This window comes from Octopus bimaculoides, chromosome 2 (genome assembly GCF_046866305.1).
Source record: "Octopus bimaculoides isolate indiv1 chromosome 2, ASM4686630v1, whole genome shotgun sequence".
NCBI classification, from domain to species: domain Eukaryota; kingdom Metazoa; phylum Mollusca; class Cephalopoda; order Octopoda; family Octopodidae; genus Octopus; species Octopus bimaculoides.
Genome location: NC_142929.1, coordinates 131156272 through 131287021, shown reverse-complemented (window position 1 = coordinate 131287021; position 130750 = coordinate 131156272). Strand labels below are relative to the sequence as shown.

At 34.9% G+C, this 130750-nt stretch overlaps 3 protein-coding genes across 10 annotated transcripts in view; all 3 read left to right on the top strand.

Annotated features, from left to right (window-relative positions):
- Positions 1–14514: 14514 nt before the first annotated feature.
- Positions 14515–60619, top strand: LOC106875944 (uncharacterized). 8 transcript variants are annotated; one of them, XM_089347689.1, is made up of 12 exons: positions 14515–14646; positions 22338–22362; positions 23278–23327; positions 30859–31062; positions 31418–31560; positions 34730–34894; positions 37279–38756; positions 43149–43277; positions 51235–51357; positions 58115–58290; positions 58912–59037; positions 59721–60619. In XM_089347689.1, exons 1-12 carry the CDS (start codon positions 14542–14544, stop codon positions 60045–60047), a joined length of 3051 nt encoding a protein of 1016 aa, XP_089203815.1. In that variant the 5' UTR covers positions 14515–14541; the 3' UTR covers positions 60048–60619. The 8 variants fall into 8 exon arrangements, with proteins under 8 accessions (XP_089203815.1, XP_014779755.2, XP_052821563.1 ...); XM_014924269.3 differs by having other exon boundaries at positions 58091–58290; XM_052965603.2 differs by having other exon boundaries at positions 30856–31062.
- Positions 60620–65492: 4873 nt separating this feature from the next.
- LOC106875933 (NADH dehydrogenase [ubiquinone] 1 beta subcomplex subunit 3) lies at positions 65493–71729 on the top strand. The gene is made up of 2 exons (XM_014924250.3): positions 65493–65705; positions 71429–71729. The coding sequence occupies exons 1-2, from the start codon at positions 65587–65589 to the stop codon at positions 71595–71597; spliced, it is 288 nt and encodes a 95-aa protein (XP_014779736.1). The 5' UTR covers positions 65493–65586; the 3' UTR covers positions 71598–71729.
- A 21232-nt stretch (positions 71730–92961) lies between these two features.
- Positions 92962–130750, top strand: part of LOC106875941 (ATP-binding cassette sub-family A member 2) — a 146709-nt gene continuing 108920 nt past the window's right edge. The window contains exon 1 of the mRNA XM_014924268.3: positions 92962–93947. Within this exon, the coding sequence (XP_014779754.1) occupies positions 93882–93947 (66 nt within the window). The 5' untranslated portion in view covers positions 92962–93881. The remainder of the gene's footprint in view (positions 93948–130750) is intronic.

The following is a 130750-nucleotide window of genomic DNA, read 5'->3' as shown; positions in this document are numbered from 1 at the left end:
TATTACCAATTGGTTGATAACTGATGAAGAATTAAGGACCTTCTGTGTTTGTCTCCCGTCCAGTTGTACACTCAGTATAAGTTATGGGAGACAAACACAGAAGGTCCATAATTCTTCATCAGTTATCAACCAACTGGTAATACTCAGTTTCACACCATTAATACACACACACACACACACACATACATATATATATATATATATATATATATATATATATATATATATATATATATATGTATGTATGTATATGTATGTATTTGTACGTCTGTGTTTGTTCCCCACCATCACTTGACAACCAATGTCAGTGTGTTTACATCCCTGTAACTTAGCAGTTCAGCTGATAGAATAGAATAAGTACTAGGCTTACAAAGAATAAGTCCGAGGGTTGATTTGTTCGACTAAAGGTGGTGCTCCAGCATGGCCACAGTTAAATGATTGAAACAAATAAAAGAAAAAAGAATAAAAGAATATACATATATATATGTTTATGTATGTATGTATGTATGTATGTAAATATACACAATGGGCTTCTTTCAGTTTCCACCTACCAAATCCACTTACAAGGCTTCGGTTGGTCCAAAGTTATAATAGAAAAGACCTGCCCAAGGTGACATGCAGTAGGACTGAACCCAGAACCATGTGGTTTGGAAGCAATCTTTCTGACCATACAGTCATGCATGCTTATGTCTTCTTGTCTTTGATTTGTATGTTAGTTGTAAATGAGTGTCACTGCCATACAAATGGTGTCATTCGTTTCCAATTTTCTATGAAAATATTTCTGGCCATGAGGAAATATTAATTTGCTTGGAAACAGGTGAAGATTGACAACATGCAGGGCATCTGGCTGTAGAAAATCTGCCTCAACAAATTCTGTGTGACCCACGCAAGCATGGAAAATTGGGCAGTAAAATGATGATGATGATGATGATGATGATGATGATGATACACACACACACACATGCAACAACAAACACATTGTTCTTTTCTTATTGTAAACAAATGTTTAGAATTCAAAGTATCTTGCAGTGTTTGAGAGAGTATTTAGTATTTGAATGTTTTTCTTTTCAAAACATAAAATTTTCATTGTTACTTTCATAAAAAAAAAAGTCAGTTCTAAAATATTTACTGAAATCTTAGTAAAATATTTAACAATCTACCTTAAGCTTTTCATTTTTTTTTTTTTCGTTTGAAGTAAGAAAAACCTGAGAATATGGACAATGTTGTTTTCATGGAAGCCATATTGACATACTAGAAAATTGCTGTGTGCACTAATATGCTACTGTTTTATTATTCTGAGAATATTAGCAGAATAAAACATTGGAACAAATGTCCACTTTAGCTTTGCTTCAATGAATAATGCCTTTCAATTCTGTAACAAAAAAAATGGTTAATTCTACAGTCAGCCAACTGAATCACTTATGTTGCAATATTCATCAAGTGATTTCATTTGTACTTTATTATTTGTCTTATTTTTCCCAAAATGAACTTATGCCAAGGTTAGCACAGAGTTAAAACTACTCCTGTTATTTTTCAACTACTCTTGGGAAGGTAAAATATGTATTCCACACAGTCTCTTATTCCTTTCCACCTCTACTACGTCATTTCAAAACTACATTTCTATGTTTAAAAAGAAAATGTTATTTTGAAACCAAATATTTCTGTAAATATTAGGTGCAGGCTGTGGTTAAAAAGTTTGCTTTCCAACTCCATGGCTTCAGGTTCAGTCCCCCTGCATGGAACCTTGATCAAGTGCCTTCTGCTATAATCTGGACCAACCATTTAAAAATGATTAGATAATTAATTACATAAATACCTGTAATCCAACAAATTCTGATACCTATCAAATTTCAAGGATGATGTTAGAATTTGAAAGTGTATGACACCAAAAAAAGTTAATTTAGTGTTACCCTGATGGATTCTCCATGTCCCCAAAACAAGTGTTTATTTCTTTAATCAACAAAATCTCTGACCTGTGAAATTCACATGTAAATGACTGAGTATTCCAGCCATACTTCATAAGCAGAGTCAGCACAAAAATGTGATAAAGCTGGACTTGAATTACAGAAATAATTCATCTGAGAGGGCTTCTACACAGTTTTGATCTACCAAAATTTACTCATAAGTTCAAGTCAACTAATGGTGATGCTGAAGACATTTACCCAAGGTGCTCCACAACTCCCAGGAATTGAAACCAGGGTCAAAGCAAACTTCTTAATCTCTTTGCCATGCCAGTTAAATATTTATAGTACTAACAGAATATTTAAAATTACAAATGTGGTGAACGAAAAACAGTAAGTCAATAACTAATATTATTTTGGGTATTAGTGTCAATCTTATTGTCAAATTTCAAGCCTTTGACCTATGTAAGTAATCAATATTATTTTGTTCATTTATTTTACAGGAACTGGGGGAAGATAACTATGTACATATTTCCTTCTTATTCTGACTATTAGAAAAGACTAGATTTTATTATACTTGCTGAAGAAATAACATAAATTTTAGAGTAAATGCACAAGCGGTCAGTTTGAAAAAATAAATTGTTTAGAAATAAATAATTCAGAAGCATTGTTATTCACATACAAAACAGTAGTTTAATCAACACTGACATATTTGATGCAGGGGGCATAAAAAAAATCTATTCATATAAAAATATAACTGGCACTCCATCGGTTATGATGATGAGGGTTTCAATTGATCCAATCAACAAAACAGCCAGCTCTTGAAATTAACATGCATGTGGCTGAGCACTCCACAGACACGTGTACCCTTAACATAGTTCTCAGGGAGATTTAGTGTGACACAGAGTGACAAGATTGGTCTTTTCAAATACAGGTACTACTCATTTTTGCCACCTGAGTGGATTGGAATGATATGAAATTAAGCGTCTTGCTCAAGGACACAATGTGTCACCGGGAACTGAACTCACAATCTTATGATCATGAGCCAAATACCATAACCACTAAGCCATGTGCCTTCACTATATAAATATATGAATGGGAAAAAACAATATAAGCGAATGAGTAATATTATTCTTTTCTTTTTTTCAGCATGTACATGTTTCAGTTTTAGTCATTCTTTCCACATCTGGGAATGCAGTACCTATTCTTAACCCTTTGTGCATCACATATTATACACAGGATGTATTTTCCTGGTATCCATGTATCATATATGACACACATTCCCAATTTTTTTCAACTCCCAGAGCATCTTGGAAAGCTTTATATTACTGTTATGTCTCAAGCTACTGCTATCTAGCACCTTCGGATGATCTCTACTCAACCGCTACACAACTGCCACTCAACTGCTACTCAACACACTACCACGGCCAGACTACCTCTATTTATATGTCTTGGGAGATCCTACTTCTTCGCCTGGGGCCGTCGACACAATACCTCCCCCTTTTGAGTTTTTCTTTTTTCACAAAAAAAAAAAAAACAATTTATCAATTTTATTTCCTCAGTGAGAAACTGGCATATCTTTTTCTCTTATCATTTATTTCCATTATTTCTGTCGGTTTTCTCTTCTTACTCGACCTATGTGTCGGTTCCGCTTTCGCTTGTGGTTCTGGGACCTTGAACAAATCATACCATATATCCATCTCATCCTCGTCGCCACTGTTATGTCTCAAGCTACTGCTATCTAACACTTTCGGATGATCTCTACTCAACCGCTACACAACTGCTACTCGACTGCTATTCAACTGTTACTCAGCACTCTACCATGGCCAGACTACCTCTATTTATATGTCTTGGGAGATCCTACTTCTTTGCCTGGGGGCATCGACACAACAATTATACGGAAGGTATAAAACAAGGGCTAACTAAAATTCTGAAAACAAGCATGGACATTTAGGTCAAACTTTTGAAAATGATTTAGACAGGCAAGGGGTTAAACTGGAAATACATTCATTAACAAATAATATTTTTAAGAAAACACACAATTTTAGGAAATAATATTTTTAAGAAAACACACAATTTTAGGAAATAATATTTTTAAGAAAACACACAATTTTAGGAATACTATAAAATATCAATAAAAAGTAAGGACATGAAAAGTCACAAAAACAACATTCTCAGTTTGCATAACATCAAACTGACCTGTGATGTCATAAAATATAGATTGCTGAATAAATAAATTTGTTGAGTCATCATCAAATGATTTATGTAAACAACAAATTGTGGCTCAAGAATTTGGGAGAATAAGGCGGCGAGCTGGCAGAAACGTTAGCATGCCAGGTGAAATGCTTAGCGGTATTTTGTCTGTCTTTACATTCTGAGTTCAAATTCCGCCGAGATCAACTTTGCCTTTCTTCCTTTCAGAATTGACAAATTAAGTACCAGTTATGCACTGGGGTCGATGTAATTGACTTAATCCTTTTGTGTGTCTTTGTTTGTCCCCTCTATGTTTAGCCCCTTATGGGCAATAAAGAAATAAGAATTTGGGAGAATATGAGAATGATAAGGCATGAAGAAAAATATAAACCTTTCTAAAATTTCACTTTAGACTGCTGATGATTATTTAAATAGTGCCTGCTGCTGCTACTGCTGCTGCTACTGCTGCTGCTGAGGATAATAATGATATTGATGATGATTATGACGATGATAATGGGGATGAGGATGATGATGATCATCATCATCATGATCGTCATCATCATCATCATCATCATCACCACCACCATCATCATCAACACCATTGTCATCATCATCATCACCATCATCATCATCATTGCCATTATCATCATAAGTTGACAAAGATTCTAAGATCGATTATTGCAAAATAATTTCCCTAAACTCTATAATGTTGTAAAAGAAAGTTTGTGTTTCTAAGATTAAAAATAATTCACCCACAAGACATTCAATTCTACACAAACCATACACACAAATGAGATGATAATGAATCTTGTATAAGTTTTAATTCCGAATGTCCCAGTTGTTCACTCAAGGATACTTCCTATTCATCATTATAGTGAAAGTTGCTTAATATTTTGCAAACACTTGTACCATTAGTGTAATTCTCAAGCAGAATCAGCATGAGATTCTTTGAATTATAGTTACAGTCCATCCAAGGGGCCTCCTCATTATTTCTGTCTTTCCAATTTTGCTCTTAAGGTTGTGTTGACACTTGGCCCATGCTGCTGCACAATGGAAGAAAACAACTAGGATTTTTTTTAATTACAAAGATATCATCATCATCATCATTGTTTAACGTCCGCTTTCCGAGCTATTTGGCCATATATATCCATATACACATATAGATGATGCTTACATGTAGATATTTGGTCATATATCCATATATAGATGATGCTTACATGTAGATATTTGGTCATATATCCATATATACATATACATATATAGATGATGCTTACATGTAGCAAAAAAGCAGTAGTCAATTATCTTATGTTCCCAGAGTGTAAATCTGAGCTGTATTGTCCTCACTATGTCCTCAGAGCTTCAAACTGTGAACTATATAGTCACTCCATTTCATATGATGTAAAAAAACTAACTGCCAACATCATGTGATCCATGTTATAATTTGCATAACATCTAAGAAGAGCTTCTTAACTCTAATTACTAATCTCTGAAGTGAAACCAATATTAACTTTCATTTAGCTTAAATTATTTCCATTTCAGAAACAACATATGAATACATAACTCATGCAAAGCTCTGTGTTTTTGGCAAAAGTGGGTTGTTGTAACATGCATGCCTTTCCCCAGATCATTAAAGACACAAATGAATTGGCTTCAACTAACAATGAAAAGTATATCACTAACTTGTTTTACCAAAAGCTTACTTCTTGAGAGATCATACCTCAATTGACACAGAGCCAGAAATTTGTAAGAGCAAAAAAATCAAAAGAAATATAATGAACTCAGACTATCAAAACGATAGGTCAGTACATTAATATATCTACCTCTCTACTTCTCAACCCCCATCCCTAGCCATGCTCCAGTTATGTACCTTATGAAGTGGATGTATTTATATACTGAATTTATGGATTTTAAATAAATTACTTTACATAGTTATTACTTTTTTAAATGTTGGGCATTTAGAATAGTTTAGGGTTACCTCCCTTGCAGTTGAAATCTCAATTTTCATTCAAATTTTTTTTTGACTTGGCAGGCATCAAGCCAACAATTTTCAAAAGTCAATATTGAGTATTATTGAAGTGATTGAATAAACACCTGAATATTATTAGTTCTTATTTTATTAACTCTTAAGCAATGAGAGGCCCAGACAATTCCTGAACATATCTAGAGACATGAAATTAAATGCTGTAATGCATTTAGTTTATCACTCAACCATATCTATTTGCTATTTCCTTATAATATATTAAAGCTGATCAAATACTTGAACGTGTTTGTTTTCCAGTTTGAGTATGAAACTTCCAACATTAAGGTCAGTATTGTATCTCTGGATGTGTTGCTTATCTGTACTGTACTTTCTATAGAAAGTGCACAAGTAATGTTAAATGGATTGCTGGAAAATAAACTTATGAGGTTAGGTCTTACATTTTGTTTAATACTTGATCATTTCTGAACAGTAAAATGCAATGGATAAGTGTATCAGGGCTCAGCTTGTAAGTAACTTCATATCAAGTCACAAGTTGCAAGTATTGCATTATATATTTGAGTAAGGAAATTCTAGTTTTTACAATTTAAGCAACACATAAGTTTATTTTTAACTGTATTCTGCCCCAATACAAAGTTTGTTGCTCATCTTAATATTTAAAAGCAGCAGAAGACAGATTACATGCTAGTGGACAAAAGAACTGGTGGGGATTATGATAAGATTTGAAAAAAAAATTAATCCGAATAAAACTATTAAAGGAAATAGGTTCATGAAAAAAAAGAGCCAGTTTTTGCAAGCAAGTATGACCTGGATGCATGTACTGTGCTTTTGCCAGTTGTTTTGGATACCTATGTAGTTGCAAGCAATCACAAGCCCACTTGATACCATGAATATTGTGGATATGACAGCTGAGGGGAGATAGCTGGTATACCTTTTCAGTTGTGTAGCCTTGGCCAATGTGAAATGAAGTGCATTGCACAAGGGTACAAACTGTTACACATTTCAGGAATCAAACCTATGACCTTGCAATCAGGAGCCAAACATCTCAACCACAAGGCCATGTATCTTCATAATGATAGCTTTTTTTGTTGCAATTTGTGGGGTTTTTTCTCACAAGAATGTCATAGACACTGGAATAATTAGTACAACATTACATGAAAATACTTTGTAGTATTTAGTTGCATCTCTTTTATGTTCTAAATTTAAATTCTTCCAAAGCTAACTTTGTCATTCATCCTTCAAAAAATAAAATAAAATACCAATAAAGTACATGAGCTGACTTTGTTGTTAGTTCTTTTCTGCAAGATTTGTGTCCTTGTACCTAAACTATTAACCATTTGGATAGTAACCTGTTTGAGACCATGTCTGGCTCTATGATACAAACTCCATGGTTTTTAGAAATCTAGATTAAAACTTTCTTTCAAAATTTCATATTAATTTGTTCTACATATCAGGGAAACAAAGTTTTGCCCATCAGAAATATGGTAGCAAAAATGTTCATCTTTATTTCAACAAAACTACAAAGTATTGTGAAAGTTGATCTGAAATATTTGTTTAGAAATTTGAGAAAGAAATCAATAAACTTAATTTTTTTTCGTAGTTCCTTTTAAATAAGTTTTTTTTTGTTTCCGTTGTTGGGCTATGGACATACTGGAGTACCACTGTACCTGCTTAGTTGAATGAATTTACCCCAGTACTTATTTGCACTCTGGTGCTTATGCTATCATTCTCTTTTGCCAAACTGCTAGGTTATGGGACATAAATAAATCAATCTGCAGTTGTCCAGTTGTACATAAACAATCATAAATACAAACACACACACACACATAACATACTTCCACACAGTTTCAATGTACCAAATTCACTCGCAAGGCATTGGTCAGTCCAACAATGAAAGACAATTATCATGTAGTGGGATTGAACATGAAACCTTGTGGTTACAAAGTGAACTTCTTAACTACACAGCCTGATTATGATATATCTTATCATCAGGTGAAACATGCTTCGATTTTCCTGAGTTTATCACACCTCATGATTCTACATAGCAGTGAGGAAATTAGCAGGACATCGTTGCAATTACGACAAATGTCAGTCATTTCTATTTAGAGATAACAAAAGCTATTTCAAAATTGTTAAGTTGCAGTGAAACCCAACTGGTATTCAAACAGCTTTTCCTAACAACTTCCCATCAAGTTAAAAGCTGTAACTGTATGAGCTGTATGCAATCCCTGCTATAGGAGTTACATAACTAGAACATATATTTTCAGCATTATGTGGTATAATATTAGGATCACTTGTAGAAGATGACTTTCCAAAAATGAAAGGAATGTGTCTTTCTTACTCTTCTATTATAGAACAGGTACAAACTGACAAATTCATAACATCTGATTTGAAATAGAGACTAGTTTATGGCTGGAACAAGGCATTCAAATAGAAGACTCTGTTTGTTACATCTATGTAATATTTCAAATTCTTTAAGGTAGTGAACAGGTAGAATCATTAGCATGTCAGGCAAAATGCTTAGTGGCATTTCATCTGTCTTCAAGTTCTGAGTTCAAATTCTGCTGAGGTCAACTTTGCCTTTCATCCTTTCAGCGTTGAGAAAATAAGTACCAGTTGAGCACTAGGCCCTATATAACCAACTTAGCCTCTCCCCAGAAATTTCTGGCCTTGTGCCAAGAGATGAAAACAGTATTTCAAATGGAAATAATACATTTCTAAATCTCTCAGAGAGATTTATGCAGTAGTGATATGATGAAGTAGTTTTATGCTGTCAACTTAATGTGACAGTCCCCCTGAAGGGAATAATACTACTGTTGGTTAGACCTAGGAAGCTGCCCGCTTCCTGCCAGCCTTGACACATTTCCTGTGTCCTTATGTTTACAAGGGGAATATTGCAAATGCTTTTCCACAAGTATTATTAGAGTTACTGCTCTGATGATATCCTGTATCCTACTTACTGGTCATCATTGTTGGTAACCTCTTTGGCACCACAGCTACTTTCATTGTTGTCATCATCGTTATCAATACCATCATTATGAACATCATCATCACAAAAACGATGATGACGACAGCAACAATCACCACAACAATCGCTGCCATCACCACCACCACCACCATCATTTTTGTAGAGAGAAATAACATGGTATGGTGCAAGATTTATTAAGGTCTCTTACATTTCTTGATGTCACATAAAGACAGATTAGATCATTTTCCCATCCTAACATTATCATGGTTTATGATGATGATTTCTTTTTTTTTTTTTTTTTACAATGGAAGTGTTATGGCCACGAACAACTCATTTAGCTTAACCCAATTCAGCTCAGCTCACCTAGTTTGTCGTCATTGTCATCACCATCATCATTATCATTATCATTTTTTTTCACACCCACCTTTTCTTTGCTGGTAAGCATTTTAGAGTTATTCATTTCAAGATTTCTTCATTAGTAACTTGATAAGAGTGGACATTTAAAAAAAAGAAATTTAATGTAAGAGAAGAAATAAGATAATAATTGTAAGATATGAGAATGAAATTGTACAACTATTCATTCATTTGAAACATCTTAAGATATTGTTTGTCATTATGGCAACAAACCGGAGCAAGTAACTTGTTTCAGTTGAAAAAATTCATGTGTATGAAAAACATACAAGCAACTTGAGATATAGTTTCTTGGGAATATATGAAGGCATTGGGAAGTGTGATGCCTATGTCTTTCTTAAGATAATAACAAAACAAGAAAATCAATTCCAATTCAGAGATGAAACCAAATTACTGATGCAGCCTTTCTTTTTTTTTTCTCTATATTAATAATGAGAATTGGGAATTACTGCTATTTTGGTCTTTGTCAATCCTATGTAGGTAAGCTTAAGCTTACCTACATAGATGGAATTCATTGAAGCAAATTTTTTACGGCTGGATACCCCTCATGTTGTCAGCCGTCATTTGCTTTCAAGCAAGATAATATCTTCCCATAACCAGACATGTTTTCATGGAAGATTTGAAATGAACCTCATTTATATGACAGTTGTGCTCACTTACAACTATCACACACACACATGCATGCACGCACATACATACATACATGAATGCATACATACATACATACAATTTCCACCCACCAACCCCACTCATGTCATACAGTGAGACTGAACCTAAATTAATGACTTGTTAATTTTTTTCTGATTCAATGCACATCGAGTTCAAATCCAGCCAAGATCAATTTAGCGTTTCATCCTTTTGGTAAATAAAGTACCAGTTGAAAATGGAGGTCTGATGGAACTGTTAGAATGTCAATGGGATATCATGATATATCTAATCCAGCTCTTTGCATTCCAAAGGCAAAACCTGCATCAACACTTATACCAAACTATATCAGCCAAGCCTTTCTCTGAGACAACAACAGTGACATAGAAAAGGAACAACTGCTAGTTTTCCACAAAAATCCTTGTGCAAGCCATCACATTAGCAAGGAACTTTGCAGATGAAGATACTCAAACTGACTATAACAGACAAACACATGTCACTGATGTATACAACAGTAATTTCTTAAGCAGATATGAAACCTTAAACAAGTCGATCAATGTTTTTTTCATTTTTTGACATAAAATAATACTTGTTGTAAATTGTTAGTTTATGAATGGAAGAATTGCATTCAGATGGAAGATTCCATTTGTCTGTATCTGTTTGTTATGCCTACATGATATACTGCTGTAATATTTTAAATGACTTTCATTCAGCTGTGAGTGTTACTGTTCTCAATGATATCTTAAGTTTCACTTGCCAGTTGTCCTCCTGCTTCTCTACCACCTATCTTCTTCTTCCCCTCCTCTTCCTCTTCCTCATCATCCTCATCAACATCATCTTTATAAATCTGTTTAAGGTTTCACATATCTTCAGTCTTCACAGATCATTCACATATAACATCAGTGTTTTGCTTCCACACAGCATTACACTTCTTAGACATGCTACATATATTCTTCTTTTCACATAGCAATAAAAATTAATTCTTTGTTACAACCAGGAGCAACAGATCATCAAAGTTCTTCCACTCTTTTCATACTCCAGTCATTATATTTTCTTTATAACTTTCTCCAATAACATAAATTATTAACATCTGGTGAGCTATCAGGATAGTTTATGGTTTTTGTTTAACGTGGATACGCTGTCATGCTCTCAATCATTCACTACTAAACAATTACAAGTTGTATTATCTTTTGTATTCTTTCTTTTCAATGTAACTATTGAACCTGCCAAAATTAATGTTTATAATAGTCAAGCAGTCCTGTATCAAGAATATAGTTGATCAAATGCTAAAGGACAACTCTCAGATGATCACACTGAAAAGAAACTGATCAATATTCAAAAAATTCTAATAATAAGTCACTAACTTGAATGAAGTACTGCATTTTGAATCAATGGCAGAGCCTCTGCATGGTGGCTCACCTTGCTGGTAATAGCAGGCAAATCTCCTCTCAAATCACACCTTACTATTTCAAAATGCAAAAAGACATATGGGATAATATAGTGGTAAATACCACACAAAAAGTCAATGATTGCAGTTGGAATGTTTTTGAATCTAGGTATGCTCAAAGTTCTCTTTGGGTTAAACAATGACTAGCAAACATGGTCTAATATTTAATGAGCAATAATATTTTAACATAAAAATCTATTATTCTTGAAGTTATGTAACCAGAATATAGAAGCGGTTATTTCATTTCTCCTCTTATAGTTCAACTTTAAAAGCAATATATAAAAATAATCATGACTCTAAAATTGAAACATGCAGTCTCATATACATGTAATATAGTGAGTTAAAAAAAAATGTGAATGATTGGTATTATCCAAGCAATTAGTAGTCAGAATCTCCTAGGGGGTGTTCAAAATCTAAAAACAACAAAATAAGGGAGGTAACTTCAATAAGATCAGTTAATCAAAATTCTTTGGCTGTAACATGATACAGGTTGGAGTGCACCGCATCTTTAAAGGCAACTGATGAAAGTGATGGGCATGTTTCAGTTTTATTATACTTCCTCAGTGAAACATACTCTACTCAGTTTGCACGAGTGTGTGTGTGAGCATTTTTATATCACTTTGTAAGACAAGTATTTTGTTGTGACATTGAGCTTACTCTGTGAATGCCAAGGAAAAAGCTAATGAAATTAAACATGACAGGAAATCTGGAGTAGAGCTTAGACCATGAATGGCTGGACTATATGTCTTTCTTCTGATACAGTTAATATAGTGACAAATGTTATACCACATTTTCCCTTGAACTGAGGTTAGGGAAGGAATTCCAACATGTATTTGGACAGTCTATTACTTTCATGTTATCAAAAGTCAATTATTACCTCCGCTTTAGCGAAGGCAGAGGTATTGTTTTCAGTCATGTTTGTTTGTTTGTTTGTTTGTGGACAAGATACCTCAAGAACCACTGGATGGATTCGGATAAAACTTTCAGGGATATTTGGCCTCATGAATGGCACAAACTGATTCGATTTGGGGATTGATCCAGTACCAGACAAGGATTCTGGATTATTTTTCCTGTGTTTTTCATTTAACTTTTGAGAGCAGTCAGATTCATTTTTAGTATTCTCGTTTATGAGAGCAATAATTTATTTCAAATATTCTCATTTTAAAAATCATCTCTGGCTAAACATTGGTATTGCCTTGGCAGAAGTTTGCACACTCTAAGTGCTCTTATTTTCATGTTATGACCACTTTAATACCCTGAACACTTCTCCAGCCCTGCAAATCTTATAAGACATCTTACATTCATAAAATAGCTGGAAGACAACTGACAAAGTGAAAACACAATTAATTATCTAAACAGCAGTCTAATTGTTGATAAAAAAAATCTATCAGGGATTTCCAAACAATATATGAGGTCCATCAGTTTTAATACTGAGAATAAAATTTCTCTTTTCTACACTGTAACAAATTCCATACTTAACAAATCAATGTCTCTACACCATAACAATTTACACACACCCACTGATTACAATATTCAAAATATAATTGAAAGATTAGCTTGAGACATGTTTACAATGTTTATTCCATGTGCAGACTCATTCTGCAAGTACAAATACTTACAAATGCATACATGCACTAACAACATTCCATCATTCTGCAAACACCTTCCAGAAATCACAATCTTCTTCTGTCTGATTTAGATAAACATAAACCACAGACATATGCATACTCACACTAACTTGTCTCCAGTATCATTGCCAAAAACTGTGTTAGGTTGCCATGCACCTGTAATAAATTCTTAAAGACCTCAGTTCTCTCCCACTGACCAAATCTAGCTTGCCTCTCTCTGTTGCAGTCATCATAAAAAATTTTGTATGTATAGACTGAATAGTAAACTGAATGTGAGAGGTCTTGACAGTCATACTGCATCTAAAAATACTTTTTACATGATGGAGTTGTCTGACCAGACTCAAGTACTGTATATCTAGTGTTACATTGGTGAGCTGGTGATCTTACTTAGTCAATAAACTGTCTGTAGTATCAGTGTATTTGAAAAGAACTGACTGGAAATAGTAGCAACAACTATAACCAGAAAAATTAGTATCTATGAAGTTTTATAAGAATCACTTACAATGGATCGTAGTGTTTTCAAACAGACAGTTTAAATTTTAGGATTTAATAAAATAAATTAGGTCAACTGATGTATGCAATAAATGTGATAACTGTAGTAGAGACTGAAGATAATTCATTTCAGTTAAATTTATATTTGTTGAACTCAAATTGATCTGATCAATAAGCTGAATGGGTATACATACATTTTTTTTTTATATTTAAGGGATTGATTTTATAAAGGTCACACAACAACAAAACAGTAATTGTTAATCCTTATTCAACAAATCTTCAAAATTATCCAACCTATATTAACTTGTAAAAAAAAAAAATTAGAAACTTTTTTGTTAAGTTGGATATGAACATTTTTATTTTAGTTTCTTATAAAATTTGTGTAAAATTCCTGAGAGTTAATAGACATATCTTATGAACATATTACAAGACTGGCAGAATTGTATGAATGCCAAATCAGAACTGTATTAAGAAAATTTCTGAAATTTTCTTGGGAATTCTTCAAATACAAATTTTCAGTTTACTTTACAAACTCTAATAGCACCTCAAAAATATGTTCTGCTAATGATTACAAAGTTGTTGGTTTCTTGCGTGACTTTCAAACTGAATAATGCAGTTATGCTTTAATGTATTTCCATAATTATTCTTAAAGTAAAAAACCAAAGTATTTTTTATCATTATGGATATTGTTGTTCTTTTTCTGCCGTTAGAATTTCTGCTAAGAGAATGTAAAACTAGTTCTGCCCTGATCAAAATGGATGTCAGGTTATCCTTATCTCATAGGCCGGAATACAAGTTATCACTGAAATATAAGTCTCGCGTGATCAAACGGTAACAATCGAGGTTGGTGTGGCATTAGGTAAAAATCGTCAGCTAAAATGGCGGAAAGACGTCGACGTAGGAGACTATCTGAGGAGGAGAGTGGTGAAGAGGTATCAGAGGATTCTAAAGAAGTTAAGACGCGTGATTGTCCTTCCGAATGCGTATGTACATTATTTTCACCTCTTTTTATTGATATTAAAATGTGTAATATCGATGTTAATGCACCGAAACCTCGTCGCCTGTTGCTCGAGAGATCGGTTGCGTTAAAATACTGATTAGCTTCTGTTAGTTCTGCTTATTTTCATGGATCGTAACAACCTACAGAAGGACTTTTACTTTCTTAATAAAACCAAGACGACATCGAGAAATCAATTAAGATTTAATTAACAGCAACTGTGCCTCCTCTGTGTTGTTTATTTCTCTCCGGCTTTCCCCTCAGTTTACGTGTGTATATGGTACATGTAGATTTCTACTCCTAAAAACTATCCCGGGTAATAAAGCAAAGCTTGTTCTCGCTAAATGTTGGGGTAAGGAAGAAATTGTTGCCTGCTTGTGTACTAACTACTTACTGGAATTTCATTTATACGAAATATGGTGGTAATGATTGTGTATTAGGAGTAAAACATTACAGTGATTTTTTCTGTTATTTCAATACGATGAAAGCGAGCGTAAATTATAGGATTCTACAAACAACACGGGACGTATTCAAGTAGGTTTCTCGGACAAACTCTTTCTTGCAACACCATAGAAGCACCAATATAAAATAAATGCGTTTCTCTGGCGTTTTTGTTTTGATTGTTCTTTTTATGTTATCTCATCATTGTTCAAAAGAGAAAAAAATGAAAATAAATAGCTCTTTTATGAACACTTGCAAGAATGGAGTCATCGGTGTCAATAACCCATTGGCACTAGTAATTTCTTGTGGGCATTTTTAAAAGCTTTTAGTTTATAAAGTTAAACTTTTATTTTGATATGATTGAGCTTTTGATATTCGTTTTTAAATTAAAACAAAGATCAGATACTAAACTACAAAAACAGTTATTACAATTTAAGCTAGACATTTTTCTCAAATTCTTTCAGGCTGACTAACAACTTGCAGGTTTCAGTTGTATCTCAGACAATTCTCAAATAGTGTTCCACAATGAGGAACAACTATTTACTTATATAGAATAAAGAATTTACTCATTTTGTAATTTGTTTAATCTACATTCTAAAAACCACGTGCATATAAAATATAAACTTCTTCTATTCAGTTCATTTAACCCAATTTAAATATTCGTCGATCGATAATGATAAAGTTTATATTTATATTCACTCATTTTCGTTTCTTTTGATGTTGAAACTATGAAGTACTGTGTCTGATAGAAACTGTCCCACCAATCATCTCTTGTAAAACATTATGAAGAACTCCATCCCTACAGATGCTTAACATTTTAGCTATCTATATATTTACTGTGGAGTTATTTTGTTCATTTTCCAGTTAGTAGTGCTTGTTGTTTGAAGAAATCTTAGTATTTTAGGTTAAGAGCTCTTTATTTTAATTACGTGATGTTTTCCTTATGTAATTACGGCGATATAGTTATATGGTATGACTTTAAAATAGGTTGATGAATATTTTCGTGCAAATTTACTCTGTGATATTTGTAAGTCTTCATATTTGATCTCTTCTATATTATATCTTTTATATGTCGATATTTATCGTGTTCGAATCATTTCTAGTTTTAATGTTGAGTGTTGTGTTGACGTTTTATTTCAATTTGTATTTTCAAACTTCTTATTTTAAAGTATTTAGAGATATATGAGCTCGGATTTTATGAGTAACAAATCTAAATCAACTTGGAATTTTTTTTTCCCTCCAATATACTCCACATTACTGTTAATGTCTTCTTATTTTTTCAATTTGAACGGTTTAAAGTCTTGGATTTCTCAATTTTCTATTCATTTTGCCTGGAATAATTTACATTGATTTAGTTAACAGGAGTCCGGAAACCTTTTGAATTAGCGATCAATAGGTAGCCTAATTCTTTGATCCCCAATAATAACGGAATGCTCACCCATTCTAGGGGAGTCACCTTGGTATCAGAAAGGCACGAGTAAAGAACTGCTTGAACATTGTAACTCTGAATATATATACAGAGACGGATTTTTCTCAAACCTCTTTAGGAAACCTTATTTTCGAGCCAACGAGGGAACGTCTTCGGAGTCACTGCACTGGCTAGAAATAACAGTAAAATCTCTCTTCACTCACAATCTACAAATGTTGGATAATGGGTTCCTGCATATTTGAAAAGACAGGGTGGTCATAGCTGGAATAGGTTTTTGAACATAGTTCTGCTCTGTCAGAACTGACCTGGGACTTAACATTAACCTCTTATTTTGGGTTACCACTTTGTATAATTATATTTTCATATACAAAAACGTTTTTTTTTTCTTCTTTCTTTCTTTATATCATAGAATTTGTCTAAGAACATTTTCTCAACCTTTTCAATACCAGTGATGACTAGCTTGCAAACCATAAATGTATTTGGCTTGCATTTGTAATTACATTTACTTCCTTTAAAAATTACATAAGCATTTTCCGATGTTCAGAAAACGAAACACAGTGCAATACTAAATACTTTCATTTTGTCAAGTATTCTTATTTGCGAAAAAGAGTTAGTCACTGATCAGTAATTTGTATTTTTAAAATCATTCTTTCCTTACAATATACTAGTGTGTGTTCATGTAGGCTATTTAAACTTTTAAGAGCCATTCACGTTTACTGCTTTTTAGTTTATTTATTTATTTTCAAATGAATCATTTTCTAAGATTCTAGCTTCGAAATTTGAAAAGGTTTGTTAGTTTCTGTTATATATATAATCATTGTCGTCGTTTTAACGTCCACTTTTATACATCAACAAGTTTTCTTAGAGATGACTCTCTTAACCAGTTTAAAGTTAATTTTCGTCCTTTTTTTCTGTAATTATTAGCTCTTTTAGTAATCAGACAAATTTTATTTGGGGTAAACCGAGGAACACGAGGCAAGATTAGTGTAACTCTCTATTTCAAGAAAAGATGTAGAGAATCCATTTTAATCACAGGAGCAAATAGCTTCTAGCTTATCTGATAGTTGATGAATGAACTAGTTTATGCTTTTTATATATTTTTTTTACATGCTCCCAAAAACAATTTGCTTTTTAACGGAAAATGATGTTTCAAGTTCTAGAATTTTTGTTTTATCACAATAGGTTAAATTCTACATAATTGAAAAGAATGGTTCTTATAAATGATCCACTGGAATTTTATTATATCCAAGAGTGTAAGGTATTGCGTATAGTCTGGTCAGCACAAATATTTACAGGTAATGTAGATGATGAGGAACAAAGAGTTGTACAGTATTAGTGGGATGGAGTAGAGCTAACAAGCTGAAACAACAAAGTCTGTTGTTTTAGTGGTGAAAAGGGCATTGAGTACCTTGTACAGTAATAGACCATGGTCTGAAGACTGTCAGAAAGATGACTTTCTTCTGCATGTTCATGATGTATTTAACTAAAATTGTGTCACATAGTAAGTCTGATGAGCAATATAGTATCTACAGTTGCTCATGCTAAAGTATTTTTTTACCTCTGAAGAGTAGCAAATTCTTGTAGTTGACATAAGATTAAGAAAGTGTATCTTCCATGAGAGCTATATGTTCCTGGGAAGCTTTTATGATTAATTACCTCACTCTTAATATCTTGGTCACTACAGCTAGCAAGCTGTTGAATTTAATCCCCAACAATTGTATTACACAAGCATTAGTATCATGTTAATTTAATTCTGTACTGGATCTTATAAATCCTTCACCTTTCACTGCTTAATACTTTAACAGGATCACATTACTTCAATTATTCAATTGCCTTTACAAAGCAGAATGCTTTCTACTAGAAAAAATATCCATTCCAAAAAGTCTTGGAATTTTTCTTCTTAATTTACAAGTTAGAAAAATTAGCATCAAATAAATACAAAATTGCATTTTCACAAGACTTGATCAAGTTTGAGACTTAGTTGCTACAATTATTGGCTTTTAAAATATCACCATATATATCACCAAATATCATTGATATTTTGTACTCATTAAGATTCCTATAATATCAACACATCTATTTCTTTTGTGAGGGCCTTATCAGGTTTCTGTATCTAGTTTACTCCGAGTAAACAGAATGAAGATTAATTTATTTTACTGCAGACATTTCTGTGGTTATCGCATTAAGAAGTGAAGCATTTTTAATCCTTCACACTGATACAAATAGAAATTTCCTCTTCATTGATTTTAGTTGTATTATCATGAAAATAAATTAGGCAATGTCTTTTAAGACAAAAATTTGTTTGCTTTTAGAATATATTTGATTATTGTAATTGTGTACATATCTACAATGTCTACAGCTTGTTTGCTTAATAGACAGCAAAGGTATTCTAAAATGATTAACTTTCTAACAGTTCCTTCAGTTTCTAATTTTTCCTATTTTCTTATATATATATTACCTTTATATTTTTAAACTCTTTTAATTATCTATCCTTCACTTTCATTTGCTAAATACTAAAAGTAATAATTTCATGTTTTAACAAATCAATTAGAATTACACCTTTTTTTTTTGTGGTGGAAGTAGTTAGGTTATTTTTAGCTCATATTGACTAACACATTGTTCTGATCATTTTTCACTTTCTTGTTTTAACATGTTTCCAGGATACTCTATTGGGGTGAAAAGATACTGGACGAAAGATTTAATGACTTAAAGGCAACAATAGAAATAAACTGTTATGAAGTTCTCTGATCTTATTCTTTGCTATTAATTTATAATATTTAGTATCTTGTCTATCAGGAGCTTAATCTTTAAACATTGTGTAATTTACTGATGTTATCCTAAATCAGAATTAGGATTAAGACTTAGATAATTAAAACAGAATTTATTTGATTATCACAACTATCAATATTGAAAACTGAATTTTATATTACTTTCATTTCACATGTAGGTGTCTGTAACAGAAGATATGAGGCTGAAATTTCTCACAATCCTAACAGACAACTTTGAGAATATTTAATTGGACAAAGATTAGCTGAACTTCATGTCTACAGAGAAATTGTAGATCAATGGCTTGTAGTTGCCACTTGCAGTTATGGTCATTAAAATATTTCAATGATTTTTCTGTTTTATAGTCTCTTGTCTCTGACCTAAATTGTACTTAAGAATTTCTACATTCAAAGGTCATAGTTTCCGTTTCATACAAAGTTTTAAACTTGTAAAAAGCTGAAAGCAATAATTAAGAGAGCAAAGCCTTTAATTGAGTAACAAACTAACAGTAGCAGTAAATTGGTTTTGTTCACTGTTTGAACAATAAAAAAAATTCAGTATATTAAAGGCATTCTCACTCCCTGTGCTGATAAAGTTGAAGAAATCGGTAAACTTATGTGAATTCTTAGTCACTACAGTTGCATAGTCTTTAAGTAAATATGACAAAATCCCTTTCTTTATATTTTGCGTAATTTTCAGAATTTGCTCTTTTTTTATTTGAAAAACCCTCAATCATTTTGTTGCTATACTCTGCTTCTGTTTCAATTAATTTAAAAAAATATGAATAATTTAGTAATATAACTTTGTCGTTATTAAGCTGGTATTTGACTCATTTAACAGGAAACTTTGATGGAAGGTTTTAATTTAAATCACTTAAACATTTCATTCAGTCATATCCAACCCAAATATTGTACCTGTTTTATGTTTAAACTGGCTAGATCTGGCCTCTCATAGCTATCGTAGAATGTCATTCTAAAAATAAACAATCACATCATTGAAATCTCAATGCTACAAGATAATGTATAATAATATATAATTAATTCAAAACACTGTGAATAAATATTACATTTGACAGTAATTTGATGCTAAAGGGTTAAAGACGACAAAAATAGATGAAATCAGCTGTATCATACTTTGATACTCAATGGAATAAAAAAAATAAACACTCCTAATAAAAGCAGCATTAAAAAGTGCAATGAAAAACAGAACCAATAAAATATTGGTTATAAAAATGTTAATGCTCTAATATTAGATTATTGCCTGTGTAGACATTTGTGGACACTCTAAGTAAGTTACATACCTAGTGTACTTTCTAGTATTGTGAAAACCAGTACTTTCTTAACTATTATAATCAAAGGTTAATTTCTGACTCTAAGATTATGGGTTTGTTTCTTTCTTTCTTATAATGTCTCTCCAACAGTACTTCTTAACCTCCTAAAATTAGTCCATAAGATGTAATTTTCTATGGCTATTGTCCAAATTAACTTTTTTCCTTTTTATTATAGTCTTAAAGTTTATTTCTAGCACCTAATTACTTACAAAACGTTTTATTTTCAATACATTTAATTTTTTTCAATATACATTTTAAACTACTATTGATTTTGTTAACTGTAAACTAAAATTTTAATATTTGTAGTATTTTCACTTAAATAATGTGTAATCATATATATATATATATATATATTTTTTAATTTTGAGCTAGTTAATGCAATCTTAAATAAAAGGATTTTTACATTATTTGCATTTGATGGATATTTGTCCTCATCTTGTTTGTTGTTAACACGTTTCAGCTGATATACCCTCCAGCCTTCATCAGATGTCTTGGGGAAATTTCGAACCTGGGTTCTCATTCCTAAAATTTCCCCAAGACACCTGATGATGGTTGGAGGGTATAGCAGCTGAAATGTTGTGTTAACAACAAACAAGATGAGGACAAATATCCATCAAATCGAACTAAATTCGACAACTGGCACCCATGCCAACGTCTCCTTCACCGGACACTAAACTCGGTTTGTGAAGACCTCTTGGGGCAAGTGAAAGCGAAATCGTGATGGCACCTGTACCAGTGGAGCGCTAAGAGCACCGTCCGAGTGTAATCGTTGCCAGAGCAGCTATCTGGCTTCCGTGCCAGTGGCACGTAAATAGCACCATTTGAGCGTGATCATTACCAGCATCACCTTCCTAGCACTTGTGCCGGTGGCACATGAAAAGACATTCGAGCGAGGTCGTTGCTAGTGCTGCTAGACTGGCTCCTGTGCAAGTGGCATGTAAAAAACACCATTTTGAGCATGGCCGTTGCCAGTAGCGTGTGACTGGCCCTCGTGCCGGTGGCACGTAAAAGCACCCACAACACTCTTGGAGTGGTTGGCGTTAGGAAGGGCATCCAGCTGTAGAAAGTCTACCAAATCAGTTTGGAGTCTGGTGTAGCCATCTGGTTCACCAGTCCTCAATCAAATCGTCCAACCCATGCTAGCATGGAAAGTGGACGTTAAACGATGATGATGATGAAATGTAAATTATGTACATAATTCCTCATCTCTTGAATATAGAACTGAAAAGGATTTTTATTACTTGCAATGATAAAAATAATGTAGGATTTTATTAGTCTGTATAATATTGTATGAATGTAGGCATTGCTGGATTGTTGAATTCTTTTGTCGCTATGTGGCCTATGGTTTGATCCCATTGTGTGTTACTTTGAGGAAGTGTCTCCTACCATAGCCTTAACTTGACCAAATTCTTTTCATTGAAATTTAGTACACAAAAACTGTCTTGGAAGCTTCTCTGAGGATCCTTTCTTGTTTTCAGGTAGCAGACTGTTAACCAGTTGAACAATTTAGCAGAATACACATTCAAGCAAGATCTCTAATCTGGGGATAACTTTCTCCCACCAGTCTCATAGGTCCTTCATTTCACTATATGGGATGGGCGTGGGGTGGGGAGAAACCATTAGTTTCAGTTATTATTGTTATTTATTTAAAAATTATTATGAAAAAAATCAGTGTTGAAAATCAGTAACATTTTCACTGTAATTTTTCCAGGTTAGTGAAGATGAACATTCAGATGGTAAGTAATAAAATTTTTTTTTAAACTTAATAAATTTTTATTTACAAAAATGCTGGATATTATTAGAAAACTTGCTGGTTATCAACAAAACAATTTGGTCTTGTAACTACTTAAATGGAGAATATCAAGCCAAAATAACATGTATTCAGTTAGCTTATTGATATATATTTTTTTCATTTGTCATTAACTTTGTTGACATGATCAATCTTCTCTATATGTTTTTGTACTTAGGCTTTTGTAATATAAATCAATGAGAATCCATTTTCCTTCATGGTAAGGTATTTGTTAAAAGCAAGATTCCATTAACCAATTATAATTTCTTTCATCAATAAGTGGCAAATTGGTTGAATTGTTAGGATTGGATAGAATGCTTGTGGTATTTTGCCCAGCTCTTTGTGCTCTAGGTCCAAATCCTGCCACGGTGAACTTTGCTATTCAACCTTCAGATTTGTTAAAAAAAAAGAAAAGTACCTTTCTTGGGAACTGTAAGAACAACACAAAGGATACCTCATAGCATTTACATTCTGAGTTCAAATCTTACTATGGTCTGCTTGTATTGTAAATTTACCACACAGCCTCATTTAACACTATCATCTGGCACCTTGGGTGCCTTTTGTAGAGTCCATTCTGTTGCAAGTATTCAGACCAAACCTCAGTTTCTGAATGTCTTTCACAAGTCTCAAGCCCTGTAAAGAGTCATAGGTAATGGCTTCCCTCTTTATTCAAAAATGATATTTAAAATGCTTAAAATTTCAATCACTTCAATTTCTATTCAAATTTTCGATACAACCAATTCCTGTTTTATTTTTAGCTTCTTAATTGTAAGTTGTCTGCTAGAAATTCAGTCATGCTTACTTTAAAGAAATATCATATTGATAGTCATATCTAAGTTATTTTATTATTTCTAACTTTCAGAAGTTGAAGTGTCTGATTATGAGAGTGTTGGTGATGGAAAAAAATCTACTGTAAGTTTATTAACTTTTTAAAAGAATATATTATATTTCTCTGTTATCTTTTGAAAGAACTAACTGCTCTGGTTAATATACTTTCAATGAACAGTTAAGTCTGTAAATTACAAAAAAAAAAAAAATCTGAAGAAAAATATTCATCATCATCGTTTAACGTCCATTTTCCATGCTAGCATGGGTTGGACGGTTCGACCAGGGTCTGGGAAGCCAGGAGGCTGCACTAGGCTCCAGTCTGATCTGGCAGTGTTTCTACAGCTGGATGCCCTTCCTAAAGCCAACCACTCCATGAGTGTAGTGGGTGCTTTTTACGTGCCACCGGCACAAGGCCAAAGGGAGCTGGCAACAGCCACGATCGGTTGGTGCTTTTTATGTGCCACCGGCACAGAAGCCAGTCAAGGCAGCACTAGCATCGGCCACGTTCAGATGGTGCTTTTTACATGCCACCAGTACGGGTATCACAAATTACAATTTCCATTTGATTTTTATTTTGATTTTTATTTCTTTCGAACCTACACATATCCTCCGCAGTCACGGCCCATGTTTCACTACCGTAAAGCATGGCAGTTCGCACACATGCATTGTACAGTTTACCTTTCACTCTGAATGAGAGGCCCTTTGTCACCAGTAGGGGTAGAAGCTTTCTAAACTTTGCCCAGGCTATTCTTATTCTAGTGGTAACACTCTCTGAGCATTCATCCCCAAACAGCAGTAATGATGGCATTCTTTCATTGATGAAATTCACCAATGTGATAAAATGCATTGCTGGGCCATATTTTCCCAGTTTTCTGTGGCTTGAAGCAGACAAAGTGTACATCTGATCAGTTGATAGTCATATTATTGAGCGGCAATTTTATTTTGTTTCAATCCTAAAGCTATGAAATCATTGGTGCAAGTTAGATATTATAAATGTAATTTAAAATATGAGATAGTATCAAAAAGTTCCCAGACTAGTTCTGTAGCGCACCCAAACACAGTTGCGTGCTCAGTGAGAGCTAGCAGTGACCTTCGTGAGGCAGTACTCCAAGTGACATCGCTGTATTTACTTCACAAGTTGTGAAATTTGTGCTTTTGTGATCATGTGATAAACTTGTGAAGTTTGCTACAGAGATACTGAGCATGCTTCAGCAAGCTTACAGCGGCAAGGCAGTGGGTCAAGTAATGTTTCGATTGACACAGGTGCACAACAGAGCCACAGCTCAATCAAGAGCATGCTCATAGTCTTTTCTGACATCTGCGGTATTGTGCATCGAGAATTCGTCCTCCAGGGCCAGATTGTCAATCTGTTCTACTGCAACATTTTGAAGCATTTTAAGTAGGACATTCAGTAAAAGTAACCAGATTTGATTGGATTCTTCACAACAATGCACTCTGTCATCAAGCTCTCTTCACTCTTGAGTTTCTTACCAAAAACAACATGGTATCACTTCCACAGTCACCAGATTTAGCATCTGCAAACTTCCATGTCTTCCCCAAAATGAAAATGCAGCTGAAAGGTTGCCGCTTTAACACCATTGTCAAGATCTAGAATGAATCGCAGAAGGTCTTCAACGCATTTATGGAAAACGACTTCCAGGCCGGATTCCAAAAGTGACAGAAATGCTGGGACCGGTGTATTGCTATGCAAGGAAATGATGTTAAAACTTAGGTAAATAAGTTATTTTTTATTAAATGTAAACTAGTCCGGGAACTTTTGACACCACCTCATATAATTGCTGCAACTTGATTCACTGACCCCAAATTGTTATTTATTTGATACTCTTTTTATATCATCAAATTCTGACTGTGATATATCTTTTAAGAGCATTCGTGTTTAAACATTGTTAAGGATGGTTCACTTTTAGATCTGCTTTGTGTCTAAAATCATTTAAGTATTCGAAAAATACCTTGCTGTATTTGTTTACACTCTTCGCATTTTGAGTTCAAATCCTGCCTGGATTAACTTTACCTTTCATCCTTTCCGGGCTGATAAAATAAAGTAACTATCCAGCACCTGGGTCAATTTACTGACTAGCTCTTCCCCTCAAAATTACTGGTCTTGTGCTTAAATTAGAAATTATTTGGTGGTGAATTGGCAGAACCATTAGATCTTCAGACAAATGCCTTGCAATATTTATATTTATTCTAACTCTCTACATTGAGTTTCAATTGAACCAAGGTCAACTTTGCCTTTCATTCTTCAAGCATGAACAAAAAGTACTGAGTCAGTTTAATCAACTTATCCTTCCCACCCTCAAATCTGTAGCTTTGTACCCCTGCTAGAAATGATTATTGTTATTAGTTATTTATAGAAATACTTTTCAAATCAATAACATTTGTAACCCTTCAGCACTTAAACCAGCCATATCTGACCTTAAATGTTCTACCTGTTCTGTGTTCAAACTGACATGATCAGTCCTCTCACACCTACCCACAAATGTCATTCGAATCATAAACAATTACATCATTGAAATCTCAGAGCTATGAGATAATGTATGATTAATTTAGAGTAATATGAATAGTTGACAAAGTAATCTTAATGCTAAAGGGTTAAAGCATTGGTTGTATACCTTTTTAATGAAATATCTCCTACCAGAATAATGCTTTATTATAGCCTATCACAAAATTCCCCACAGTTGTGTTCTTCCTAATAAAACTATTTTAATTAGTTTAGTTTTTAGTTGCTGCATGTTACTGAAGTCTCCATTTACTAACTCTCTTTTTGTTGCTCTCTCATCTATCACTCACCAATATTATCCATTCAATGTACACTGTCACCTGCATGGGATGACATTTCAGATTTGTTTGTACTCAATATCTCTACTTCCTACCTTCTGTACTAGTAGTCATCACTTCCTCAATCCTAGTTCACTCATTGGCGGCCATATCTCTCTCTCTTTCTCTCTTTTTCTCTCTCTCTCTCTCTCTCTCTCTCTCTCTCTCTCACCCATCTCTAGTGCTATTTATCACATTTTATCTCTCTTACCATCACCCAGCTTCAGTTATTGTTTTCCATCTCTCTCACACATACCCTTCCCAATCACTTATTGTTAACATACATCCACTCTGTCACTTCCATTACCTCCTCTTTCATCAACTATCTCATTTCCTTTCATTTTTTTTTACCCCATTTCACTTGTACCACTCATACTGAGTTTCTATTCAATCTCCTTACCAGTTAAGAATATATAGCTGCTATTACATCCATTACTTTTTCACCTTCTCATCCTGCTTCTTTTTCTGTCTGTTGTGGATGAGAATGTTGAAAGTTGTTGACCACTTCACTTATCTCAGCAATGACATACATAGTAGCATTAGCTAAAAAGACTTGGACACGCTGATGCAGTTGCTGACTCATTGAACGAGGATGTTCGGCACTGTCGATATCTGAGCAGAAGGACAAATGTTCAGGATTCTACATATCTGGTTCACCCTGTCCTGTTCTACAGTTGTGAGACTAGAACACTTAGGATCTGCCAGAACTCCTTTGATACCAGGACACATCACAGGATTATGAGTTACCCCGTTGGTTGAATTTCATATCCAACCACTGAATCTACTCAGAAACTGGGATGCATCATGTTACTTGTTTGGTTCAGGAACACCAGCTCAGACTGTATGGCCGTGTTGCTTGATTTTCTGAGTTAGACCTTTCTTACTGTGTCCTCTTGATTGAGGATCCAGCTGGGTTGACAGGTCATGTTGGTCAACCACATGCCACATGTTCATAACAGATGAGGAAGTATCTTGCAGAGACGGGGACTGTCTGGGGCTCTGCTTGATGGGTTGCCTGAGAGGACCCAGGAATATACCTATAAATGGTGAATGCAACAGCACATGCACCCACACCTCACCTCACCTGACTCTTCTATTCATCTTCTCAGTGATGTCTTGAAAGAACAGAGACAAGATAGTGAGGACACTTGCAAGGGATAAGAAAACCTTACAGTGTACTCTGTAAAGGAGTTGATGAATAACTGGAGACAACATAGGGTCAGGAAAACTCTTTAGTTTTCTAAAGACATTACAATCTGTCTACTAATGATTCCATAATAAAATATAATCAGTACACTATAAAGTGGTTGGCATTAGACTGTGAATTATGCTTTCTTTTATAACTAAGTGTAAACTAGAATCAGGCATAACACTGTTAGCTGATATTTTGCTATCGTACTGTATTGCACATTTTTACATAAGCCTCATGCAGTTTGCTCTTTACTCAGGGAATTTCTTTGTTACCAGCATAGTTAATAGCTCTGGTTTTTGAATATCTGTTTCTGCTGCTAATTTAGTCACCATGGTAACATGCTATCTAATACCTCTTGGAAGTCTTCTGATTCTTTGGGAAAATGTTTTCCATGGGTGCTCTTAAAGCTAACTACCCCTGCATTTTCTACATACAGAATCTTTTGTCCACCTGCCCATGATTCACTACTTCTATTAATCTCAAGCATACTCTTGTTTCAGATGGCAGTAAAATTCTGTATTTTTTCTTGCTAAGTAAAATTTGTATCTTTGCTACGCTTACTTTTAGATCTCTCTAGATTTTACTTCCTTTTGGAAACTTTGGCTAATTCAATTTTGAGAAATAGATTTTTTGATATACAGGAAATCCCATCAATAGCTCGTGTTCAATTTCTCTTTTATGACCTGGGGAACTATAATAAACAGAAGGGGGCTGGAAACTCAACTCCAATGGATATCTCCCTTATGTACTGGACTCCTTACCAAGTCTCACTCTGCTGACAGCACTCCTGTACATGGCTTGCATATTTCTGACAAAGTCATTCATAACTTAGTCTATTGATTTAATGTTGCTCATTTCTAGAGCATCTTGTTTACCCTTTTTAGTCATTGACATCTAGTCCAGCCACTGACAATATAGTTATCAACTTCAATAACTGGTTCATCTCCCCAATGCGTTCTCCTTAGTACCATTTTCATTCTTCTTCTTTCTTGGCTTCAGTGAGGGTGAGTGTACCACTATTATTATAAGCATATTTTTCACCAATGATGTCTTCAATCCCACGAACACTGTTTTGCAAGTGCAACACCCCATATTACAAAACATTGGCAAACCTCTTTCATATTCTCCGTGCTAATTATATCTGACATCTAGCTTCTCTTCTAGCTACTATTGTCACTGTTGCTCCTTTTATTAAGCCTTTACAAGCCTATCTCTTAGCTTTTATAATGCTGTCTACATTACTATTCTACCACCATATCTGCTTGATTCACTCATTCTCCATCCATAGATCTGGTTTGTGGCTCACAGGTAGTTGTTTCAGAAACTTAGGTTTTCTTCTATGTCTTAAGTTTCTATCTCCTAATTACTCAGTGCATCTTTCAAGCTATATCTGGTTGAGAGATCTTTCTGCTTCCATACTTTCCTTCTCCAGAGTGTCTATGTCTCAGAATATAGACATATATTCAGAAATTTAAAAGATTTCACTTTTTTTAAGACTATTTGTTCCTCATCAGTAATTCCCAACAATTATAACACAAATGATTACAACAACAATAATGATAATAATAATATCAACAATAATAGCTGTAATATCAATAATAATAGCTGTAATAGACAAAATGTCCATCAGAGAGCTGCATCTGACTTTGTTCAGACAGATTATGCAATAGCCTAAATGCTCTCATCCACCCACAACCATTTTTGTGGCCCATTTGGTTCAGTTCTGTGAACCATACATTAACCCTTTTGATACTAGCTTGCCAGAGAGAGCCTCTAGGTCTATGATAGAAACCTCTAATTTTAAAGTGATGTAAATTAAAACCTTTCACCAAAATTTTATTTTAATTTGTTCCAAACACCAGCTTAATTAATAAAAACAAAATTATTTTCTTACATTCTTTATTCAAACTTAATTGAAATGCAGCTGGTGTATTTCGTTGGAAATATGGTAATGAAAGGGTTAATAATTTGCAAATAAATGAGATGGAAACAGACGTTTAATAGGATGATTAAATTCTCAAGAGTTAAAAGAAAGATAAAAACATTTGGTAAATAACATTTCATTGTAGATTTTATGATTGACAAGCTACTTGCTAAGTGACCTGGTATGTTATATTTGCAGTGTTAACAAAACACCAACAAAAACAGTTTAGGCTAATTAACATTCAGCCCATGTTGTTCATTTAGTTCTTTCTGATCAACCAGATGTAATACTGGCTACCCAACAATCTTTAAGTTCTCGAGTGTAACAACCATTGCAGACTAACTATAAAACAATGGACCACATTGATGATTCAGTTGATGGGTAAAATATTTTGATTATTTAACCTGAACTTATTGAAGTGGGGGGGAAATATTTAGAAAAGTTTTCTTTTGTGAACAGAAAGGATCTGTTCAAAAGTAATTTTACATTTATGAATATGTGTGTGAGGAATGGAAGTGTTTTAATTGCTAAGATAGCAGTATCAATCTGGATAATGTGTAGTATTTTCATTAGAGATGTTGAAGCACCAAATAACTTTCAACATAGGAAAAATAACTGCATTGAAACTCTTTACAAATAGTTACATTCTTTGAAAGAAAATTTTAGTTTCCAATGTAATCATTACAACTCAAAAGTGGGTTTCCTGTAACATCTCTCAACTTTGTGGTTCAAATTATGAAATTATATCTTTAAACGGTTGGTGTTTCCTAGTATTGGCACACAAATGTAACACTGAATCAAAATCAAATATTTTGTTTTCAGTATATTAACTACATGAATACCTAATAAAAATGTGTAATGCAAGGTACCCAGGTCTTTTGATCTAATCTATCCCTGAAGTGAAACAAAAGAAAATCATTTTGTAAAAAGTGTTTAAAGTTGTAAGGATACCAGAAAAACATTGAGACCATATATCAAAGAATTCCTTGAACTTACTGAGAACTACTGATTTCAACTTATATTAGTTGCCAGTACTGTGTGACTGGCCCTCGTGCCGGTGGCACGTAAAAGCACCCACTACACTCTCGAAGTGGTTGGCATTAGGAAGGGCATCCAGCTGTAGAAACTCTGCCAGATCAGATTGGAGCCTGGTGCAGCCTGCTGTCTTTCCAGTCCTCAGTCAAATCGTCCAACCCATGCTAGCATGGAAAGCGGACGTTAAATGATGATGATGATGATGATTAGTTACTTCAACCTGCCTGAAACTGCTTTTAGCTCTAGTACAAATGTCGTTTCCAAAAGTTCTGAATTAAAATCTTCCACCAAACCTTAGTCACAATTTATATTCCTGACACTAGCTTTAATGATAACTAAGTTATTTTACTAAATTCTTTGTTATATTTAAAATTAATTGAAAGAACCACAGAGCATCTCAGCAGAAGTATGGTAACAAAAGGGTTAATATTTAATTTTGAAAACCACATCAAACATATGTTCACTTTTCAATCTTAGACTGTCTCACTTTCATTGCTTTTTAGTTAAATTTCCTCTTTGTAATGATGGAATTATTCCTATCATTAGCTCTAAAACATATTTTCACCTTGAATTTTTAAACTTTATTTTTATGGTTATTTCTTTCTATTTTTTAACTATCCTAGCAGGAAGCTGAAAATGGAGAAAAGGAAGATGAGGAAGAAGGAGACGATGAAGAAGAAGATGATGATGAAGATGAGGAAGATGAGAGTGAAGAAGACAGTGAGGAAGAAAGTGAAGAAGATAGTGAAGAAGAATCTAGTGAAGTAGAGAGTGAAGGAGAATATATAGAAGATGGCATCGATGAAGAACGTCAAAGTGGTGATGGTGAGGTATGTTGCGAATACTGCATTACAAAAATAAATTGTCATGAGAAACCTGATTACTTTGTTAGTAAAATATTAAAATATTGTAAATATTAAAAATCAATGGTTTGGTTATTCATCTATCTGGTGTGTGTTCTGTAAGAACTCGAGAAAACTCTTTCCTTTTCATGGATTAATTATTTAGTGTGAATATGAATATTTGGAAAGGAGTAAACATTAATATAGTTTTGTTTGTGGTGGACATTTTTATCAAACTTAATGTCAAATTTTACTTGCTTGGAATCTACATTTTTGTCCTAAATAGATTCCTCTTTATCTGTCATTTTTTAAGTATGTAATTTCTTTCCTGTTGGTCTTTCAGGAACAACCAATTGATGATAAAGATAAAGAACTGGATGATGATGAAGATCGAAGGAACCCTGCTTATGTTCCAAGACGAGGGGCTTTTTATGAACATGATACTCGCATCACTGAAGATGCAGAGAAGGAACAGATAAGATTGATGTGGGTCTAGTGAGATTTTCTGGAAATTGTTGTAATCCTAACATGTAATAAATTAACTAATTTCACATGCATTATAAAAGGCACACTAGTCATATGATAGGACTAAGCACTTAATAATATGAATTTCTTTAAGGTTGTTGATGTTAGTTGCATAATTGTGGAACATTGCATGTTTTATACTTCGCTGACTAACTTATTGTAGACGTAGTCAGCCAATGTATGTGTTAAAGTTTTGATGGCATTTTAAGATATTGAATGAACAAATTTTTACACATATTTATTGTGTTCATTTGTTCATTCAATGTCAGCTGTCATAGTTTGGACAGGGAATTATGTGAGATAGAAATCTACAGCCAGATGCTCTTTCTGTTATCATCTCTTACCTGTTTTTCCAGTAAGGGTTGTTTTTTTTTTTTTTTTTTTTTTATTCCACTAGTCTTTAAAAGTGCAGAGCAACCAGTCACAATATCAACAAGAATTGTAAACATATTGCTGTTTCATTCAGGTGCTGACAAGTAAAGCTATAGAATATCGGCATCCCACCCCACTACCATATATATGCTTGTTCACCTTCACTCCTATTTCTGTCCATCACCTACTCCCTTCCTCACACACACCCTTGCAAACTTTACTCACTCTTTTTAATCTTTCTATCTCCATGCTCTTTTCTATATCACCTTTTTTAGACATACTAATTTGAGTGTGTAGTCAGGCACCTCATTACTATCATCTCTATCTTTTTTCTAGTACCACTCTATCCATCCTTGCACACATATATAATGTAGGGTAGCCCTGAATCTTGCTCACAACAATAACTCTGTTCCTTCCATCAACACCTCACATGACCCACCTCCCTCTCTCCTGTTCTTTCTGTCAGCCAAGAGGCATCTTTAATGTTGCAAGTCACAGGACCACTTCACTAGGGCAGTGTCTTGAAAAAAGCACCCAGTACACTGCTAGATGATTGGTATTAGGAAGAGCATTCAACTATAGAAACCATGTTTAAAGTAAGACATTGGAGCAAAGTATAGTCATGCAACCTACTGGATCCCATTGACCCATCCAACTCATGTCAACAGCAAATAATTTTAGTGTCTAATGACTATCCCTTATGACCTAACTGCTTTCTCCGCTTTCCATAGTTACACTTTTGACCATATAGTTGTCAACTTGGTTAGCTAGTCCTTCTCTCAGTTCTACTTAGGGTAGCTCCCATGTTCAGCAACTTCTCATGGTAACATTTACATCTCCTTTCTTAGCAGTAATGATTGCATGTGTGCTACAACCATTCTGCAGACCTGTTTCATGAATGATGTCTAGATTCAGTTGTCACATTGCCTTTTAATCCAGAATATCTCACACTCCCGATTGTCTCGTTGCAGAATAATGGCAAACCTCTTACCATTTTCCTCCACACTATGTACACCTGAAGTTTAGCTTCTGTTTTAGCAGCTTCATATTGTTCTTTGATACCCACTTATGTCTCTTTAATTTTATGGTTCTATTTGCTACACTGTTCCATCACCATCTCATCTTACATTTGGCCAGAACCTTACTCCATCCACCTCTCTGATCTGTAGCTTGTAGCAGGTTGTCTCATAAAAGCTTTGAGTCCCAAAGAAGCTTATCATCATTTAGTATCTATCTTCCATGGTGGCATAGATTGGATGATTCTACAAGTCAGAGGACTGCACCAAGCTCTTATGTTTTTGGTAATGTTTCTACAACTGGATGTTCTTCTTAATGCCAACCACTTCATAAAGTGTACTGGTACTTTTTTCCATTGCACCTGCACTAGTAAGGTTGCCAAGTAACTTGCAATACCAAAACATCTCCTCACCTGAGTGTAGTAGAGAGGGAGGTGACTTGATGCCTGGTGTTAAGTCTAAAGTATGATAGAGGGACAGGAACATGTATCTTGCTGTAGAGGAGTTACATGGCTATTCTACATTACTTAAGGGTTGGTAGGAGTAAGCTGGGACGAGAGATATAGGTGCTAGTGACAAGGTGTCAGGGTATAACTTCAAGGTACATGAAGGTGAGTAGAAGAGAGAATAGGGACAGAGAATCAGGAAGGGTGGTTCAGTGCATTCACAAAAAGGTGAGAGGAGAGTGACAGATGATCCTAGAGGTGAATAATGAACAAGGTTGTAGGTGAAATCAGTGTAGAAATGGAAGGAGAGATGATTAGTGGCTGTACAAAAAGGGTGGAGAGCAGCAGTATAAAACTATTGAGGAATGAGAAATAGAGAGATGGCGGGGATGGTAAATGAGAAACGTGATGGAGGGAAGAATGACATGAAAGTCAGAGATACATGGGGTATAATGTCAAAACAAAGATGGGAGCAGTCAGTGGCAGATATGAGAGGGTTCTTATAATTTTATGTCTTCACTATTTGTTTGTGTTTGTATGTGTGTATATATATAAACAAAGAGATGGCACAAGAAAAAAACATGCAATGAACTTCATTAGCTGACAGCTGTTTCTGCTATAAGATGTGGTGGACTCTTAGTGCGTACTAGGACAACATCCTATGGCTTCACCAGAGCCTTGAATATGAAGTGCACTTTATTTGAGAGTTACATTTTCATAACATACAGGCATTATGAGTGAGAAAGTTTATGTTGATGGTTATAAATTTTCTCACTCATAACGCCTGAATGTTCTGAAAATGTAACTTTCCCAAATAAAGTGCACTTCATATTCAAGGCTCTGATGAAGCTATAGGATGTTATCTTGGTACTCAACTAAGAGACCACCACATCTTATAGCAGAAGCAGCTGTAAGCTAATGAAGTTCATTACATAACGTTTTTTCCGGTGTCATCTCTTTGTTTCTATTACCACTCTATACTCATATAATATTGTGTTCTGGACCATACGTATATTGAGTTCTACACCAGGTTATTAGTCTTGCTATGCCTAAGTGAAATTGATATGTATATATTTATTTTTCTATTTTCTCTCCCTGTTTATTTCGATGTTCCTTTCTGTCGAAGAGTGTGGGGTCGAAACACAAAAGACTTTCTCCCTTCCTGAGCGTTAAACTAATACATCTGTTTGTTGTTTACACACCCGTTTTTGTCTTTTGTATTTTTGTAAATTCTCACTATATATATTTATATATATATGTATAGTTTTTTTTTTTTTTTTTTTTTCTGTTTTGTAGACCAAAGAAGAAACTATGGAAAGATGAAGGGAAATGGCAACATGACCGTTTCCGAGAAGATCAGCAGGCTCCAAAGTCTCGTGAAGAACTGATGGTTATTTATGGTTATGACATACTTGCAAGTGATCAGCCACCTGCTGCACCTCCAAGAATGAACAAACCCCAGTAAGTAGACATTTTCTTTACTGGTTTTATTCTCTTCCTTTCAGGTTAGTACTTTTAAAATTACATGATGAAACAATAATTTTTTTTAATGAGGATAAAATAGATCAGCTCATCTTTTATAATTTAATGGCTCGTAAACTAAAAACAAAACAAAACATCTTCGTTTTGCACTTCATATTAGAAATTAAATTTTGCTCTTTATATGCACAAGCATGGCTGTGTCATTAAGAAACTTGCTTTGCAACCATGTAGTTTTGGGATCGGTGCCACTGTTTGGCACTTTGGGCAAGTGTCTTCTATATCCCCAGGCTGACCAATGTTTTGTGAATGAACTTGGTGGACAGTAACTATGTAGAAGCCCATCATATGTACATATGTGTATTGTCTTAGTTTCTGTGTTTACCCCCCACCCCCACCCCCAAGCTCCCGGCAGTGTTAGTTTGTTTACATCTCTGTCACTTAGCAGCTCAGGAAAAGAGTTTTGATAGAATTAGTACCAGACTTTAAAAAAAAGAAATATTGGGGTCAATCTGTTCAACTAAAACCCTTTAAGGTGGTGTCCCAGCATAGCCACAGTCCAATGGCTGAAACAAGTAAACAAGATGAAAGATAAAGATATCCATTTTTTATTGATTTCTCATCTATTGGTAGATACTATTCCATTCTTTGGTGGCAGCTCTTCTTAATAAACAAGAGTACAACTCAGATTTGATTAGTCTTCAAATCTTTGCCATTTTACTCTAGTCTTTTTTAATTGGTTGCAAACAAGATGTGTTCTACTATTCTACATCAGGAATCTTTGTCCTTCATTAACTTTTGTAGATTTTCTAATTAGAAGCTTACTTTATCCATTAGTCTTTTTGAAAAAATGCATTAAAACTTACTCCATTTTCTCTTCCCTTACTATTTCATGTTTCATACTTATGTAAGAAACATTTCTCAGGTACATAAACATTCATGTTGTTTTTTATGCTGTAGGTTTAGTTTTGATTGCAGAAATTATACATGGAGTAACTGTAATCAGTGAATTACTTCAATTCATATCAGCTTTTACAAACTCTATTTAAATTAGCAAATTTTGTTAGTTTGTTTCTCTGTTGTATGTTCATGAAGCAACTAGAATAACTTAGTAAATTGATACAGTTGTTAGAGTGTTGGATAAGATACCTTGCAATATTTGTTCTGACTATATCTGCATTCTGAATTCAAATTTTTTTTTAGGTCAAATTAGCCCTCATCTTTTTGGGATCAGGTGCTTTTCTAGTCTCAGTTCCAACTCTACATTCTTAGTTCAATTCTGCTCCATGACCAAAAAACCATGACACTTCTGTCAGAAGTTGTGACTGCAGACTCAGCAACTGAAAAACCAATGAAAGCATAGTTTCATTGGTTTTACTTGAAGATAGACTGCTACTGTTTGCCTTGAACAAGTAATCTGAAAGCTTTTAATATAGAACTTTATAGATTTTTGAGGGGAAAAAATTGGGTTACATGCAGTTCATGTGACATCGATTGTAATCTGTGAATCTTTTACAGTAATCTACTTTATATATTTTTGATTTAATTGACATCTGATGTAGTAAGTTATTATGACTGTTTCCTGGACTGATGTAATTTGTCTGTAATGGTTAGTATGTGGATGGTAGTTATGTCTTAAGAAAAATCACTTTGATAGAATTCCTGGCTAGCTTTCTAACTGTTATTTTAAGTCATGCTTTTATTTGACAATATATTGACTAAAGCTATTAACTATGAAAATTAATTTCTGTTAGAGTTTACAAAGCTATCTATTCACCAGTAAACATAGTCATTGATGTATATTGTTATTTTGTATTTGTATATATATTAAGTGCAAACATTACTGCGGGGTTAAGAAGATCACTTCATAATCGCATGGTTTTGGGTTTGGTCCCACTGTGTGGTAGGTGTCTTTGACTATAACCCTGGGCCAGCTAATGCTTTGCGAAGGAATTTGGAGGGCAAAAACTGTAGCAAGTCTGGCTTGTACATGTGTGAGAATGCGTGTAACTTTTCATATTCTTCACATGTTGCTACTTGAGCAAAACAGTAGTAATGTTCACATTCTTTGTTGACATTATGACTGGTTGTTCTGTTCTTTCAAAGACCTGTGAAATACAAAAAAACCCTTACTTGAAAAACAGTTTGGAGTTGGAGACAGCAAAAGAATCCAGCTGTAGAAGCCTGCCTCAATTCATCATTCAGACCCATACTGACATGGAACAACAGATGTTAAATGAATGAACAAACATGTTTTAAAAGGATATCCCATTGCTTTAGATTAGGTATTTTTGTAGACAAAGTAAATTATTTTACTCCACATAAATTTTGATTTTGATAATTTTTCTAAATTTGTTTTATTCTAGGATACGCAAATCTCAACAAAGGCAACAGCTGCATGACTTCATAGATTCAAAGTGGTCTGGACAACGAAACAGCCCTGATGTTCAAAGAAAGAATTATCGTAATAAAAGAGGATCACGAGGTGGAACCCGTGGTCGACTTGGAGATTATGAAGAAAATAGGAGAGATTATTTGGAAAATAATGGACAAGGAGAGTATGTGGATAATAAGCGAGAATATCGTGAAATTCGACATGAGGTGACTGATAACCATTGGGACCAGCCTGAAACGAGGAGAACTTGTATTGACAATAGAGGAGATTCTGAAGAAATTCCTAAGCAGAACTTTGTAGAAAAAAAATTGGAAGACACTGAAACCAAGCAGGAGGTTACTGAGAAATGGCAGCCCTCTGAAGAGAGCAAACAAGAGATAGTTGAGAAACCTAAAGAGGAAGAGTGCCATTTGAAAAAGGAATCTGGTAATGACAGGAAAGAAACTGTAGAGATTAAAAAGGAACCTGTGGAGATCAAACGTGATTATGGTGATAACAGGCGAGATTACAGTGATAACAGGCGCGATTATGGTGATAATAGGCGTGATTGCAGTGATAATAGGCGAGATTATGGTGATAATAGGCGAGATCACATCGATAACAGGCGAAATCATGGTGACAATAGGAGAGACCATGGTGATAACAGGCGAGACCATGGTGACAATAGACGAGATTATGGTGATAATAGACGAGATTATGGTGATAATAGGCGAGATTATGGTGATAACAGGCGAGATTATGGTGATAACCGGCGAGATTATTGCGATAACAGAAGAGATTACGGTGATAGCAGGAGAAATTATGGAAACAATCACCGTGAAACAGTTGATAATCGACGTGATTTTAGTGACAACAGACGAGACTATGGTGACAGATCCTACAATGGTGAAACCAAACCTAACCATAGCTACCGTACAAATGCTAGAGCTGGCCCACAACGTCAGTTTACTAACCCTAGCTATAGAAATGATAACGGTGATAATCCAAAACTGGATTCTGAAAATTCAACAACTTATGGATTTAGAAAAAGTCCTGAAAACAACAATAATTTTAAAACCCATGAAAATAGAGTCTATAAAACTAACTATGAAAATGGACACAGAAACATTGTTGACAACAGAGCTTACAGGAATACAGAGAGCAACAACTACTGTCATAGGAATAATTATGAAAATAAAAAGAGGACTCCTGATCGGAACTTCTCCCATGAAGAAGTTCATGATTCCATACCAAAACAAAAAGGTGCTGTGTTGAATAATGTTGAATTCAGTGGATCAGTTGTTACTGCCAATAATAGCATGGAAAAAAAATCTTACTCTAAGGACAGGCGTATAAAAGGAATTACACGTACACGTGTGACAGCAGCACCGCTTCCTGAAAATATGGAAGACCCTGAACGGAATTCTTTCAATTTAGAAGCCATACCTGCAGATAACAAATCAGATCTGGGTAAATTATTACATTTTTTCTTTTTTCTTTTTATTTATTCATTTTGTTTTGATGTGCAGAGCAAATAATTGACAGAAAAGTGTAAATTCTATATATGATATGAATTACCACTGGCACAATTACTTGTTTTATTAATATCCTATTTAGATCCTTGTTAAATATCATTTTATTTTCATCTCAATTGTATATGCACAGTGATTTAAGAAGATTCCTGTTTAAATCCAGTTATTAAAACTCAGTGCAGTACTCATTCAAGTAAAGCCACACTCATCTATGGTTCTTCAAGAAACTTAACTGCATAACAAAGGGTCTCGCATCAAGCTGCTAGCCTTGTTAAATTATAAGGATCACACAAGCATTGGGTTGAATCACATGGCACAAGGATGTAAAAGTTGCAAATGCTACATTAACATGAATGTTATATCTCACCATTTTGTAGCTCTGACTTTTGATATACTCTTATTTTCAAATTCATTGTGATTGGGTATGGATTAGTTTTATGTCTAGACATAAATTAGCTTTCAAATTCAGTGTCTGGGTATTGTTTAAGTTTCAAGCTTTCGGTATTTGAGTATCAATTAGTTTTCAAACTTGCGTTTGAAAATGGATTACATTTCAACCTCATTGTAGAAGTCAGTTGCATCAGTTTACCTCTATTGTGACAAAATTTCTGAAAATCAAGCAAAACGAATGATGACTCACTTTCCTTGCAGATTTATAAAATCACCAATTTTTGTTGGTTTGTTTGGTTTTCTTCAAAAGTTTCTGATATAGAAATCTGCTAAAGAAAATGATTCTAGAAGCATTAAAATAACTTTAAACATAACATGAAAGAATAGCAAAAAAATGATAGTTTGAGTTGAAATTCTAGTAATTACAGATAATACATTTGCAATAAACAAGATAAAATGACCAGTAGATAAAAGCAGTAATTATGTCAAAAGTTTTGTGATATATATCATACTTTGGTAAGTGTAGAGTTGTGTCTGGTAATAGTCAAGGAATTGTGGATAGGGCAGTCATAGCATATAGATGATTCTAGCTTTGTTGTTAAAGTAGGGGGTCACATTCTTTCATGTTATGTTTAAAGTTACATTTTCCATTGTAAGATGTGGTTGTATGTCACTTGCAAACATATTCTTGTTCATGGAGTCATTAGTATTTGGAAATGTCAGCAGTATAGACAGAGATATCAGTATCTGGTAGGTCATATTCTAGCTACTTATGAAAGTGACATTTGTAACAAATATTTTTCATTCAAGTTGCTTACTGAAGACTTATTGCTGTTTATTTTCTATGTAGAATCCTTGTTTTCTTAAGTTTGCATTGGGATATTATCAAAACTTCTTAGTATAAGTTGAGTTTATTTTCTGGGTCTCAATTTAAGATTGCTACTGAATTCTAACTTTATTTCCTAACTGAAACATACAATTCATTTGTGCAACCTTAAGTTCTGCTTAACTTCACTTTACCATTTCTCAATAGATATCACTCCATTGACAATTGTAAACTTCTTGGCATTTCTTACCAAGTTCTTTCACAAATACTTTGATGAGCCCCACTTTTTAAGATATTTCTTGAATATGAGCTTTGTATGCTTGATTAGTCTCTCCTATTAATACATGGCATTTGTACAATGTTAAATTGTTTTCATATACTGTATTGAGCTAAATTTTACTTTTGTCACCATTATAAACCAGAAATGAAACCTTGCAGTAAATTATTTATTCAAGTAAAGCCATAGTTGTTGGAGGTTCTTTACTTCTGGAAACTCTATTGTATTGCATAACCCAAACTTTCACATCAATCTGTTAATCTTCTTAAATAGGTTGAATCACATGACACATGTAAGACAGGCAGCACATCATGAATGCTATATTTGTTTTCATTATTATAAACAATTTGTACAAGCCAGGCAATCTAGATTAACATATAACTTAAGATTTACATATCAATGATCATTTTTAGCTTTTAAAAGTTTTTTAAAAAAATATCTTGCCCATCTTAATTTTTTGTCTCAGACAAATTCTCTTAAAACTTGCCAAAATATATAATTTTATTATAAAATTTTCTGAGATTGCTAACAATTAAATTTAATTTTGCTGATTGAAAATATTGCAAGTCAAAAGTTTTGCAATATTTTGGTAACTTATTTGCTTTATTCATCAAAAGTAGCCTAGCATCCAAAATAGAAGCCATCATATTGAACCATCTGAAGCCACCTTTCTGCTAGTTCTTTGATCCTACACCAATACCAGTTCTTGTCCTTCAAGGTGAAGAACTCCTTCACTGAAGTTTCCACCTCCACTTGGTTGATGAAGCATCGTGAGCCATGGATCAGAACAACTAATAATCTGAGGAAGCCAGGTCCAGGCTAAATGTTGGGTGTAGCATTAGTTCAATTCCCTCAAGTTCCTGGAGTTTATTCCAGGTTGTTTGAGCAGTATAAGGCTTTGCATTGTCTTGCTGCAGAAGAGCTCGCTTTCTGTTAACCAATGCTGGGTATTTTTGCTGCATAATTGCATACATCCTCTCCACTTGTTCTGAGCACAGGTTGGCATCAATGGCTTGACTATCTGAAACAAACTCATAGTGAATTATGTGTTTGAAACACCCATGTTAGGCTATAAGTTCCAGAAGCTGGCCCTTGCTTAAAACCATTGCTTATACACATTAGGATTGCTGGAAAATATTTCCCTTGGATTATTACTTGTTTTGATCCATGACTCACTTCCTGTGCTTTCAATGCTTCATCAAAGAAGAGAGAATGGAAGCTTCAGTGCAAGAGTTCTTTGCTTTGAAGGACAAGTGCTGGTATCAGTGTGGAATCAAAGAACTGGCAGAAAGGTGGCTTCAGACAGTACAACATGATGGCTTCTACTTTAAATACTGGGTTGTTTCTGTTATAACTTGATGAATAAGTTACCAAAATATTGCTAGACTTTTGATTCAACACAGTATGATCATAAAATTTATTGAGTAAACTTTATGAAATTGTATAAAATCATTATTCATTGTTTCTTTCGCTTTTTGAGGATTTTAAATCAAACTGCATTCCCAGTTCTGTCATCAAAATTTTGAAACTAGTGAAATTTTGATCTCAAACAATCATTGGGTGAAATATATACCTTAATGTTAAGTCAGAATTGTTGCTTATCTCATGAATTAGCAGAGCATGATGTAAAACTAGAAGTCCCAGTGAGTTAGGATGGTCCCACTGAAGTTTTCATGTAGTAATTGAGTGTAGAGACACTAGAGTGGTTCCCATGATTTTCTCCAAGTACATGAGAATATTCGTATTTAATATCAAAAGCTAACAACACACATATCAATGATACACTTCTCCACAGTGGGGTATTCTAATGATATTTTTGTTATAGAATCATGTCTTTGTTATAGGCTAGAAGCAGAGCTCGTGATGAACATGAACCAAGTTGCACCACAATTTTGATGTCCATGATTGATAGCAGTAGTTATGACATAATTTTATTTCATACTGAAATATTCAAGGTTAAATCAGTGATTGAACTCTTTACTCAAGAAAATAATTATTCTAACATCACAGTATTCTGTAATTGAATAATTTTTTTCTTAGCCATTTCAATTTTAGTAGGTTATGAATATAAATATTCTAAAATGTTTGTTGTTAAAATAAATGGAAAATTGTTAAATGTAATTCATTAATTTTGTTTGATAACAAAATTGTGTACATATTTCATCTTAGACACTATAGTTCTAGCAAATTACTGAGTCACATGATATGCAAACTTTTTGTATACTGGAGCAATTTAACTTTATGATTAGAAGCTCTTTACTATACTGAACATTTATTTGTAAATATCTAACTTTCTATCCAGTTATATTCATCATCATTATTATATGTCTGTTTTTTTCACAACTGCATGGATTGGGTAGGTCTTCTTCAAGTACAATGTTGTGCCACCTGTTGTGGTCCCTTGTCATTTTCATAAGATTTGTGATCAGTCTTCACCACTTCTTCCTGTTAACTAGCAGGTTATTAATTTTATATTAGAATATTTGATTATTCTTCTTTATATGTCAACCTGTTTATTGTATAATGTGTTAAAAACATCAACATCATCATCTTGCATTCATTTTTCCATGCTGGCATGGATTGGATAGGTCTGTTCTAGCATAACATCTAACCAATTATCTGCTACACATAACAACAGAAAAACAATGCTAATTTTTGTTGTAAGGAGTTTTAAGACTGGATGCTCTTTTCCTAAACCATTTTACAGCATGAACTGGGACTAATGAGAATGTTAATCAGAATTAAAATGTCCCTTCTACTCTGTATCAGTTTATGTTTCAAATTAGTGCTGTCTTTATTGGGTTGCTTTTTTATCTGTATTCAATCATTTTTTCTAGGTGGTAATGCTTCCAAGACAGAAAATGTCTCTCGTCCTAAGAGATATTCAACACAGCGCCAAAGGAATGTACCAGAAGTAAACTACCCGGAGCAGATACCAGTTGAAGGAACTACATACTATAGCCCAAGTAAGTGTTTAACAAACGGTCTATTTATAATATTCTGTAATGTCTCATTGTTTGTATCTGAAAACGAATGCTACTAGTCATCTTAATTAGTTTGAAACTAAGTCAATTGTTTACCTTGGGAATTCATATTTTTATTCTCATAGAAATTACTTCTAAAACACCCTTATTTGAACAAAGTATGTATGATGGCTCGTTAACAAAAAAGCATTTCAGTATAGAGTGTATCCTTCTAATGTGAAACTGATTTTTCTTTTTAACTTATCTCATGTGAGAGCTTTTCATCTCTGTTTTATAAACTCATCAATATTCTGTTTACTGAGTAGCTGTTAGGTTGTTTTCATTTTATTTAAGCTACTTGAATACATTCATTTCCTTTCTCAGGATATAATATAATACTAATAGTGGGACAAACTTACGATTCTTCAATTGAGAAGCCAGTACATTATCCTTCACATTTCAATATATTTCATTACATATTCATATAGAATAGTGTGTATGTAAATATAAATATCTAGATAGATACATAAGCACATATTTTATTTAACCACCATCACTACCTCTCGTCCACAGTAATGTTATTCTCCTATTCTATGTACTCCTTGGGTGATTGAAATGAAGTCCACTCTACTTTCACAATGCATTCTAAGAATATGGCCATACAAATTCAAATATTCACACTTGATCTCTAGTATCATACTTGAAGTTTTTTTGTTTTTTTTTAAGAAGGCCCAAAAATGCAGCAGCCATTAAGAAAGGTGTTGATATATTCCATCTGCCCTTCAATATCATTTTAGTACTTAGAACAATACAGTAATACTTACTGGTTTAATATTACTATTACATCTTTATCTTTAAAGTATGCTTGTTAGATATCTAGAAGCAGCTGAGTTTTGCAGAAGCTATTCACAATTTTTGCCTAACTTTGCTTTGATACTTTTTGCATGTTATTTTTACTAATAAAACTTCCCACTCTCACGTACTTTGTGGTACTGTTAATATACATAACTTCCATGTTGGAGGTGTTGATATTAAACTCAATTGGCTTTGCAGAGTAGTTTTCTACTTTCTTGAATTCTTATTGTAGTTAGTTGTATTCAGGAGATAGCATTGCCAGATCATCTACAAAGCTTGCCTCCTCTAACTGCAATTAGAAGATCCATAAGATTCTCCCTCCTTTCTAGTATATAGAGAACAAAACACAGGCCTTCCATATGCCCAGGCTGAGATGGAGTAGGACAGTCGGACTAGTTAGCATAGACTTATGAATTTGAGGGGTTCTACTCTCTATTCTATTTATTTCTTTATATCACAGTAGGAACTTTTCCAATTTTGAATTACAATTCACTTCAAAAGTACAGTAGACTAGTTTTTTTTTTCCCTGATATTTTTATCAATATCTTTCATTTTTTCTTCAACATTTTTCATTAAGATTGTTTACAAATATTTCCACTACTATGGTGATACTTACAACTAGATCTTTTAAAATAGAAATTTGCTATATATTTAACCTTCTGGTGCTTTTCGGGGTATGCTTGATCAGAATGAAGAATCCTTTTTTTCATAAGATCTTCAAGGTGCAGGAGTGGCTGTGTGGTAAGCAGCTTGCTTACCAACCACATAGATCTGGGTTCAGTCCCACTGCATGGCATCTTGGGCAAGTGTCTTCTACTATAGCCTCGGGCCAACCAAAACCTTGTGAGACAGAAACTGAAAGAAACCCGTCATCGAGCGAGATCTTTGCCGGTGCCCCTGGACTGGCTCATGTGCGGGCGACACATGAAATCTTTCGAGCGAGATCGTTGCCAGTGCCCCTGGACTGGCTCATGTGCGGGTGACACATGAAATGCACCATTTTGGGCATGGCCGTTGCCAGTGCCGCCTGGCTGGCCTTCGTGGGATTTTCAATCAAGATCGTTGCCGGTGCCCCTGGACTGGCTCTTGTGCGGGTGACACATGAAATTTTTCGAGCGAGATCGTTGCCAGTGCCCCTGGACTGGCTCTTGTGCGGGTCCGTCGTAGGATTTTCAAGCGAGATCGTTGCCAGTGCCCCTGGACTGGCTCTTGTGCGGGTGACACATGAAATTTTTCGAGCGAGATCGTTGCCAGTGCCCCTGGACTGGCTCTTGTGTGGGTGACACATGAAATTTTTCGAGCGAGATTGTTGCCGGTGCCCCTGGACTGGCTCTTGTGCGGGTGACACATGAAATGCACCATTTTGAGCGTGACCGTTGCCAGTACCGCCTGGCTGGCCTTCATGGGATTTTCGAGCGACATCGTTGCCAGTGCCCCTGGACTGGCTCTTGTGCGGGTGGCACATGAAATGCACCATTTTGAGCGTGGTTGTTGCCAGTACCGCCTGACTGGCCTTCGTGCGGGTGACACGTAAAAGCACCCACTACACTCTCTGAGTGGTTGGCGTTAGGAAGGGCGTCCAGCTGTAGAAACTCTGCCAAATCAGATTGGAGCCTGGTGTAGCCATCTGGTTTCACCAGTCCTCAGTGAAATCGTCCAACCCATGCTAGCATGGAAAGCAGACGTTAAACGATGATGATGATGATATTTATATATGTGTGTGTGTGTCTGTTCCCCTAGCATTGCTTCACAACCGATGCTGGTGTGTTTATGTCCCCGTCACTTGGCAAAAGAAGCCAATAGAATAAGTACTGGGCTTACAAAGAATAAGTCCCGGGGTTGATTTGCTCGACTAAAGGCAGTGCTCCAGCATGGCCGCAGTCAAATGACTGAAACAAGTAAAAGAGAGTAAGTTTCCAGGTAAGCTATTTGGTCCTGTCATTCATCTGTAGGTATTGATTCCAAAGGTTATTTGTCTTTGTATCTGCATCTTAATAAAAAATTATAGTATATGCTATAAGTTATTTGTACAATATTTTTATATACCTTTTATATGAAGGTATATTCTTTTAGAATAGCAAGAACAATGCCTATTTATTCATCATTGCTATTTTGGTCTTGGAATGAAATATTTACAGCAGTTCTTTAAAAAAAAATACCGTTAAAATATTGAGCATTAAGACTACTCTTTGTGAGAATCTTTTATTCTTATTTTCCAAGGAAAGAAATGCAATGCAAGTGTGATTGGATATACTTACTATTCAGATCTTTTTGATTACTGCTCATTTTTAGAAATGATCTTTAATTATGAATATTTCAAAATAGTTTGTTTTAAAATACTTACAAATCTTAGTAAAAACATTTTAGTTGGACAGTTTACAAGCCATATTTTTCATATTTAATCTTTCATGGATGTATAGCAGAGTCTCAATTTTTTTTCCCCATTATGCAACATAATGAAGTATCTTGAAATGAGAGGCCCCCATCTGGTTTAACATCATTGCCAGGTCTCAGGGTCACTTGCAACAGGGTCTGCTCAGTTGCAAGCAAACAGGTTAGATTTCTGGCCTGAGGATAATTTCTTTCTTTCCTCCCACCTGTTTCAGAAACCCTGAAAAGGATTGTGGTCATTGTCTTTTCTACTCTGACAAACAATTAAAAAAGCAAAAGACACTGTCATGTTTATAGTTTCATTTATTCTTTGACTGTAATAATAATATTTTGAATGAAGTTGATTAACAATTAATGAGTATACATTACTCGTATATATTGTAGTTTTCTCACTAAAATTTCTAATTTGTTTTCCATCATATTTTATAACCTATTTATGTTGGTATAATATTTCATATAATTATTTAGAACAAATGATTCTGATGAATCAGATTAGTTGGATGATTAACATTTTGTGCTCTAATATATTTAAAGCATAAAGTGATTGTTGTAGCCCTTAAAATTAAAGTTGTTGGTATGGTTTCATTTTTACCTTTTATTTAATCTTAATTGATAGGATTACAACTTATTAATTTACATCAATATAGATTAAATAACTTCATAGATGTTTTTCTACATGGATTAAATAGTTGTCAGTTTTGAGATTTTACATTTGCATCATCAATTAACTTATAAACCTTCGCAATTATTATTATTTAAACTCTCTATAAAACACATGAAATAATTCAGTATATGAATATATTTATAATCTTGCTCTAAAATCATTTTGGGAGTATCACCCATGAAAGGAATATATACAGGGGTCAAAACCAATTTAGACTTAGATGGGTCTTATTCAGCAAATGCTCTAAGATGTGTTATATGATATTCCTTAACAGAAAGAATGTGGGATTTTGAGAACTCCAAAGTGAATGAGACCCAACTAATCAACATTAAGTTTCTTCTTCAGTTGTTAGATCTATCTATGTTTTCTGTGGGGGTTTAACTCCAGAATTAATTTAGGTTGAAACTAGAAATACAGTTGTATATTGAATTTGATTTACCATATCTAAAAGCTGCTAAATTCATGCATATTTCTTTGTTTATAATTGATTTTATTCATAATTTCAATAGTTTCGTCAAAACTGAATTTCTTGTATTTATTACAAATGTGAATTAAAACATGATAGTTAAATTGACATGATAATTAAATTAAAAATTTTGTATGATGTTATGAAAGTAATTATGAATTTTTTTTTTTAACTTTTATTGTTGATCTAAACGCTGTTAATGAATCTAATATACTTTTCTCTTAGCAATATTCTTTTGGTAATTGATTGATTTATTTGCTATCTTTTATGAATAAATCATGTTTTGTTGTTGTTTTGTTTTTGTTTTTTTGCATGGTTATATTTAGTTAAATTGATTTGTGTAGCCTATGGCTGATTTGTCACTACTGACAAGTTTAGTCAGTGGGTTTTGATGTTGTTTTTTTGTCTTTGGGTTGTTATCTGTGTATTTGTTTAGTAGAATAGCACATGTGTTATAATGAACACCATGTATATATCTATATTGTATCACATGTATTTTATTATTGATGGTGAAATAGGTCTTTTGAATTTTCAATTTCATTGAACTGAAAATTCCAGAACTATTGTGTTTTATAATTATTTAAGGCTATTTTTCTATTATATTGCATGCTTGTACACTTTTTGTGAATCTAGCATTTATATAACTATTGGGACATGGAGGAGGACATCTTTAGAATAAGTAATTTCAAGACACTTTTTGTGCTTCATAAACTCCATTAAAAAAATGTGCACTACAAAGACATATGCAATACTTGAAATGGAAAAAGGCAAGGTTTATAACAGTGAAAGAACTGAAGATTGATATGATAACAATAGATAAACTGAAGAGGATTGATTTCTAGTACCTGAGGTGGACCACTTTTCAGTGATATAGGCTATAGGAGGAAAAAGTAAGGGATTGTATATTTTTAGGTGTGACACAAGTTTCTTCACTCTATTACCAATGTTGGTCAAAACTTCCCACTTGCAATAATTTCGGGTACAGAAACCCATTTTTACCTGATTTGTTTGCAAGATTTAACGGTAAAATGGAGGATCTCTGAAAAATGAAACCTGGAAAAAGTTCCAAATATTATCACCATGAATATGACACGAGTGAAATCAATGATTTAATCTTCAATAGTGCTATAATACTAGTAATGATTTCTTACTTTGGCATAAGATAATATATTGGGAAGGTGGATAGTCAATTCTAGTGACCCAGCACATTCTTGAAAAGAAAGAACATTATTGATTTTCAGTTGAATAAATTAATTCCAGTACAATATTAGTTTTTATTTTATCAAACCTAGAGGGATGAAAAAGCTAGAGGGTCCCTACTGGGATCTGTATTTAAATCATAGGAATAGAACTGAAATACTGAAAGGTATTTAGTCTGACACTAAATTGTTTTTGTGACTTCATTGCATTAAAACGATAATTCCCTCCACACACACACGTCTTTCAAATTTATATCAGTTATCAATAGATTATCTAAGCTTATAAAGGACTGCAGGAAATGGGTCAGGGAAGATGAATTACCCAAGTATTAGTTAAATTCTGTAGCATCAAACTACTCAGTTAAGGGATTTATTAATATGGTAGCACTCTAAGTAGTAGTTGATGACAAGTTTATCATCTTAGAAGTCGTTGGTGATAGACCAGCATTGTTATGGAAATATATGATGGCAGAACTTTCAAACTGTGCAAGCATTGGAGATAAAATATTTAATGACTTCATGGTCACATTGCATTGAGTGAATGGACCCAACAGAAGGTAACCTCACTACTGTTGGTGTACTTGATAAAATACGCTGAATGCTATTATTACCCAATGCAGAGTAGGCTTTACTGGCCACTGCTATCTTGCTGAATAACATATATTAGATGTTATATTTTGAAGACTGTGACACCCCAGTAAAGAATGAAGACCACTCAGTTGCATTGATATTAATTAGCAGAGACACACAACATAAAATTGAGGATCTACCCAAGCTAATGGATGGGTGACAAAAAATTCCAGCACAGTTTTGTTGTTGCTTGAAGAAGCAGTTTGGTAAAAAAAGGGAGTTACTTTAAAGATTTGCTTTACATAGGATCCTTTGTTATCAGCTTGGGATGTTATAAGGGATTCTTCAAGAACTATAGCAGAAATTAATTGTTTATCATTTAAACCAAACAAATCTACTTATCATAAAGAGGGTACTGCTAGCTGACCTTGTTTAGTAGCATGAATAATACTCCTGTCAAATCTCAAGCATTTTTCATATTTTCATAACTTTTTTTTATTTTTTACTGTATCTACTTATCAAACATCATGACTATAATTACTGAAATTACGGTAAAATAGCTTATCTTCAACTTTTCTTCTTTTTTCTCTGAAAGAAAAAGAAAAAATCTCATCAGAATAGATATCTTTTAGTAAGATGTCTCAGCCAAAAATATATTTTATGTATTCAGTAGAACCAGATTTAAAAAGTGTCACTCATTTGAATTGTATTTCCCATTAACTTGAATGTATAAGTATTATTTTTAAAAAAATGATATAAAGCCTCTTACAAAAGTCAGTTATAAATATGAAACATAACTCAGGTTATGCCAAATATTAAAAGAGTTCTTTACTTCTAAGATACTTATCATTATGACAGCATTTAATTTTAGTTTTGATACAGTTATAAATGGGCACAGATATACTATAACTATTAGAAGTGAGTTTTTTATAAAGACAGACTACTACTTTGTTCTTTCTAAATATATCTACTAGATGTGCATGCCAACAGAGTGGTCTGATAATTCCATTCTTCTTTGTTATATAATTATTACAAATCTCAAATGAACCCTGATTGATTGTTGCTCTATAATTTTGTACTGAACTGATGACATACTGCATGTAAAATGACTTTCCTATGCTATTAACCCAACTAGGCATATAAGGATTTAAATTTTCATTTCAACCACATCTAGATAATTCAAATAGCTTAAGTTATGACATCATTTCTCTTTTGTTGAGAACATGTGTGCACACATGCGCGCACGCACGCACACACACACACATGTATGTATGTATGTATGTATATATATATATATATATATATATATATTTCATGTACCTACACCCGATAAATTATTAGAATAATTTGTTTATCTGTGTAATTCTATGTCTGGATTGAGATGTTTGTTGAGTTAAATTTTATTAACTGTATAGATGTGTGGGGTTTTTTTTCTTTCGTTTCATTTTTGTGCATGGTGTTGCTGTACTTTTATTTTGTTGTTTTTTTTTCTTTTTGGCTCTGGAACATGTCATTATCTGCACTAGTTCATTTCAATTTGTTTGCTTTATTTTGTATATTTTGTAAATGTTTTAGATTAGTGTATATGACCTATATCTGCACCAAATGTCATGGATTGGTTTATTCTCTTTTCTTTTGGTTTCTCTAGTTAGTTAAAAGTTCTGTCTGTTTATTATTTCAGTTCCCTTGTTTTCTGTTTCTCGTGTTTGCTTATTTTAATCTACTGTGTCTCCTCTTCTGTCTGGGATTTGTATTTTGATTGATATTTTTTTTTACTCTATTGGTTGTTTCCTATTTAAAATATTTGTGTTCCAGATTTTACCCAAGGTCCACCACACATATTTCATCCTGAACAAGGTCCACCTACTCATCAGGACGGAGCAGCGTTCCAGCCTACCATGTTACAGGCTCCTACCCCTATCCCTTACACATTACCAGGTACGACTCGAGATACTAGCTCTGTGTCAGTAGCACCCAGTCTGTATTGGTGTGATAGTTAGTTATTGTCATAGTTGTCAGTGTCAAGAAATTACAACTATTGAACAATTTACTATTGAACTATTTGCTATTGAACAAATGAGGAATTGCTGATAATTATTGGTTAGTTCTGGACTAAAAAGCTTCTTCACAAAGAATGGATAGTTTAGTTTTGCTTACTGGATTTTTGTCTTTTAATTCCTTAATTTTATTTTAAATTAGCAATACATAATTGCAAAGCTTTACTGATTTTCTGTTGATATCATTCTTATCATTTAGGTTGCTCTTTGAATTTGGAATGTATTTAATAACAACAATTTTCACGTGATTTCAAAATTAAAAAAAAAGGTTCACAGATAGTTGGTTCTTTATTAGAGATTTTGTCTGCTTGTTGGCATCTTTATTCGTGTTCATATTTTAGTAAGATGAATATCTGGTATAAATCATTCATGTATTTTCATTTCCAAGCTGTTACAACAAATGAAATTAATTAGAAGGCATTTGTTGAACTGTAAGGTAATAGTCATAATAACTGGCAACTTATATGCAGTTTCTTCTAAAAAAGGAAAAGCATATAGCATGTGTCCTTCATTCCTTTATTTTTGTAAACTACTCCTATATAAACAAACATCAGATTTGTATTGTTTCTTGCTTGTTTGTCTTTTTGTTGTTATATTTTTCCCCCCATTGTGAAGCAAACATTTTCAGTGAATGGAAATAAAATCAGGAAACATGTACAAGAATTAAGCTTTAGTAATTGTAACATTAATTTACTCCAACAAAATCTTCAGTTAGAGATGTCAAAATCCTTCTCAAAGAAACAAAATGGTATTATGTTTCTTTATAGGCATGGCATTGTAGTTTCAGATTCTGTCCTACTGTATAGCACTTTGGGCAAGTGCTGTTTGCCATAGTCCTGGACCAACTGATGCCTTATGAGTAAATTTTGCAGATAGAAACTGTATGGAAGCCTGCCAAGTGTGTCTTTGTGATTCTCCCCACCATGGGTTGACAACCCATGTTTTTGTTTATGTCCCTGTAACTTAGCCGTTTTTCAAAAGAGACTGATAAAGTAAGTACCAGATTTTAAAAATAAATACTGGATTGATTTATTCAACTAAGCTCATCAAGGCAATGCCCCAGCATGATTACAGTCCAGTGAATGATGCAAGTAAAAAATAATATATATATATATATATATATTCTTGTCCTATCAACAATATCATTATTACTGTCTGCTGCTCTCTTTCTGCTTCCTCTGCCCTTTACCTTACCCAACTCGTGAATCATTGGTTATCCACTCTTCAACTTGACCCAATCCTTACAGTTGTTGCCTACCTTCCCTCTCCCATACCCTCATGTTTTGCTCCCCCAGACACTACTGTAAACCTACCCATCCACCAACACTTAGTTCTATCGCCATTCACTTCTATTCACCTTGTACCTTGAAAAATCACCTGGGCACCACATCATCACTATTTATGGCTTTGCAGCTCCTCTGATCATTTAACCCTTTCTTCTAAATGTGTGTAGACATGTTGCTCCTCTACATCAAGAACATGCTCTCCCTACTCTTCTCTCATACTTTAACTCCTCATCTCCTCACATAAAGGCTCCTCCCCAACTTCCAGGTTCATAGTCTTACAAACTTCGTGGCAATGTCACAAGTGCCGGTGGCATGAAAAAAAGCACCCAGTACATGTTGTAAAGTGCTTGGTGTTAGGAAGGGCATCCAACTGTAGAAACCGTGCCAAAGCAAGCACTGGGACACAGTGCAGTCCTTCGCTCCATTGGGTCCTGTCAAACCCATACCAGCATGGAACATGGTTATGATACATATGCCAGTGGAATGTTAAAAGCACATCTGAGCGTGATCGTTACCAGCGTCGCTTTACCGGCATATGCGCTGGTGGCACATGAAAAACAACATTCAAACGTGGTCATTGCCACTGCTGCCGGACTGGCCCTCATACCGGTGGCACGTAAAAGCACCCCCTACACTCTCTGAGTGTTTGGCTTTAGGAAGGGCATCCAGCTGTAGAAACTTTGCCAGATCAGATTGAGCCTGATACAGCCTCTGGCTCACCAATCTTCAGTCAAACTGTCTAACCCATGCCAGCATGGAAAGCGGACGTAAAAGGATGATTATGATATATATATATATATATATATATATATATATATATATATATATATATATATATATATATATTATATCATCATCATTTGATGATTTAGTGTCCATTTTCCATGCAGGCATGGATTAAACAGTTTGACTGGAACTGATAAACTGGAGAGCTGTACCAGGCTCCAGTCTATTTTGGCTTGGCTTCTATGGCTGGATGCCCTTCCTAATGCCAACCACTCCACAGAGTGTATTGGGTGCCTTTATGTGTTACTGGCACCAGCCATGACTACAATTTCACTTAGTATGACAGGTCTTTTCAAGCACAGCAAATCTCCAAAGGACTTGATCACTTGTCATCGTGTTTCTGAGGATCAACATTTGAAGTTCGTACTTTACCACATCATCCCATGTCTTCCTCAGCCTACCTCTTCCAGTTTCCCTCTTCAAAAATATTTTGTGCATCATCTCTTTATAACTATTTATTGAGAGATTGGATTTTTTATACTATTGTTTTGTCTCATACATTCATTTGGCTTCATGTCAACAAAATTTAATCCATCTTTATTAGATATTAGTCTAATCATGCTAACCTACATATTATTACTAATGTTTAATGTAAACTGGGTTACTTTATGTATTATCTGATACCTCATATTTTTACTAATATTTTCATAGTTTTGTTATAAATTATTGTTTTTCCATTTTGAAGTACTGAATTTTCATTAATTCAGTTTCTTCTTTAAAGGGAAAAGTCTATTTTACTATTTAAATTTTGTTCCAATATTTTTGTTTTGTTTGTTTTATTTATTTATTTATTTTTGTTTGGTTTCAGGTATTTAATTTTTCTTAGCTTTAATTACAATATCTCCTTTTATATCTTGGTCTTTTCCCAACTTAGTACTAAATTATGTGAATTTTACCCTGTGATAATAAAATTCATCAGGGGTTGAGTTTCACTAAGTTTTATTGTTCTAGGGTGACACAGGTTGAAGTGAGACTGTGCTTCACCTTATTTAGTGCCCAAAGTTAACTAAACTCATATATTTCTGGCATTAACTTTTTCTTATCCCCGTTTTTCTATAAAGCAAACACCTGATTGAGCCAGTTGACTATACCTTTTCCCTTCCAAAAGGACATTGTGCTTAGTCAAAAATAATTGTTATTTTTAACCAATAATTATATTTCTTTTAAGTGATTTTTCTAGGTATAACAGTACTTTGTTAATGTTATAAAAGAAACAAAAAAAAAATACTTGTTTGCATGCTTGTTTGTGTGAATTGTTTTGTTTGTAAACTAAAAGTTCACTTTGTCTTCCTTCCAAGGTCAATAAAATGAATATTAGGGTTGTTGTAATAGACTGTAATAACCTGGAAGGTGGTGCTCTAATGCCAAAACCAGTTAAATAATAAAAGAATGTTCCATCTAAATAGAATTTTCAAAGTTGTAACATGAAAATCTTTAATGTACTTTGTCTCAGGTCAAAAAACTTAATTCAACATTGTTTTACATTTACCTAACTATTTAGAAAATAGATACTAAATTTTATGGGGAAAATTCTGTAGAACTGATTAACAAATGAGAACTATCTCTGATTCCATAAGGTTGAATAATTCCATTTATCCTACAAGTGTGTAAGATTATTAATTTTCATTATTTTATATAAAAATTAAATTTGAAAATGGAGCATTCTTTACTTTTTTAAAATGAGTGACTTACATCATAATTTTGAATGAATATTGACATGGCACCGAAGTGTGTGTTTATCAAATAGTACAGCTGCAAAGTATCAAGACATTTGTCTTATTTATGTTTATTCTTTTGACTGGATGTTTGCATTTTCTTTCTAAACTGTAAATTATGAATGTGTAATGTTTTGTTGATGTTAAACCTAAGATCAGCCTTGACTGAGCAGACATATAAACAAGGGCATTCCTGTGATGACTGTCTCCTTTTTTTCTTGGATATTGCACATCTATGAATTCATTCTTCAAAATGTCGTTCCTTTTTCAAGATAGTAGGGTGTAATTTGAGGGAGATTTCAAGCAGGTCGAACGACCACATAGAGGGTCCTATAGTGACTCTTTCGTAAACTAGTTTTAATTTTTTTTTCAATTCTATCTATGTAAAATACTGCAATACTGCTTCTTTAAAACATTTTTCAAATTTTGTTTTATAGAATTTTTTTCACTCTGAAGGTACTTGTGTAAATCTGAGTTGTTCATTGATGTATTATAACAGTTTTTTTTACATTAGTTCAGTGTAGCAAACTGCTAATTAATCTATGTAACATATAAAGTACTACATTTGTTTGAGGCTCACTGAGGTTTCCACTAAATTCAATGCTAAGTTCATGTTGCAGTCATTTCATATTGCATTGTCCATTCATTGGGAAACAATATTTTTATTATTATTTGCAATAGTTTTCAATGGTATATTAGCTTAAACTAGTTTTAATCACCTTTTATAAAATGTTGTATCAAAGTGAATCTCATTTATATTTGACTGATTTTACATAATTGCTGAAATTTGCTTAATATCAGGTAAAGAATACTGCTAGGTATTTTGATTTTTTTTTTTTCTTTTTCTTTTTTTATGCATTTCTTGATTTATAAAAAGAAAATTTATTTCAGTTAAACCACCAATTTCTCAATTTTTTTTATGATTATAATTTACCATATTGCTAATCTTCAAAATTCCACTTATATATTTCCTGATATATAATTCATTATATACAGATATATTTGTAGATATCTTTAAATTAAAATTTAGTTGTTTTTTCAGATGTGCTGTTTTAGAAATATCTGATTTTATAGCATTTTTACACCAAACACTTTTTTTTTTTTTTTTTTGCAAGTTACTATATAGATAGTTGGTCAGTTTTTGTTGGAAAGGGAAAAGAATTATGCTAATTGGGAAAAAATTTCAACCAAATTGACTTTTTATGTAGTAAATTATAAGACATTTCCTTACTGTTCTTCAACATTTCAATTCATACTACGTTCTCACATGAATGCAAGAAAAAGCGCTATTCATTTGCACTAAAATATATTCTGGCTTTACTAAGATATCTTTGATTGTTAATAATTCCCTTGCTGGTGATGTCAAAGCCTACAAATCTTTCTAATGCCATGGACAAATTTCTTAAAAACAGGGATAAGTAATAACTATATCCTGAAACAAATGGAATGGTTGGATATAGTATAAATGATCGAAGAGTGCAGAGAACAGGGATGGACTGTCGAGTACTACCATCTGGCAGTGGGGGCTAGAGGCTTCATTGAAAGAAAAATGACAACGCTATTCAAGAGAAGATTTGCGTTTTCAAACTCGGAACTGAGAAAACTGATAAGGAGGATACAGGAGGCGGTCGAAAAAGCCAGCTTCTATATATGGCTGAAGCGGGAAGACCGAATATGGCTTGAAAGTCATAACATGTCTAGGTGAGACAGGCTGACACTGAAGTGGCTTCGCGCCCTCCATTGTCAGTTAAAGTTCAGACAGTGTCATGTGACAACTTGCTGGAGCTACTTGCTGGAGCCTAGCAGTGGGAAGTTTAGACAGTGTCATGTGACAACTTGCTGGTGCTGCCTACTGGACCCTAGCAGCGGGAAATTTAGACAGTGTCACGTGACAACTAGCTGGGGCTGACTGCTGGAGCCTAGCAGCAGATATAAAAAGGGGAACTTGACATGATCAGTCGGACGCTGACACTCGTTGATGCTGCATCGAAGAGGCTAGGGAATAGAAGAAAGAAGACATACACCCAACACCAGAGCTGAAGACACCTCCGAAAGGAGGGGGCCCCGCCACGTCAAAACAGTAGAGGAGTAGGGGCCGAAACCGAACGTGGTTCCTCCTGATGATGTCTTGAGCTAACTGGATCCTATAAAGGAGCTGTTGTGGTAGCAGACCACGAAACATGGTTGAAATTCCTGAAACAAATGGAATGGTTGGATATAGTATAAATGATGCACCAGATTTTAAAAATAATTCATGCTCTCAGACTCTTGCCAATCCAATGTCAACAAAACATGCTATAAGACTACAGTAGAGTTTCATGATTTGGGCATTTATGACTGGGAGGTAGTTTATTTATTTATTTTAGAGGTACGGTATCTAGAATTACTCATCCACTATTTATCAGTTTGAGCCATAGATACCATTTTTTCTGATTAATTTGGATAAAGAAACGTTTCAAAGTATTGGATATCTATCAGTAAATGTATTGGATATCTATCAGTACATATAGATAAATATTTGTTGTTTGCAGAAAAGTCCTAATATGATGACAAAAGAAATTAATGGTGTAAAATCTTCTTATTGAACTGATGAGGTTTCTTGAGGAATTGTTTCATATATATATATATATATATATATATATATATATATATATATATTCAAGGATTGACTAAAAAGAACAAACAGAAAAATTTAAAAACATAAACAAGTATATATATATTGAAATATCATTAATTTCAGTGTACAGACTTAAAAATACTAGTATAGTTTATTTAACTCTAGATATTTTTGTTCAGCTTACACATAGCGATATATCCTTCATTTTAGTTTCTACCACTGGCATTCCTTCAGCTCCACGTATGTTTGGTCCTGCACCAGTGCCTGTGAGCATTCCTACTGCTCCTCCTGCCATGTTGCCTCCACAGTATATTGGGGCTGGGATGATATATGGAGCCCCACCACATGGTCCCTATCAAGTTCCAGTGATGCCTGGTTATCAATCACCACCACCCTCTACTCATTCACAGGTAAGTTATCTTTCTCATCTTCAATAAATAATTCTTTTTTTTTTTTTTTTGAATTGTGAATAGACAAAAAAGGCAGAATGCTACCTGCAAGGCTTGAACCATGCATTTTCTGTACCCAAACAAGCATATTTCCAAGTACAGTAAAGCAGACCCCATATCTCCTCCATCAAATTTCATCTTTAATCTTACCAATGAGAAAGTTGTTTACATTTAGAACACAAATGTTGAAGAACACAGAAATATGTAACTAAGTCTTTAATAACAATGTGTCTTAAAGCAAATTCAGTTTTAAATATATACATTGGCTTAAAAGCCCCTTGGATAAAAATTTTTAAAAAAAAGGTAGAAAGCTACCTGTGGGGCTGAAAGTGTATTATTTTCTCTTTGTGCATATACGATTTTTATAAATTGTAATACTTTATTAAAAAACATATTGACAGCTTTTCATAAATGTGTAGGGATTTGTATGTTGTATAAATTTAGCTAATGTAATGTAGTTCATTAAATAGCTATGCTGATGTCAATTTTCAACTGAATCCCTAGAATTTATGGCCTTTAAATTTATTTGTATAACTTTTTTTTTTTGTTGTTTAATTTATTTTGATATCTTGCTTCTTTTAGACTTCAGCTTTACCGGAAATGTTTAGAGGAGGCACCACCTATTATTCAACTGATTTACAGCAGCCAAGCCCCAGCCGGTCACCAGTTCGCAGGCATAAATCGGCTATCCCTATTATTGACCCTCAAGTGAGTTAAAGAATGCACTTTTTATAACCCCCCCCCCCCCCCCCGTACCATTGTGACATTAAAGGCCCACGTTTATCTCTTGAGTCCTTTAATATTAAAGACATAATAGTCAAATCATTCTTTAACGAAGGTCTTCTCAGAACCACTGCTATCTACATTTTAACTGAGTATTATGAAGTACATGTACTCTGTGTGTGTGTTGTGCATTGCTTGACATTAAAGCATTTTTTTTAGATCTTTTTGCCTTTTGTGTAAGTTAGTGATATGTACATACTAGCACCTTAAGCCAGTATCTGTTTAGCTGTGTATGTTAGGTCTTTTTTGTTAAACTTGTACATCAGCAAAATCTCTTGGCAACCATCCGTTATAAGATTTGATGTTGTGTGTATATGCTGCAATGTAAACTGAGTATAGAAATGTTTGGTGTCTGGCCAATTGAAATTATGGAATGGCCATTGAGATGCAATTGCAATCATGGTGAGACAATCTGCTGTAAACTACTATTTACATAAAATAATTAAAAATGTATTTAGAGCAACAATTCATATTTATTTATTTTGAGATATCTTTTTACTTTAATTGGATTTTATTGTTGTATTTGTTTATATTTTTAAAGAACATATTTAGTTAGCTTTTTAATCATAACATTGGTATATTGGAATTTTTTTTCTTTCTTTCTTTAGGATGTAAAAATTCAAAAATCCCAAAGTGCCAACAGCTCTACTCCAGGTGAGACCACTACATCTGCTGCAGAGAGCAACAGTTCAGAAGCTCCAGAAGCTCCCTCTAATGTTGCAGCTGAATCAAATGGTAGTCACAGCAAAGATCTAATAGTGAACTCATCCTCCACTAGTGATTCAACTTGTACTTCAACAACAGTAGCTAGTGGCGGGAAAAGTATAGAGGAAACGAATTCTACTCCATTGAACACAGCTCACAAGCAAGTTGAGCTTGCTGAAACATGTACAAATGAACAGACAACACAGCCAATATTAGAGGCTGCAGCTTAGAATTTATTACCATCATTATTATATTTTGTGAAATATTTGGACAAGATCAGCTATTGTTTTCTATCAATTGTGCTTTCAGAAAATACAGATTAGATTTATACTGGTTCTTTTCACCAGAATTGATCTTTTTTTTACAAATTCTGCTCACATATGATGTATTAAAAAAAAATAAGCATAAAAAACAAATTTCCATTGTCGGTACACTTGGTGCTTTGTGAACATTTTCTATGAATGGGATGAGAAATGTACGCCCCTCTCTGTCAACTAAAATGCTGATATTTTGCTATGTCAGCAGTGTGTTTGCACCCCAACCCCAGTTACTGATATATTGCTTGTGCTGATCGTGACTAGTTGTCATTGATCAAAAGATTGTCGTCATTGGTTACTAAATCTTAAGAACAGAAAAATATTAAAAAAATATGCAGAGCAAAATCCTTTTCCCTGCTGTTCATTTGTCTATAAAGATTGATATAAACAGATCAACAGATAAAATATTTATTAAAAAAAAATGAAAAAACACTTGCATTGTCCCTTGTTTGTTTATTTTTGTAAATAAATTTCTCTAAATTTTCGGTATAGTATTTGTTTCTCAATTGAAAAAAAACTGCATTGTGTTTTAAATTGGATTTTACTTGCTAGATAATATCTAATAGATAAAATTCATCTTCTGCATTTTGTATGACTGATATATGTAATCAAAATTGCCTTAACTCATTGCATACATACATGTACGTATGCTTTCCTAGCCTTGTGAGTGAAATTCGGTAGAAACTGTACAAGAGCCTGTCATGTATGTGTTTGTTTCTACTAGTCTTTGCATTAACACTACTTGAGTATCAATATTATCGTTTATGTCCATAAACAAAATGTCTCATGACTTAGCATTTGAACATGCAAAACCAAGAAAAACAAGGGCTGGAATCAAGCAGGGCATCTGGATATAGAATGCTGTCTCAGTTAAGTATCATACAACTCATCTTAGCATGGAAAAGGGAGGCATAAAAATAGTGACAATGATAAAGATGATGATTAGGATATCACATTTGTATTTCCACAAGATAATTTGTTAGTTACCCTTTCTCTGGTTGAGTAACTATTGGGTTGTCCGGAAAGTTCATGCCTATTTATAATAGCTTACCTTTCGACTTATTTGCCATGAAACTACCTCTGTTCTGGGAAGAGGGTATTTTCAAGTTAAAGGAAAGATGGAGATGCATTGTGCAACAAAATGGTTCGTATTTGGTTGATTAAAAATGTAATGGCAAGTATTTATTGACCTTTTTCTTTCCTTTAAAATCGGCCCAAACTTTCTGGACAACCCAATAATAAATTATCTTGTGAAAATACAATAGCTCAGAGAGTCAAAATATACATGGTCCAGTTGCTATTAGAGCACTTCATTCTCTTTTCTCTCTCTGAAAGTTGAACAATCTGGTAAATTACCTGAAAATTTGAGACTCTAGTAATTGATGGTAGACTTTATCTGTTGCCTGATGTAACACTACCTCCTGCCCTTTTGATGTCCTTTAGATCAGGTCTCTTGTTCTGAGAATATTTTTTCTCCTACCATTCCCAAATGCTCTGCAAAGAGCCATGGGCACTGACTAAATCATTTAAAAAAAAATGTATATCCTAAATACAGGTTGAACAAAAAATAAACTGTTTTCTATTATTTCTGTTATGACAATAGCTTTCTGTGGCATCTTTCAGCTTGCTTAGTTTTCTGTACATGTTGCAAATAATTTGCTTGCATCAAAATTTGATAAATACATGGTCCCTGCTATAGCCTAATAAACAGATAAGTGTTCTCCAGTATATCTTCTAAAAATCAAAGACAATAAATTCAGGATTTTTTTTTTTGTAATAGGCTTGAAATTTAAATTAATAAAGCTGGTTTCTTTGAGCTAGGCTCGGGCAGGTTGAATATTTAACTCTTTTGATACCAATCTGACAAACTGCCCTCTGTTCTATGATACAAACTTCCTGTTTCATACTGATCTGAATAAAAATCCCTCATAAAAATTTCATGTTTATGTTCCAAACATCAGTTTAATAAAGACAATTATTTTACTGAATTTTTCATTATTTGAAAGAAAGATGGTATATTTCAGCACAAATATGGTAACAAAAGGATTAATAAACTAGAAAAGCAAATGCTTATACAAAATTTCTACTCATTGAATTTTAATTCCATTTTATTAGTCTACACTCTCTGAGTGGTTGGCGTTAGGAAGGGCATCCAGCTGTAGAAACTCTGCCAAATTAGATTGTAGCCTGGTGTTGCCATTCGGTTTCACCAGTCCTCAGTCAAATCGTCCTACCCATGCTAGCATGGAAAGCGGACGTTAAACGATGATGATGATGATTAGTATGATATTTCTAAAATAAGGAAAAAGTATTTTCCCACCCTTATTTAGAACTTTGAATGTTATTTTTCTGATTATTCCTTGTTCCTGGTAAAGAAAAGCCCTTAAATTACACAGCTGTTCTTTACTGTAGTAAATTGTGTGGCTGGGTAATTAAAAAGTTCAATTCCATTGGGTGGCATCTTGAACAAATACATTCACTATAGCCTCAGGTCAACCTCAGCCTTGTGAGTAAATTTGAGTGGACAGAACCTGTTGGATGGACTGTGAAAGATCTAGCCTTGTCACACTTCATTCTGCTTGAGAATTACATTTAAGGTACATGCATCTATGGAATACTCAGCCAGTTCAAAAGCTAATTCAGAAGTGATCAAACAACTAGATGCTCATACTATGAAATGAACGTAAGAGTCTGTCTTTAGCTAATTGTACCTAATACAGGGTACCAATTTAGTAGTATGCATTCTAAACCATTTAGAGGTGTTTTGATTGGGAACTTTTTCACATCAGAAACAGAGTATGAACTAATGATACTATCAACTTACCAAGCTATGGTACTCAACTGTCATTGCCATCACTAATAAATCAAATACATTTTTTTTTCTTTTTTTACTGTCAACGAAAATATTAAAGCTACACATTGAAGAAAAAGGGAGGATTTTAGTCCAACTCCTGTACTTAACCAATAATTACATAATTATGGCATGTGTAAAGACATTCGAGCAAGATCGTTGCCAGTGCCGCCCAACTGGCTCCTGTGCAGGTGGCATGTAAAATACACCATTTTGAGCATGGCCGTTGCCAGTACTGCCTAACTGGCCTTTATGCCGGTGGCATGTAAAAGCACCCTCTACACTCTCGGAGTGGTTGGCGTTAGGAAGAGCATCCAGCTGTAGAAACTCTGCCAAATCAGATTGGAGCCTGGTGTAGCCATCTAGTTTCACCAGTCCTCAGTCAAATCGTTCAACCCATGCTAGCATGGAAAGTGGATGTTAAACGATGATGATGATGATGATTCTATTTAGACTGGAAAAATGAAAAGCATAGCAAGTTCCTACAGAATTTGAACTAAAGGCAATTTTTTTTCCATGACCATATTTATTCTACTTTGCCTCATCCACTTTCTGCCCAAATTTTAAAAGTAAAGTAGCAGTAGATATCACCAAGCAAAAACAGGAGCTGAGAAACTATTTTTCAGTCTCTGATAATATGGAAGTAGGACAGATTAATTAATGCTTAGGATCACTACTTTACTGATACGGATACATCTAATTACAAAATAAACTAACTAGGGAGCCTTTATGCTGGCACCCAACCTGCTAGAAATAGAAACCAAATCACATCCTCCCTACCATCTTGAATATAAAGGAAAGATACTGGTTAATGTAGACTTTGGTACACCATGTCAGTATTTCAAAATATGGGATGGTCGTTCTTGGAATGTGATTGTCCATAGGTCTTCTGAGGATAAGCAATAGCAACCTAATTATAAATAACTGAGTGACTCACTTCACATGTTGGCAAATGATAAAAGCTCAGTAAATAAACATGAGTATTATATGTACACTGTGTTCTGTAATGGAAATAAAAATAAACAGGAACTTGAGTTGAGGCCTAAGGAAGACACTGATACTGTAGGAGACATTTTATCAGCTGGCAACCATCAAATTACTTCCATGAAAGAAGGAAAGAAAAAGGAAGGAAGGGGGATGCTTTGCCTGAGGTTATTGGTGGGAAGAGAATGATGTGCAATTGATATATAGAAAAATCTACACTTTTTTAGTGATTTTATTCTGAACAGACACAGCTATAGAACAGTGCTTCCCAAACATTTTGGGGCTGCTGCCCACTTGACACACAGGCCACATTCCTACTGCCCCCACCCCCAACTAACCTTCACAAACAGATTTCTTTCTAAAGCAAATTCAAAGCAACTGTATTTCACAAAAAAAACTTAACCTAATGAACCCATTATTTTGTTGTTCTTACATGAATTGCTACCCCCATCATCACCCCTCATTTCTTTAACACCCCCTTGGAACTTTCCACCCCCCACCCCCCCGGGGGGGGGGGGGGGGGAATACTGCCCACTTTGAGAACCACTGCTATAGAATGTAGTGACTATAATTGTTTCTATTTTTACTGACAACCCACAGCTGAATGAACATGTGACACAATAAACCCAACTAGGACTTTCAGGTCAGGCTAGAAAGTTCAGGTAATCTTCAAGTTTAGGTGGGTAAAAAAAATAAAAATATTCAAGGGAAGTAACTGAACGTCTTACCAGTATTCTCCGTACATCTGTTTATAAATAAATCACACACGTGATTTGTTTGACGTTAGGGTTAGGGTTAGGGTGTGATTTATTTATAAACAGCTAGAAGAAAACGGATAATACTGGTAAGTCGTTCAGTTATTTCCCTTGAATATTTTTATTTACTTTTTTTTACACCCCTAAACTTGAAGATTACCGAAAGTTCATATGCCAAATGCTTAGCATATGTAAATTTAAAGATCTTTGAGCTGCACTGGTCCACCAATTAAGCCATTAAATTTGTTGGAACTTCGTTTTTACCCAGCTTCGTAAAACAATTTTTTTCGTTGGCCCTTTTGACATGATTAAATACAGCCTGCCATTCCAAATTATAAGTTGTGGAGAATTCATTTAGAAAATTGGAAGAAATTCAGATTGTTTGTTTCCCTATGATATATATGGTCATGAAACGAGCGAACCAACGCACTATCGTTGGGGTAGGAGATGTTGGCGATTCCATTCCAGTGACAGTCGCAAAGAAACATCTATCAAAATGAATGCATTATTTGAAAATAGTAAATTGAAATTAGGAAGGAGAAACAGTACATGTATTCATACAAACTCATTCGTACATGTGCATTAGAACGTACGATGTTTTCTTCTATTCATGTAGTTTCATCCAGAAATGCAAGGTAACAACGAAAAAGTGCTTGGAAAACAATATATTCGGTAAGGTTTTGTATCAAATGAATAAAAAGAAAGCTTGGTGGGTCATGTATCAAAGAGAGATAATAACGTCGACTTTAAAGAGGACTCAAGCAATTACGTCCCCTTCTTCTTTTACGAAACTAAGGCAGAAACCATCTCTGCTGTGAAAGTCACGAAACGGCGGAGGTCATAGAATACATGTCTATCAATAATGGGAGTTGAGAAATTTGAAGTTCCTGACTGGAGTCAGTATAAAGTGGAAGATGCGCCACGATTACAAATTTTAGAGAAGAGACTGGCCTCCCACGGGCTAAAAGATCCATGGATTAGGTTGGTAAAGTATTCACGAATATTTCTTTATGAAACGAACCCTTTATATTTCGTTGTTATTGAATTATACACATTCTTAAATATATAACTAAATAATATGAATTACTGAAATTGGCGAATCGTTCTTACAGTACTTATACAATATATATTATGAATGATCATTTCTTTTTTCCTTTTAGTTTTGCTTTTTTGTAACATGTTTCTTTCAAGGACATTAGCATAAATATCGTCTTTTATACATCGCGTGGGTTAAATCTGTTTGTCAAGACACAAATCTAACTTAAACCACGTCTTTTAAAAATATAATATCAAATTAACGAAACACAATTCAACACACTTCAAATTTTAAGTATATTGAACTTAGTTTCTTACTCTAAGAGCCTACACCTTTTTAATACATTGAGTGCACCTTCAGGATTCTGCTACAATATACACTTCGTACCATTGCATTCTTCTAAACAATAAATAAATCAAATATAAATGTATAGGCTCAAATCCTCCGATTTGTTGGTGAGTGTTACAAGAATTGTGGGAAAGTGCCTTTCCCAAGTGCTTACATATACCAATAACTTCAGACAATTGGATCGTTATCTAGGCTTGATAGAATTTATTACTGTCTGTCATCTCCACACTCCAAACATTTGTCTTTTGGCTGTAGGTTAGCCTTGATCGACTATGATCAAAGGCATTCCAAGCTCGACAATTGCCTTTTTCCGGGTCCAGCGTACGTACGACCCCATTACCCAATGTGTCCTGCTTTTTTAAAAAGTTGACTCGAAGTTTGGTTGGTATTTCGTGCGACCACATTTGTCCGCTTAGAGGCTACCTAGTTGCTTAGCTAAATAGTTATTTAACTCCATGTCAAGTTCTGTCAAATAGCCAATCGATCTGAGATCATTCTGTCCTTTTGAAAATCCAGGTATTTATTCTCCAACGCATCATTCCTTTTTTTAAAAAGATGGTCTGGTGTTTTTATTTATTTTCAGGAGGTGGCTGGTTATTCTAGCAGGTCAAACGACTGCTACATTGATAAAAAGGTTTTATACTATTAGAAAGGATAATGTGAAGATTCTATACCATACAGATCATCAACATATTAATCTGGTCATTGCTATATTATACAAACACACATGCCAAGTGTGGAAATATGTTCAGTTGCTGCAAGCCAACAAAGTCACAGGCCTTGACAATGCCCTATTCAAACACTGTGCCCCAGAACTTACCTTTATACCTTCCTAACTTTTTAATCCCACACACTCTACAAGGATATAGCCTGGCTTTTCAAAACGTGCTGCAGTGTATCCCATTCCAAAGAAAGGCACTCCGACCTAAACAACTATCATGTTATTGTACTTAACTGTAACATTTCTAATGTAATGTAGACAGCTAATAGTAGTGATGTTCCCTCACCTTAATACCTCTCTCTCTCTCTCTCTATTTATCTCTGTCTATCCATCCATCCACCCACCCACCCATCCATCCAATGCAGCTTCTGTAAAGCTAGATCTACTGGAAATTTACTCTCTTATGTCATTCATAAGTGAGATCTTGCTTCAGAGAAGTTTGGCAAAAGCATTTCTGTTACCCTAAACATCAGCAAAACCTTCAGTGGTGTTCAGTATGCAAATTTCCTATCAAATCTTCCTGCCTATGGACTCCACTCATCTCTCATTTTTTGGACTGGCAGTTTTCTATTAGATCACACAATTGTGGCATGTGTTAACAGAGCTCTTTCTGCCCAACACTTAATCAACTCTCTTATGCCTCTGAATTCAGTTTTATCCTCCACCCTCCTCCCTTTATATTTGTCACTACAACAACACCCATTGTGCAAATGATACAAGTCTTCATTCTTCCCCCATCTTTCCTCAACCATACATCATCCCCAAGTAACCTAGACACTAACATGTTAAACATGCATGGATTCCATGAATGAAGACCTCATAAGCATCCACCATTCGGTGTCATACCAATTTTGTCTCATGTAATAGCAAAAAACCCCAGCAATAGTCATAAAGGAAACAGCACTACACTGTACCCTATTAAACATGAGCAGCGCTAAACTTGAGCCCTCAAGGTTGCTACAAATGTAAAGTCTTACTGCTGCTGAGGCAAATGTATTTCCTTAACATTGTTAGGACTACATTTCAAAGACTGTCTCTTCTTTTTAGAGTCAGAAAATATTTCAACTCCCAACTGTTGCTGACATTCTACAAGGTTTGAATGGAGCCCACAATATAGTACTGCTCTACATTTGGATAGTGTTGCTGCTATGCACACAGATATCTTAGGCCACATCCAAAAAAGAGCCATCCAACTGACAAGCATTCAATCACTAACAGACATGCCTCAGCTTGTGCATTCTCCTTATCCTATCACTACCACAGTGGTCTCTGCTCTTAGAGCTAGCTAGTCACATACCTATTCCATTCAGTTCTGGCTCATTCATTTGTCCACCTGCCACTACCCCTGTTGTGTCCCCATCCACACTGATCACTATGCTTAGTTCTTCCTCCTTAAAACGCAATCACTCTAGAATCTTCTTCCTACTCATGTTTTCCCTGCAGATGTTTATTTTCAACAATTTAAACAAAACCTCAACAGCATCAAGATTGCTAACTTTGGAAGGCCAACAAGGTTCAACACACAGACACACACAATGGGCCTCTCTTAGTTTTTGTCTATCAAAGCCACTCACAAGACTTTGGCCAGGAGCCACTGTAGAAGAAACTTGCCCAAGGTGCTGTACAGAGAAACTGAACCCAAAACCACATGGTTGCAAAGCAGTTCATGAAATGAGTGGATCAGAGTAAAATCATGTGATTGTAGATGTTGTCAAGTGTAATCATACTTTCTTCTGTCCTTTTTGTTTTTGGCACCTTCCTTTAATCAAATTCCAATATATATATATCCATTATTTCAGGTAGTAATATTACCATGCAAAGATAGCATTTTTGTTTTAGATATTCTTTAAATACACGCACAAAACAGCGAAGGAATTGCTGTGGCCAACTGACATGCTGGAAACAACAGCCAAGTCACAGATATACTGTCTGAAAAACAAACGCGTAACGATCATGGCTGAAGCATGTTTGGATGAGGGCTAACTTCTGGCTAAACCAGTGGTTTTCAAACGGGGTCCACCCGATGCTCAAGTCTCCAGAGAACATTTTTGGTTGCTAAAGTTTATCAGCAATAAATTGCTTATACTTTAAATAATACACAAAATATTTCGACAATATGTAGCGGTAGCTAAGATGGTCGAATGATCTCCCTATTCCCACTACAAATATTTTAATACAATTCTTAATGATATAATCGGATTTTTTTTTTTTTTTTTTTTTTTTTGAACATCGAATGGATATGAAGGTCTATCTGAGTAGAATAGGAATCAAAGGGCTCCATATGTAAAAAAAAAATTTGGTTGAGATTCACTGGGCTAAACAAGTGTCATGCTCATCTCGTTGCAAAAGGTTCTGCACAACGTATAAAAGGAAGTAATTGATAACTTCGTAGAATTGTCTCCCTTGTACTGATTGGTTTCAGTCGTACGTCTGCTGTTATATTGGGACATGTAATCCCACGTCTATCGCTGGTGTTACGTTCCAAACCGCCCTCACCCCGCGATAGGTGAAAATCTGCTAAGTAAAAACAGTACTGTACTATATATATATATATATATATATATATATATATATATATTAGGGATAAAATCCAAAATTACAGGTAAAAACTCAATTAAAATCAATTTATTAAAAATTAATTAAATTAAGCTTCCTCGATGAGTTCATAGACCTTGGTTCTTTTCCCAATACTATTGATATATATATATATATATATATATATATATATATATATAATTTTTTTTATGATTTGTACATATTTATTTTATTGAGATCGTTGCCAGTGCCCCTGGACTGGCTCTTGTGCGGGTGGCACATAAAAGACACCATTTCGAGCATGGCCGTTTTCGTGCGGGTGACACGTAAAAGCACCCACTACACTCTCTGAGTGGTTGGCGTTAGGAAGGGCATCCAGCTGTAGAAACTCTGCCAAATTAGATTGGAGCCTGGTGTTGCCATCCGGTTTCACCAGTCCTCAGCCAAATCGTCCAACCCATGCTAGCATGGAAAGCGGACGTTAAACGATGATGATGATGATGATGACATTTATGTAAGGCACTTAAAACATTTTATCAAAAATCTATGTCTAAAAAGGGATTAGAAGTCAAGAGAATATTTGTATAGTTTTCATCATCATCATCATCATCATCATCATCGTCGTTTAACGTCTGCTTTCCATGCTAGCATGGGTTGGACGATTTGACTGAGGACTGGAGAAACGTGAAATGTATAATTTCTTTGGAAATTGTATTTTATTTGATTCTTTGTATGGGTAAAAGTCTACCTAGGTAGTATTGATTGTGCAGTCTTAGAAGTCAACCTCGCTGGAATTTACAGGCCTTCTCATACACTTGTCACTTCGATCTTGAGGTGTTATTTCTTATTTTTATTATACATCGAAAGGTAAACAATCTTAACTATGAAACAGAATCGAAAATATAATTCATTTATCTTATTCTACTTCTGTACAACTATGTTTGTAAAGTTTTAACAAATCTTAATTCCCTGTATTCCACTCTCAATGTCTTATCAAAGTAAAGTTTATATGGTTAAACTTGAACCTACAATTTTAATGAAGGCAGTATAATACGTTATCCAATGTATTCTAATATGGATTCTAAAACAAAGCATATCAATAATATAGAAGCAAACATAACTATGGTTAATAAGTTTGCTTCAGAATAATGTGGTTCTAGATTTCTTTCCCACTGTATTTCACCTTGGACAAGTGTCTTTTATTATCACCTCAAGTTGATTAATGATTTGTGTAAACTTTGGTAGACAGAAACAGTGTGGAAGCCCATTGCATCTACTTATCAATCCATATATATATGTATGTATATTTAAAGTTAAATGACTATTATAATTTTCCTTTTTGGTGTTACATTGCTAAACTGCTGCCTAATTTAATTATATATATATATGTATATGTATAGTGTGTCAATAGCCAGCTGGAGAAGGTGTTCTCCTGGGGCTACAAGTTACAGTAGCATTCACCCTTAGTGGTTAGCTGCATTTAAGTGGCAAATATACTTCACGTTGTCATGCAGCTACTGTTGATACTTCATTCAGAGATTTAGTATTGCTTGTTTACCCTTTTTCGAGATCAGTGACTTTTTGTCACTGGAAAAAGGATATATATGTATTTGCATCGGGACTCCTTCGCATCGAAGACCGGTGATTGTTGTGCACTGACGAAGGGTTAATGCCCAGAAACTCGGGTCCGTGCGTATCACGTCAGGTCGGATGACTTCCCTTTGCAAATACCGATAGGGCACAGAAAGTGTGTCAATAGCCAGCTGGAGGAGGTGTCCTCCTGGGGCTACAAGCTACAGTAGCATTCACCCTTAGTGGTTAGCTGCATTTAAGTGGCAAATATACTTCACGTTAGATATATATATATATATATATATATATATATATCTAAGAAGTTTTTTTTCTTTTTTTACTACAAAGTTATGGAGACTGAATCAACTTATATGAAACATCTAATGGAGTTTGTGTTAGCCCTGACCTTGAGATATTCAAAATTAGATATTTGAAAAATAAAATTACATTAGAATATGTTAAATGGAACTTACTTTTTATTCTGTTTTTCAGAAATGAAGTCTGGCGTTACCATAAAAAGAACTGGAATCCTGTTATGGTGAACTTAAGGAGTTCTGCTTTATGTGGTTTTAAGTATGCTTTTGCAGCAATGGTTGTAACAGTCTTGGCTGAAAAATTGCTATCAAAATATAGTCCCAAGAAAGATGAAGCTCACCATTAACACTAACCATTTAATAAGATCTACATTTATTGAAACAGCCAACTGTTTAGCAAAGAAGTATCCAGTCGTGTGTAGAAACTGAAATGTACTGATTTGTTTCTTGAAAATAAAACATTTCTCTTCAGATATTAATTTGGTATTTTTGTTTGTATTATTTTAACATAGGCGCATATTATGTTATTATGTTATAATAAAAACAGTTTTACAGGATTACTCAGTGCATTTAGAGCACAAATTTATTATTTTTTAACAAGAGTTGTATTGACTGTGACTTTGAAGTTTCGACCAGCTAAGCCATCATCGGACTGCCTGATGATGGCTTAACTGGTCAAAACTTCGAAGTCACTGTCAATATTCATCATCATCATCACCATCATAGCCATTATCCTTCTTCTATGCTGGCATGAGTTGGACTATTCTTGTGAAAGAACAATGTGTATGTGTGGAGGGGGGGTACATGTGTGTGTGCGGCAGGGGAAGGGGTGCATGTGTGTATCATCATCATCATCATCATTTAACGTCTGTTATCCATGCTGGAATGGGTTGAATGGCTTGACAGGAACTGGCAAGGCTAGAAACTGGTATGACTTGGGGGCCATACCAGTTTCCAGTCTGTTTTGGTTTGTTTTCTATGGCTGGATGCCTTTCCTATTTCTTTATTGCCCACAAGGTGCTAAACACAGAGGGGACAAACAAGGACAGACAAAGAGATTAAGTCGATTACATCGACCCCAGTGCGCAACTGGTACTTAATTTATCGACCCCGAAAGGATGAAAGGCTAAGTCGACCTCCGCGGAATTTGAACTCAGAATGTAACGGCAGACGAAATACCGCTAAGCATTTTGCCCGGTGTGCTAACGTTTCTGCTAGCTCGTCGCCTTTCCTAAAGGCTGGATGCCTTTCCTAATGCCAACCCCTCTTTATAGAGTGTACTGGATACTTTTTACATAGTACCATCACCAGTGGCACCAGCACCAGTGCTCTTTTTATGTGACACCTTGGTTTTAGGATCTCAATTCTGTTGTGTTGGGCAGGTCTTCTTGAGTACAGTGATGTGCCACATATCTCAATCCTCTGTCATTTTCTGTCTAAGGCTCACTATTTTGAGATCAGCCTTCAATACTACATCCCATTTCTTCCTGAGTTTCCCTCTTCCACAATTTCCCTCCACTTAAGTTAGCACTTCTTTATGCAACTGTCCTCATCCAACCACATCACATGACCAAACCAGTGCAGTCTTCTCTCTTGTACACTAAATATACTTCTTATGCCCAACTTCTCTCTCAATACACCTGTGCTTTGTTGCATATGTATACTAACATTGCACATCCAGTGGACCATACTAGCCTCATTCCTCTCCAGTTCTCACATGTCCTCTGCATTCAGAACCCATTGTGTCCCTAAAATGCAGTGTTGCAATTCATACACATGCATCATAATGCATCATACAATCTTCCCTTCACTCAAAGAGAGGGACCTCTGGTTGCTAACAGAGGTAAGAGTTCTCTGAACTTGCTCCTTCCCATTCTTATCCACAAAAGGCACTGGACCCATTGTTGTAGTCATACATAAGTTTGTGTGTGTGTGCATATATATACAGTGGTTGGACAAAATAATGAAAACACCTAGCGTCATAGCATCACAATTTTGAAACCTCTATAAAACCATCAAAAGCTTGTTTATTTTTGTTTTTTGATTTATTATTAGTGTTGCTTTATATGTTTTGCTAAAATTACTGTTTCTTTTAGATATCATCAGAAAAAGGTAATTAAAATTCATTAAAATGACAGATCTATCAGACTTTCAAAGAGGTCAAATTGTTGGTGCTCATATGGCAGGTACTAGTGTAATGAAAACAGCCAAAATGTTTGGTGTATCAAGAAGTACTGTCTCAAAAGTAATGACAACCTTTGAGAAAGGGAAAAACCTCCTCATGAAAACAAAACTCCAGAAAGAAACCAAAACTTTCAGATAGGGACCATCGGACTCTTATGCAAATTGTTAGAAAGGGTCACAAAAGTACAGCTCTCAAAATTACTGCAGAGCATAATGACCACCTTGAGAACTCAGTTTCCACAAAAAACTGTTCACCGGGAGCTGCACAAAGTTGGAGTTCATGGGAAGTCTGCAATCAGAAAATCACTACTTTCAAAAACAAACATCACAAAGCATTTAGAGTGGAGTAAAAGCCTACAGAATTGGTCCCTAGAGCTGTGGAAGAATGTTATTTTCTCAGATGAGTCATCTTTTACCTTATTTCCAACCACCGGCTGAGTACACATGTGGAGACAGCCACAAGAAGCATTTGACCCAGACTGCCGTCTTCCAACTGTTAAACATGGAGGAGGGTCTGTGATGATCGGTGGGGTGCGATATCTTGGAAATCTGCTGGCCCAATGTTTTCCCTTCATGGCAGAATTAATAGTCAAGACTGTTAAGCATTTTATTTGATCAAATTCATCTTATGGTTGTGGATCTGTTTCCAGAGGGAAACGCAATGTTTCAGGATTACAATGCACCAATTCACACAGCTAAAGTTGTTACTGAATGGCACAAGGAACATTCTAGTGAAGTTGAACATCTTATCTGGCCACTACAGTCCCTAGATCTCAATATTATTGAACATTTATGGTGCATTTTAGAAAAACAAATAAGGAGCTGATATTCTCCACTACCATCACTACAAGAACTGAAGACGGTTTTAGTTGAAGAATGGACAAAAATTCCTTTGGAAACAATTCAAACTTTGTACGAGTCCATACCTCATAGAATTCAAGCTGTAATTACTGCCAAAGGTGGTCCTACCCCATATTAAAATAAATTTTGTTTGAAATTTTAAGGCGTTTCCATTATTTTGTCCAACCCCTGTATATTTAGGCATCAGATGTGGCATGCAAGAGAACTGCACTGGTATGGTCATGGATAAGGACAACTCTGTAAAGAAGTGTTGATTTCTAACTGTAGAAGGAACCTGTGGAAGAGGTAGACTCAAGAAGACATGGGACAATGTGGTGAAGCATGATCTTTGCATGTGGAATCTCACGGAGGTTATGACCTTTGGCAATTTACTGTGCTTGAGAAGACTCATCAAGCCAAGTGAGTTGTGGCCAGTGCTGGTGTACATGTAAAAGCACCAGGGCTGGTGATATGTAAATGCACCCATGCTAGTGACACATAAAAGGCATCCATTACACTCATGGATTGGTTGGTATTAGGAAGGACATCCAGTTGTAGAAACCAAACCAAAATCAGACTGGAGCCTGGTACAGCTCTCCAGCTTATTAGTTCCAGTCAAACCGTCAAACCCATGCCAACATGAAGAGTGAATGTTAAATGATGATGATATACAATATAATTGTTGGTTATGACTGAGGTCAGGGAGTTACAATTGATTTCACACTTATAATGCTTGTAATGATAGAGGTAACTCATCAGACCTGCTGACCAGAGATACATAACCTCTCTATTATCAGAGGTAGGAAAACAGTCTTGGTCAGTCAGGGTTGTGAAAAACCCTGAAACAAAATTCTACTGAGCAACATTTCAGCTAGGTGAGATGGAGTTATCTCTCTTTGACTGGTTGCTGCTGTGTCCCAAAAGGGTTAGTACATGCATGATTTCCATTTGTTAATCAGCAAGTGGGGAATTCCATGTCTTCAACATGAATTCCCTCTCATAAGTACATCAACTAAATATCTCACCTTTGGCATTTAAGAAGGCCCCCAGGTCAAGTGAATTCTTTAGGACCCTTGCTCTCTCAGCCAAGTAAAGTTTGCATCATCTGTTCTTATTAAGGTATGGTCCAGTTGTTCCAAGAGTTACCATTTAATTTTGTATGGTATACCCTCTTCTTCTAAATGCTATATGTAGCTGGCTGTGTTTCACATAAGCCTGACCTGACACACCTATGGTTGTCAGATGTGCTTCTGTGAATGGTCTGTTTAGTAACTGCACGAAACCCAAGCAGGCATATCTACCCAGTGTAGGTCTAGGTCTACATGTAGGTCAGACTTACATGAAACCTTTAGTTATGTAATTTGTTTTGTTTATACAATCCTTATAAAGCTACATATACATTCTCTCTATTTTGTATATTGATTACTCCTATTTTTTTTTACTATGAACTGCACCTGACCACTTATACACATATAAAGAACTCAATGTAAAGTAATAGATTTATTGTACATACTGGAAAATTCAATGCCTCATGATGACAAGAAGCTTCAACATAGGCAGGCATATATTCATATACACGCATACAAACATTCATTCATACATACAAACATACTATAAACTAACAATAATAATATACAAAAATGCTAAAATAAAAATCCACCTAATCAAAAATAATAGAGGAATGAATAAAGACAAGGGAACTTGTAAGCCAACAAACGAACTATTAATAATAACTTTCAGATAAGATTACAAATATGAAAAGTGTCAACTTTATAACTCCGACTCTCATTTTGTTCATGTTAGAACACCACTCTCCAGGTAGGTCGTCATGCACTTACGACAAAGAGATATTGCAATGCACTACATTTCTTATAAAACAAAACTAGATAAGAAATCATTAGTAATTCTATACAGAATTCCCCACAGAAAATAAACAGTCAAATAATGATGGAATCAATATTAATAACATAACACAATGATAAAATTAAGACACAGCCAACGTACATTAGTCAAAATTAAAACAAAAACGGTTCATGACTGATGAAGAAGAATGCTAATGACCAAAAATCCAAATATTAGCAGACAATACAACACAAATCCTTACCATAAAGTGGTAATAAAACCTGCCTACAACAATCATTTCATTCTGAAGATGAGTCAGTGAAAGTTTAGAAACATTGATGATTGATTTCGGAATATTATTGTTCGAAACAAACTGCAGAGAAATCATACAAAAATATGCAAATAGATAAGAAAAAATAAGAAAAAGAATAGTCTTCTTTTTTATTCATGTTTAAAAGAAATTAATTTCACAATCATACAAATATATGTTAAATGAATTAATAATAAAAGTGAGAGAAAAAGATAAAGAAAATTACTTTGGTTATTCAACATCTGAGCTGTTGGATGGGAATTTCAACGAGATTATTCCTACCAAATGAAAAAGGAGGTCAATTGGTAAAAAAAAAAAGGAAAATTCTTTGTAAGGAAAACCTATTAAAGAGTTTTATTCTCACAAAAGTATATCAAAAGTGGAATTAAAGATGGTGATGTGAATACTTTGAATAATAGTTCAGTAGTTTCAGCTACACATAGGGCGTTTCATGCTACAATATCAACTATATGGAAAATTATAAAAATATATTGTTTAATGCACTGCTTAACTATATTGACTTCATTAATTCATCTTAATTTGTATAAACTGTACTTCTTGAAGACCTTCCAATAAATTTAAACACACACACACACATACATACATATTATGTATATTTAGTAAACGGACAGGACAATTCGTCAACAGACAATTGGCCGACAGACAAGACAATTGTGTGATATGGTACAGAGTCCTGTTGCCAGACATAGGATGTTCCAGCAGTCACCCTCTTGACCCAAGGCAGCACAACTTCCTCCAAGCACTTGATGTAGGCCTCCTGTGTTGAGTCTGAGGTCATGTGGGAATTGTCTGTCAGCAAATTGTCTGTCAGCGAATTGTCTGTACATGATATATTTATATATAGATAAAGGCATGGCTATATAGTTTATAAGTTTGCTTCCCAGGTGGTTTTGGGTACAGTCCCACTGTATGGGACCTTATCTTTTACATTGAATTATCTTCTATATGGATAAGTGCTTTGCACTGACAAAAGCCTTGTAAGTAGATTTGGTGGATGAAAACTGATAGGAGCTTATCATATATATGAGGTCTGATCAATAAGTATCCTGACTGGTGCTATAAAAACAAAACTACAACACGTACCAATTTGGCATTTAATCCTATTCAGAGTAGTCCTTTTCAGAAGCCACACACTTAGTCCAGTGCTGTTTCCATTGATGGAAGCTTTCCTGGAACTCGTTTTCTAAGATAATCAGCAGCTGCCTAATTGCCTTCACTTTGATTTCCTTGACATTCTGAAATCTTCTTCCTTTCAAGTGGGATTTGAATTTTAGAAAGAGGAACATGTCACAAGGAGCGAAATGTGGGGAATATGGTGGCTGTCAGACCTAGGAAATGCTGTACCTAGCCAAAAATTGCTGCACAAGCTGTGCTGAATAGGTAGGTGCATTATCATGGTGCAATTGCCACTCATCAGACTCATGCGATTGTTGCTTTTCCGAGGAATAGTATTCCGCAAACACCATAAAACGTCATGGAAGTACTCTTTGTTTACTGTCTGACCAGGTGGAACATACTCATGATAAACAATCTCCTTGTAGTTGAAGACAATGGTCAACAGTATTTCAGGGTAATAGCCATAAACTCACAATTCATCACCTGTTATGACCATTTTCAAAAAGTTTTTATCGTTCTTGACACAATCAAGGAGATCTTGCACAACTGAAACTTGTGTGTCTTTTTGGTCAGCTGAAAACAGTTTTGGCTCAAACTTGGCAGACACGCATCTCACACCCAAATCTTCAGTGATAATGCACTGAACTGAACCATAACTAATCTGCACATCCTCTAATAACTCACGGATGGTGATTCAACGATTTCCCTTCACAGCTGCACAAACATCTCTGATGTTTTTCTCAGTTCTGTTGGCTGCAGATCTCCTGGAACGTTCATCACTATTGACATTTTTTCAGCCATCTTAGAAACATCTGAACCACTTGTACACTTGTGTGCGGCTCATACACTCTTCTTCATGCACTTTCTGCAACTTTGCGTAGGCCTCTGAGCAGATACCGCCAAGCTTTTGGTAAAATTTGATGCAGGTTCTCTGCTCAACTTTCTGTCATGGTCAATGCAACGATCACATGCTATACACATTCCTTCCGAGTACTGCTGTAAACAGCAGAAGTAAGCTAAAATGTTAAGATCAATCTGTGCCAAGTGGCTTCACTATGGCAACAATCTGGATACCTATTGATCAGATCACATACATATGTGTGTGAGTGTGATTGTTATCTTGACATCACTGTATAGTCATAAATAAGCATTACCATCATACAGGCAATGTGTCTCATTTCCAAGTGAAGGTTGGTGACAGGAAGGGCAATGATAATGATGTTGATGGCGGCATGTGTATGCACAGACATATATATGTATGTATGTGTGAAAGAGAGGAGAGAGTGAAGAGATTAATAGCCATATTGGTCTTTTAAGTGCATTTTATTATGGCGAAATAAACAAGAAATATCTTTCTAATTTTTGATTGCTTTGAAAAAATGAAATATCTGTGAAGCATAAACAGGCAACTTATGACTGAAATTGCAAATTCCAAGTCAGCAACCATCACTTTCTGTAATCACATTTAAAGAACTTTCTCAGGTAAAAGAAGGTCATTATTTCTGATTTTGGTCACATGGAAAAGGCATAAAATATTCAGTTTAAAACACATGCTCCAACTATGTTTGCCTTCAAAAAATTTGCATAATTTTTTTATATTGTCATGGACAAACATATCAATTTAGAAGAAAAACAAAAAGCAATGTGGGAAGGAACTGAAAGTTTGCTTCTATTGAAAATAACTTATTGTTAACTTATATGGTGAAGGTCAGTGCAAACACTTTATTCCAAGAATAACATTACATTAATCACTTATCAGTAAAGTTAAGGTCATAAGATATGATAGCATATTATTGATATATTTTTTTACAAGGTGTGATAACACATTGAGCTTATATTTTTCTATTGCATTATTTAGTAATGATGTCATGTAATTATGTAAGTAAAGTCTATTTTGAAAAGCTATGCATGAGAGAAAAATGTGATGGCCACAGCCACAATGGCATATGTTATTTTAGTGATGAATAGGAACTAAACATCAACAGTTTATTGCATATGAAACATGTTCATGGAACTCATTAACAGGATGTTTAAGAAACCATATAAGAAAGACTCTATGTCAATAGTTCTCATCTTGTAAATGTTTGATTAATTTTTTCATAACTTGTACAAAAGTAACATCACATTTGTAAATGAAAAAAGTTTTCCAATAAATAATTTCTAGAAAATTGAATCACATACTTGTACATTATCATTGATTTCATCATTGATTAACTGTCCACTTCTTAAACTTTCATAGGTCAGACAGAATTCATTGAGGTAGACTTCCTATGATCAGATGCTCTCCTTGTCACTAACCCTCACTTGTTTCCAAGCAAAGTAATACTTTCCTATGGTTGGACTATTATCATGGAAGACTGGAAACAAAAGCCACCACTTGTATGGTGGTGACACTAATTTTACAACAATTATGTGATGTCAAGACAAGGAAACACATACATACATATATACACTTATACACATTTAAAATCCAAACAATGCAATAATACAGGCCAATGGTTTTATACAAAATTTGAATATATTTCCTTCTTCAGGAAATCTTTAGAGAAAAGGTGTTGTTAGCTTAAGTGTGTGTGCATGAAGGGCCGTTTTGTGTAAAACCACCAGCCTGTATTATTTTGATAACTTACATATTTTGGCTGAAAAAATATCATAATAATTAAAGACATTTATATATACGAGACATACACTCATATACAATAGGCTTCTTTTGGTTTCCACCTGCCAAATCCACTCACAAGATTTTGGTCAGCCAGTGCAGGAGCTATAAGAGAAAACACTTGTCTAAGGTGCCATGCAGTGGGACTGCAACTGAAACTGTGCCAACCATGGAATAACAAAATTCTTGGTATATGCAATACAACAGAGATATTTTTAAGATTTAGTAAATAATTTTATTCTGATAGTATATACTTTCTTTGTTGCACCAATGAAATGCCAACTTAGGGAGGGCTGGCACTTTCAAATCCAGACCTACTATTTTAATCAAACAAACAAATAAAAAAAGAAAAGGCATGTTAGTTTATGTAGTCCTAGATACACTATGCATGAAAAAAATGTGATGGTCAGTTAATGATGAAAAAGAACTGAACATTAACAGCTTAGTGCTAATGAAACATGGTGTTGAGGCAAAATACTACCAACATTGTCAAAAGTGGTGAAAAATTACTCAGCTTTTCTAGAAGTTCTAAAAGAATACTAATTACAAATGCTACCTGTTAGGTAAGGGAGTGTCTACATAGTTCCCAAGTACAGCACTTTCTTTATGATTTAATCAATGAAAAAATATATCATAGATATTAAAAGATAAGTAAAAAAAAATTTCATTTTACGTAATGCAACCATACTTCTAAATCAGAAGTCATCCAACCTTTTAATTTGAAAGAATCAATTTGAAAAAGTCAAACTTAGTGGAAGATGATATTTTGGAATATATGCCTGTGAGTTGTGCACATTATGCTGTCAATGGCAAAACAGATTTAGAGACATTGTAACCATTTAACATAAAACAGCCCAAATATTATGCCTGTTTTAAGTTCAAACTGACCAGGTGTGGCCTCTCACACATACCCTACAATATTGTTCTAAAAATAAACAGTCATATCATTGAAATCTTGAAGTTAGAAGATAGTGCATCATTAATAATAAAAAAAATGTGAATAAATAAGCATTACATTTAACAGAATAATATGAATGCTAAAGGGTTGACTACAGGTTTTATTTTGAGGGAGATTCTTCAGACTGAACTTTCTTGACAAGTTTGATATTGTCTACTCTTATGTTGGTAACAGAAATCGTTAAAATTTGATGCTCATCAGTAAATCTTGGTCTATCCCTGGATTTCACAAATTTCATGTCTACATCGATGTAAATATGATCAAATATTGAAAACGTTCCAGTAGCAAACTTTTTAAACTTATAAGCTAATTGGACTCATGCCTCGTGCAGCTTCTCATAACATCCATTTCTCTGTCAGTCTGCCACCTCCACCATTTAATGTAGGCAGGATGCTGATAATGCTGATATCATTATACTTTTGAAATCATGCTTAGCATGATTAGATGCTATCAAACAGGTATTAATTTATGAGGTTGCATAATTGTAATGAGAAGCCTCTAAAAGTACAACTAGCCATCATTCATGAGCAAGTATCATGCATTGGGAATTACTTTGGGTGCCTATGTAGTTATGAGCAGTCACAGGCACTCTTCCCCACCTCTCTTCATCTCAATGGAACATCCAAGATATGACAGATGAAGAGAGAGAAGGGTGCACCAGCACCTGGCTAGAATTCATTACAGCTGAGCAGACTGGAGCACTATAAAATGAAGTGAGTGAATGAGTTCAAGGACACAGTGTGCTACTCTGATCAGGAGTTGAACCCATAACCTTATGATGACTAGTCAAACATCCTAACCACTAGCCATGCACCTTCCTTGTGAAGCCCCCACTCCATACATGTTTTGAATGTTATATAATTATTGATATTGATCTCTCTATAGAAGACTTCAAAATTTTACTTGAGGGCTGCATGTTGGGGCCATTGGGCTAGATTATATGTTTCTTTCACAATATTTTCTTAACACAACTAATTCCATTTCTGATCAACGATATTTGGTGATATCTATAAGTAATTTTTATGTTTATTATTGCATGTTCCCTTTCTTCTCAATATATTCAATAAATGAAAAAATATATATAGCAATAAAAGTTTAAATTATAGATACACAACTGATCGGAAATTTAGGAGAATGCTGAGTTCTTGCTGTGCTATTCTTTGAATATAATATTCAAGTAAACATTTTACAGAGTCTCCTTTACTTCTCTTCAGTCACGATCATTAAAACTTTCAGATTACAGTTTAAGTTTCGGTACGCAGGGATCTGTTATTATAAAGGTAACTTAGATATTCCTTGCAAATCCAAAATAAAGCAAGAGAAGTTTGTTTGAAATGTAGAACAGTATTTCAAAGATTTTATTCTGAACTTTACTATGCCTAAAGAAATAGTTAATAAAAGGATTTCTAGATCCAAACAGGATTAAAAAAAAATGGGTATGCTATATATAGAGAAGGTGTGTTAGGAGTAACTCTACATTATGAATACATCGCTTTTAACAGGTTTTAAAAACAACACTTGTAGTGTTAGTATGACTGATACCATGAGCATCTATGAATTATTGCTTTGATGAAGTCACTATTAACTATGTCTAAATTAAAAAATACTTTTTGAAAATTTGTGAATTGCTTCTTTCTTTGTACAAAGTGTTGGCTTCATGATGTATATATTAGAATCATGTAGTGTACTGAGGTAAAATACAGGATCTGCAATAACAAGAAAAAAATGAGTAGAGTATGATTTACAGATAGTACAGTATAAATTTGAGAGTTCTTCTAGAGGACAGAAAATGTATCAATCAGGCAGGTACACGCTGTCAATAATTACTCAGGGTAGGCAGTTGGTGACCTTTACGTAATAAAACACACAAAAAATAAGCAAAATACAGGCACGCGACTGAGTTGAAGGCAGATTTACTTCTGCCTTTACAGCACATAAAGAAAACTAGGAAGGAATTCAGTATGAATGGAGGACTCCACCCAAGCAGGAGTAGCAAGATTATATCTACCTAGGAAGGCAGAAGAAGGTTAATATCAGTAGAAGACTGCATGGAGTTAGCTAGAGCAGATATAGACTCTTATGTACGTACTGGTGAAGAAAGTTCATTAAAAGTTGGTAGAGTCACAGCAAGACAAGGAAACCAAAAACCCAAATGAACTTAAAAATCAGAAAAAAGAACAGAAATTATCTGACTGGCAGGAGAAGGCATTGTGCGGTAGATTCCCAAAGATAGTTGCAGCAAATAGTAGTAGTGTGACATGGTTATGGTTGCAGAAAGAAAAGCTGAAGAGGGAGACAGAAAGTTTGTTAGTAGCATTACAAGATCAAGCATTAAGGACTAATTGGATAAAAGCCAAGATAGACAAAAAATAAGTAGATTCCCAATGTATATTATGCAAATCAAAGCAGAAAGTTTTATTCATATTGTTAGTAAATGTAGCATGCTGGCACAGAAAGAATACAAGAAAAGACATGACAATCTGGGGAGAGTAATCCACTGGGAGCTGTGTAGAAAGCTAGGATTTGAACATACTGATAAATGGTATGAACATGAACCTAGTAAAGTACTATAAAGTAAGAAATAGAAGATGCTGTGGGACTTTAACATTGACTGACAGAGCAATAGAAGCTAGAAGGCCTGATTTGGAAGTAGTAAATAAAGTGAATAGAAAGTGCCAGATAATTGACTTTACAGTCCCAAATGATGAAAAATTTAATGTGAAGAGTATAGAAAAAATAGCAAAGTACCAGAACCTAGCTATTGAATTACAGAGACTATGGAAAGAGCAGGTAAAAATGTATCCTAGTAGTTATAGATGCATTGGGAACTATACCTAAAGATTTGAACAAATGGACAGAGGAAATAAGCATAAAACACAGTTTAGTACAGCTCCAGAAAACAGTGTTATTAGGGACAACTTGGATACTTAGGATGGTTCTTGGTATCTAAGGTTACTTTTTGTAGCCTGATGTTAGGATTCTTTTCTTTTCCAACAGTCTAATCTGTTGAGTGTATATTCAAATGAACAAGTTAGAAAATAATAGACCAGACATAAAAATTATAGATTGGGAAAAGTGAAGTTGCTTACTTATCGACCCATCATGCCCTTTTGATTCCAGGGTTGTAAAGAAAAAGGAAGAAAAACCAAACAAAATACAATCCCTTAAAATTTGAAACGGGAAGAATTTAGAGCATATAAACAATAAAGGTTGTGGCTATAATAATTGATGTGTTGGGAACAGTAAGCAAAGATATAGACAAAGGAGTTTAGAATAGAATGCCCGGGAGAGCTCCTACAGAAAGTTTGCCTCTTAAGGACAGCAAGGTTTATCAGGAGGGTTCTAAGCATTTGAAAAACTGCTGAAAACTTGTGGTTACCTAAGGTTACAGGTAGTAACCTTCTATTCACATAAATCTTACCAGGAATAAGACTAAACCTGAGCCAAACCATAATAATGATAATAATAACTGAAGATTATTTGAGGATGATCCCTGGCTTACTGCCCATGCAGGAAGTGCAAAAGATTGTCTTAACTGGTACATCACATGTATTGAGAAGAGCATTGTCACTGTGAATTTTCTTTCCTTTTTCTCCTTTATGTTCTTTGTTTTCTTTTTTCATGTTTCTTTTTTTTCCTTCTTTCCTTTATCTCTGCCTTTCTTCCCCTTCTTTTTCTATGACATGACTTTGTAAAGGAACAATCTGGTGTGTTTATTTTAACGGCCTACCAATGTATACTGTGAGTTTCTTTGGCCTAGGTGTTGGGAAGACACTTGGCAAGAAATGAAAACAAAATTGAAAGCAGATAATAATAATAATAATAATAATAATAATAAACATGTACATGTTTTATCATAGTGTAAAAGAAGGGCTACAGCAAATATCCTGCAACATATCATCATGAAAGAAAGAGAAAAGGTTGATAAATATGGAGACCTAAGAATTGAGATCGCTATGATGTGGCAGCTACTAGAGTCAAACACAAAAGTTATTCCTATTGTCATCAGAGCATTGTGTTCAATACCACCAAATCTGGAAAAACATCTCAAAATATTAGAAGTATCCTACAATCTGGATGTATTGCAAAAGTTGGCATTACTTGGAACTGCATGCATATTGCATAAAGTACTGTCTGAGGTCCTTGTTGTGACTTGACAAACAGTACAAACCCCCGGTAGACACTACATCTTCAATCAACAACCTCATGGTATTGTATACTGTGCGACGTCTATAATAATAACAATAATAATAATAATTATAATTATAACGAGGATGATGATGATGATGATGCATGAAGTACTGTCTGCTTGAAGTCCTTGTCGTGACTTGACAGATAGTACAAATCCTCAGGACACACAGTATCTCTAATCTACAGCATCACAATACTGGATACTGCGTGTCGTCTTCAATAATGATAATAATAATAATAGAGCATCACAGCACATACCCAAGGCACACAGAGATGCGCTCGGTAGTGAAGTGAAAGCACGTTATAAAAATAAAACTACTGAACAATAATAATAATAATAATAATGTTGTAGTAGAAAACGTGGGTGTTGATGTCAAGAAAAAGAAACATAATGGGAGTGACAAAAGAAAAGATCCATGGTGGAAAAGAAGAATCCAGGCAGGGTTAGACATGCTCTCGAAGGAAATCTCTTTGTTAGACCAAAAAGGGAAAGGGAAACTTGAAAGCGAACAAAAATACAGGGTGCTGTAAAGCAAGTATAATATTTGAAAAAAAGGGCCTGAAAGTAGTAATGGAGGAACTGAAATAGCACCTTGTTGCAAAGAAAGTAAAGACGGTTAGATACGACCTAAGAATGAAGGGTTACCACCAGAATAGGTTCTTCAGAGTAGATCAGAAGAGATTCTATAAAGAAATAAATGGAGAGCGTACAGATGAAAAGTTGATACCAGAAAACATTGAATGTCAAAGGTTTTAGAGTGACATCTGGAGCAAAGACAAGGAGCACAAGAAGGATGCTAAATGGTTGCAAGAACTGAAACAAACAGTAGTCTATCCAAAACAGGCAGAACTAGTCATTTCGGTTAGGGAAGTGAAGGAAATCAGCAAAAAAATGAGCAACTGGAAGGTCCCAGTACCAGATGGAGTTCAAGGCTACTAGATCAAAAGATTTGGTGAATATCATGCACGAATAGCTGTGCAACTCCACACCTTGTTAAATGCCGACATCTAACAAGGTGTGGCTGACATTGGGTAGGACAGTGCTGTGCCTGAAAAACATCGATAAAGGCAATATGATAGACAATTACAGGCCGATATCCTGTTTGCCACTTATGTGGAAGTTATTAACTGGAATACTTGCAGAATACGAACATCTGGAAAAAAAATGGAGTCCTGCCACATGAGCAGAAGGGTTGCAAGAGTAAGTGCAGAGGTACTAAGGATCAACTCCTGATAAACAAAACTGTACTTAGAGACTGCAAGAGGAGGAAAAGTTACTTAACCATGTCATGAATCGACTATTGTAAGGCATATAATATGATACCACATTCTTGGATTATGGAGTATATGAACATATTTGGTATTGCATCAAATGTTGAGTGATTGCTTGGAAAAAGTATGGTGAATTGGAGGACGGACCTGCCAGCATAAGGAAGAAGTTTAGGGACAGTAGAAATTAGGAAGGGCATCTTCCAAGGGGACTGCCTGTACCCAGTGATCTTTGTACTGTGCTTGATACCACTAACAGTGATTCTGAGGAAAGCAAAAGCTGGGCATGTATTTAAAAGCCGCCAACAAAAAGTCAACCATTTGTTATTCATGGATGACCTCAAACTTTATGGTAAAGATGAAGCCCAAGTCAGTTCCCTCGTTGATACAGTGTATAACTTCAGTGCTGATATCAGAATGGAGTTCGGACTGAAAATGTGTGGTGTGTTAGTCTTGAAAAGAGGCAAAATCAAAAGTATTAATGGGCTAACAACACCGTTAGGGGAGGTTATGAAGCAGATAGAAGAGATGGGCTATAAGTACTTGGGGATTTTGGAAATGGATAAATTGATGGAGAAAGAAATGACAGAAAAATTTAAGGTGGAGTACTTGTGCAGACTGAAACTGATCCTTAAGTCGAAATTAAACACAGGCACTCTCAACGTCGGCACGCTGAAAGGTAGATCTGGTGAAATTGTTGAGATGCTTGAACGGAGACGCGTAGATATGTGCTGCATCCAGGAAGTAAGATGGAGAGGAGGTTCTGCGAGGTTCCTCACAGGCAAAGAACACAGGTACAAGATTTTCTGAGCAGGGAACACTGACGGGGTCGGGGGCGTAGGAATACTTCTAGCGGAGAAATGGGTGGATAAGGTAATCGAGGTCGTTAGAGTAAGTGACAGAGTACTTAAGATCAGACTAGTGCTTCATCATAGATTAGCTACTGTCATCTCAGCCTATGCACCTCAACCGGGGCTACCAGATGGTCTGAAAGACCAATTCTATGACACCCTCTTGCAAACTACCTCGTCGACGAGTGACAGGGACCTTCTCTTTGTGGCTGGAGACTTCAACGGTCATGTCGGACATCGTGCTGGAGGCTTCCATGGCATACATGGAGGCTATGGCTTCGGTTCCCGCAACGAGGAGGGAACCAGACTGCTGGAGTTCTGTGATGCAACCGATCTTATGGTCTGCAATACCAACTTCAGGAAACCTGCCAGTCACCTAGTCACCTACCGCTCCGGCAGACACTCTAGCCAAATCGACTACATCCTCGCCAGAAATAGGGAAAGAGGGCGGCTTATAAATGCCAAAACCTACCCTGGCGAAGAATGTAACCCACAACATAGATTAGTAGTTAGCGACTTTGGGATCAAGGCAAAATGGGTGCCCAGAATTAGACAGGCTTGGAGGAGAAGGGTGTGGAAGCTTAAAGACCCTGCAAACGGACAGAGACTTAGAGACAAGTTACTTGAAGCATTTAACGAAATAGAAGGGGATATAGCATCATACAACGTGGAAGACAATTGGAGATTTCTGCGGGACAACCTGTTGAAAGCCACCGACCAGATTTGTGGGTGGTGTAAGGTCCCCTCCCGACCCAGAGTAACGTGGTGGTGGAACAAGGAGGTAGACAGGGCTATTAGACAAAAGAAACAGGCTTGGAAGGACTGGAAGAACGGTGGTAGCAGGGAATTGTACCAATGTGCCAGAAGGGAGGCTAGGCGACAGGTTTATTTAGCCAGAGGGGAAGCAGATAAGGAATGATTTGCCAATGTTCTGCGCCGTGAGGACCAAAGACTCGAGGTATTTCGTGTTGCAAGACAGTGTAGGAGAGAGAATAGTGATGTTGTAGGAGAGAAATGTGTTCGCATGGATGATGGTACGCTTGCATTAAATGAGGATGCAAAGAAAGAGGTCTGGAGATGCCACTACGCTAGATTGCTTAATAAAGAGAATGAATGGGAGAAAGAGAGCCTGCCGTATGTCGACCCAATAGAGGGACCAGCTATCCGAGTTGATAGTACCAGGGTAGATAAAGCAATTAAGAGTATGAAGACGGGAAAGCCCCCGGCCCATCAGGAATCACTGCAGAGATGCTCAAAATATCTGGCAGTGTTGGCTATAGCCTAGTCACCCGTATTACGAACCAGGTGTTACACGAAGGAGTCATACCCAATGACTGGTGTAGCAGCATCATAGTCAACTGCTACAAAGGTAAAGGTGACGCTTTAGATACAAATAATTACAGAGGCATCAAGCTGTTAGATCAGGTTATGAAAGTTGCAGAGAGGGTCATAGCCCAACTAATTAGGGAGCGAATCAATTTAGATGAGATGCAGTTTGGGTTCGTGCCAGGTAAAAGCACTACTGATGCCTTATTTCTAGTGAGACAGTTGCAGGAGAAATACCTAGCTAAGGATAAACCTCTGTACCTGGCTTTCGTTGACATGGAGAAAGCCTTTGACAGGGTCCCCCGATCCCTTATCTGGTGGTCAATGAGGAAACTTGGGATAGAAGAATGGTTAGTGAGAGCTGTGCGAGCCATGTACAGAGATGCTGCCAGTAAGGTGAGGGTTGGAAATGAGTACAGCAATGAATTCCGGGTAGAGGTAGGGGTCCACCAAGGTTCCGTCCTCAGCCCCCTCTTATTTATCATAGTCCTCCAGGCAATCACAGAGGAGTTCAAGACAGGTTGCCTCTGGGAGCTCCTCTATGCTGATGACCTTGCCCTAATTGCGGAGTCACTATCAGAACTAGAGGAGAAGTTTCAGGTGTGGAAGCAAGGTCTAGAATTGAAGGGCCTTAGAGTCAACCTAGCTAAAACCAAAATCCTAATAAGTAGGAAGGTAGATAAAACACAAACCCCTTCAGGTAGATGGCCCTGCTCAGTATGTAGAAAAGGAGTAGGTAGTAACTCTATAAGATGTACCCGGTGCAAGCTATGGACACATAAGAGGTGCAGCAACATCAAAGGCAGGTTAACTAGCAAGTTAGTTTTTGTTTGTGGCAGATGTTCAGGTGCAATAAAGACTGTAAACAAACAGGAAACAACTTCTATCTCATTCCAGGGTGAAAAACTAGAGGTAGTCGATAGCTTCCGCTATCTGGGCGACCAAGTTAGTAGTGGGGGTGGGTGCGCTGAAAGTGTAGCTGCTAGAATAAGAATAGCCTGGGCAAAGTTTAGAGAGCCCTTACCCCTGCTGGCGACAAAGGGACTCTCACTCAGAGTAAAAGGCAGACTGTATGACGCATGCGTACGAACAACCATGCTACATGGCAGTGAAACATGGGCTGTAACTGCTGAGGACATACGTAAGCTCGCAAGGAATGAAGCCAGTATGCTCCGTTGGATGTGTAATGTCGATGTGAATACCCGTCAGAGTGTAAGTATCTTGAGAGAAAAGCTGAACATTAGAAGCATCAGTTGTGGCGTGCAAGAGAGACGATTGCGCTGGTATGGACATGTGGTGAGAATGGAGGAGGATAGCTGCGTGAAAAAGTGCCACACCCTAACAGTTGAGGGAACCCGTGGAAGAGGTAGGCCCAGGAAGACCTGGGCTGAGGTGGTGAGGCAAGACCGTACATTGGGCCTCACCGAGGCGATGACTACTGACCGAGACCTTTGGAAATGTGCTGTGCGTGAGAAGACCCGGCAAGCCAAGTAAGATCGTTGCCAGTGCCCCTGGACTGGTTCTTGTGCGGGTGGCACATGAGATGCACCATTTTGAGCGTGGCCGTTGCCAGTACCGCCTGACTGGCTCCTGTAGGATTTTCGAGCGAGATCGTTGCCAGTGCCCCTGGACTGGCTTGTGCGGGTGGCACATAAAAGACACCATTTCGAGCGTGGCCGTTTTCGTGCGGGTGACACGTAAAAGCACCCACTACACTCTCTGAGTGGTTGGCGTTAGGAAGGGCATCCAGCTGTAGAAACTCTGCCAAATCAGACTGGAGCCTGGTGTTGCCATCCGGTTTCACCAGTCCTCAGTCAAATCGTCCAACCCATGCTAGCATGGAAAGCGGACGTTAAACGATGATGATGATGATGATGAATAAGATTGAAGCTATCAACACCTGGGCGGTTTCACTCCTTAGATATGGAGCTGAGGTAATCACATGAACAGCAGACAAACTAAACAGCTAAGACAGAAAGACAAGGAAATTGCTCACTAGACATGGGTCACTCCACCCAAAAAGTGATACAGACAGACTGTATGTACCAAGGAAAAGAGGGGGAAGAGTACTTATTGGATGCGAACACAGCATTAGAGCGGAAGAAAACAACATAGCATGGTATGTAAAAAGTGCTACAGAACCGCTATTATTAGAAGTAAGAAGGTCAGGCTTGTGTAGGATGAAAGATTGCAAAGATAAAGCACTATATAAGAAACTTTGATTAAGTTTCACGTTAAAAAAAAATATATTGAATTGTAATGCTTGAAAACAGAAGAGAAAAAAAATATTTTTAACGCAAAGCTTAATCAAAGTTCTAGTTTTATACTTGACTTAATCAAATTACTGATTGGTGTGAATCTTAAAAATCATTTGACTTTATCATGTATATTATCATGTTAACCCTGGCACATAAATTGACAGCAAGAATTATTAGCAATAACAACTATAAAACAAATGGCTTATTCTGTAACCCAGATTTCTGGTAAGTTGTTAACTTCTTTTTCAGAGAAGGCTTTGCAGGATTGGTTTCTAAGGTTTGCAGGAATACTTGAACTGACCACTGAAAGCTAATATTGATTTTGTAGCACTGCTTTTACATACAATAAATACCTGCAATTAAAGGTTAAGTGACTTTATCAATGACACAATACAATCTTCCAGCCTCTCAGTTAATTGTTCACCACACCTATACATTGACCAGTTGATCTGTGAAAATAGTATCATCATCACCATCATCATTGTTTTAATGTTCACTTTTCCATGCTCACAAGTTTCAGATGGAATTTGTTGAGGTGGATTTTCTATGGCTGGGTACCTATTTTGTTGCTAACCTTTACCTGTTTCCAAGTAAAGTAATATTTTCCCATGATCATGTATCTTTTCATAGAAGTCTGGAAGCAAAGACACCACTAATGTGATGGCCTACATCTAATATTAAAGCTCCATAGAACCTCTACATTAGATATACTTCAACTTATGGCTCACAAACATACTGTTTCTTCACTGCTTTTTCTATAACTCAATAGTTATGAAGTTCATTTCATAATCATGAGGCTCAAGGCTTGATCCTTGAACCTCATGATTGCATGGTACCTTGGACAAATGTCTTTTACGTTAGACTTCGATCAACCCAGAACTGCATGGAAGACTCCTCAGGTGGAGTGTATCAATAGCTCAAAGGCCCAGTCTTGTCACTTACTGTATTATGCTGATTCTGCTCAAGGATTAATTTAAGGATGTGACTTTCTTTGAAATACTCAGCCACTTAACTGCCAATTCAGTGAATATGTAGTTTTGGATAATTGAACAACAGAACGTTCATTATTGAAACAGACGAAGATCCATTTTACAACATCCTCTACTCTTCTGAACAAGCAGATTGCAAGTCATTTCCACCCAAGTCTACATTACATTCACGTTTCATCTTTTTTACTCTCTAATAGCGACTCACAGGCCCTAGAATTCACACTATTGTGGTCGTTTTTGTCTCGAATCACAACTCTCTGAAATTCTCTTCCTGCTCATATTTTTCTTACAAATGTCTCATAAGTTTAGGAGAGCCTGCCAAGGTGATGCACATCGCCCTTTACACCTGACTTAACCCAAGGAAAGTAACCATGATATATAATACTAATATCTACAAAATCTGTAGTTTCAAATACAACGAACAACAAATATAATCATTCTTGAGTATGTAAACATATACGTGTACAAGTAACTATAAATAAACATGTTTAACATCAAGGATAAAATTGAGCATAAATAAACATCAAGGCCTCCGCAAGTAAATTTGATTAAACGAGTTATTGTCTTTTCTTAAATACCCTATCCTTTTGGTTTTGGGATAATCAAAACACCTGATTCTAAATATTTCAACACATTATTTAAATTATTTACTTCTGATTTCTATTTATTTTTCTTTCTTTTCTTCTTTTCCTCCCCAACATACACACACACAATGGGGAAAAGAAGCTGATGTGTAAACATTTTCACGTGTGCAAAACTTGTTTATCTTTGATGAACACGTCATGTTGGCGGGTCTAAAGATGTTAGTGGTAGGGGAGAGAAACGGGATGATATAAGCCAATACACAAGCCGCAATTCGTCATGTGACTATTTTTGTATCCACCTACTTTGGTAAGCGTTTGATAGAAGGTGAATTGATGGTGCGGTGTGTTGTTGTGCAATATCTGTAACAACTGAACGAGGAGGCGACTGAAATTGCTGACTGACCGTCGCCTGCTCAAAGTAGACACAAAGTATCCAAACAAGATAAATCTCTCTTGTATTGCATTATATTATATCGAAGTTGCAGTCAAATATCTGAATAAGTGTCCAAATGTATGGAACATTTTAACATAGAGATGGAAGAACTATCTTGGCATGGGAAGTGACTGTTCAACAGCTTCAATGAAACCCCAACATTCATTTCTTTCCCCTTAAATCCTCACTATTATTTATTGTTGTTGTGTCATTTATTTATCCCGAAATTAGTTTCTTTATTGATCCCATTAACAACAATTTCCTTCTGAGTATATGTTTGAGAAGGCTTGATATAAAAACAGTATTCTTTACGTTTTTTTTCCTGCTCGTATAAAATTTATTTACTTCATAAATTTTCGTCAAATTTGACTAATACCCAGGAAGAAAGCAACCAAAATATAGTTAATGTAACTATATGACTAACTAAATGTAATAGGAAAACTTGGACTATTATCTTAGACATTTGCTATCCTCTCTTTTATAGAATTATCCAGTTGCGCACTTATCACGAAGGATTGCAAGATTCAGATTTTACTCCGAAACTAGTTACACCTGTAATTACTAAAATCTTTGCACTGTACCTCACTTTATTTATATTCTCCTTTTTGCCTTAAGGATACATGAATGCTCTAAGAATGGAACACCTGGTCTCATTATTCTCACTGGTTGTGACGTTATCTACCGTCTTCTTCTCTTCAGCCATCCTTCTTGTAGCATAACAATATACCTCTATTTCATATCGAACTAAGCCAGCCGTGTCCTTTCTCTTATTGAGCAAGATAAACCATATTTGCATCAGTATGGGCTTTTTACATCAACTTCGTTTGCTACTTTGGAAAAACTTTACTCTGAAGAAGCGTTCACCGGTGAGTAAACTAGTTTCTTTTAATATCCAGTCTGGTTTATTTAATATTATATATATATATATATATATATATATATATATATATATTGCCCTTTGAATTCTTTAAAACAGTGTCATATATTCTCCCTTTCAGCATTTATATATAATTTTTTGGGAGCTGTTTGTTTTATTCCTTATACTCTGGTCTTGTTTAAAATTTCACCCAGAAAATGTTTCATTCAAAAAAGAAAAAAAAAATGATGTTTAATATACTCTAATTGTTGTTTTTCCTTCTGTTTTTCAATTGCCCACGTTAGTCTAATATTCTTAGCATAAAAACAAAAGGTAGTCTTTCTTCCTAACCTTAGCGGAATTGTCATTGAACTCACTGACAGGTTTAGATTGTTCAGTGTTTGTATTAAATAATGCCACGCAAAATGTTTTTTAGATCAATATTGTTTATTAGTAATAATAATAATAATGAAACTTCTCTAACCTAAATAATATATTCGTTCGTAAATCACTAAATTGTAGGATATATATTAAACGGCGGATTATTTATGAATGAATGGCCTGTTATTTTTATTATTTACGTAGGAATAGTATTTTTTCTTTCTTTCTACATGTTTACTCTCTCAACTGCAGAATATAATCGTATTAAAGATTATATTGTTCATCATATCTCTGTTTTTGACATTTTGTTCATGATAATGTCAAGTACACCAGAATCTCGATCAAATCAATTTTTATAATCGAAGTTGATTTGATGCAAAACCGAAACTCTCTCTTCAAAACATCTGAATGTTGAATCTAATAAAACAAAATGAACTTATTGTTTTGTTTCTTTTTCATTTTTAATAGCTACCAACTACAATTTCTCCTTGTTACCATAACATAAGCTTCATTCAGTGGACTGCTGTATTCTAAAACATACAATAAAATCTAACAACACTCAACAGTTGGCCAAATCTAAACAATTCTTACATATTGTATCCTGGACTTCCAATTTCAATACATGCGATGATTTCCTCCTGTACAAGTTTTGAGGCATGAACGCCACGACATTTCATTCATTTTTTATAAAATCTAAGAGTTATTGACTATGCAAGCTATCATCTATAGTATCAACGTTGTCCGCGTGGTAAATAAGGGGGAAACATTCGTATTGTCGTTATTTATTATATAATATTGTCATCCTGAATGTCCAGAGACCAATAAGTAAATCCTAATCACTGAAACCAACAACACCTGCTATGAGGTTGATTCAGTTGACCATACCTCTCAATATGTGGCCATCTACCAGTAATAAGATTGTTGTTGATAAAAACCTCAAGCTACATCTTGTTTTTATTCCTCTTTAATAACAGCTGACACAAAGCTTTTAGAAAAAATCTTTTAGTACATGTTAAAACGAAAGCAAGGATAATAAAAAGCAGTAATATTTTAAAGTACCCCAAAATTAATCCCAAACAACTGTACAAAAGGGAAAATAAACCGATACGTATATTTGTTTTGATGATGAGTTATTAAATGTTTGCGATAAATAACATTTCCTAAACATTGCAATCATTCAAACCGTTAGAAAATTGAGGTAACTGCTGTTCGGCAATGGTGTATGCACGTGTGTGTGTATATATGTGTTTATATAATATAGTTGTTAGTTTAGCCACATTGAGTGATTAGTGTATGTTATGTTAGAGTAGAAATTATTAAACTCTCGTTCAGCATAGGTTAGCTGTGAAGCGGCCTACATACACACATTGCTCTGGAGGTATTTAAATATTGTAGCTTTGTTTATTAATGATGACTGAACAGGTCTAATAAAGAAAACCTGTTTAGTTTCATAGCATCAGTTTGAGAATATACGACTTAAAACATGTTTATTTATATGACTTGAAACAATTATTTTTAAAATTTATATTTACGCAATTTAATTATTTGAAAATCGGAATAATCTGAGTTTTTTCTTTTCTTTTCTTTTGCGTGAGATGTATTTTAGGATTAAAAAATTGTTTCGATCTGAGCTTTTTATTTCCTAAGACACAAACGTATTTTTCTAAAGGATGTGCAGAGAATTAAATCAATCCTACATTTCTTTTACATATGTTCTGGTTATTTCAGTTTATTATTGTTATTTCACATCTATCTTTGCTGTTGTTTAACATATCTGGTCTAATAAATGGCTTTTGTTCTTAATGTTTATCAGGTATGCTATGTCGTACTATTTGTAGAACTCATTTAAGCAATTTCTTCAGTAGCTTCCCGTTATCAACATAAGGAACATTTCTTTTAATTTTACCTCATCAGTTTATATATAAAGTGGTTTCTTTGCTTCAGTTCTTTTAATTTAGCGTCTGATTGTATAGCTCACCTTGATATCTTGAAAATAGTAAACTAAAATATTGTTTGACCATTTAATTCCTAAACGTGTCTTTGAAAATAAACTTAGACGTTTATCGTCTTCATAATTGTAAAATGCGCCAGTTATATATATTCTTAAATTTCTACGAAGACTAGGTTGATTGGTAATTTTGCTACTTTGGAAACAAATCTATTTGCTGTCATTTACACTTGAGTTGACCCCTCCTAACATTAATTTTTAGGTGAATGACATTGAAATGGGCAGTTGAATTCATATTGACCGTATGAAAATCGAACAAGATAATTTATTAGTTTAGTATGATCAACACCTTTTGTAAGTTAAAGAAAGGGATCTCGCCATTTTATTCCTTCCTTTTAGCATGTTGAGTGAAAGTAAATTTTAAGGTTAAAGGGACGAAAGGACCGAGTGCTTAGAAGTATTGGAATAGCTGTTCATGGGTTTGGAGTTCGAATTCACTACAAGTATTTCATTGTGTTTCTAGCTTAGAAAAATTTTCTTTCGCTTTTGTTTTACACCAGTTTACTTAGATGTTGGAGACCTGAACATCTGGAAGTAATGCAAACCATGTTCTTAATCAGAATGATTATTTCTCATCTACCTAACATGAAACCAGAATTTCCCACTAGCCGTGAGACATGCATACATTTACATTTATCTTTTTCTATTGACAAATACAAAAATAGTATGTAATGCTGGGAGATTGCTTCGAGTTACTAAAAAAATCAATGTTTCATGTCATGATTTCCTTCAATTGGATATGACATGCTCATTTTACATTAAGACAGAAGTAAATAATTTTAGATAATTTTGCTAAAGATTTATTGGATTATTTCCTTTCATCTTGTTACATTCAATGATTTTTCTTCAAAAGATATTGACATCTAGTTGATTTATTTGAAAGTTATTGAGTTTAATTACTTGGATCTTTATACACTGTTGTGAACAGTTTTGCCTTTTCTTTGATGTTTCTTTTAAAGATTCCAATATCTAAGTCTTATCACTACATCTAAGACTCAAAGCTTGTCTTGTTCATTGGTTATTGCTTCATATCCTGTTGCTAGCAGTATAGAATCTTTGATCAAGCCCCTTGCCTCTAAATCGACTAGCTCACTAAGTATTAATAGATATTTTTGTATGCTACAACTTATTGTAAATGGCTGGAACATTTGATGTTATCCTTCATAAGCTTAGTTGAACTTTTTGAGTGCAAATATTCACAACTTTCTTTGAGTCATCTGAGTTCCACTAAAATCACTTGCTAGGGGTTCATTGCTAAAACAAAGTATTTAGGGATGGTCTTGATAGCCTATTCATTATGGAAGCAGACATTTACCACCATCTGCATATTTGTGTTTTCAATTCAACTAGTAATTGAATTGACAAAATGCTGGTGTCATGGGATGTCATCCTGAGTGTGAGTCAGATTGATGTAACAGTCAATTGGGAAAACAACTAAGTATCTTGTTTATTAGTACATGAAAGAAAGTTTGCTATATACTCTTATTGTTTAGACCCAAATAATCTCTGATCAGATGTACCTACAGTGAAAGACATTCCAGTCATGACCATCTCATCCTTTTATCAGGCTACGATGTATCTCAGGCTGCATTATCCATTGTTGTTTACAACTTTCAAGATTTATCACAAGGTTTGAAGGATTATTTTTAGCTGGGTAGGCAAACACATTGAGAGTCTCTTGTTGGCTTGTTACACACACACACACACACACACACACACACACAGCTATGAACATTGCTTTGTGCAGAGGCTTCACCAAGGGAAGTATCCAGAATTATAGTGGAAATGTGAATCTGTTTATCTTTTGTCAATATTTAAAATATGGATACAATGGTTATTGCACAGGGGAGGCACTGTTTACTGATAAAGAAAACTATTAGAATATTAGCTTTAGGAACAATAAAACCAGAAAATTTGTCTCAGTTAAATGTTGAGAAAACTCTGTGTGTATATATATATATATATATATATATATATATGTATATATAGGTAAAGTAAAATTTAGAGGTAATACTTGACAATTGTAAGCACCTGTGTATGCCAGCTCGTGGTTGAGGTGAAAGAATAAATTGTAAATCCAAAAAATAACAGCAAAAATACAAAGGATTCTGTGGTACACGTGTACCGCAGAATCCTTTGTATTTTTGCTGCTAGTTTTTTGGATTTACAATTTATATATATATATATATATATATATCTGTAGTAATAACAATAATAATCCTCGGATGCAATTTATGAATATTTTAGTACATTGCTACCTGTGTTTCACAAATTTCTTAAGATCATAGTCTGTATTCCTGAGATGATTGCAGTGTAATCTGACCCCCCCCCCCCCCACCGAAACTGGTATAACCAGTTGGTATCATTAGGTTGTAGCATGCATAATGGAATAGGAACTTTTATGTACATACTCAAAACGTTTCCCATAAACGAACTTAAAGGATATATGTCATTTGTCCATCTATTATTTGAAATATATATTTCAAATAGACATAATTAAGCAGTCCATGGTAGTCTTTCATAAATGAGTAGAAATCCAGATATAATCAAAAATACAATTAAGAAAGAAGAAAATTCAAAGTAGATTTTTTGACAGCTGTTTTAAGGATTTGGTGGCAAATCGATGCAGTAATGTGCATTACGTATACATAGACATACTAAATTGGTGTTAACAAATAAAATGTCAATTTTTTATAATTGTAGATATATTGTGACAATTTTCCCCATATATTCTGAATCTCATTCTAAGTTGTGCTGCTTTTAATTTTTTTAGCATGTGGCTATACTAATTAGTCAATTGTGAAAGCTACATTCTAATTGTGAAATTTACATTGTAATTAACTGAATAAAGACTAAATATTTAATACACATCAGCAAATGCCTTATGAATTTTGAGTGAGATTTTGAGTTAATGATGAATATTTTCCCAGTAAGTCTGTTTTTGTAATCAAGTGAAATAATCTTACTCTGTACTATGCTAGTACAATGTAGAATTTCCTTTCTGAAAAGATTTGTTGTTCCACACTAGTAAGTGTTTTCTCTGGGTAAGAAGCAGATGTTCTAGCAGATCAGTTTGTAAATATGCCACTCAGATTATGACATTTACGACAGACATCTGTGGGTAATAAGGTGTCTGCTGGATTGGAGACCATTAGAGTATTTTGATTTCACAGCCTTCTGCTTTCTAGGTTTTGTTGATCGTCACTAATGTACATTTTATAGAATTGCTTTCAAATGAAATGCTTCAACTAGTTGATCTGACACTGATCAAAATGTCAGAGAGACTTGTTACAGCCATGTTTATGTGTTGTGCAATTGAGAAGCTTGCTTCCCAACTATGTGGTTTTGGGTTCAGTCCCACTGTGTGACACATTGAGCAGGAGTCTTCTATAGCCTGAAGACAGCTAAAAGAAATTTGTGTGTGTGAGAGTATGTACTCGTGTCTAAACATCACATAATGGTTGTAAATGAGCATAATCACCATACATGTGAACAATGTGTGGTAACTACAGAGGTATTGCTCTACTATCAGCTGCTGGCAAGGTTCTGGCAAATATTCTTCAGTCTCATGTTTGGTCCCAGCATGGCATCGCAAGGCAAACAAAAGTTGCTGTATACCGTGCATGTGTACTAACATTGCTCCTCTACTCATATGAGACATGGAATCTGTACAAACGTCAAGTAAGGGTCCTTGAACGCTTTCATCAGAGATGTCTCAGACACATTCTCAATGTTGGCTGGACCTCAAAAATTCCAGACACACAGGTCCTGGGGACAGCTGATATCTTGAGTATTGAGGCAATGGTGCACAAGCACCGGTTACGTTGGACTGGACACCTTATTAGAATGAAGGATAGCAGGATTCCTAAGCAGATGCTATATGGAGAACTTGTAAATGGAAGGAGACTCGGACAGAAACCAAGGCTGCGATTTAAGGACTGTGTCAAGTCCTCATTAAAGACCTGTGATATGCAGGACACAGACTGGGAGAACAATGCCTGTCATCTCCACAGATGGAGGAAGCAGGTTAAGGAGGGGATCGACACTTTTGAGAGAGCACGTATCCAGCATAAAAATCTTAAGCGAGCTGCGCAAAGGCGCACAGCTCGTATAGTGAATGGGGAAAGCTTGGTCTGCAATGTTTGCAGTCGTGTATGCTTGTCAAGAGCAGGACTCATTAGCCACCAACGGAGCCGCAAATGCAAAATATAAGTTAGTCCTAGAGCGCACAATGTTCCTGAAGGTCGGCAATGGTTTTCCTCGGTCACGAGTGGACGGCCATCATATATATATAGATATATATATATATATATACACACACACACATATATATATGTACACGTGTGTACATACACACACACACACACACACACACACACACACGTGCCTATGCAGACACACACATATATATACACATAAAAGAAGCACACTATAAATACTGAATATTTTTACCTATTGATTTCTTTTTAGAAAATTAGTAAATATATAATATATCATCATTTAACATTAGCTTTCCATGCTGGCATGGGTTGGACAGTTTGACATGAGCTGCAAGCCAGAGGGCTACATCAAGCTTTACTATCTACTTTGGCATGATTTCTATGGCTGGATACCCTTCTTAATGCCAATTACTTCAGAGTATACTGAGTGCTTTTTATGTGACACCAGCAAAGTCACTTAGTAACTTGCAAGACAAAGTCCCCTCGGGTGACTGGGGATTAGTATTGAGAGAGGTGGCTTTATTCATTGTGAGAGGATAGAGTATGGTAGAGGGACCAAGACAGGTGTCTTGCAGTAGAAGACATACATGGCTACCCTAGTTTGAAAAAGAGTCAGGTGTGAGATATGTAACCCGTTTCATATGATCACAAGTAATTTTAAAGTTGCAAAAAACAAACCTTGTTCCATTCAAGAAACTCAAAATATTCCTTTATTTAAAATAGTTCAAATACTTGAAGTTTACAGATATTCATAATGGCAACATATGGTTAGTTTATACTGAATTCAATGTTTTCAAACAGTTAATTTAAATTTCCATTAAAAACTAACAGCTACTTTTCTTTTCAGTTTTGCTATTGTTTTACAACATGCTTGTTTTATTTAGCTTAAAGGCATATTATTTAATGAAGTGTTTCTCAACTAGAATTAAATATTGTCTGACATGAATTGCTGTTAATAAGATTATTTTTCAGACTATTACCCTTATCTCTAAATACTAGATGGATACTAATAGTTATAATCTTAGAATTAAGTATTTTTGACCTTAATTCTATTGTTTCCAGCTAGTTAAAACAAGTCAAGTTGGGGTTTTTTTTTACCTACTAAAAATTCTGATTTTAAAAATTTCTCATAGCACTACTCTTTTTAAATTTTGCCCGACAAAATACGACAGATTAAAATTAGAATTTTAATGGTATTTAAGTTTCTTATGCTGCTAGTTTCTTTGACAAATTAAATAGTCTCAATGACCTCTACTTCAAAGAGGTGAGAAAGAAAATTATATTAACAAAAGAAAAATTTTATTGATTCCTAAATTTCAATCTATAATTTATGATTCTCAGAAACCTATTAAATGTGAAATCATTCTTTTTTATTTAGTTTATTTCAACCAGTGTGTGTGTGTGTGTGTGTGTGTCAAGTATACTATAAAATATCTTTTTTATGTTCATGTTTCAATGCTAGCATGGGTTGTGATCTGATTGGTTTTATTCAGATTTATTGCCCTCCTTTCTGGGCTGAGAACCACACATTGGTTGATCTAGAGTGTACGTTATTCTATCACTGACACTTTATTCAATAAATAAATCCTAGAATATATGGTATTTGTCATTACTATTTAATCATAGATATCAGTTTAAAGGCCGAAATGCAATGCGGCAGAAGTGCAAACAATATTAGTAATCTGCACTGCACTTCCTGTTTGGCTACTTTGGGTTGTTAAATAAGGAAATATTGTTAGATAATTCTGTTTCCGTGAAAAATTTAATAAAGCAATAGAAAATATTCAAATTTTGAAGCATCTGTATTTAACTGAAGTTTATATTTGTATAGTTTAATCCAGTAACCAGGAAAACATTTTTAAAAGGAAACAACTTATATATATATATATATATATATATATATATATATATATATATATATATATGTATGTATATATATATATAATGTTGTACTTGGGGATGGTCATATTGCCAGTTTAGCCAATTATAATATATATATATATTATAATGGGGGAGAGCAGATTCACACATCTCCAGATTTATGGTTTTCTACAAACGATATACCATATTTTAACGTGTATAAGGAACCCTTTTTTGTCAAAAATTAGGTTTAAAAAATATGGGAGTTTCTTATACATGGATAGTATTATAATCCCTTACATAACCTTTTTCCAAATTTCAAACCCCAAAAATTAGTGGGTACGATATATATATATATATATATATATATATATATATATATATATATATATATACATATACATACATACATAATGACAGGTGGTTAAGAAGTTCTCTTTGCAAGCTCATTGTTATTGGTTCAGTCCTACTAAACTGTGTCTTGGGCAAATGTTTTGTATGTAGCTCAAGGGCATCCAATGCTTATAAGTGAATTTGGTGCATGGAATTGTGGGAAGCTCATTGTATGTGTGAATGTTGGCATTCCTTGGCTCCACTTGAGTAAAATTGTGAATAATGTTTTACATTCCTTGTTGATACAATTAGTTGTTCTCTGCTTTAAAGACCCATGGAATATAAAATCCCTTACTTGAAAAACAGGTAAGGATTTGCAACAAGAATAGTACCTGGCAGCAAATTCTGCCTCAAAAGTCCCTTCCCAACTCATTTCTGTATAGATTAGATGGGAGGTACATTTGAGGCAGGGCATTAAATGAACAATATTAAATGACTGATGTGAGTGTTGTAAAGTAACTTGGCCAGTTAAATTTGCAAATTGATTTCTGTTCTTATTCGCTTTCGCACTATCATTAATGCTTCTGGGAAAGTTATAAACATTGCACACTCATTTCTGACTCTTTTAAATTTGTAGACTTCAGTACCATATTGAACATTTTGTTTTTTTAGCATTTCATTGAAATTGAACTTTTTTTTTTTTTTTTTTTGGCGACTTAATCAAAAAGAAAGTATAATCCTAAATTGATTTCCAAAAAAGTTGAGGATGCAATGAGTAATAAAGGTGTTTGTAGGAAGTATTTTATTTTCTTTATTAATAGGTGCATTAATCAAAATTTTAGTTAAATTTCTATTCTGAATGTAAAGTAATTTTGCTGGAGAAAAAAATCCAAATTATAATATCTTGTACTATTTAGTATCCATCCTTATTTTGCATCTGCTTTCCATGCTAGCATGGGTTGGATGGTTTTACAGGATTCAACAGATAAGACGATCATGTCCAGCACCAACATAATCTTCTTTTATTGAGTGGGAAGTGCAGTGCCTATGACTCTTTACAGGGCTCTGAGACTTGTGGGAAGGAGGTGGGAAGGTGTCCTCAAGCCAAAGGATTAGGTGTTGGTGTTAATCTGAGTGATGGATTAAGTTAACCTCCCAAGTAGGCCACAGTTGGATTTTAACTCGGAGTGCAAACATTCAAAACAAATTTTAGTGGGGCATGAGTTTGATTTTTGCCATTTAATCACTGTTGATAGTACTTTGTAGGCTGTGTGTGAAGGTGAGGTACCCGTACCGGAGCCACGCCTGAGACACCAGTGCTGGTGCCACGTCTGAGGCACCCATGCCCGTGCCTCGTATAAGGCACCTAGCACACTCTGTAAAGTGGCTGGCATTAGGGAAAGGCATCCAGTCATAGAAACTATGCTAAAAGCAGACAACTGGAGCCTGGACAGCTCTTCAGCTGGCCAGCTTCTGTCAAACTGTCCAACCCATGCTTGCATGGAAAACATATTAAATGATGATTATGAGTGTTACTTTATAAATAGTTACTGTGGATAAAATCTAAATATTGAGCATTATTATCTGGAAAGCTCATAAAAACAACCTGCAAAAATACCGAGTTATTGATCAGATGAGTGCTATGACATTAGAAACCTAGATAACTGCTAACTCATCATTTGGAACTGGAAATATATTTCCCATTTGTAATGTAACAGCTGGTTGTCAATAGTATTCAGATAATGGTGTTGAAAAGCAAACAGTTCATATCTCATAACTATTGCCTCAACTATGCTGTCAACATGCAAACTTTTGCTAGTTTACTCATACCATCTATAAATTGATTACAACTCAGGCATAGGTTGAGTTCATTGCTAACAGCAGGTCTTTGAGTTCAAATCCTTTTATGAGCTAAAGAAGGCAGTTGGAAGACACTCCAGTTTTCAGTTTCAGACCATTCTCCAGTTGTCTCAATCAACTTTTGTTAAAATCACCCAGAACAGGCATAAATTATCAGGGGATTTTCTTAATCAACTTTCAAGGGTTCTATTATGATTTATTGTTCTTATAACAGGGCTTAGAACTTGGTATATGGTATTTAAGTCTACCTACAAATCATATCCACTGTTTCTGACAAGAATCTTTATATATATATATATATAATCATCATTTTAATATTCACTTTTCCTTACTTGCTTAGGTTGAACAGTTTGAGATTTTCTATAATTGAATGCTATTCCTATCACCAACCATCACGATTCCAAACAAGGTGATATTTTACCATAGCCAAACCTATTTTCATAGAATATGGGAAATGTGTCACTCATGTACAACTATCAATGTCAAGACAAGGAGACAAACACACTTATCTGGATATACATACACAACAGGATTCTTTCAGTTTCTATCTACCAGATTTGCTCTCAAGGCTTTGGTCAAGGCTTAGAGTAAACACTTGCCTGACCTGCTACACAGTGAGACTGAACCCAAAACCATGTGGTTGGGAAAAATAGATTTCTTAACCGACACAGCCATGCCTGCACCTGTGTGTGTGTGTGTGTGTGTGTGTGTGTGTGTGTGTGTGTGTGTGTGTGTGTGTGTGTGTGTGCATATACAGGGTGTTCAGACTAAATATGATTTTTATGTCATGCTGCCTCACATCTTTGGACAAGACCTTAAGCTCAATTCAGACAGCTATTTGAAGCTGTTGGAGACTGTGATCAAACCCTGTTTGGAGATGGTTGCTGCTAGAAGGCTACATGTGTAGTAGCAGGATTTGGCTCCTTGCCAACCTCTGGAAAGAGTCAGAACTAGTTGTTGAATTTCTATGGCTTCACCAGCCCCTATTTCTGACTTCCTAATTCATTAAGGTTACACACGTCTGAGGAATACTCAGTCACTCATGCTAATTCAATTGATTGAACAACTGAACACTCATGACTAGAATTTCTAAGAGATTCTGTAGATCGTTTGCTCAGTATTAGTCTTATATCTGCACTTGTATGCACTGTTCTGGGCAGTCAAATGATTAGTAGCATTGAAATTTATAGCTTATGTATAATTTATCAATATGAATAAGTCTATATCCAATAGTTCACAAATGGAAAAAAAAAGTGACAAAAATCTGATGCACCATTTATCGCATGAATTTTTTTTTTATAGAAAAATAATGGTTGTTGCATTTTATCTTGTCAGTAGCACTGATTCTTACTTTTAACATAGTTCTCTTAACTGAAAGCAAATTGGACCGTAATAAATATTTAAAACATGTAGTTTAATTTTTCTTTCTCTTCTTCAAGGTTAATTGATACTAACAAGGAAACTTCTAGATCAGTGGTTCCCAATCTGTGGTCCGCAGACCCCTGGTCGACTTCAAAGGTAGTACTGGGGGTCCATCAGCATGTTAAGCTGACAGACCTTTCAATATCCTGGGGTCCATGGGAAGGCTCATTTAAATAAAAGGGGTCCTTAGTAGTGAAGAGGTTGGGAACCACTGTTCTAGGTGATGATATCATATATGATTTTTAGATTACCTTATCTCAGAAATTTCTAAACTAAATATGAATCATTCATCTGGTAATGACGCCACAAAATGGTATTTGTTTTATCAACTAAGATCAAAAACTGAATCAGAAATTAAGGGTATAGTTTTCTTCAGTTAGTAATATATTGAACTATTAATTGAAACTACTTATTTCTAGATTTTTTTTGATGAAATGATTGTCTCGTCTTTCATCATCCTATAGGTATATTTAGAATAATGTCAATTCCATCCTATTAATACTCTTTTGTGAATGAAGTGCATTGTTTGTTAATGGACTGAATTATGAAATCTGCAAGTAGAAGCTTTATATCATATGTCATAACATTTATATAGATGTTGTATCTATTACATTTTCCTTTAGATAATGCTTTTCCATAAGATAAAAAAAAAATGTATTTACTACGAAATGTATTTCGTTTCATGAACTCACTTCTGAAAAAGTAATATTATAGGCTTTTAAATGAAATGTCTTTTCTTTTTTCTTTTCTTTTCTTGGTTCTCACAAAAACATATTTTTGCATCTAATACATTTTATTTATAACTTTCTGCTGAAACCAAATAAAGTTCTTTTCAATAAAAATGTGATTTACAAGTTGATATTTGTTCTTTAGCCTCCAGTCAATTTTGATTGAGCAGATCTGTAATCAGTCATTCCAGCAGTGAAGATCCTGTCTTTTCATTGGGCACAGTGGTCTCAGGAGCAGATCCAACAACTCTTTTATTTTTGGTTAGATGGGAAGTGTGGTTTAAAAGAGATATGGTTGGTATTTCTAGCAGGTTGAACAAGCCCATAAGAGCTTCAACATAGACAACTACAATTTTATAGAGTCAATGTACAGTAGAAATTTTCTTAGTTTGACACCAATGTTTTGAGGAACCAAATAGTAGGAGATAGAATTGGTACTGCCAGACAATAATGTCTTTTATTTCTTTTGATCCCTTATCTTTTGAGTTTCTTTATCTTTGAGTTTATCTTCAGGAATGTCTTAGGCTGTCTTACATTTTGTTGCCGTTGATTAAGTATATACCAGTGAAGTAATAGCATTGATTAAATCTGAGGCACTTCCCTCCTTCACTATGTTTATGACCATGATATGAAGTTAGAAATTAATATTGTAATGAACTATTGTAGACAGATCTCTCATGTTTTATTTATTCTAATTTATTTTCTTTCTTAAATTCATGTCACAGACATTTCCTATAACAGCATATCACACTCTTTTCATTAATATTTCATCATTTGCCATCATTATAACATTTGTATGCTGTCACATACTAGTCAAGTCTGGCAGTATTGCATATTGCTACTTGTTTCAGTATTTATAGAGTATTGAAATATTTTTCCATGGATACAATTTATTGAGAGGAATTGTATAAGTAATTTCTAAATTTGAAATTCTAATGCACATGCATGCACACTTATGAACATCTGCAGCTGATTAATGCTGAAAATATATTATTTTTTTGATATCTAACTTGTGTAGTATTTTAATTGCAAGTAATACTTCATTATTGGTATCCAAAAAGAAACTTAGTTGGCATCTACACAAGATTATTCTGAAATCCGTAGTCCTTAACACCATTGTTTCATTTCTATATTGGCATAGAGAAAGAGGGGTCCACATTAGAGTATCTATTTAATCAACCCTGTCTTGTTTAGTCATGTCCGTATTAACCAATAAACATAATTTTTGTAATTACTTCATTCTAATTCTTCCTTATTACATTTCCTACTAATCTCTACTAAAATTCATTAATTAATTTTGCTCTGATTCTAACCATACTTCAAGATTTCCTAATATTGATAGGAATCCAATAGAATAAATCCCTCTAATCCAAGCTATTCTGAATGTGCCTCATTAGCATTGGAAGTGTCAAAATTAAACTTATCAAAACTGAAAATCTTGTATTCACTTTAACGTCTAAAAAGATGTGATTAACTTGTATATATTATTAATACAGTCTTGCACTAAAAAGCTTTAGGTATCATCTTTTAAAATTGCTTTATTCATATAAAGGTGTGGCTGTGTGATAAGAAGCTTGTTTCCCAACTATATGGTTCTGGGTTCAGTCACACATTGGGCACATGTCTTCTATAGCCTCAGGCCAACCAAAGCCTTTTGAGTGGATTTGGTAGACAGAAACTGAAAGAAGCTCATAATATATATGTGTGTGTGTGTGTATTTGTATCTGTGTTTGTCTCTCCCACCATTTGATAACTAGTGTTGGTGTGCTTAAGCACTTGTAACTTAGTGGTTTGGCAAAAGACATTGATAGAATAAGTACTAGACTTAAAAGAATATGTACTGGGGTTGATTTGTTCAACTAAAAATGTTTCAAAGTGGTGCCCCAGCATGCCTACAGTCAAATGATTGAAATGCTTAAAAGATAAGGTGTTAGTGTATCTGATGGCATAAAAGACACACAAGCAATTTCAGCGGCACATATTCAGGAAAATGCATTAAAGCATGCAATATTTAAAGCAGTTCTGCATTACTGACCCAGGGTGTTTTTTTTTTTTTTTTCCTTTTTTAGTATAATGAAATCGAATGCACCCCATAGTGCAGAAGAAACTTCATCAGGTGATATAATAGGCTTCTGAGTTATAAGATTTACATTTCACTCATAGGTGTAGCTGGATGATGTTGGTAGTATTGGTGTATTGGTAGTAGTTGGTTCTCAAATTCATTGATGGAGCAGAATAACAGTGGTGTCTATTCAGAACTCAACAAGCAAGAAGTACATATATAGACCTGTACTTTAAGAACTTAAGCCAAATAATGCTTGTAAATTTTCTGAACTGTTATCAATGGAATTCATTTCAATGGTTGTTGCTGAATCTAAACAGCAATTGTTTTAGAAACTCAGCTTCCAGACAGTTGTATTTTCAAGTGTATGACTTTCTGAAATCTGACCACAATATAGCTGAGCTACTTATCCTTTAGTGTGTCACAGCTTAATCACTCTTGTCACCATTTGTGTCTCCTAAGTCTGTTGAATCTGGATTTTTAAATTCTGCTGAAGCTGACATTTTTGGATTTAAAGAATGACAAGTGTCTTCTTGAACTGCAGTAGCTCTCTTTCCAATAAATTATGTATTGATCTGTATGAAATAATCAACAGGTTGTTTATAAAAATCTTTGTTTAAAAAATAACATCTGCGCACACAGCAGCTGGACACATTAAAGGAAAAAAGAAAAAGAAAAACTTGAAGTGCTTTATTACTACTGAAAATAAGCAAGCATTGTTATCACATCACATTACATTATTAAATATTTTTACTATGAGGTCATTTTAGTTTCCAATCTCAAATATTCTTTAGCTTATTTCATCTTTAAAAAGCACTTGTATTTTATGTGGGTGGTTTGCATTGAGATGGCAAGAAGTAAGGAGTTGAGCTTTGATTGGTAATAATAATAATTAACTTACTTAGATGCACTACAACTCATCAGAAAAGTAGCCCAAAGTGCATGAACAGCATATAGAATAATGCACAGGAAGTGAACAGTGAATGACTCCTTTAAAAAATAAGGGAGGCAAGAGCATCATGTGTATTGTTGGCAAATTTTGTGAAGCATAGAAGTTTTGAAGGATGTAGTGTGCCAACAGTTAACAACTGATGCGTGTAGTGGATTCCATGTTTCAGCAATTCTGAGCATGGGAAAATGTTTCCAAGTGTCATGGGTGCTGTTATTTTTTGATTTTGTAAGCATGTCCATGAGTGTTAAGCATAAGGAATCCAAAAAGGTGCTCAGGGTTGTTGTTGGAAAGATGGCCGATAATCTTGTGAGTATTTACCAAGTCAGTTGTCAGATATTGGAGCTTTGTGTTCATACCCAGGGAAGCAAGATGTTCAGAGCATGGTGGGTTGTAGTTTCCAAGAAATTGATATGCTGTATATTCAATGTACTATAAAAACTAACATGGCTATGTACAAAGAATAAGACAAGTAAGTATCAATAGCTCATACTTATGTATAGGTGACATTTTTTGGATGTGGTAATGGAGATGGGAGAGCTGAGAGAGAACCTAAGATTTTGGCATCCTACTAAATTTTCAAACTGCACTCTACCCATCAAAAAAACAATTAAGTAGATAATATAATCACGATAAAACTATTAAGCTTGTACAACAAAAATATTGCAAAAATCTTTGATTGCAAAATGACAATATTTGATGACATTCTGAATTGTCACATCAAAAAAGTTCAAACAGAAACTCAGATCAAGATGTTTCTTATTCTTGCTAATGTTGAATTTGATAATAATTTTGACAACATATTCACATAGAACTGCATTTGTGCATGAATATTAATTACAGATCAGAGCCAAATAATTTAATAGTGTTGTGTAGATAACACTTCAATCTACTGTGAGTGCCAAAAGAATGCTTGAAGAATGCAACCTGGAAAGAATCAAGGATAAATTTTGCACTGCAGTTCTAATTATGCATTGAATATTAGAAAGTTATTCTCCTCTGCCCTCAAAATTGACCTCAGTAATCATTCTTTGACTACGGTTTCACCTGAATTTTTTTCTAAAACTTAGCCTTTCCTAAACCAGTGGGTAGTGTTGCAACCATCTACCTCATATGCCTATTGTAGTATATTAAAGTAAAGTGTAAGAGATAATAGGGGATGATATAAGCTAGAACAAGCTTAACTAGGAGAGAAAGTTGAAATAACCATGTTTGTTTTCAGTTGCTAAATAAAAGATGTGGGGGAAGGGGGAATCCTTGTATTTGATAAGATATGACTTCACTGCAGGGTAATAGATATGAAATAAGAAGCTAACACACAAAGCAACAAAATACATGCTTGTAGATAAGTGATACAAGAATGAGCTAGAGAAGGCTAGTCGATAAATTTCACTAAGAAAACAGTAAGTGTTGGGTTTAGCAATACTGGAGGTAAATGATGAATCTTAGCAAAGTTAATATACTGCTAGTCAACTGAAACATGACTGGGTCTACTGAGTGTATAGGAAGATCAGTGGAATGCAGAAAATCTTAATAGATGTTACTCAGAATAAGAAACAGGAAACAAAAGAAGATATAATATCCAAGGAAGATGTAATTTATGGTACTTATCCACTGATTCTTATTTAAAAGAGGTAGAATAATTGTACTACAGTTACAAATTAGTGAGGACTACCAGTGAAATACATTAAAATACTTCTGTGAAAGTAAAATCATGAACACACTATGAACTGACACATCCATAAAACTTTGCAAGGCTTTGGGCAACAACTGAGTTTACACTGGTCTGTCACCACCAGTGTTATCACATCAATACCACCTTTTGTTTTATTTTTATCTCCTTGATATCTGAAACAGGAGTATCATTTTACTACTAGACATATCAATATGTCAAGATGTATCAACTAGAAAATTTTTGGTGCGGTTTTATGCTAAATTAAGTTGTCTAGAAAGTTCCGAGTGTTTTTAAGCTAAGCTAAGCCTTTTAACTCTTCATTGAACACACCTGAAACGTAACACAGTTAAAACTTCGGTGTTGCTTGAAGTAGTAGTGCATCTCTTCTTTGTTCCTGACTAAAAATAGATTTAACTTTCATTCCAGTCACCCTTTATTGATATTTGAAATGAATAACCAAAACTTTCATATTTGTGTTGTAATGCTTTTTTTTTTTAAAAAAAGGAGAAAATGCTGCAAAGACTTGCAGAAACATTTGTGAAGTTTATGGTAATGATACTGTAGGTGAATCAACTGTTCAAAGGTGGTTTTCAAAATTTAAAGCTGGAGTGTTTAGCTTAGAAGATCCTATAGAGAATTGAGATGTCACTGTCGTAAGCCCCTTATCTCCGCAAGTTTTCAGTCTGTCTTGCTGCCTAAATGCTGGTCGTTTCACTCATCACACAGTGGAAAACCTTCAAAATTGGATGATGTTTTGAAGGCAAAAATCAAAGAAAACTCAAATATCACAACCAGAGAACTTGCAGAGGAGTTGGAAGTTTCTAAAAGTATAGCTTATGAACACCTAGTGAAGCTAGGGTACATTTTTTGCTATAGTATATAGGTCCCTTGCAAACTCTCAGAAAAGAATTGCTTGGACCGGTATTCCGTTTGTGATATGCTTTTGAAATGGAATGAAAGTGTTATGTCTCAAGCTACTGCTATCTAGCACCTTCGGATGATCGCTACACAACTGCTACTCAACACTCTATCACGGCCAGACTACCTCTATTTATTTGTCTTGGGAGATCCTATTTCTTCACCTGGGGGCGTCAACATAACAGAAAGCATACCTTTTTTGAAGCAACTTTTGATTGGAGATAAAAAATTGATTGTGTACTAAAACATAGTATGAAAAAGGTCCTGGAGTTTGCATAAGGATACCCCTGCACAGCAATCAAAGATGAATATCCATGCCAAAAAAGCTATGTTTGGTGGGATCATAAAGGCATTATTTATCGTGAGCTTCTCCCACAAAACCAGACCGTTAATTCTTATGTGTACTGTCATTAGCTGGCTAATTTGAACCCCAAAATCCAAGAATTGAGGCTGGAGATTGCCAACAGGAAAGGGGTCCAACAAGACGATGCCTAACCATGTCTTTAGTTACCCGAAGAAAGTTGATGAAATATTTAAATTGCCTGATAGATGGGCAAAGGTCATTAATAATAATGGAAATTATTTCATTGAATAAAATTTATTGAAAGGTCAATTATTTATATCCCTTTTTGTATATTGAAAAATGTTCAGAACTTTCAGCAATATCATACTTCAATTTCTCCCCCTTTTGTATTGTTCTTTCAAGCATTTCTGGCTGAGATAAAAAATTTCTTAATGTATTCATATTTGTTTTAGTTTTCTTGGAAAGTGATAAACTCTTTTTAAACTTGTGCTAGTCACCAAACCTGCTAATCTCTAGTATTTAAGTTTCCAAAATCCGGTCTATAGTCAAAGTATTTCTCAAATCTAGTCAACAGTAGATAATGATTATCTACAACAAATAATATAAACTTTATTTTATCATTTAAATTAGTGATGCTTTTAAATACCTTCTACTTAAAGAAGTGATTTTTATATATAATAAAAAGCAATAAATCTTATAATTACATAGTAGGTGAAACATGTGAAGTTCTACTCTGGTAAAAAGTTAACTGTAAAACAAAAAATTTCTTCCTTTTGCATTGAATCTTTTCTGAGTCTGTTGTAGAGTAATGTGGAGTAATGAACAAAGTTATTTGAGCAATGGAGAAATGCCTTGTATTTATTCTGAGTCTCAGTATTCTGAGCTCAAATCCTGTTGTTTAACTTTGCTCTGGATTCAATAAAATACCAGTCAAGTACAAGTCAATCTAATTGACTGAGTGCTCCCTTCCAAGTTTGTGGCTTTGAGGATCTTTGTTAGAAATTATCATGTTTTAACATTTGTGAGTTTTTATTTAGTGGCACTGGATGTTTTGTGCTATTTAGGTCTGGCTGTAGGCATTTTAAGTTCAAATCCAACTTTGATCTACATGGACAATAGATTTAGTCTGATGTTTAGTTTAGCATCATCATGTGGTCCTTTAGCAGAGTCTGCTCATTTGCAAGTATTTGGTCCAGCTCTTTGGTTTGAGGATCAGGAATGCTTTTGACTTCATCACTTGGTATGTTATCCTCCATGCAGTAAGGGAGAATGTTCTATAACTCTGTCACTTTGCTTGGCAAGTTTATTGGGAGCCCTCCTACCTCTCCTTTGGTGATTACCTCATCCCATCAGCCTTTGAAGTCGAACTGTGACCCACTTGGACCTCCTCTTTTTGCACTGTGTATTGATGATGTTACCAAGATAGGAGCTGATTTGGACTTGAATGTCTGGTATCTTGATGATGCTTGTTTGGGGATCCTTCCTCACAAGGTTCTTGCAACTGTGAGGATGCTGATTGAGGAACTTGTTCATAGGGGCCTTAGCATTAACAATTCCAAATGTGAGCTCCTCAACCATCCAGCAGACTGTAAAACTGTTTACAGACTCCTTCCCCACTATTGTGGTTTCTCATCCATAGTGCTCTCTTGGAGTCCCAATTACTGGCCTAGCTTTCAAGTCTATCTTTTGATCCAAAATGGCTAACATCGAGCAATTTTTAAAAAAGTCTTGAAGTAATTGAGCCCCACCAAGGTTTTTTTTTATACTTAGGAATTACTTGTTAATTCCTAAGTTTTTGTATTGTGTCAGTTAGTCCCTCTTATAGATTCTCGTCGTCTCTCCAGTGCTTTGGCAACCTAGTCTTTAGGAAACTTTAATGCTTGGTCAATGTCAGACTCTCTTAGTAGAGCTTGGGTGGGGGGATCTAGGTCTGTACAAGTGCTCGTCTCTGTCTCTTCCCTGTTTTCTTTCCTCCATTCATGCTTGCTCCCCTTTTGTAGGCAATATCCTGCCCACTCTAACATGGACTAGTTCCACTAACAGTGAAGTTCTTGTCTTTGTTGGCGGCTCACCTTACTGAGGTGTCAGGTGATGCCCATGAGGGTGCTTGGCTGTTCCAATTCCTTAGCCTCACCATTGCCCTGTAAATGCTGTGATGTGCAACCAATAGAAGCACTTGATGTTGCATTGATATTCTTTTTTTTCTTTTTTGTTTGTAAAACATATTCCTTTTCACTGAATTATTGCAAATTGTAAGAAACAATTTATTTTGATAAAATAATTGTTTTTGTATTTTCTATTGCCTTTTTTCCATTTTATTTCTTAATGATTATAATTTATTTCTTAATGATTATAGTTATTTACCCTCTACATTTTACTTAGAAACTTTGTATTTGTTGAGCACACAAAAACTATATCTGCAATAAATATATAATCCTTCCTGCCTCCCATCCAAGTCTTGGAAGCCATACAATGGATCGTAGATACATCTTCTGTTCAAGCAATAATTTCTTTTCAGCATTAAGTTACATTAATTTTAGGGAACAAAATAGGAATGATAACCACATCACAACTTTACATTGTAGATTTCTGAGATAGTAATAAAGCTTTAGATGTTATAAAGAATCAGTAGTTGTGACAGCCAGGTTTTTCAATACAATATAAAGAACTAATATATATTGTACATAAAACTGATGTGAAACTAATTCAGCAATGACAGATACCATTAAAAACATCATCATCACCATCATCATTTAATGTCCGCTTTCCATGCTGGCATGGGTTTGACGGTTTGACTGAGGACTAGCAAGCCAGAAGGCACCAGGCTCCAATCTGATCTGACAATATTTCTACAGCTGGATGCTCTTCCTAATGCCGACCACTCCGAGAGTGTAGTGGGTGCTTTTATGTGCCACTGGCACGAGGGCCAGTCAGGCGGTTCTGGCAACAACCACGCTCATTTTTTATGTGTTACCTGCATGGGAGCCAGTCTGGCGGCACTGGCAATGACCACATTCAAATGTTGTTTTTCATGTATCACCGGCACATGTACTGGCAACGATCATGCTCAAATGGTGCTTTTTATGTGTCACTGGCACGGGAGCCAATCCATGGCCCTGGCAACGATCACGCTCGGATGTGCTTTTAACATTCCACTGGCACGAGTGCCAATCAGGCAGTACCGTCATTGGCCACATCAGCGATTTTGATTTCACTTGCCTCAATAGGTCTTTGCAAACAAAGTTTATTGTCCAAAGAATGAGGGGTACTCATAAGTGGGCTGATTACACCCACTGGCATAGGCCACGGTCTATGGTCTCACTTGGCTTGTTGGGTCTTCTCAAGCACAGCATATCTCCAACTTTATTAATTTTTCAATTGACTCAACCTCTGTACTTGTTATACATACTGCAAATACCACCTCCCCCGCCTAGTGGAATTAAAACCAACTACAGCTTCTGTTTAAACTCAGAACCTATCTAGGAGAAACTAAATACTGAACATCAATGATACATTGATACATTTCTTAGGTGCAAAGACCAACACTCATAAAAGGAAATTGACCAACAATTGCCTTGATTTCTTTTTTAACATAGTTCTACATTATCTGTATCCCTTTTTGAAAGACCTGATTTGAGAGAGATTTGGTTACTTCTAGTATGCAGAATTATCACTTAGTGGTTTGTCTTGACAAGGACTGTTTTCATGAAGTATTGTTATTGTTCAGGAATTAATCTACATGTATTGCTAGTAACATTTTTAGATATAACAATAAAGTACAACTGCATGAGAATTTGAACTTGGAAGCCTCATGACTGAAATGGGATACTGTAAAACATCAAAACCTGCTCTGTACACACTTTACCACTCACACTGACATGGCTTATTTTTCATCTTGCTTTACTAGATAGTTTAATCTTGGGCTAAATTGACAGTACTTGTTAACCCCTTTTATCTAGTAATATTAATTCTTGCAGGTTTAATTGATCTGAGGAATAATGAAATCGTTACTTCAATTAAATATTTGCAGAAAGTAACCAGAAAATTAAAATGTATATGCTGAAACTAGTTCCACAGCTTATTGTTTGTATTTCATCTTCAGGTAACTTGTCGTGCTTGATCAATGACAATGTTGTGCTACATACCAGATGCCACTTTTCAGATGATGCAATATAAAGTTGAAGCTCCATGGATATTTACTATATACATTTCTTTCATACCTCCCCCCCCCCCATCCACCTTCCCATGTATCAGATGTAAAATAAAACTGCAATATTTACTGGCTTCATATGATATATCTAGTCAGGTAGCTTGTACACATTATGTAATATCAAGTCGTGTAGTATTTCTTTTGGTTAATACCAAAATTGAAAGGTTTATAGAGACGTTATTGCATCTGTGAACCTTCCAGTCTCAATTTTTATCTAATCACCCAGACACTACCTTTTATTTTGTATTTTTATTTGTGATTACATTTATATTTTTATATGAAATTCATAGCTGTTGGCTTGAATAGAAATAGACTTAGTCTAAAACTTGATGACCTACTTGTTTCAAACTATAGAGCACAGTAATGCAGACACGTTTTCTAAATGTCTGTACACAGACATCATGTACATGTAACTTATAAGGGAGTGGGACTGCTACATAATCATTTTATTTACTAAAAATAACAACCACATCACTTAAATCACGTTCTTCCATCTTTAAAGAAAGATGATGGATAATGTAGCCTAAGATTAAAGTATGAAAATATGGGATAGTCACTGCTTGAATGCTTTTGATCATTGATCCATTCAATCAAAGCTGACCGATGGCTAAATAGCATTTGATCTTAACTCTTAATATTAGATTTGTTCTCTCACAGATAGTAATCTTACAAACAACTTTTAACGGCATGTAACTTTATCTCCTTCAGGAGCTCCTATCTCAACATACCTGCACATATCAAGGAAACATTCTCTATTACAGCCTCCTTGTGAATTGACAACACACAGGCAAAGCTTCTCACACAATTTCTGTTCTTACAGTGACTCCATATGTAATTCATTTAAATGATCACACAACAGCTGTTTTGACAGTAAGCTTTTGCCAAGGTACTACGCTCTGTAGTCTGGTGATGGTTAAAAAAACTGTGTAGGAAAGAACAGAGCATTACTATCAATTAAGTAGTAACCACACTCACTATGAAGAAAGGAAATAGATAGGAACTCTAAGCACAGTGTAAACAATGAGTGCACAAAAGGCATAGGAGCATCTCAGAGTGGCTGATAGATAAGTTGATTGTATGTAATAGATGTACAGGTGTGGTGAGCTGTTAGAGTATTTGAAAAAGAAGCTTTTCTGAAGTACCTAGAAAGCTTGTAGAAATAGTTGATAGGTCTCTTACCTAATTGGTCTGATTAACAATGGAATTGGATGTTGTGAAAGCATAGTAGCAAAGTTAGGACTGTGAAAACCTCAGGAAATAAAAGGCTTCTCTCAAAGTGAAGGGTTGATTGTATTATGATTGTGCATGAAGCATTATATGTATACAAAGGCTGGAGTGAAATAAGGAGCATGAACAAAAGTGTGCAAGTGCTTTGAGAGAAGAAAAATTGTGTTAGTATGTGCTAGAATGAGGAAGTTCTAAGATGTAGTAATGAGCAGTGAGGTTTGATCTCAAGATGCTGAACCTCACAAAGATGGACTACAAGTGGCAAAATTTTGTATTGAAACAGACCTGTCCAATCAGTTCATGCTGAAATGGAAAAGCCTATATATATATATATATATATATATATATATATATATATATATATATACGAGAGAGAGCAAGCAATGAATACTCGGTGCATAACCTTTAATAACAATTAACGACTGAGTTTTTACATTGTTACTACAAATGTCATACTACGGTATTATTTAGAGTAATGAAGAGGTAAAATCTATGTTTGTTTGACATGCACATCACACACTTATAGACAATCATAATTTTATGTCTATTTTACCATACTGGCATGAACTGGGTTAACGTTTGTTGCTATCTAATATTTTTGTGCACATAGCAACAGAGAAAACAATATTGATGTATGTGTTATAAAGTGTAGTCTGGGTCAATTCATTGTGCTGCTTACTAGCACTCAAAAGGTTGCCCCAGGCAAGGAGACTTTTTGGAGTTATTGCCCTCACTCAGGTAGCTTGTGATGCAGTTTGTAGGGTTCATTAATTGTTTATATGGTTTGTTTTTATATAAATATATGTTGTTGGGAGATAATTGCTAACCAGATTTAATTTCTTTGGATCCACATGCAATTATGTAGGCCAATGTAAGATCCATAAGTCTGGATGAAGATGAGAACTTCTGGATGCAGATAAGTACTGTGTTGGTTGCTTCACACAGATTTCTACACTCAAATTTATCATTGAGATGTTGGCTTGAAGTATTAGGTTCCATAATAAATGAGCCATCTCTTCACATATTGTCTGATGCATGCAAGTATGGGAAAGTGAACATTAAATGATGGTACATCTTTAAAATGCTCTCTTTGCTGTGTGGTGCTTTCTTTATTCAGCTGAGAGTAAAACAACTGTTTGGACAACATGGTGTGTCATTTGCATGATATGGCAATCAATCAAAGCTGATGTCACATAAGCATGGTTTCAGTGCAGGAGATATTGGCTTGCTTGAACACACGGATATTATTCTATTTGTTCTGCCACTTAATATACATGATTTTCCAGACATATATGGTGTGATATTTCCTGGTTGAGATTTTTGCCTGTAACTTCTGGAAGTTTCAACACCATAGAACTGATTGGGTACAACACCACTACATATAGTATTGGTTTGCTTGTTTCTCATATCGTGATTTTCATTTAACCATCTTCTCAGGCAACTAAACATTGCATCAATACATTTTATCTGGTGTTGAACTTCCTCATCAATATCTGCATTTTGTGATAGACAACTATTCAGATACTGGAGGCACATTTTCCATCATCTGTCTATGTATCTAAATAGCTGGATTATTTCCTGTTTGTTGGTTGCTCATTGATGCAAGACCTTTGTTTTATGTTGAAACCTGTAGCCATGTTTTTATATGCTTTTACAACAATGTTAACTGTCTGTTGTTTTGCTGAAGCTGCATTATCTGTTGTATCATCTGTCTATTGAAGTTCAATTACTGATGTGGTCATGGTTTTTTTCTCTGACACAGTGTCTACTAGGGTTTTTTAAATTGTCATCTATGCAGTATGAAATCTGAATGCCAGGTGGGAGTTTACTTGTAATAACTTTAAACATAGCTAGTAGTAAGCAGCCATCGGTCTCGAGAGAGACCATGAATCTATACCTGAATAAATTGTCTCAGTTGCTGATGGAAGTGCAGTGTCAACTGTGTTTGTAGAGGCCCACACAGGAGTGGCAGTCATGCATACAGTGACTTCATTTGAAGGAGCTCTCTACTAGCGCTACTGATTTTTCCTTTTGTCAAGTGCGCTTTTCTTTGGTGGCAAGTTCCTGTTTCTCTTCCCTTCACTTTATCCCCTTTTGCAGTATTTGTCTCCATCATGGGTGATTATTTTCAACCTTCTCCTATCTCAGGACGTCCAGATCTATTGACTTCATATCTCATTTGAAGACATACTTGAAATGAAGATGAGGTCATCCTTATCCTCATGCACCAGTGGCCAATTTCCCATACAGGAGGTCTTTTGGGATCCTCCCATCCAACATGCAATGTACATGGCCGAGCCAGCACAGACAGCACTATTGGAGCAGGGTGAATATACTGGGTATCTTGGTGCAGTTGAGGACTTCAGTGTTGGCGATGCAGCCAGTCCACTTGATATCCAAGATGCATCTCAAATTACGAAGGTGGAAGATGTTGAGACATCACTCCTGTCTGGAGTAGAGGCTCCATGTCTCAGTAAAGTAATTTACTGAGGATCCATGCTTTATAGATTTTAACCTTGGTGTTTGCGGCCAGTTTTCTGTTTCCATAGACTCTCTTTGTGAGCCTGGCAAATGTGGAGGGTGCTCATCCAATTCACCTGCTGATCTCAGGGTCCAGGGAGAGATCATCAGAGATGGTAAAGCCAAAGTAAGTGAATTCATAGACTGCCTCCAGCTTGTAGTTGTTGATGGTGATGATGGGTGGGGTGCTTAATACCTTGGCACAGTATGTTGGTCTTCTTCAGACTCATAGTCAGGCTGAATTCCTGACAGGCCTTTGAGAGTTTGTCCTTGAGGTGCTGCATTTGCTCTTTAGAGTATGCTATCAGTGCTGTGTTGTCTGCAAACAGCATTTCTCTTATGAGTACCTTATAAACCCTGGATTTTGCTTTCAGCCTCAACAGACTAAACAGTTTACCATCTGATCTGGTGTGAAGGTAGACACCAGATGCATGTTTCAGCATGGATTTGAGTGGAGCTATTTTGTTCTGGGCTGAACCAATGGCTTTCTTGATACCCTCATTCTGTGAATGTTGCCCATGTCAAATGACAGTTGGATGTCTTAACATAGTTGTTACCAGTGGTCATTTACACAGCATCTCACTGTCTTCTGCCTGTTGTTCCTTGCTAATCTCATTACTTGCAACGTTGCCCTGGTGGGTTGGTGTTTGTGCTTCAGCAGGGCAGCATGCTTCTCCTCCGTGGGTCTATTGAGCTCTTTCACACTCACCTCAAACTAATCTTGTGTCATTTTCCTCCTCCTCCTCCCAAAGACCCTCAGTGCAGTGCTATGGATGATGTCCTTGAGAGAGTCCCATCTCTGCTGAATGTTGCCTCCCAATGGGTCTGCAAGGAGGGCATCTTCTATTGACTTGAGAAATGCATTTGTCTTAGTTGGCTGCTGGGTTGCAGTAGCATTGATATGCTGCTTGCCTGGAGGCTTAGTGCAGTGCATCGATTTTGGTTGGAGTTTGAGATTGCAGCAAACCAGAGAGTGGTCTGTGTCACAGTTAGCACTCTGAAAGGACAGAGTCAGGAGCACATTCCTCAGGTGGTTGTCTCTGTGATGATCAAATCTAGCTGGTGTCAGTGTTCTGAGTGAGGGTGACACCTGGAGCCCCTGTATTGAGCTTTGGCCTAGAAGTTGGTGTCGGTGACACATAGTCTATGGAGCATACAAAGCTCAAGCACTCTCATTGCTCATTTTCATTCAGGTTGTCAACCCCCATATCAAACCAGTGCTGATGAGGTTGACAGGCCCATAAAAAGTGTGCAACTGGAGTGAGAGTATCCACTGTAAACCATCACTGCTGAGTTCTACCAACTTCAGCAGAGAAGGGTCCAAAAATCTATGAGCCTCATTTCCTGAAGTGTTGCAATGTCCATTCAGAGATGTAGCAGTTGTTGATCACTGTCGTCTTATGTGTGTTGCTGATCTTTTGAAGATCTTCTAACAGACTAGTTGTCATGGTCCTTATGTTCCAACATCCAAGTCTGAATACTGGTTTCTTTTGTTGTTTGTTTTTCTTGGTGCAGTGTTTACAGCCCATGATTCAGGATATTAGTTTCCTTAAGCCACACACGCCTAGTGGAGCAGATGGGCTGTGACAGGACAGCACTTAACTGGCTGGGGGATGTCAAGCTTGAGGTGGGCAGTAGCTGTCCAGTGGAGCACAATGGCTTCTCCCTTCATCGAAAGTAGCCCCTGGGTGGGGGCCAGTATGACTTGGCTCCAGTAGGGCTGCAGGAGTTGCCAGAATGTTGTCTACTGCATGGAACTGTCTTAGGGACTCCAGCTCTGGATTTATCCTTAGGGTTTACTCCTGAGGTCTTTCCTGTAAGTGGGTATTGCTGCAAGGCAGTGTAATTATTAGCACCACTATAAGGGCTTAATAAGCAGTGCAGTTAATAAGAGTTGCTTATTTGAACTATTCATTGACTCTTCAGAGTTCATCTGCCCTTTGACATGCATTTAATCCTGCAGGGTGACCAAATAGCAAGAAAAACACCCTCCTCAAAAAACAAACTCTGTGGGGGTTGCTGGTATAGTTGCTGATGGCCCAACACTAGTGTTTCGGTTGATCTGGTGATGGCTAGGGGGTGAGTGCAAGGGGTTACAGGAAGAATGGGAGCAAGCTGGGACATATTGGGATCTAGGCAGTGAATTAACCAGCATGTTTTCTTCAAACAAGATCACACTAGAACCAGTTGTGTATGTGTGTGTGTGTGTGTGTGTGTGTGTGTGTGTGTGTGTGTGAATACATTACTAAAATTAGAAACAATGAATCTAACGGAGGGAAAGAGCAAGCTTTAGTTCTTGCTTCAAATTAATTCATTGTAGAAAACTAGCACTGCACTTTGGTGTTCATGTTGTGCGGAAGTTGTGATTGCGTCAAAGTTGGCTAGTAGCTTTCACAAAGCCTAATAATTTATGGAATCAAATACTTTGGAGAGGTAAATGAAAGTCCTGCACAACAGTTTGTTGTTCATAGCACTTCTCTTGTAGCTGGCAAGCACAGAAGATCATAACAGTATTGCCTGGGGAAGGTTGAAACCTTATAAAAGAACAAACAACTGTCAACAGCTGATGGATAGATAATTTCAAAAAGCTTAGTTGTGACTGTGCTGCCAACAGAAGATCTTCAGACATTTCATGTTAGCTAAATATATCTTGGTCATGAACAACTACACAATTATGCATTATTGACATTTTATGTATTTAAAAAAAATATAGCACATATCTATGATACAAATAATATTTTATGAATTAATTACAATTTCTATTATGAAGATGATTTGTTGTTAATCGTTTATCATTTAATCTAAGTTTAAGTGTAACCAGTGTCTCTTGCAAATAGCTCCTTTTGTACCTCATGTGTGTCTCTTCATAAATCTCATTACTATTTCTTCAGATGGACGAACTTGTTTTAAATGTAAAACTTATGATTCTAAATAATTTTTAAATTTTAGAATTCATATATAAAAACTGGTGATTGTTGACATTCTGCTGTAACCATTTCCCCAATGTCTGATCAAATAATGTCTGTGGCTCTTAAAAAACAATGCCCCCCCCCCCCCCCGCTTTTTTTGTCATTTGACGTCTTGAAATACATTTTGCAGCATAATCTCTTATGTATTTCATATCTTTAATACTATCCTCCTTTTCATGATTGTCTTCAGCTTCTGTTGAACATTTATACTCTGCCTTCAGGGTTTATTAAATGAAATATTCACTTACAAGCTTTCTTTGTTCTGCTATATTAGCTCTCAGAATATTCATGCTTGATAGAAATGTTCTGAGCTTTTCTTTCGTCAAAGAATCAACTGTTTCATCTATAACTACATGTTAGCAAAACCATTCTTCTATATTCAGGATAAAATTTAAAAAATATATTTTTGATATGAATTTTGACCAGTTAATATATAAAGAAAATATTTACCTTGTAGCCTACATAGTACAGAGACAGCATTAAAACTCTTTGAGTATATATATTTCCATGAACAATCATGGAGTGTAGGCATGGTTGTGTGACTGTTTGCTGTAAAACTATATAGCTTCAGGTTCAATCTCAATGCACATCCTTGTCTGTACCTTCTGTAATAGGCTCAGATCAGCCAAACCTTCATGTATGCAATTTAGCTGATGGAAACTGTCCAAAAGCTCCTCAGGTGAGCTGTTCCTGTTCTATAGTGGTAGATTTAGTTGGTTACCTGGTTTAACACTACCCTTAGGTGTTTCTAGTTGTGTCTATTCTAAAGCATGCATTCAGGCTAAATCTTTGGCCACAATAACTTTGTCACGAGTGATATGGATCCTGAAAGTAATGGTTACTACTCTTCCTTCTCTGACTAAACCATGAAACTATGAATGTATGTACACACATATGATAGAAACTTTTGCGTCCAAAATAGGTGACATGAATAGGACATGCAACAGCACAAAACAGGTCACAAATCATTTCTCTTTCATTAGCTGTTGATGGACACTCCATGATTTTGGCATGTTTGACAACAGAATTGTTTGAATGTATCAATAGATTTAAAGAAAACAGTACTTTAGAGTGGTGTATGAAGAAGTGACTTATAATATGATATTTCCAGCATGGAGAATAGATGTAAAATAATGATGTATATTAGATATGGAATTTTGCAAGTTTGTAACCAGATCTGCTATGTCATACCTAATTTGCATTGGTCTTAGAAAAGATAACACTGCATTGATTTTTGGACTGGATTGGGGAGCATAGCATGCTCTAAATGTTTCATCAAGGATATAATGAGAAAGGACTCAGCAAACAGTAAAACAAAATAGTTGCTGTGTGGTTTGAGTAGTTATGTTACAGCCTCACTAGGTTTGGTGTAGTGGTTGATGGAGAGGAAAACAGTGTTAGTCAATGGGATCTGGAAATACCCTGGTAACATCAATGCTAATTGGCATCATTGGAGAGTGTGATACTGTTGGGAGGTGAGGAAACTATTGTGATTTTCATCTGATAATGTGATAAAGGTAATGTTGTACAGTATGTAGTGTATGTGTGTGTAGTCATAAGAGCATTGGATAGGAATGCTTTGCTGTTCCAGCTCTCTGTGTTCTTGCTTCAAATCCCATTTAGGCCAACTTTACTTTTCATAATTTTGGGATTGATGAAAAAAAAAAGGTTCCAATCCAGACTGGTGGAGTTGTAGAACTGTTTAGGGGGTCAGGCAAAAATGCCTTGCAGCATTTGTTCTAGTTCTTTGCATTCTGACAACATCAATACTGACACCAAGCTGTGTCGGTCTAAGTTGGCATCTTTCCCTTGATACCATGGAGAGGAGAGAGTTGCATGCATGAGCAACTGTTAGTCTCCTTTGAAAAATGTTGCCCAGACTTGTGCATGCATGTGCAAGAATTGTTTTTAAATGAATTTCAGTTAAAAGAACCAAGGGATGTGAGATCAATTTTATATCTTTAAACTATACCGTTATTAAATAGATAAAATGTTACAGTTTTGGTTGAAATATTTTAGTTTCATAACATTAGGGCTGACAGCCAATGGTGTTCTTTAACAAAACATATCTATAGAGATTCAGTGTAATCTTATACACCATGATTTCAAATCAATAAAATGTATGTGTGCAAAACCCCATCACTAAAAGTTATTTGAAATATGCAATGCAGTGGTATTCAATTAAAAAAAAAACAAAAAACGTTTTGATTTATTAATATGTGAGTAATATTCAAAGAAATTACAAGCAATGTAATAATAGCAAAAATATATATGTAGATAAACATTGAATCTATAGGAAATCTATTTATTGATAGATGTTGTGAAACTAAGATGGATATTCAAGGATATTGGTTTTGAAAAACTGCTTATGACTTTTGTTTAGGGGTAAATATGAAAATTTTAGAAATAAAAATAAACAAAAGAAAAAGTGGTTACAAACTATATGGATAGATTTAAAAGGGACATGGCACTAGGTGTTCAGGCAAATAGGATTTTAGATCTATAAATTGATAAATCTGCTAATCTTGAAGTAATAGTGTTTAGAAAACATAATTTTTGGAATATATATTTGTGTTTCTCTGGTGATGATTGATGAAAACAATGACTTTGCTCATGTGGTTGAGTTTATGTCTTAAGATGGCTCATAAAACCAATTCTGGCATGGAAAAACAGACATATGTAGTCTATGATAAGGCTTTGCAATGCTCACATTTGATTTCTGCTGCCAGAATATGTTTCTTGTGAGGATTTTTCAATCTTGATGATGAGAGTTTCCTATACATACTCTTCCTGAGATTCATGCCAAACCCAGATTTTCAATGTTACTTAGTGCCAGTGTTCATGGTTTTTAATGTTACTTTCATTGATTATTATATATGCATGTCTATGTGATTACGTTCACTTCTCAACCATGTGGTTTCAGGTTCAGTCCTACTATTTGACACCTACTATAGCCCCAGATCAACCAAAGCCTTGCAAGTAGATTTGGTAATCAGAGACTGAACAAAGCCTGCTGTAAATCTGTAAATATGTATGCAAGTGTGTATGCATGTGTTTGTCTGTTTCTTTACATTTGTAATTTAGAGTAAATTTGCAAGTTACAAGCAGTGCTGTCATTTTTCCTGTCAACAAATCCTGTACCTTTTGAAGACCTGTGAAATAGATCTCTTACTTGAAAATAATAGTTAGCAACAGGAAGGGCATCCAGTTGTAATGCTACAATAATATTCATCTAATCATTTGAAAGCTGAACATGCAAATGAAGTGAATACAATATATAAACAACTGTAGTACACTAGATGCAAAAAAAAAGAAAAAATTATTGAAATTGTCTCTTAATTTTTATATAAAGAAGCAATTATAGTTAAGTGTATCGTGATGGCAATGTGTCTCTTAAAATAACACTGTTACTTGGTTGTATCAAATTAATAAAGTGTATGTTTGTGTATAAAATACTTGAGAATAAATTAAGGAATATTTAGATAGAATTATAAAGCCAAATAGACATTACAAAAAAAAAAAAAATACCTGTTAAAAGAAAATTGTCTGGTAATGAATACTTTCTGATGAAAACTACATAATGAAAGATTATAACAGCAAAAAAGAAAGAAAGAAAAAGGATTAAAATAAAGAAAAATGGTTATAGTTGGTAAAATGGTGTATCATTAACTTTATACTAGGTTACACAAAAAAAAAAAAAAAAATATGGAGGAAACCATGGAATAAAATGGGATAATTTTAGGTATGAAACTAAATCAAAAATTCAAGGTAGTTGAAAATCAATTGTGGATGAAAATTAAGTACAGTAACTAAAAGTTAGTGAATCATCATCATCATCGTTTAACGTCTATTTTCCATGCTAGCATGGGTTGGATGGTTCGACTGGGGTCTTGCGAACCAGATGGCAACAGGTTCCAGTTTGATCTGGCAGTGTTTCTACAGCTGGATGCCCTTCTTAATGCCAATCACTCTGTGAGTGTAGTGGGTGATTTTTACGGGCCAGAGGAGGCTGGCAATGGCCACGATCGGTTGGTACTTTTTACATGCCACCAGCATGGGTATCACAGCTAAATTTCCATATGATTTTCATTTTGATGTTGATGTACTTGACTCAGTAGGTCTCCTCAAGCACAGCAGGTTGCCCTACGATCCAAGGTACTTTTGAATGAGCTGAGGAGGGTTAAGAATTGTATTTAAGTTTAAACAGTTAAATTAATGAAGTAAAAGGTGAAGCTTTATTATCATTAAAATTTTGGAGTTATAGGTTACTGCTGTATGATATTACACAATAGATAAGTTATGATTAAAATTCAGCAATGACTGTATGTAATAATGCATTGTTACTTTATGTAACTTTGTTAAAATTATTTACTATCCTCTTCAGAGGAGAAATGCAATAAAAATGGAATAAAATGTAAGTTTATTGAAAATATTTAATATACTAGAAAAAAGTGTGAAGATTTAGTAAACTACCTATTTAGAAATATAAAAATTTTAAAGTATTTTAAGGATCTAAAGACCCTGTGTCTATGAGGATGAGCTTGAGTGATTGTTACAGAATAGATTAGATAATAGAATTTTCTATGAATCAGAAGTGTAAAGCAGATATGGCCTTTTGTTTCTTTAGGATTTTGCGAAAGATAGAATTTTATGTTGGTAGACCTTAGATTAAATATGGCCTGAAAGAAAAGTATTGGCTTTCTTGTACTGATTTCTAAATGTGTGTGTTTCGATAAAATCTTTAAAGATTTTTTTTTTTCTAATGATTTGGCTGTTGAACCTGTATATGAGATTGGGGTCAAGTTGTTGACTGTAGCACCTACTGTGGTTCTTCATTTTGCAACCTGCAGTGGTCTTTTGTCTCACCACTCATCATAGTAATTTGCTACCTAGACTATAGAGAAACTAGCCATTTCAGTGTATATCCTATAAAATAGACTGGGTACATTTTAGGCACCAGAAGTTTCCTGCAGTTGAATTCTCTACCCTATTATTAGTACTACTTATTCATTCATTGACCTCTTAGATGAGTAGCTTACAATGTAATATGCAAAGCCCATGTCTTCATATATATATATGCACATGCATATTTTCTTCTTTATTTAAAAGCCATTCTTCTAAGGAGTAGAGATTTTTTTGGATTTGGTCTGTGCCTTTTTATTGCTGTTACCTTTTCCATTTTTCTTTAAGAATGTGGATAGGTGTATAACACATTCTTTTTCCAGTGATTAAGTGGGAGAATAATTTTCTTTATCCATGTATTAATATGAGGGTCCCTGTTTGTATGTATCTAACACTAAATGTTTTTTTTTTTATTAATATAGATAGTATAGTTGCTATATTTCATTAATATATTCTGGTCTGTCAGCTGAAATTCATTTCTAACTGGGATCCCTTCATTTTTTTTTCTTTCAAATGGAATTTATAATGTAAGTTGAAACTCTAATTCTTCCTTGAGGCTTGCATAACAAGGTTGTTGCTCTTGTTGCTACTGTCAGTTTAGATTTACAATTGGCAGCAATGAAGTCGTAAGCACTAATGCTAAAATTTGTAACATATTTACTTCAAACAACATATGGTATCAGCACAAACCAAAGAAAGCGGAATAGATTGAAAAAATGCACATGACTAATACACATATATACTAGAATAAAAGAAAACAAAATTAGATTCAGCATTATTTAGTTAATATTTAGAACTACATATAAAAGAAAATAGCATATGTATACACACACATACTTACGCATACTTATGTGTGTGTATGTGTATATATACTGGTCTTAAAAAACTTATTTACTTCAAGGAAATAAGTTTGCATTTAAGTCTTTTATTCATGAAGTTCTTTGTGCTACAAAACTGTTGCTACCAAAGAAGTAATGCTATAGGTAATGCCAACTTCATGCCAAAATTTATTGATTATTGAGTAAGTTATTCAGCATTCTGTTTCACTCATAGATCATTTATAACAGATCAATGAATAGTTTTTCCCTCTGTACTCATTCAAAGCTACATGGGTGGAATGAAAGTAGGTCAGCAAAAATTAAGCTTCAAACTTAATATTCAACTTTTTTTTTCCTCATTTACAGTACAAATGTTAAACCATATTTGTAAGAATTTTGGCAACGTGCTTTCTGTGTTTAACTGAATGTTATGAATTAATTTAGTAATTGTTTTTTATGTTCACAGAGGAAATATGTTACTCAAAACTTGTTGAAACCTTGATGCTTCATGTGTCTGGGTTATAGTAGTTTAGTGTTTGGCTTTGTGTGTGTGTGTGTGTGTGTGTGCACACGCACACACACACACACACACACACACACACACACACACACACACACACACACACACACACACACACACACACACACACACACACACACACGGTATAATGGTATAGTGTGAGATGATCTTAGGAGTAAAATATAGGGAATTTAACTAGGTGGAGCCTAAAAGAAACTCAGTGAGAATGGTAACAAGAAGTTAGGTTCTAACTATTCTAACTAAAATTTAACATCAGCTAGATTTTAGTTGGGATAAGGAAATAATTTGGTAAGCTTTGTATCCACTGTTATAGTATGAGGCAGTTATAAAATCTGACAACAAACTGTTTGTTGATCAGACAGATGGTCTCCTTCTGAAGGTAGTCAAGAAGCCAATGATCAATATCTTTAGTTTTCTGAAGATATTGAGAAGATTTATTACCTTGAAACTGTATTTATAGTTTTATAAACACCATGCTACTACAGTTTTTATTAGTTCAAATTTATAGTAAATCACTAAGTATCAAGAGTTCTAACATCTATTCTTTTTTCACAAATCATTTAGGTTAGTAGTTCTGAAATTAATTCATATTATTTGCTACAACTTATTTTCTTTTTAACCTATAGTCACAATTGATTTTATTTTTATTTAAACAGTTGTGAGCTGAAAATCTCTTAAATATATTTTTTATTGAACCTGCTAAATATACATTTTTATTCAGTGTAAGTGAATGACCAATGAGTCAATAATTGAGCAATATTCTATCAATAGGAAAACAAATTTCATTTTCTGGTTAGAAAACCTGTTTGTACTTTCATAAGTAATATATTTTGTTAAGAAAAATCTTAGGAAGGTGTCAAGTGTAATAATTAAAAAAAAAAAATTAATTGAACTGACCACTTGAAT

What these genes read in the sequence shown, in the direction of transcription:
- LOC106875933 (XM_014924250.3), top strand. Translation starts at nt 65,587, where the DNA reads ATGGGAGTTGAGAAATTTGAAGTTCCTGACTGGAGTCAGTATAAAGTG. An exon ending in CTAAAAGATCCATGGATTAG is followed by an intron (nt 65,706 to 71,428) that starts GTTGGTAAAGTA and finishes TCTGTTTTTCAG; the next exon opens with AAATGAAGTCTGGCGTTACC.
- LOC106875944 (XM_052965600.2), top strand. Translation starts at nt 14,542, where the DNA reads ATGGCGGAAAGACGTCGACGTAGGAGACTATCTGAGGAGGAGAGTGGT. An exon ending in AACTACATACTATAGCCCAA is followed by an intron (nt 43,278 to 51,234) that starts GTAAGTGTTTAA and finishes TTTGTGTTCCAG; the next exon opens with ATTTTACCCAAGGTCCACCA. An exon ending in CACCCTCTACTCATTCACAG is followed by an intron (nt 58,291 to 58,911) that starts GTAAGTTATCTT and finishes TGCTTCTTTTAG; the next exon opens with ACTTCAGCTTTACCGGAAAT.